Consider the following 113,948-nt stretch of genomic DNA (forward strand, 5'->3'; position numbering starts at 1 on the left):
TCCGAAAACACGTCCGGTGTGCAGGGACCTTAATTCTTAGTTTCTCAGGTGATTCTTGCAGACGACTGAACCACTGGTTTTAAGCTCTCCACATAAATTATGTAGCTGTTGCACGCATGCTGGATGATGTGATGTTTTGTAGATGTATGAAAGGAAGTCGCTGTATTCAATTTGATTTTGAACTGTTTGGAATGTATATCAAAGTTTTCAGTTTTAAACAAAATGTGGGTCTTTTATTTGTTGATAATTTGTTGTTTTTTACACATTGACTACTTGAGAGATGGATCACTTTCATTGTAGTCTGATTTTGAGGTTTTTAAAGCTTCTCTGCCTGATTTGATCAACGTAAAGTATTGCCACATTATATAATGTTACAGTATATACAATGGTGAATAAATGAGTAATGTCTTACTCTTAATAGTTGGTTTCCAATGTGCTGTTTTTGTGCATCAGCATTTTCAGGCTTTGTTCAACTAGCCTGATTTGTCTTTTCATGCCCAAGGAGATTTTCAATATGTGACTTAAGTTGAAGCTAGCCTCTTGTAACGTATTACCATAAGTTATAATGTGTAAAATCTCAAACAGTCTTGAGTTAATTAATTCTATCCCATTGATTATGAAAGAAGCATCTTAACAGACATGCAATGATACACACCATAGATACAAATTATAAAAAGTACACCGCTCTGGATTCAAGTTGTCGCTATATTTTAAATTTAATTTGTCATCTGTACAATATCCTGCTACCCTAATAGACAGGGGTACATGAGCACCTGGCCGTTCATTCGTGCTCTATCTCCGACCAAGCCACACTTCCACCACACATCTCTCTATGCAAAATAAAACCTGCACACTCCCACAAAAGACATAGACTACATTGCATTCGCCAAAAATGTCTTCTTTACTGTTTAAATATTACTTTTCTGAAACACGCTATTCTTGCTCAACCTCAACAGCCTACGTCAGAATCGTCATGTTGGCGTCTACTACGCCAACTACGTTCACTTAATGGGGCCAGTCCTTCACAGTGACACACGCGTTAGATCAACCACGCGACCGGGATGGTTTCTACCCCTCAATGTCGTGCCTACTCTACACTGCCATCCCAAGTCCCCTCCCCCTTTCACTGCTCCTGTGTGTGACCTGTGAACTACTCTCTGACTGCACTGTGGCTTGATTTATATGTGCGAGGTTGAAATGTAATGCACATAAATTAATTATAGGTCCAGCAAGCAAATCATGATTGTCTGTTTGTGCTCAATAGGTCACCATCACATTCCGATTTTAGGTGTTGTGTTTTCTATGACATTTATTTGGGCCAGTAGTTTCATATCTATCCTTTTTCCGACCAACACAGAACATGCTAACGGTGTTAGCGCGTTAGCATCCATCTTGCTTTTGATTTATATGTGCGAGGTGGAAATGTAATGCACATAAATTAATTATAGGTCCAGCAAGCAAATCATGATTGTCTGTTTGTGCTCAATAGGTCACCATCACATTCCGATTTTAGGTGTTGTGTTTTGTATGACACTTTGGCCAGTAGTTTCATATCTATCCTTTTTCCTTTGACCAACACAGACCATGCTAACGTTGTTAGCGCGTTAGCATCACACAGCTTACAGCGTCAGTGTTGCATGAATACTTTCAACCATGACAATGCCGACTACTTTTGCTACACACACTTCCCAAGGATTATGGAGATGTCTTTATTTTTTTTTTAAGGTTGAGAAATGAAATAATTATGGTCGTTTCTAATCTCAGCATTTCACAAGAGAAAGACGTGGATGCCTTTCGCTGCGCTGTTGGCGTTGCCATGTCTCATAGAAACAAGTAAATAGGTCTTTAAAAAGAATCCCAAAACAAGCGCATATAACAGGGGTCTGTAACCTATTTTAAATGAAGTGCCATGTTTTTATTTTCTAGATAGTGAGTCAGCCACAAGCTCACATCACAACAATAATCCATGTAATAATCACAATAACAATACTAATAATAATAATCATAATAATCCTGCTACCCTAATAGACAGGGGTACATAAGCACATGGCCGTTTATCCAACAGCTTTCTCCGACCCAACCACACTTTCACCCCACATCTCTATATGCAAAATAAATTCGGCACACTCCCAGAATACATATAGGCTACATTTCATTGAAAGAAATGTCTTAATTACTGAATAAATATTACTTTTGTCAACCACGCCATTGTTGCTCAACATCACCAGCCTACGTCAGAATCGTCATGTTGGCGTCTACTACGCCAACTACGTTCACTTATTGGGGCCAGTCCTTCACAGTGACACACGCGTTAGATGAACCACGCGACCGGGATGGTTTCTACCCCTCAATGTCGTGCATTTGCTGCGCCCTTCTAATGCTGCGCCACGCCTACTCTATACTGCTCCATGCGACTCGAACAGCGTCAGCAGCAGCAGCTCCGAGCCTCCGTCAGAAAGGCTGCCCACAGCACTGCACAGCCCCACACCCAAATGAATCGAATGAATGAATAAGGCGCTTATATCGCTATTGCTCAGTGGATGGGACATTTACATTAAAAGCAATCGGATGGACGCGTGGATAACGGCATGGTTGTGTGCAATCGGAGGGAAAGCTTCCATAATTCATATAGCTTCCATGCTAGCTGCTTCAGACACAGGGGAGGGGAGGGAGAAATAGTGCGAAATAGCGCTTATGCAACAATTACCCTAAAACACAAACACCTCAACTCGATGTCATTGTGAATAAGAATTTCGAGCGAAATAATAATTTTTGGAAGGACACTTTCACCCAGTATGAAGCTAAATGTGGAAGCCGTGTGTGTCACACCAAAACGGCTGACCTATAGAATCCTGTAACCAGCCTCTCGCACTGCCTGCGAGTTGGCTCCGTCTAAGGCTCCGTCTTATGAGCAAATTTAGAACTTCCGGTCTGACAGCTAGCAGATTTAAGACATCCGGTTGCTTTCAGAATAAAATAAGACTATTTAATTCGTTAATTAAATAATTTTTACATTACATTATTAGTATTATTATTACATTACAGTTATTGTAAAGACACACATTATGTTTCTGTGTAAAAATAAGTAATTAAATAACATAAAAAAGTTATCTAAATGGATAAATGCTATTCACTGGAGTGCATGGACTTTATAAAGTGGACACTGGACAAAAGACGGCTCCGCCAGGCAACTATCTGGACATACCCACGCGTTTGGGAAGATGTCCTCTACCACCCCACAGTCTCAGCTAAGCGGGAGAGGTGTAAAATTCACAGCAGCAGAGCTTCTACTGGGGTCAATGCAAAAAAATGTACCGTTTCCGGACCCAGAATGGACACTGGACAAAGATGCCTCCGCGAGGCAACTATCTGGACATACCCACGCGTCCGGGGAGATGTCCTCTACCACCCCACAGTCTCCGCTAAGCGGGAGAGGTGTAAAATTCAGAGCAGCAGACCTTCTATTGGGGTCAACACTCAAAAAAGTGCCGTTTCCAGACCCAGAATGGACACTGGACAAAGAGGCCTCCGCGAGGCAACTATCTGGACATACCCACGCGTCCGGGGAGATGTCCTCTACCACCCCACAGTCTCCGCTAAGCGAGAGAGGTGTAAAATTCAGAGCAGCAGAGCTTCTACTGGGGTCAATGCAAAATAAATTACCGTTTCCGGACCCAGACTGGACACTGGACAAAAGACGGCTCCGCGAGGCAACTATCTGGACATACCCACGCGTCCGGGGAGATGTCCTCTACCACCCCACAGTCTCCGCTAAGCGGGAGAGGTGTAAAATTCAGAGCAGCAGACCTTCTATTGGGGTCAACACTCAAAAAAGTGCCGTTTCCAGACCCAGAATGGACACTGGACAAAGAGGCCTCCGCGAGGCAACTATCTGGACATACCCACGCGTCCGGGGAGATGTCCTCTACCACCCCACAGTCTCCGCTAAGCGAGTAAATGGGTGCTTATATTTCTATGTGAAATGTGGTGATGCTGGCATCACAATAGATGCCAGCATCACGCTGCCTCCGTCTAATAAGCACATTTACAACTTCCTGTTTGGAAACCGAAACAGATGCTTCTGACATTTGCCTGTGCGTGCTTAATCGTTGTACTTCTGAACACATTTCCCAAATCTCAGTGATTTATCCACACATCGCTCTGTGTGTGTGTGTGTGTGTGTGTGTGTGTGTGTGTGTGTGTGTGTGTGTGTGTGTGTGTGTGTCGCGTCGCCCTCCAGCTGCAATTGCGAGTGTGCGCTGTGTGCAGGGCACACTACTGAGTTTAAAACCACAGCTGAAACATGAAGTGGAGTCTGTCAATTCCCGCAATTTCCTTCTTCCCATATTGCGCTGCAACGACACTAGGATTTCGCCCCCCGAAGGGGGGCGAAATTCTAGTCCTGCTACCCTAATAGACAGGGGTACATGAGCACCTGGCCGTTCATTCGTGCTCTATCTCCGACCAAGCCACACTTCCACCACACATCTCTCTATGCAAAATAAAACCTGCACACTCCCACAAAAGACATAGACTACATTGCATTCGCCAAAAATGTCTTCTTTACTGTTTAAATATTACTTTTCTGAAACACGCTATTCTTGCTCAACCTCAACAGCCTACGTCAGAATCGTCATGTTGGCGTCTACTACGCCAACTACGTTCACTTAATGGGGCCAGTCCTTCACAGTGACACACGCGTTAGATCAACCACGCGACCGGGATGGTTTCTACCCCTCAATGTCGTGCCTACTCTACACTGCCATCCGAAGGCCCCTCCCCCTTTCACTGCTCCTGTGTGTGACCTGTGAACTACTCTCTGACTGCACTGTGGCTTGATTTATATGTGCGAGGTTGAAATGTAATGCACATAAATTAATTATAGGTCCAGCAAGCAAATCATGATTGTCTGTTTGTGCTCAATAGGTCACCATCACATTCCGATTTTAGGTGTTGTGTTTTCTATGACATTTATTTGGGCCAGTAGTTTCATATCTATCCTTTTTCCGACCAACACAGAACATGCTAACGGTGTTAGCGCGTTAGCATCCATCTTGCTTTTCATTTATATGTGCGAGGTGGAAATGTAATGCACATAAATTAATTATAGGTCCAGCAAGCAAATCATGATTGTCTGTTTGTGCTCAATAGGTCACCATCACATTCCGATTTTAGGTGTTGTGTTTTGTATGACACTTTGGCCAGTAGTTTCATATCTATCCTTTTTCCTTTGACCAACACAGACCATGCTAACGGTGTTAGCGCGTTAGCATCACACAGCTTACAGCGTCAGTGTTGCATGAATACTTTCAACCATGACAATGCCGACTACTTTTGCTACACACACTTCCCAAGGATTATGGAGATGTCTTTATTTTTTTTTTAAGGTTGAGAAATGAAATAATTATGGTCGTTTCTAATCTCAGCATTTCACAAGAGAAAGACGTGGATGCCTTTCGCTGCGCTGTTGGCGTTGCCATGTCTCATAGAAACAAGTAAATAGGTCTTTAAAAAGAATCCCAAAACAAGCGCATATAACAGGGGTCTGTAACCTATTTTAAATGAAGTGCCATGTTTTTATTTTCTAGATAGTGAGTCAGCCACAAGCTCACATCACAACAATAATCCATGTAATAATCACAATAACAATACTAATAATAATAATCATAATAATCCTGCTACCCTAATAGACAGGGGTACATAAGCACATGGCCGTTTATCCAACAGCTTTCTCCGACCCAACCACACTTTCACCACACATCTCTATATGCAAAATAAATTCGGCACACTCCCAGAATACATATAGGCTACATTTCATTGAAAGAAATGTCTTAATTACTGAATAAATATTACTTTTGTCAATCACGCCATTGTTGCTCAACATCACCAGCCTACGTCAGAATCGTCATGTTGGCGTCTACTACGCCAACTACGTTCACTTATTGGGGCCAGTCCTTCACAGTGACACACGCGTTAGATGAACCACGCGACCGGGATGGTTTCTACCCCTCAATGTCGTGCATTTGCTGCGCCCTTCTAATGCTGCGCCACGCCTACTCTATACTGCTCCATGCGACTCGAACAGCGTCAGCAGCAGCAGCTCCGAGCCTCCGTCAGAAAGGCTGCCCACAGCACTGCACAGCCCCACACCCAAATGAATCGAATGAATGAATAAGGCGCTTATATCGCTATTGCTCAGTGGATGGGACATTTACATTAAAAGCAATCGGATGGACGCGTGGATAACGGCATGGTTGTGTGCAATCGGAGGGAAAGCTTCCATAATCCATATAGCTTCCATGCTAGCTGCTTCAGACACAGGGGAGGGGAGGGAGAAATAGTGCGAAATAGCGCTTATGCAACAATTACCCTAAAACACAAACACCTCAACTCGATGTCATTGTGAATAAGAATTTCGAGCGAAATAATAATTTTTGGAAGGACACTTTCACCCAGTATGAAGCTAAATGTGGAAGCCGTGTGTGTCACACCAAAACGGCTGACCTATAGAATCCTGTAACCAGCCTCTCGCACTGCCTGCGAGTTGGCTCCGTCTAAGGCTCCGTCTTATGAGCAAATTTAGAACTTCCGGTCTGACAGCTAGCAGATTTAAGACATCCGGTTGCTTTCAGAATAAAATAAGATTATTTAATTCGTTAATTAAATAATTTTTACATTACATTATTAGTATTATTATTACATTACAGTTATTGTAAAGACACACATTATGTTTCTGTGTAAAAATAAGTAATTAAATAACATAAAAAAGTTATCTAAATGGATAAATGCTATTCACTGGAGTGCATGGACTTTATAAAGTGGACACTGGACAAAAGACGGCTCCGCCAGGCAACTATCTGGACATACCCACGCGTTTGGGAAGATGTCCTCTACCACCCCACAGTCTCCGCTAAGCGGGAGAGGTGTAAAATTCACAGCAGCAGAGCTTCTACTGGGGTCAATGCAAAAAAATGTACCGTTTCCGGACCCAGAATGGACACTGGACAAAGAGGCCTCCGCGAGGCAACTATCTGGACATACCCACGCGTCCGGGGAGATGTCCTCTACCACCCCACAGTCTCCGCTAAGCGGGAGAGGTGTAAAATTCAGAGCAGCAGACCTTCTATTGGGGTCAACACTCAAAAAAGTGCCGTTTCCAGACCCAGAATGGACACTGGACAAAGAGGCCTCCGCGAGGCAACTATCTGGACATACCCACGCGTCCGGGGAGATGTCCTCTACCACCCCACAGTCTCCGCTAAGCGAGAGAGGTGTAAAATTCAGAGCAGCAGAGCTTCTACTGGGGTCAATGCAAAATAAATTACCGTTTCCGGACCCAGACTGGACACTGGACAAAAGACGGCTCCGCCAGGCAACTATCTGGACATACCCACGCGTCCGGGGAGATGTCCTCTACCACCCCACAGTCTCCGCTAAGCGGGAGAGGTGTAAAATTCAGAGCAGCAGACCTTCTATTGGGGTCAACACTCAAAAAAGTGCCGTTTCCAGACCCAGAATGGACACTGGACAAAGAGGCCTCCGCGAGGCAACTATCTGGACATACCCACGCGTCCGGGGAGATGTCCTCTACCACCCCACAGTCTCCGCTAAGCGAGTAAATGGGTGCTTATATTTCTATGTGAAATGTGGTGATGCTGGCATCACAATAGATGCCAGCATCACGCTGCCTCCGTCTAATAAGCACATTTACAACTTCCTGTTTGGAAACCGAAACAGATGCTTCTGACATTTGCCTGTGCGTGCTTAATCGTTGTACTTCTGAACACATTTCCCAAATCTCAGTGATTTATCCACACATCGCTCTGTGTGTGTGTGTGTGTGTGTGTGTGTGTGTGTGTGTGTGTGTGTGTGTGTGTGTGTGTGTGTGTGTGTGTGTGTGTCGCGTCGCCCTCCAGCTGCAATTGCGAGTGTGCGCTGTGTGCAGGGCACACTACTGAGTTTAAAACCACAGCTGAAACATGAAGTGGAGTCTGTCAATTCCCGCAATTTCCTTCTTCCCATATTGCGCTGCAACGACACTAGGATTGAGCCCCCCGAAGGGGGGCGAAATTCTAGTTATTATAATTAGTATGGGAGTTATTGAAGAGTAGGCCTACGTAGAATGGACTTGTTATATTTTACAACGGAGAAGTGTTGTGTGAGATTTAGATGTTATATTGCAAATAATTATCTTTCTTGTCTGTATTATGTATATGTTGTTGTACACAGCTGAGCAACAGCAAGCATAATGGTTAAATCGATCTCAAACTGACACTTGTCTTATCAAGGAAGCTGCTTATCAGCGTCAAACACTCCCCCTTCGTAGTAGAGCTAAAAAGACGCGCTCGTTTTGCTGACTGGCGCTCGCGGCTCGCCACACGACCAGGTGACGTGACCAGTCATAGGTTGTGAGTCATGACCAGTCTATGGTAGGCCTACTTATCATTGGTATTCACTAGCTCTGTTCCATAGCTCTAATGCGTGCATTAGAGCTATGTTACTATCAACTTCCGCCGCTCGCATGAATGCAGACCAGCCTCTACTCTTTAGTGTAAATAAAAAGAACGTTTTTGCTACTCACCAAAACAAAGGCGGGTTGTGTCAATAGAAAGACTACTTTCCTTAGTGGAAGCACTCTGAGCCCCCCACCACACGTATAAACTGTACTTTTTGGCCAAAAAGGGATTTTGTTTCCACCGGAAAAAAAACATTTTTAGTTACTCCGCTGCGCCCTCTACTGATATTGCCCAGAGAACTGCCTCATAGAGGATATTTTTCCTCCGGTGAAAAAAAATCCCTTTTTGGCCAAAAAGTACCGTTTATACGTGGTGGGGGGCTCAGAGTGCTTCCACTAAGGAAAGTAGTCTTTCTATTGACACAACCCGCCTTTGTTTTGGTGAGTAGCAAAAACGTTCTTTTTATTTACGCCAAAGAGGAGAGGCTGGTCTGATTTCGATTTGAGATTTAAAATTGGAAGTCCCATAGCCTTGTACTGCAGGGCAGAATCGTAGAAGCAGTAGAAGGATATGGATCAGAGCTAGGTATTCACATACTCAACTTTTTTTTTAGCTGACCATTTAATTGCACAAAATAATTTGATCACTTTGGAAATGAACTGTAACAAACATCTGTGAGTTTGACATACTACACTGATGAAGACAGCATATTAGCATAACGATGAAACATTTTCGCTGTGGTGAGTTGGTAAACTGGCGAGTTGTCCGGTATGTATCTTGGAACTGACGAGTTGTCAGGTATCCCTCTGGGAGCAGCAGAGTGTCTGTGGACCACTGTCTGGACCAGTCCGTGTTGCTTTGCTGCTGCTGTGGCAGCCAGATAGCAACAATGGAGGGAAGGAGTAGGGTTTTCTTGTTTTCCTTGTTGGTGGTTCTGTTGGCTTGGTTCCGGACGCCACAGAACAATAATATCAACAACACGGTGTTGGACGACCGTCTGGAAGCCGTGCTGTCCTCTCTGCTCCGGGCCGAGAGCAAAGTAGGGATCAGCCATGCAGTCAGACCCAGGGTGGCCATTGGTAAGAGCTAACGTTAGCTAACATCATTTCATTGATTTCAATACGTTATTAACAGGTTTATTTATGCAAAGGGATTCTAAAAGGATAACCCAAAGAAGCGTAATATGCCTTATTTCCATTGAGGTCCTGTATTCAATTAATCGAGGTGGTTTGTTGATTGATGGTTAACTTTAAAATACATTCAGGTGAATTATGAACAGGCAACAGCACAGCAGCCTGTTTTGATGGTTTAATTATTGTATTGTATAGTGGGTTAACTGGGTTTGTTATTTGCTCTTTTTTTTTTACTGCACAGGATAAGTTGTTCACTAAACGTGTATTAATATAATTTATAATTTATCTACATGCTATAGGCAAGTTAGTGGTTAGTACTATGCATTGCTAGCCATGGCTCACTAGACTGTTATCTGTCATAATATGCATCAGTAGCATCAAATATTTCTCTGGGCGAATGTTGATATATATATATATATATATATATATATATATATATATACACACACACACACACACACACACACTGTCTTGTCGTATATCTTTCTATATAGCTGGAGAGACTCATGTTGCTGAACAAACAATGTAGCAATGGGGGTTGTAGTTATTAGTGAGAACCAGTCATAAAACAGGTTTACCAAGTTATGCTAATCAAGTGCGGACTACAGCTACAGAGGACTCTTGACCCTGATTGTGACATTCGGTAGTTGGTTTGAAGACACTGACTACTCTCCATACAATGAAGATTTTCTTTAATGTTGTCTTCCTTTCTCCCATGGGGGTGATTATTCAGCTCAAACCAGATTCAGTTCAAACAAGGGATTAAACTCATTTCACTCTTATATGCCATATGTAAAGAAATGTGAATCCTTACTCTCCTTCAAAACCACTCATCTCAACAGTCAACACCTGACTGGTGGTTGCAATTCGAAACTGGCCCTGGTAAAAATAAGTCAAGTCATTGTTGTTGTCCCCCCCCCTCATTAAATGTGCTTGGTATTTCAAGCCTCTTAGCAGACCATGTATTGACCTGTTCTGCAGCTTTACTGTGTTGAACTTTACTGTGCTTACTCTACAAACTGTTAATTCATTTTCCAATCAATCAATGGTCTTTTTTTTTTAACTCGTTTTATATTATCTGGGTTGCTAACGGAACACAGCATCTCATCTCAAGTGTTATTATGGATTTAAAGGTTATGTGATCTGAGAGGTTAAATACACATAACCATTCTGATGATCACTGACTTTATGGAAATAATCATGAGTTTATCAGCCAACTGGTGATGAAATGGGTCATAGTACCATATACCATTACCTCCATAGTATCCTTTGGACCTGATGACAGTCACAACATGTATAAGCGTTCACCTTATCTGCTCAACTTTGTCCTTTAGCCAGTGAGTCCAACAACACTCCTTCCTTGCCATGCTGTCTCTTCCATATAATTACCACCATCGCAATGTCATGCAATGTGTTGTGAGCTTGCTATTTTGAGATGATGAGAACATTTTCACCTATAACAAGATGAAAGGTTGAATGTGATTAATTGAAGGGGTGCCTGGTGGCTTAGCCAGTTTGTGCAAAGACCATGCTCCTTGAAGCTGCGAAGACTGGAATTAGAATTTTCGGTCTTGTCTTGCGTGACTCTTCTCTCTGCCCTTGGTCTCGATCTCCTATATCAAAACATTTTTGACTGAACTCCTTGATATTGATAATGTGACAATATGTTTGGGTACATTTTTGATCAATAGTCACATGGATGTGATGATGACCAAACGGGTAGAGGTACTAGAGGCATTCACTGTTCCTCACTTTCACTCTTATATCTATAACAAAACAAAGAAAACATCACATGGATGCACCTGGGACGTATCCTCAGTGATGTATCCCAAGGTCATCGGGGTTTCAGGTCTCTCGGACATCATACCCCTCACTCAGGTGACCCAGCCGGGCTGATCAAGTCCCGACTTACGTCCCAGTAGCTACCCATGATCAGTCCCATATAGGGAAAGACCAAGGCCACACAATCCGTTGGAACTACTCCAGAACTACTCTGCCAGGGCTGGGAGGTACGCTTCTGACGCAAGGAAGGACTAGGCTCTGTGGGTTGACTTCTGTCTCCTACGTCTCACCAGGTCCACTCCTGCTCTCACCAGGCCCAGGACCTGTGCGTTGCACCAGAGTCCCAGCCAGCACCAGACACTTCTAAAGTATCTGGTCTAATACATACATAAACTGTCAGCACTTGCACTTGCACGGCACTGCTGCCCTTTAAGACGTATGTATGTACCAAAATAACAGTTGATCTCACTGGGAGGGTTAAGTCATGCAGAGGAGGAATCAAACCCTGGTCTCCACGGGGGCTGGCTAGTTCTTCTTGGCATGACGTGTTGTTCACATCTACAATACTGGTATTTCTGTTCCTCTCTCCTTCAGAATCAGAAGCCCAGCCCTTCCGCCAGGCTCTCCAGGTTTTGACCGTCTGTGTGTTTCTGTGTTTCCTGCAGGTTTCGGGGGTTGCGTGGACCTGGTAGTGGACGGTGTGACACTGTTGAATAAAATGGGTCTGACTCCAAGTGGCCAGCCGCTCCATCACGACTACATAGAGAACGCGGAGCAACTTATTCAGAGCTTTGCTTACTTCTTCCCGCCGGGAGCCGCTGCAGAGTGAGTGAGGCCAAAGTACTGTGCATGTGTGTGTCTGCGCAAGTTTCTGTGTTCACACAGGATGTGTGTGTGTGGTTAGGAGTAATGGCTAGTCCACACCAAGCAACTCCTTGCAACATGTAACTACCATTTCCCCCAATAGCAGTTGCAAGGAGTTGCATTGGTGTGGACTGGCCTTGAAACTGTTTTGTTGCATTGGTGTGGACTGGCCTTGAAACTGTTTTGTTGCAAGGAGTAGGAGTTGCAACTAAGAAACTACCGTAGTTGCATTGATGCGGTCTGGCCTTTAGTTCATGATGTCCTAGTACCTGCATTTGTCTCACTTCCGTTCCTACGTGCATAGATTGTCTGTGAGTCATCTAGCTGATGTGCTGAGCATGTAAGCCACTCTGTACTGTATGTCTTTAGAATCACCCTAATATAGGCTCTAATCCCAGCAGTGAGTCCCTGGTTCCATTCTAATACTTACCCTTATGTACAAAGTTAGGCACCGTCCAGACCGAACTGAAACAGAAACGTTTTAGCTGTATCCGCAAACGTTTTGAATCATTTTGCCGTTCCAGCCACATGGAGCCAGCGTTTTGGGTGACCGAAAACGCCCTTTTTTGAAACCCGGGTCCCAGAGTGAAAACGAATTACCGATATATATATTTTTTTTACCCAGGGTAGTAGCTGAGCACAAGTGCTCATTTTCAACGCCCTGCACATAGACACACAGACAGACAGACAGACACACACATTAAAACCTGGGAGCTGACCAGTACAACCACAGTCTTCTGTGTCTTCCTCACGGAAGACACAGTCTGGGGAGCCAACCTATACTGCTCCCGGGTGCCGTCTAGTCTACATTCCTGCTGTCACCCGTCTAACCTGTTGGTCACCAGACTATTCCCGGTTATTATTCCTGCAGACTTGCTCAGTTTATAAGTGCAATAACGGGTCGCGTTGAGGGAATATGGCAGAGAAAAGAGTTCTATTTTTATTTTTTTCAATCAATAAACAAATTCAGACAATCCAACCATATAGGAAGTGCACAGTGAGGATGGTGTTAATCCTGAGCCTGTGTCAACAGATGGAGCGTTTGGTATCCTGGTAAAAACGGTGAACTTAAATATAGTTCTGAACAGCTGTTACAATCGCAAAAGAAACCAAATCAGGCTGATTTAAAGCTCTGTGTTCATATTTAATACATGAGAGAGGACTTCATTGTAACGCTGTGAGTAGTTGGTGTTGGCTAGTCCTCACTCTCGCAGTAACTAACTAACTAATCATTCCTACAGTAAAATACACAGCATTCTCTTTCCTTTATCTCGTGATTCTGTCTCTTGACTGTAATGGCCATGTTCATTATCTGGAAATAAATCCTAAAAACAACTGGCTGTCATGCTCACTAACTCTGCACAGAGGGAATGTGAGTGAGAGATTACACAGAGGGAGATACCAATTGTATGCTGGAGAGAGAACTTCTACAGGAACAACTGAAATTGGAATTATCCTCTTGTTTCGTCTACTGTCTTCTCTCCTAACTCGTGTTCTCCTCTTCTCCTTTACTGCTCTCCTCTTTCAGGCGTTTTGTGATAAATGACACCCTGTTCAGTGAGCTGGTGGAGGCCTCCCGCGAGTTACCTGGCAACAGATGGTCGGTGGGGGGCAACGCCCCGGTGATGGCTGGTCGCATGGCAACTGAAGGGTGTGACGTACTGCTAGGGGGAACCTTTAGTCCTGACTTCACTGAGGTCTTGTCTGGACACATTGCAGGTACATACACACACACACACACACACACACACACACACACACACACACACGAGGGCTGAACAATTAAATTGAGGTCATTTAGTCACTGTAATGAGTGTCTTTGTGCCATGTAGAAACCGCACTACAACATTGAACTACAGTACAATTCCTTTCAATCGCTTTGGCTGGACTTACAGGGTCAGGCTTTTATTTATTTTTATATGGATTTGTACAAAGGCATTTTTTAAACTAGAGGTAACATTTTCTGTAAATATCAACATTAATGCTCCAGATTCTAGGACCAACAGACATGATAACATCTTTCAGCAGGTGATTATGAAGCACACCCAGTTGTTAACCTTATATTTTGTGTGACAAGAGATGGCCTTTGTGAGCTCTGATATCAGAAACGGTTAAAATAGTGTGATAAACTTATCACATTTAATAGCGGAGCATTTAGTAACGGCGGATAGGCTGACAACACGATCAGTGGTGTTGGAAAAATAATAATAGTCTAATTCGCGATAATCACAATTATTTTTGCATAATCTTTTCCACGTGGAAGTGTTTATATGTTCAAACATTTTCCAGCATTTTTATAAAAGTATTAAATGCGTCAGTAATCTATTTGTATATTTATTTATCGGCCTTGTGCAATTTGTGATTATGAAGCAAATAAAAAAACAAAATAAAGTGTGGTAGCACCAACAATTTCAAGCTTTGAGTCTTGCATAAGTACAGTGATGATTATGTATTGGCCCACATGCTCACAGGACCCGCCTTAACGTGTGTCTGATTGGCTCCCGGCAGGCATAGTTTTACTGACGTTAGGGTTAAGGGCCGTGCAAACGGGGAGAGATAAAATGTGATTTTTTTGCGATTTTTTTTTACACTTGTGTTCTCGCGCCCCTCTTGAGCAGACCTGTCGTTGATCCAGGCAACAACGTGTGCGTTCCTCGCTTCCTGTTTGCAAGGCCCTTTAGGCATAGTTGCGAAAACGAGAACTGTCAATCACAGCGACTATACTGGCCAATCACAGCAAGGTTTCCTGGAGCTGCGGTGGGATTCCAAATCACGCGTCACAGAGACCCTGAAGAAGACTGGCAAAATAATGTTTCTACAGAATAAAAAAATCGACCCTCATGACGTCACACAGGGCGGAATAAAGTTCATACAGAATAAATAAAGTCGGGCCGTATGGTTGAACCACACTAATGAAATCGTTATTTGACAATTAATCGTCAACTTCAATTTGGAATGGTGACAACCCTATTCATGCGGCTGACTCCATCTTTGCAGTGGCAGGAAACATAGTAGAGGAGCCCGACATCCACCTCATCCTGGAGTATCCAATGGGAGCGAGCTGGGGGCAGTACACCTCACGCAGAGCTAACAGGTACACACATACTTACGGCTATGTTTGCTTGCTATATTACAGGTTTGAATGGCGATGTCTTAACAGAACTGTGTTTCTGTTCTGTCAGGCTGATTCTGTGTGTATACTACTTGTATTGCATTGAAGCATGTCTGTTCATCATTATAATAAACATGTGTTGCTGAAACGTTGGTGAGAGGGGTTTTACATGCATACAGTAGAGTTAAGTGAGTCAACCCACACATCGCTACTGTGTACCTGTTGAGTATTGTATATTGTCAACAGTGATGACTGTGTATTATATTGTATTTTTAAGGTATATAGTCCATAGTGATGACCCTAACTATTGTTCTGTGTATTATATTGTATTTTTAAGGTATATAGTCCATAGTGATGACCATAACCCCTACCTGGACTCCATGGAGGACTTTGCTGACAAATTAAAAGACTTCCAACCGGACCTTCTAGTGGTGGGCGGGCTACAGATGATGGACAGTTTCCCCTTCCAATCAGGTCAGTGGAACAGCTAGCATTGACATTACACAGAGCCGCTGACCCCCATCCCTCCCCTTTCTATATGATCCCCATATTATTCCATAATGTATTTGTAGTTAATGCTTCATTGAACATTCAAATTTAGCAACGGAGGCAAAATAAAGGCATTGTCATTGAACTTCTCCTCCTCAGGTGAACGTGAACGTCTCCTCTCGCGTCTGGCTGATCTCCTCTCCTCCTCGTCTCCTCACACTGGGGTTCATTTTGAGATGGCCAGTTTTGTAGACGAAGATCTCATGGAGGACCTCCTTCGCCTGGTCATTCCACACGTATGTAGAAATTCATTTATTCCTAATATTCCTCCTAGGGCAAGGCATGATTGGAGTGATTACACAGTTCTACAGATGAATCAAAAAATCTATAAGCAGTGATTTATGAACAAGCATAGCATGGGTGATAATTGGCTAAAAGTCACATCAGTAGCCATCTATATTCTGTATCTTTATTCAGTACTGTTGATGATGAATAAACAAATCATTCACTATATAGAGGGTATGCGCATGCCTAAAGTGACACATCGAGTGGCAAAGCAACAGGCAAAGTGAGTTTAACATTGTTTAATGTTGTTTAATGCAATCAGATAGGACTTTTCTGTTTGGATGCATGGGCTGTCAAGGCCAGAAAAAAATATTTTTGCCACTCAGTAGGCATTCCTGCATAACTTCCCGTTCTCAGTATGTTTGACGTTGTGGTCTTTGTCTTCCAGTGTGATTCTTTAGGAATGAATGAACAGGAACTTCCGAATCTCCTCAGTCTGATGAAAGGCACTAATATCACCGTGCTCTCCGACCCCAACCCCCGTGTCGCTACTGTCCTGGACCAGATGAGGGAGCTCTACCGCCTGGTCAACCAGCACCACAGGGACACCGACGCTGACGGACGACCTCTGACCCGGCTCCACGTTCACACGCTGGCCTTCCAGGCCATGATCGTGACCCGCGGCTCTCAGTGGAAGAACACCATGTCTGCCACGGCCAAGGCCTCGCTGACGGCCAACCGCCACGTCTGCGGCTCGCCCGACATCGACCCCAGCAAGGCCCGGCTCATCATGGACGACTCCTTCTCCATCAGCAGGGAAGAGGGCAGCCAGCGGATTCCCCTGCAGGAGACGAGACCCGTCAGCTGCTGGGAGGAGGACGACTATCAGATCTGTGTGGCTCCGGTGTTGGTGTGCACCGACGTCTACCAGACAGCCGGGGGAGGAGACAACATCTCAGCCGCAGGGCTGGTGCTTCAGATCTAGAGAGGGGGAGACGGGTTGGTCTTATCTGTATGTCATGCTAACTAGATGTTAGCGGCTAATGAGGTGAGGAAGATTGGATTGATCGTTGTATGTATGATGCTAAATAGCCATTGGGCAGCTAATGTGGCTAACGTTGGAGCATCAGGCTGAAAGTAGCCACTCTCGCACCTAATGCGTAGGAGGCTGTGCAGGAGAACTGTGTATTTTGGGGTGGAGGACTTTCGTTCAGTCACGCTCTTTGGCTTTGAATAAACAGCTCAGCCTGGAGAACAGGATAGTGAAATTCTATAATCAGATAATGCGTATTTCTGTAACAAATTATAAATTCTGTGCAAACCACAGCCCGGCCTTGCTGCAGAACAGGTCTGTGTTTTCTCTTGGGCAGAACAGGGGCGTGACGTTTTAGCATCCAATTTGTTTGTTTTTATGACAGGATTGTCCTGTTTGTCCCTGTGAGTCGTCCAGACAATTTTCTGCATCACATCATCTGACTCACTGCAGGTGCTGTGGATGACTTTTCCATTTATTTAGGTTATTGCAGCAGTCTGAATCAAATAAAAACAGACTGGACAGCCAGGGATAAATTCAGGAACACATGATGAAGATCTGTTTTAGTTTTGGTTTGTTTTCAGGACATTGTATATTTGTGTATCCTGCTGAGAATTCCAAAGAAGCCCAACTGTGCTATACTGTTATCTCCCTGTATCTGGAGACCGACTGATGTCTGCAACAGTTGGACTCTCGTAGCTCTGGGAAACATCCTGCAATTCAAACCAGTGAGCCAACTTTCACTCCTGTCCATTCGCTACATTTTAACCACTTAAACCCTTTATACTTTATTGACCTGTGTCCCCCTCAGGGTTCTCTTCCAGACTCCCTCCTTCCCCCCCCCCCCCCCCCCCCTCTACACAAAAGTTTACAAGGTCTACAAGTGCTGCTTTCTATCACTTCTGCAAAAACAGTTGTTCAGATGGAACCTTCCCATAACATGTGACAACTGGCAATTGGGTTTGTTTTGACGGATGATGTCATTCCTGAATCCTTTGTTCACTTACAGTGCAAATGCTCATAGCCAGATATGACATTTGTTTTTCTCCCTACCTCCACCACCTCCCCTTTCCTTCTCTCCGTTAAACGAACACTTCACCCTTTTCAATTTTATCGCCGTACTGTATGAGGATCCACACTAATGCTCACTATATCATTTCTGTCAACTCCCACTCCCGGCTGTGAAAATCTACACACACACAAAGGTTTTAGATCCCACAGATTATGTCATTGTAGCAGATCTACAAGCTCATAGCGTGGCACTGAGTGCCGCGCTACGAGCTTGTAGGTCTATTTTTGAAAAATCGTGAAAATGTGGCACAATTCTTTGAACATATATTCTTTCAAACGTATGTTTTTAACTCAAATCTTTGCTTCATGGGGAGGTCCCTGGAATAACATATTTTCAGATGGGGGGTCTGTGGCCAATTACATATCATTTTTGGGGTCCTTGGCATGAAATAGTTTGAAAATCACTGATATAGAAACAGGTATTTCAGAAATACAGGATTTTGAAGATTTTTTTTTCAGGCCTAAATGGGTTAGACAGAAATCATTCCCTATAGTGAACATTAGTGAGGACCTACAGTATATGGATATAATACGGGTGAAAATAGGTGGTGTTCCTTCAACCCATGTTCCTTCCATCTACAGTAGCTTGTCCTGCACTACAGCTCTGTGTATGGACTAGAACTGTTGATAGCAGATGTCCTGGTTAAATCAATGGACTAGAACTGTTGGTAGCAGATGTCCTGGTTAAATCAATGGGCTAGAACTGTTGGTAGCAGATGTCCTGGTTAAATCAATGGACTAGAACTGTTGGTAGCAGATGTCCTGGTTAAATCAATGGGCTAGAACTGTTGGTAGCAGATGTCCTGGTAAAATCAATGGACTAGAACTTTGGTAGCAGATGTTCTGGTTAAATCCATGGACTAGAACTATTGGTAGCAGATGTTCTGGTTAAATCCATGGACTAGAACTATTGGTAGCAGATGTCCTGGTTAAATCCATGGACTAGAACTGTTGGTAGCAGATGTCCTGGTTAAATCCATGGACTAGAACTGTTGGTAGCAGATGTCCTGGTTAAATCAATGGACTAGAACTGTTGGTAGCAGATGTCCTGGTAAAATCAATGGACTAGAACTTTGGTAGCAGATGTTCTGGTTAAATCCATGGACTAGAACTGTTGGTAGCAGATGTCCTGGTTAAATCCATGGACTAGAACTGTTGGTAGCAGATGTCCTGGTTAAATCCATGGACTAGAACTGTTGGTAGCAGATGTCCTGGTTAAATCCATGGACTAGAACTGTTGGTAGCAGATGTCCTGGTTAAATCCATGGACTAGAACTGTTGGTAGCAGATGTCCTGGTTAAATCCATGGACTAGAACTGTTGGTAGCAGATGTCCTGGTTAAATCCATGGACTAGAACTGTTGGTAGCAGATGTCCTGGTTAAATCCATGGACTAGAACTGTTGGTAGCAGATGTCCTGGTAAAATCAATGGACTAGAACTTTGGTAGCAGATGTCCTGGTAAAATCCATGGACTAGAACTGTTGGTAGCAGATGTTCTGGTTAAATCCATGGACTAGAACTATTGGTAGCTGATGTCCTGGTTAAATCCATGGACTAGAACTGTTGGTATCAGATGTCCTGGTTAAATCCAGCTGTGTTGTGCTGCTGGTGATCGGACACCCAGTCCATCCAATGTCCCAAATGCACATTACACACACTCATCTCATTCCAAAGCCACTATGTCTAAGATCCAACTATCACTATTTATATATAATATGGAGACGATGTCATTGTACAATCTCATTCCATTGACGGCTGGGATCAGCTCCAGTTGCACCACGCCACTTGAAATAGGATAAATTATTTAATTTTCTGTTTTGTTATTCGTTTTCTGTATTTCCTGGATGGGTTCATCTTAAACGTGACTACTTTGTTCTGGTTTTTGTGTCTTGTTTCTAATGAATTAAACATTCCAAAATGTCAGCAATTTGACACTTTCTCTTGTTGGCATCCAAAGATGGATGGAGGACATTTTCCTCACTAGCCAATTATTGTCTTTGTCCGTTTTGGAGTAGAGGCTTGTGACCTTTTCTTATTTAAAGATGAATGATGGTGAGAAACTACAGTGTGTGTAGCTCCAGTGTAAAAGATGTTCAGGTCTCCCTGACGGGAATAAGGTATGTATGAGTTGATGCTGTAACACTCTCCATTCTGTACTTGAATGTTTAGTGTAAAAGGGAATGTTTTAGTTTTAAAGTGTGTGCGATACTGTGATTGTTTACTAATCATTTCTGGTTGGATACCAACCACGCATAACGGATCATGTTTCTACTGTGAACTGCTTCTGTTCAGTGCATAACATGTGTTCAAGCTGACTGTGCGTGTGTGGTCATGTCATATACATTATATCATAATATATTTAATATCACATCATGATATACTTTAATATTGTATGATATACCTGTGTATATATCATATCTAATTTATAGATGGTTGATCATATCCATGTTCTAAAGACAGATTTGACAGATTTCTGCATTACGTCTCACCACAGTATTCTGTAATCATTTTAACGTCACAAGATAAAAGCTATGCTGGTTAAAGAAAGTCTATTTTATTTTTATTTATGGCCAGCTCACTGAAGACTGGGGGGCCAGTATTGCAAAAGTAAATTATTTCAAAATGTAGTTTCCAATGGATACATTCAGTCTTGTATGGTCATGTTATCTATCTTTTACAGAAACACGCTAGGGGTTCTCAAACTTTGTTTACACCAGGACCCCATTTTATATGGAAATGTCATGGCCCCACACAATTTCAAAGTTTAACGCATAAAAGAAAGCATACATTAGCCTCAGAATAGTAATATAAAAAATGCTTTTACATAGCTGTTATTCCTTCTGATTTTGTGACAACGTAGTTTAAAAGCTGTGTTTCTGTACACAATTCCTAAATGTAAGCATACAGTATAGCAGGGATACTCAAATAGATTTACCTGTGGGCCACATTACAAAAATGGCAAGGGGCCAGGGGCCAGTAGATAAAATTACGACATTAATGATACTTGATAACTTCTCTCTTTCAATTGCTTTATTTTCGCAAAATGTATCAAAGTACAATGTGCATGCACACAATATGTAAATAAATAAATGTGTTACATTTTCTTGCATAAACACAAAGAGCTGTTTCCATAACTGCACAAATTATTGCACATAGAAAAATGAGTAGTGATATGGCTGACTGAGTAAAATAAAACAATCTACCTGAAAATAGATAGCTATAAGTGAAGAGCAATTTCCGCAATTTCCTCAATTTCCATTTCTGCAATTTCCATTTCCGCAATTTCCTCAATTTCCATTTCCGCAATTTCCACAATTTCCATTTCCACCATTTCCGCAATTACCATTTCCGCAATTTCCGCAATTACAATTTCCGCAATTTCCATTTCCATTTCCAACTATTAATGGCAGCTGGGTTTCATCATTCAAATAAAATAGAATTCTGTGCGTTTAGCTATAAAATTATGTCAGGGAATAGGGATACACAGTATATGTCTTTCATTTGCATTGCATCTCCCCCCCCCCCCCAAGCTTTTATTTTTGTTCGAGTAATAGTACAACTCTAATAGTATTACTTATAATAATGTAATTAAAGATAACTTCATTCAGATTTATTTATTTTTATTTCATTTTCCAGATTTTCTTTTCTTCTTTTTTTTAGATTTTCATTGGTGGGCCAGTCATAATGGTCCTGCGGGCCTGATGTGGCCCGCGGGCCTGAGGTTGAGTATCACTGCAGTATAGAGCAGGTGTGCCCAAAAGGTAGATCTACCAGTAGATCAGAGGCTGTGCTGACATGTCCCTAAAGAATATTTTATTTAAATGACATTTAAATAGCAAAAAGGTGACTTGATTGATTGACATAAAAGGTGCCTGTCAAATCCACAATTAAATATTTAATTTAAATATGAAATAACCCAACAATAGTTTGAGAATCTTTTACTCTAGCATATATTTCAAGTCAACAGCCTGTTTTATTGGATGGGATATTAGGAACACTTTATCAATAGATATTACATAGATTTAGACTAGGGTATTACAGAAGAATCAATATAATCTGGAGGTTCAGACAAATGTTTACAGACTGTAAAACTTCACTTACATAAAGTCTACACACCTTATTACAAATAAACAAGATGACAAGGGGAAAAAAGGAGCTGTATACTCAATAGCACTATGTTGACCTGTCTTTTAATCTCTTTTAAAAGATCCAACTCTTGGACAGATGCCAATCATTTTCTTTACCTGTAAAAATGCACATTCAACTTAGATCAAGACATTGAAAAGAAATGTGGTTGGACTCAGCACAGCTGTAGCTCTGAGAATTGTTTACTGTTCAATAATCAGGTCAAATGTTGACACACTGTCAAAACATTTTTATCCTAATCAGCAAGTTATGGCATAAAATGGAAAATGCTATAAGCAATGGTAACCTTGTCAGTCCATGTTGATATGGATTGTAGGCTATGGTTATGTTCCCACAGCAAGAAACTGAGACAGCATTATCTTCTTTCCCATCATAATGTACAACTGTACCCTATGCCATCCTATCCGAATAGCCCTGGTCATGATGGCTGCCACCGTGCCACGATACTTATTTAGCTCAGTTACAGTAGGAACCGTCGCATGGCAACACACAGCCTAATCTCCCATGACACCATTAATATTTTCCATTGACAAACTGGGTACACTGAAAACTGAGAAACTACTACTGTAAACTATATCATCTTGAATAAAGAAGAGCGAGTGCCTCTGATGTATAAATAACAACTAATAACAATTAATGCCATGTCCCGCGACAGTGTCAACACCATTGTGTGGCATGGCCATGGGCTGAGCAAGGCTTTTTAGGAACGTGTTGCTCAGCTTGCAAATGTATGTCAAGTGTATTACTTTATGTATGGCCACTTTAATCACTATACCTTGTACAGACTTAATGTTCATCACCACAGGCATTGATGCCATCAATTCAAGTGCAATCCTATGTTCACAAATTACTTACAAAAGATTTTAATAAGAGAAAGCCAGGTCAACATTTTCAACAAAAAATGTGTTGTACGAAATGAAAACAAAATTGTCGAGTCCTGTTGTGCATAAAAATTATGTTTAAGGACCGGGACCGTGCGATAGCAAACTTTCTTCTTATACAGAATATATATTATTTTCACTGTCTGTCTTCTAGCTGGCATGTACATGTTTCTTTCTTATTCTGCTCCAGTTGCTCCCATTTTAGCTGTAGTTCTTCCTTTTCTTTATGCAGTTCTTCCCTCTGTTTATCCAGGGCTATGGACTCCTTCTCCTGCGCTTTCCTCAGGGATTCAATTCTCTCCCTCTCCGCAGCTAATTCCCTAGCATTTGCGTCACGCAGCATTTCAAGTAACTCCCTCTGGTGCTCCAGAGCCTTTGCCTCCTGCCTCTGAGCATTCCTCACAGCTTCTATCAGCTCCCGCACTCTATCCAGTTCACTGATTTCATCTTCTCTGCGTTCTCTTGATACGTCAAACAGGCCTGTAAGGAGGAAGAAAATAACAAGTATTGTTTAACTGTGGATCAAGGGACTGCAAATTCATGTTATGAATTTGATGATGCAATTGAAATCTACACCAAGTGCTGGCTGCATATACTGAATGAGACATAGCATAGCATAAGTGCCTATATTTGTATGTGTCCAACAGAGGGCGTAGTTGCACATAAAATAACATGTCTTGAATATCACACATCCACTTTGGATGTGTTTGATGATTAACTTCATACCTGTACGTTTTTCGTTCACCACACTAGTCGACGGTTTAGCCGATTTATTTTGAACCGGTTTCAGATGCACCGTTTTAGAGGACTGTTCGTTAACTATGAAACCCAGGCCAGCAAAAGCCCCTGGGTGTTTCTTTGACAGATGCCGTTTTAGGTTGCTCGTGCTGTTGTAGTGTTTGATCTCCTCCATGCAAAGCAGGCAAAGTGAACTTGTGGGACTCTCCAGTCGTTTGTAGTGCTTCCAAACGGAGCTCCGTCTGCGTAACGACGGGCCATCGGCTGTACATTTATGGGCTTCTGTTCTCACTGCGACCCCTTCGGCAGCTTCCAAGATGCCATTGATAGCAGACGTAATATCAGCGTCGTCATGCACCGTGATGGGTCTGGTCTCATCGTTATCCATCTCCACTGTTTAACACAAAAAGCATGACAATCAATGTTAAATGTATTTTGTCATATTTCCCCCCCACGTTTTACAGTGGAGAACTGGAGACTTCAAGGCTGCTGAAATATGTGCCACCTACCAATCACCAGGAGGATAATAATACCAGATGTTTACGAAAGGGAAACAGCCTTTTTTTATATATAAAGTTACAATTTCTCTACAATTCAGCGCCCAATTTAATTAGACAGATTACCATTTTTCATCAAATGCACATTTGGAAATAACTGCTCATGTGTGTTTTGTTGATGCGAGTGTGTAGGTGTGTGTGTGTGTGTGTGTGACGTGTGTGTGTGTGTGTGTGTGTGTGTTCATGTTTGATTGATTGAAATATTTAACAGTTTGCAGAATTACAGTACATTTCAAGCACAACTCAATAGAATACAAAGACTGTTAACTGTGAGTGGACGACCCAATAAAGCATTACACTTGTTTACAAGCGGGTCCACCTTGTGACCTAGTAGCTTCTTTTGAACTTTGTTTACGTGACTGTTTCTCTTGCAACTGGCAACAATCAAAGTTGCCAATATTGTCGTTGAAAATATTGTAAGGTAGGAGCTCTAGGCCTATTCCAGAAATAAGAATATTCTCTCTGTCTGTGCGTGCCGTAAACATGGAGTGCTGTCACTGTGTGGGGACTGGGGAGTAGGGACTTTCATCTTGATAAACTTGTAAACATTTTGCCCTGCTGTTATATCAGCGCTGTGCCTCCATCCCCAAAAGAACAGTGCGTGGCTGCATGCGTATAGTGAGAGAGAGAGAGGGGCGGGGGGTCCAGTCCCACTGTCCCAGACGGCAGTCACGGCACGAGTCGCACGACACATGCACGTTATGAGTAGCCTATAATTTTATCACCATAGATTTCACTGTGTAGGCTAGTTTATTAATGGAACACATTGATAAAGGTCCCCCCTGCTGCGTTTCCAATTGCTGCGGATGACCGTGTGTAGGCAAACCGCAGCAAATTAAATATGCAAGAATACCAAATTCTCCACCCATTCGCAGTGAGTCTACCAAAGTATTATGTGAGAATGTGACCTTACACTCTCGTCAAAATAGCCATTCCTGTACGTTGTCTAGTTGTAGGTAGAACGGCATTTATTAGTGCATGTAAGATGTAATAATAAATGTCAACACCACCACGACAGCAGCAGCAGGCAGCACACATCGCCCCGGATTCACTCTTAACATGGACTAGACTTGTAGACTAGTACTTTGTTTGTTTACATAGGCTTAAAAGGCATACATTTTGCATTTAAACAAAACTAAAAGCCATTGAAACGTTAAAGACTAATTAATACCAGAGTCGAAGCCGTGAATGTGTAGATCGTCGTCGTTATTTTCGGTCATTTCAGATCCGTGTTGACTCTTTCTGTGGTCGCCGTTGTCGTCGCCGCCGATCACAGCGGGGTGTTTGGTGCGCAGATGCCTCATCATGTTGGTCGTGGTGGGGCCGTTATGAACCACACACACCGTGCACAGAAGACACTGCACCGTTTTGGCGTCTATTATTTTAAAATATGTCCAAACCAAGCTCCTTTTGCGCGGCGCCATCTTTAACTAGTATAGATAGTTTATCTTCTTCACTCGATGTTTTGTTTTGCTTTGCTTTCTAGAGAGGACGCGGAAGTGAGAGTCGCCCTCTGGTGGTGGTGGAGTAGTCTCACAAGCACAAGACAGACTGTTGGACTGTCGACTCAAGGTTCCCAGATTGGTGAGGTCACTTAATACTAGCAATATCTGTGATAAACAGATATTAGCCCCTTTCAGGACCCTTGTTTACCGTCCCGTCCCAAATACAGAATAGGTAAACAAGAGTCCCGAAAAGGGAAGATATCAGTCTATTTGTATGGACTGCATTTTATATAGTCCTTTACATGTGTTGGTACCAGGACACGTTCCAGGTTCCATGTGCTCATTTAAAAATAAATCGGACCAGTCTGCAGATTATTTATTTAGTGTGTTTATAAAACAGGTTATTGAACCTGACAAAAACAGTTCCCCCCCAGTAAAAGTAATAATGAAAATAAATAATAAAAACGAATCAAGCTGGTCTCTTCAATTCAGCAGCACCAGGTTGTAAAGCACAAATGTCGCACCCTGGCACCAATAACAGTATATTATACACACACCATATATATAACATACATATACACACACACACACACACACACACACCTCCCATCCAACAGCACGGTATCGGTGATATCGGCGCCGATAATCGGTCGTGGCTGATCTAGAAGTCTATCCCTACTTAAAACAATTTTCTCTGGTCTTTATTCTCAATTATTCTAGTGTCAGTAACAGTGCATAGAAAGAAAATCAAAGTAGTTTGATAAGCAGGGAACCAACCAACAAAGAGCCATTCTTGAGAAAAGAGGCCACAAAATTAGTACAACAGTATTTATTTGTCAAAGAAATGTCTGTCAGTTAAATGAACAGCATGGTTTCAAATGCCAGTACTTCCTCGACGTAAGTGGATCACAGGTAGTGCTCACAAAGTGTTATCAGTTAAAACAATGCTAAAACTAAACACAAAATACAGCTTAAACATAAGATTTCACAGGCTGAAATAGACGCAATTGCTGAATAGAACAGTGGGACTTTTCACCCACATTAATAAAAAAACAAAAATAAATACAATACATCTTTCTTAAGCAGACAAATGTTCTATTCATTTGCAGTAAGCTGACTGGTTCAAACAGTAATATTACACTGCACATTATTAAATATGTGGCATTTTATCAGTGCAAAAAGAAGTCGGACTCTGAAAACTTGGGTCGGGATGTAGATAAAGTAGTAGCTAAAATATCAAACATTCTGCAGGCATGTGTATCATTAAGACACTTAAATGTAAACCTGACTCACCTTTCTGTAAAGCACTATTGGGATAGTGTGAGGTAAGTGTGTAACATTGTAGCATGTATCCTTATCTGCGTCTGTCAAAGTGCAACAAACCATGAGTCCTAAGTGACTGCATCTACTTTACAAGGCATTTTCGTAGATCTAGGACAGATAAATCTAATTCTACCAGTGCTGTATGATATTACTCGGTAAAATCATCCGTTTAAAAGAGCAGAGCATTTTATTGTGTAGTCCAATAGACATTTTGCTTTGTACAGTATATCTGTCATCCCCCAAGAACTAAAGTACAGGGTCATGCCTTGCAATGGTCATCGATATTCATTTAATGTATTCAGCAGAACTGTGAGACACAGTGAAATTGTTTAATAACACTTCGTACTCTCATTACCGAGTCGGCGAGTCCCTCAAGGATGCATCCATCCAGACTTACTCTCGCATATAATGCACATCAAATCCAGTGGTTCTGCTTAATCAAAGGGTTCAATTCAAGAGTAGGCCTCACCTTGTGTGCCTGAGAGTATGGGAATTAGAACATATCAGTAATAGATTCCAGAGGACAGACTCATAGGAGTGAGTTAAGCTTTTTCATTAACCATCTAATATTCTATTAAATTTATTGTAAACATATCAGCTTACGCCAATGTGTAAACCACTCTTACAATTTCAACACTTTATATGAAAAGCTGTAAATCAATTTTGAGTATAGATGTAAACAGTTCTGAGAATCTATGCTATTTTCAATGTATGGAATAATAGTTAATACCAAAAAAAAGACTATAACACAAGCTATTTTTTCTGCCTGTTAATTCCTTACATAGCCTTTTCTATTTTAAATGACCCCAGGGTAGTTTATACGATTCAGTGGAATTAATGTCACACATGTTTACGCTACCTTCTAGTACAGACTACAGACCATGTTCTAATTCAATAAAAGTGTATATAAATGCAATCTAAATTGGCCACAATCTTCATGCAAATATATATAAATACAAGATAACATGTTAATAGTACCTCTTGCATTTTTTCCCTTTCTTTTTGGGAAAAACTATTCGAATGGATTATTCAAAAATAAAGGACCTGGATCTCGCCGGCTACATTCATCTGAATAATAAATACAAAATTAAGAGTAACTTTTTAACATATGAATATGAAATACATTTTGATCATATTTTTCATGTGCATTAAGTGTTGTAAGTGGTCCAAGTGTTGTAAGTGGTCCAACCACTGAAAGTCGGTTTAACTTACTCAAAAACAAAAAAGCTGAAATGACATACATACCTAGTAACAACATTAGCTCAGGTGGAGTAATCCAGTACAACTCCAATTTAGTCAGCTAAACAAAGACTAAAGACAAAAACTACAAAAAAGGAAAAACAAATATGGAAGTGCCAATGTTTGCTTTTCGTTACGTTGCATAGGTGTGGCGCCTCACTGAAATTGAAAAGTTTCCCCCAGTCTTTCAAAGTTACTGAGATATAGGGCTGTATTTTGCGTGTCTTAAGTACCAGGTCTTATTCCATAACTTGAGTAAACTAAAGACCTGGAGGCGTGATCAATGCCATTTGGCTATTCTAAGTGGCCAAAGAGCATTGATCACGCCTCCAGGTCTTTAGTTTACTCAAGTTAGGGAATAAGACCTGGTACTTAATACACGCAAAATACATGTCATAGAGTCCTAATGTTTGTCCTTTTCCGATTGCAGAGTTAGGTTTGACAAATAGCTGTTCTTTTAATAAAGGTTTTGCTAAGGACGTGTATACACGTATTTTCTAATCAAACCGCAGGAGGCCGTGGACGTGTATACACGTCTTAATGGCTTTTTTTATTGATATAAAACAAAAAATTAAATCTCCTTCTGCACCATACTCCTTGCTGTTTCGCGCATGCGAAACACTTCCCGTTTATGGCTCCAAAAGAATGGCTAGTAACAATCTAGGGAGCTCTCCATGGTTTTCACCAGAAGGACAATGTTCTGTCTTCATTTCTGACTTCAGCATGCATCTCGTTTTGGAATATAAGCGTGACCAGCGTGAGGTAAGAATGGAAGATTATGCCTCCCAGTTTTGGGGGAATAGAACAGAACTACGGAAGTAGTAAAATCTGCCATATCTGCTGGCACTCTAGCGCCTATATTTTGAAATATGCTGGCGCATATCTGCAAATAACAGCAAAGTTGTTTTATTCACCTTAGATGAAAGAAATAATCAAAGTTGCAAGGACATTAATAAAAACACATAAAATAATTGAGTTGGAGTAGCTGCTGAACTAATCGTTCTGGTTGAAAATATGATAGAATTTGAAAGAAAATACTTACAATCTGGGGTCATATAAATTAGAAAATAAATTAGATCAGTAGGTAAGGTAACTGTCAAGAGATAAGTAGTACTTAGCTACTAGGCCTTTAAGCTTTACTGGGTGTATGAGTTTATTTAATTCTTGTTTCTTTGCAGAGCTTCACACAAGTTTTGGTTAGGATCTGGTTCTTGAGTCATAATCTCTACACATTCCCATTCCCCACTACGGCTTGACCGTTTAACTGCCTCCACAACTGTCTGCACATATAAGCCATCCTCAAATGTTGGTGCTACGGCAACTGGCCCACGTGCCCATGACCTGCGCTCCTCGTGTGCCTGAAAAGAATGTCTCAGTGCCGTTACCATGGAGCCAAGCCCCCGAATGTGAGGCAAGGGCATCTCTTGGACCTCTGGTCCAACCCACCCACTGTCCCCCAACAACAGCTCTTCACCATTACAGCCATTGCGTTGTCCATATAGTTCTGTCCCTCTGGCAACCAATCTCCCCAAGGATCCAACCACCATCACTTCATGCAGAAATGACCCTGGCATGTTGAAGTTTAGTGTCACAGTGCAACACACGCCACCTGAGCCAGTCCCAGACACAGACCCGGTTCCGCCCATTAACATTTGGAAGAAACAGAAATCATCACTTGTGACGCGGCGTATCCCATGGATTGACCTGTTCTGTTGTACAAATGTCCGCAATAGGCCATGGACACGATGGGCTCGTGCCCCAATCAGATGACTTAAAAGGTCAATGATGGCTGAGCCAACAGTGTGCAACCCACCTCCACCCATAAGCTCTTCACAAGTCCAATCGTATGATTGGTCAAGGAGACTGGGGCCATATACTCTGACGTCACACACCTGCACTTCACCCACATATCCCTCTTCCAGCAACCGTCGCATTGCAATGAAAGCTGGAAGGAAGCGCAAGGTGTTACCCATAATGCTGAGCAGCTGGGGATAGTACCGGGCAGCAGTCACCATCTTGAAGGAATCCACAGCAGTTGCAGCTTTCTCAGAGACAACATTCTTACCTATGCCTGTAAAGAGATGGAAAAAGGAGAGTCAAATATAGAAATATTCTATGGTGCCACTGGGGGGTAGCATTTACCTACGAGAGCATGGCCATTGACAGATGTGCAGTCCTCTGACTATCTTAAGAGTTAATTATTCTCTTCCAATAATAAGATTAAGCAGCTTGTCCACGTCTTCTATTTGACCACCATATTCACATGGTAGTCATTTTGCTCTTACATGATGTAGTCAGCATGACATTCAGGGTGGCAAAAAAACCACCCCAATCAGACTGGCATCAATCTGGTGATAAATATGTGTTTTGACTATCATCACACATAATACACATACCGTAGTCTGAATCAAAATAAGTATTTGAGTGCTCATTATGAATTATGCTTCCTAAAAAATAAACAGTTTTTATAAATGGAACGACAAGCTGTTGTTAAAAATGGGCAAGTCTCTGTGGAGACAAACTCAGGAAGTTGGAAATAAAACAGGAAAGTGAGGTCAACTCTCAGGAATTCCACTAGATAAGTTGGCCTCACAGGGCTAGGCTAACATTATCCAACATTGCGGCATGCTGAGAACAACAGCATGCTAACAACGGGGAAGAGTGTTTTTTGTTTGGTTGTGTTGTTTCTAAAATTGACACTTACACAATAAAAAAAAGAAAAAGAGTGGGGAATATAATACAATGTAAACAATATAAACAAGTTGGCAATAGAATTCCCCAATCCCCATGTATTGGAGTGTAAATCAAATACCAAGGTGCAGTACAAAACCATTATCTTTGTGAACCATTATACCCCCGAATAAAGAAGACATCAATCACATACAGACCATATAGTCTCATTTCACATTAACTTAAAGGTCCGCTGACATGCCCCGAAATTAATATGGGTGGTACAGCACATCACGTGGTCTGACTGAAAACAGTTTGAAACAGTTTGAAACGGGGCTACGGCGCTAGCAACAAGTGGCTATAGGTCAGGCTAGCGTTTTTGACGGTACATTTAGCGTCATATTGGCTATAAATGTAATTGAAAAAAATTATTTTTTCGCCAGAAATGCTTAGTTTGAATGCAATTGAGGTTGGCGTGGGTTTTTTTAGGGGAACTGCAGCACAAGCGCAAATTTTGGACTGGAGTCCCATGTTCCCCCGGTCGCCAACACCCCTGTCTGCCCGCTCTGAGACCTCTCAGCCCCGCAGCGCGACAGTCGCGACTACGGACGGTCTGCTGTTGTCTGGCCGCTGTGAGAGCAGCGCGACTACTGTTCTTTTCCCCTCTCAGCCGCAGGCTGACATGTACACCCTCGCTCTCACTCTGTAATACCGTAGTTAGTTACCACAACATTGTTCAAGTGAACTATAGTGTGTTTATGTTTGTATTCATTGTAATAATAAATATCGCTATGCCGAGGCATAGTCTTGCGGACGAGATCATGAGCCTCTACGGGGGACTGGGCATGTGTGTACACACACAGCATAGCAACTTATGCTACTATTTTGGTGTCACATTTAGCTTGAATACTGGGTGAAAGTCTCATTCAAAAAATTAATTTTTCGCAACATTGTTCAGGTGAACTGTGTGTTTATGCTTGTTCATTGTAATAATCAATATCGCTATGATTATTTTATTTATCGCCGCGTCGCTCCGCATGACAACATACAGTCTAGCCCGTCTACGCACACACACACACACACACACGCAATGGCACGGAATCTGCCTCGGGCGTCTGTAGCTCTCTTCCCCGCTGTCATGCACTATAGCCGTGTGTGTGTGTGCGTACACACATGCCCAGTTCAATGCGGGGACCTGACCAGAGACTATACGTCCGTCCGTCCGTGTGTGTGCAGCCTGCATCTGAGACGGGCTAGACTGTATGTTGTCATGCGGAGCGACGCGGCGATAAATAAAATAATCATAGCGATATTGATTATTACAATGAACAAGCATAAACACACAGTTCACCTGAACAATGTTGCGAAAAATTAATTTTTTGAATGAGACTTTCACCCAGTATTCAAGCTAAATGTGACACCAAAATAGTAGCATAAGTTGCTATGCTACCACGGCCACCAAGCCCGGCGAGCCCGCATAGAAGTCGTTGGGGAAAGCTTTCGCCACTCTGACGTCAGAATCATGATAGCATTGTTTGATAGCAGTTATTAGCTCCCGAGGGGCGTGTCAGTTCTCCTTTAAGGATTAAAGGATCTACATTTTCTAAGTTAACTGCTACACATAATTCTTAATATATGCATGAATAGTAAAATGGATAAATTCATTTTCTACGGTTACTTCTATATATCTAGTTAACAATTATTTGCTAAATTCATGCCAATTAAGTCTAGGCTGGTACGTGCCATGATACCAAAACATTTACCTAATGCTTTGACAGCAATCTGCCGTGTCATTGGTGGTGGAATGTAGATGCAGACAAGGTCAACGTCCTGGTGCAGCAGCACATCGTCTGATCGACTGGTGTGAAAGGGAATTCCAAGCTCTTTCGCCAGACAGCAAGCTTCCTCTTCACTCCTCCCCCAGAGTGCATGAACTTCAAAACCTTCTGCCTGCAACAATGGCACCAACACTCGGGCTGTGCTCCCTGTGCCGAACACACCAACTCCTGGCAACATGGCAGCAGCAATCACTCTACTTCACATGAAGTGAACCATATAGCCCATCCTTTCAGCCACAGATTGCCTCAGTCGCTGTCCAGGGATTTTACCTATAAAAGTAAACAATGGCGTGACGAACAAAGCGGAGGAACAAGTCCTAGAGCGGCCTATAGCCGTTTGTCTTCTTATCAGACATCTGTGATAGGCTACTGAGACATTGTCCAACAACATATTTAGCATGCCATTCCCGAAAAGGTTCCACGCCCAACACAACTCAAAAACATCTCTGGCTCTTAAAGTGTGTGCTGCCACTCACTGGCTGACATTATAAATCATGAATACGTTTTGAGACTTTTTAACCTAATTACATACATTACTACTTGTTTAACTTAATGTACAGCAGATGAGAACCTTTGGGCGTGTGACTGCTACTTATGGCGTGTCAAGTCAAGTAATCAGACTGACTAAATATTACAATTTAGATTGTTTTTGTTATTACTGCAGGGTTGCTAACACCCAACTGTAAGGGGGAAAAGTAATAGAGAACAGGAAACAGGCTATTGTTGCCTGAGATGTGGTTAGCAGCTTTTTAAAGTTTTAAGTTGACACTCCAGCAAAGGTCTGGGCATTTAACCCTACTACTGTACATTTCTGAGTTATTCTATAAAATGCCTGACCTTGAACAATTGTTCAAGCATATCAGCAAACATCTAAGAATCAGCAGGGTACTCCCAAAATGTCCTAATGTGAGCTACTAGATAGATGTGGCGTCACTGGCGTGCCATTGACACATGACATATATTCCATACATTTCAAATACATGCAAAGTAGGAATTATGAAATATGATATAAAACATTCGAAAAGCTATGGCATGGCAACCCAAGAAAGAAATGAATGCAGAAATACTGACAGAAGAACACAGACACACAGCTTGTCGAATACAAACATGTACATTTCATTAGCCTTCTGATTCAGGGCCAACATATGGGGAGAAACGGTTCACACAAATCTGACTTCAAGCCTGATCTTGTCACATGTAAAAACATACTAATTACGTTGGTGTGTTAACTGTGTTTTGTTATAAATGCCATTTCTTTCCACCGTCATCTATTTAAAAGCTCTTTTGTACTAATCAGGAAGAATAATGAATGTGTTCTCGTTAGCTAATACAAATGTTAGCAGCTGCTACCAGAGACAGACAAATCGATGAAAAAAAAACCTAACATCATCCGATGTTAGTTCATTAAGACCATATGCCAGGAAACGAAAGATGTCAGTTATTTCAACGTTAATTCTTAGAGAACGTTAATTTCAAGTAACGTTAGCTAGCGATGCTAACGTCAATTTGATAGGCAACAATAAAGCAAACTGTATCTTATCCAGTCGCCTAACATAAGAACATCTCAAAGCGTTGTCTAGCTTAAGATGGGGTAACAGACTGTAAAGTGTAATAACAAATAATAACGTAAATTACCTATTTTTCGCAGCCAACAGTCATCCACGACGTCGGTAGGTAATCAGTCAGTCAGCCGCCTACAGGGGGCGCTGCCCAGTGAAACGTAACGTTGGTAACGCCAGTAGGATGCTTCAACGTTAACCTAACCTCGCGTCAGGCTTTCCATTCCGCAGCAGTACATCAGTAGTATATATACTCTAAATAAACAAAAACTATGTTTCTATTTACAGCACAGTGCTCATGTCCTGTCTAGAGCCCGCCTACTGTATCTACTGCACATCTTCTCCGTATCCGCTCTCTTGAACCTGAGCGGATCTTCCCAAACTGCGAAGTTTAGCAGCCTCTTGTTTTTTTTCAAGAACTGGGAGAAGAGGAACGCTTGTTTTTCTTGATTCAATGTCCTGCATATTAAGGGTTACAGAAAATGCACGAAGACTATTCCACGGATTTGACAAGGCAGGTGCGCAGCCAGGCCTTCAGGTTATTATTATTTTGTATTATTATTACTGTAAATCGCTCTGGATTAAGAGCGTCTGGTCGACAAGCACGCTGTCTGAGAGTTGACAAACATTTTAAGCAAAACGAGCGCTCCCTTCCCCCCAGTTTTAGCCAATCACAGGGCGTCTATGAAAGAGCCGAGTAGGAATGGATGCTAGGCCAAAACATGATCATCTCCAAAATAAAAAGGTAATGAGATGACTGAGCCAGTTAAAATAGCAGCAACTGAATGGCATGTGCATAGTTTAAAGAACAAGATAGCTCTGGTCCATAGCTCTCGGCAGCAAAGGGCATTAGGGCCATGGATCAAAGCTAAGAACAGACATGTGCCTTTATAACAAACATGTCTGTAAACATAATTAAGGGACAATTCAATGGTCAAGCTTTACCCTTACTGACTAACAAGTGGCAATACTGATATAAAGAACATTTTTCAGTTTGCAATGAGATTTTTATTTGTGTTTACGTTACGAATGTGTTCTGAATGAGTAAGTCATTTTGGAAATATGGAGATGTGGATGTGGTGGGATTGAATTTGACACTGAAAAGGTAGTAGCTAGCAGCTGCCAGCAACTTTTTTCCACGGTAAACAATGCAATAAACGCGTGCATTCTGTGTCTGACAGGTGTCTTATCATGGCAGTGGTTAGGCCTACTACATTTGCTAAACATTTACATATACGCAAAACAAAAAGGTTGATAGTTTATCCTTGTAGTCCTACAGAAAGAATGCTTAAGAGTTGAAAATTAAGAGTTGAAAATTAAGTGTCAATGTTGTGCAATAATCCAAAAGTAGACTAGCCTAATCGTTGCATCTAAGACAGACAAGTCATTTATTTGTTACAAAAATTCCAATGGCAGCATCAACATTTTTAAATTACTCTGACCCAAACTGTGTTAGCAGAGGTGGCTTTTACTCGTGTTAATAGCGACGAAGTCATAACGCAACACTGTTTCCTCTCAATCACATGGAATTATGTGAACTAATTTGAACACAAATAACTTTTTTTATTTCTTTTAGCACAAATGTCAAGACAGATTCTACATTCTTTACGTGGGATAGTGTCTAGTCTACAGGAACTTGTATTCTTTCAGGATATGACCAACAGGTGGCGGTAGCTTCCTCAACAAAAATACACATTAAGCAGACAGAACTATGGGAGATGTAGTTTAAATTCTAGGCCATTGGCGTTAGAGAATAACTAGACAAATCAGGATCAAACCAAAGTAAAATAAAAACACACAATAACCCCAAATAACAGCAGTTTGTATTCAGTGAGTAAAAAACGGGGTAAATCGCCTCGTTAAAAAGAGCAGCTATCTTGGTGAAATATAAACAGGAAGTTGTAAGCATTGTGGGACGTGTAGTTCCGCTTGTAGCCTTGTAGGCCGCGGAGAGCTTGATAACAACGCGGAGAAGAAGAACGAAATAAAAATAAAAATAACAAAAAACTTCGCCAAAAATACGAGCGATAGAGGTTCTAACACCGAAACGATCATGCCCGGATTCACGTGCTGTGTTCCCGGCTGCTACAACAACTCGCACCGGGACCGAGAGCTCCGCTTCTACACATTTCCTAAGGACAGCACCCAGAGGGAGATTTGGCTGAAGAACATCTCCCGGGCCGGGGTCAGCGGCTGCTTCAGCACCTTCCAGCCCACGACGGGACACCGGGTCTGCAGCGTCCACTTCGTCGGCGGCAGAAAAACCTACAATATTCGCGTGCCGACCCTGTTTCCGCTGCGGGGGGTGAACGAGCGGAAGAGCCGGAGGGGTCGGGGCAGGGGCAAGAAGGTGTCCGCCGCGCCGGGGCTTGTCGGTGGCGTTCTAATGCCTGGTGGTCCCGTGCCCACCGGGATCATCATCACCAGCGTCGTGTCCGAGGCTGACGTTGAAGCCGCGGTGGAGGCTGCCACCACCACGGTGATCAACGCCGCCACGGGCACCGCCGAGATCGTCGTGCAAATAGACCAGAACGGAGAGTACGTGGGTGCCACCACTCAGAATCTGCACCCGCCCGTCCTGTCGTCGTCGAGCCCGGTCAAAAGCCGTTACTCCTCCGCCGCGATCTCCTCCTCCAGCGCCACTGACCAGCTGGTGGAAATAAGCAGCAGCGAAGTCCCGGCGGCAGCAATAGACCTAGAATACCTCATCAGCAACCCCCTGGAGCACTCGTACTCGCTGACCAAAGGCACCACGTCGGCCGAACTGCTGCGAAAGCTCAATGAGCAGAGGGACATCATCGCGCTGATGGAGGTGAAGATGAAGGAGATGAAAGCCACCATCCGGCAGCTTCGTGTGACCGAGGCCAAACTGCAAGAAGAGCTACGGGAGAGGGACCGTTTGCTGTCCGGGGCGACGGGGGGGGCTTTTACAACCGTTAATCTTAACAGGAAAAACATCTGACACAACAGGAGGAATTAGCCGATGATAGACTCAGACTGGATAATATTATCACCACGGAATCTGATAGCTCTGGTCCATATAGCGTTAGAAGGAGTTCTTCTAACGCTATGGACCAGAGCTAGTCCTATTTTCTATACATTTATGAGCGTCGACAATTTATTTTCAATAGCAGAGATGGCAACTTCTTTTCGTCTACTAGGCAATGTAACATGTTTTCTGGCTAGTTACTTAGCTGATAGTAATAACTCACAACACAGGCCTGTTTATCCTCTCTGTGATTGATGTGCCTGTATACAGTCAAATATTTTTTAGCAACCAGAAGGTGAATGACTGCACCTGAACCCTGTCCTTGAGTGCTTGATGCAATGATATGAACGTTACAATAATTTCTGATATTGTAACTTGGCTTGACATGGCTTTGTGATGAATGATTGCTCCAAACACATTATCTTGAAGTAAAATTGATTTTGAAATATAGCTGATTCATCCTGAATAATTTATTTATCTCATAATATACATAGGCCTGTTCTTGATTATATCTGTTTCTCAGCCCTTTGAATTTCAAGTTCCACTATAGTTTGATTTTCATTATCCTATATGGACCTATAAAAAAAACATTTTAAATCCATAGGAACCCAATCTACACTGTAAATCAGGGGTGCTCACACTTTTTTGACTTGAGAGCTACTTTCAAAATGACCAGCTCAACAAGATCTACCCACGACAAATATTTGATAATTTGCTGAAAATAGTTTAAATATGTACCCGAGGGGGCTTTGGAATTGCGGAGCTGGTGTTACATAGGCCATAAGACAAATGCACTTGGAATGGGAAATAGAGCGGGAGAATTGGAATAGGTAGGGCCTGGGGTTTTTGTATTTAAAATTTTGTGCACACTAACACTCTTGAAAACTTTTTTTTTTCATATTTAAATTCAATATTCTTTAGGGCCATGTCATGTGATCTACCTGCACAGCCTTTGTGATCTACTGGTAGATCACAATCTACCTTTTGGGGCCCCCCTGCTGTAAATAAAATCAATATATAAATATTAATTTAACTCATAGTGTACAAATGGGATAGGAAATCGGGTCCATTTGTACACTTTCAGAGTTCTAAACCAGCGTTTCTCAAAGTGCAAAAGTCCAGTGTGCCTCATAATACTTTGATACTATTTGAAATTAATCAATATCACTTCATTTTGACCCACTTAGACTCTATACTTAAATGGACCTGAGTTGGTGCAATCTTTTTCAGACTAATTTCTCCAAGCTCACAACGTTGTGATGCATTGTGAGCTTGTAGATTGGCTATTTTTGGTGAATGTTGTTCCCCACATAATGCTGGTCAAGTATAGTTATTTTCTATCTGTCCTATAATGGAAATGGATATTCTCTCAAATTTTCCTCGTGATATACTGTATCTTATAGGGGGAAAGATTTACATATTATTAATATATTGTTAATTTGACTTCAATCTGGGAATCCCATCTGCAAAACAAACAATAACCCTAACGTAACGTAAACGGGGAACATAGAACCCAGTACGGATGGGCAATAATCGCTCAACATATCTGTATCGGTCGATATTTGCCTTAAACCAATATATCGGTAAATATGTCGGTTTTAGCACTTATTTTATAATAATTATGTTGAAAAATAAATTGAAAAAGCCTGAAAATGCCTTTTGTCATGATGAAGACTACAAATTATATCAGTGTTTTCTGGAGAGGCTTTCAAAAGAGTCAACAAGTTGGAACATTTTTAAATAAAAATACTACATTCAAGTTGTTTGTGTTGGGATATGGGCCAACATTTCAATAATGGGGCATTCCTATTTTTGGAATAAAGAAGCATTGCTTTTTCAAATTCAGTGTTTATAAGCCTTTTTTCCAGAATGCCTTTTTAATACAGAATGAGATATCGGTTATCGGCTATAACAGCAATTAATTATATCGGATATCGATATGGGTCAGAATGTCTCATCCCTAGAACCCAGGGTACATATATGACCCTGTTTAATCAATGGTTATTGTTTGAGATGCAATTGATAATGTACCGGTACTCGTGAGAGATCCATTCGGGTTTATGATACCAAGTATGTTGTTGAAATGTATACAGTTTATCCAAGTAAAAATAAAACTTTGCAATTTTGTCCAAGAATGGCACCTAAGAAATAGCATGAAGTCCCTGCCATTTGGGTGGAGACTCAAGGCCTATTCATACTTAGCCTGGGCAGCATTCCTTTTCGGGTTTATGTCTCCTGTCTGGAGCGGATGATATCGCTACGTCATGTTGTAGTATTGTTTTGTAGTCGTCAGGCAGGAACAATCAATCGGAACAATTTTCTTTTGCTTTTATTGTTATTCTTCCGGTTTGAGGGAAAATGAAGTTTCGATACAACATGACGTATAGCGATATCATCCACTCCAGACCGGTTCACACAGCGATTTTGTAACAGAGACCAGGCTTTCCTCCGAGGTGGAAAGCCTGGTGAGGCGAGGTTAATTCATACTCCAGTTTTAGGTGATAAGGTGACCACTGTGGTGCTTGGGAAACTACAGCATGGCGATAAGTGAGTCAAGCGACTCACATCGCTCGCCTGAACACATCTCTCTGTTTTTACTAACCACCGTTTCAATGGTCACCTTACCTAACTAAAACTGGAGTATGACTAGGCCTTTAGTCACACTGTCACATACTATCATTAAAGGGGCATGGAACTGCTTTGTTTTCCAGTTGGTTAAACATTACAGAAGAGTAAAAACATGGCAGGCAGCAGTTATGTGTGCGCAGCAAAGCAGTTCATCAAATTAATATTAGATGTCTGTGTGCCAATGTGACTGACAACTGACAATACTGTTGTTAACTAATGACTACTGTCTATGCTTGGCACTCCCATGGCTCTGAGCGAACCTAAATCCATTATTAATTATAATTGTATTAGCTGCTGGTACTAGCTTGCCATGTGTTTACACACATGGCAAGCTATGTGTTTACACACATGGCAAGCTAGTACCAGCAGCTAATACTGTACGTCCCTCCTAATATACATGAGAGGCCACATTTTCAGATGAATTCTTTTATGATTTCTTTCCCCTAAAAACTGTCTGGGGTACTCCTGAGTAGAGTAGTATAGTAATAGTAGTATAAAATGACCCCAAACTGTTTGAAACTGATATGCCTTTAAGTTAACTCTGTAGATTTTACTGTGTACCCTCTGCAAATATAAATGCATAACAGACCAACGCTAAACATTGTGAATTGGGACTCATCACTAGGGGGAATTCTCTATATTATGGTTGGTTATCTATCGTGGACTCACTGGTCTACACTCTACACACATACATTTCATCATATGGGATTATTTGAGGTATCCTGAATTGAAGGCATTATCTTCTTCAGCAAGTAGTAGGCCTGAAATCTTAGGTTGAATTTGTCATGTACAGTATATGAGACAAAAAAGGGACTCCTGCACATCCAAAAAGACCCGTAGGAGGTGCAAGTCTAGTTAGCAGGCATAGACATCAAAAAAGAGAAAAACCTTCCAAGGAAAGGACTGCACACTCCAGGGAACAGAGACGGACAATTTACTGCATCAACTTATTTATTAGCATGACGCGTTTCGCCGTGAGCTTCGTCAGGTGAAGTGTGCAGTCTCTTTTTTGATATATATATATATACAATACAAATTGACCGCTACAATAACTTTAATAATAGAGAAAATAGATCAGAAATAAATACTGAATCATTAAGTTTATGAATGTACTATATGTAAACTCTTAATTTCCATTTTCTAACTATTCAATTGCAAAAATAAAATAATCTAAAATAATAAAAAACCATAACCTTCACAGTGAAGGGGCCGGGCACCGTGACACTCCCACAATAACTTTAGAAGATAATGTAAACACCATCTAGCAATATTAATATTTGACACAATACACATTAATTAGGGAACCCATCAGCAAAAAATAAATAAAGTAAAACAAAATTTTGCTGCTCTGGGGGCACTGCCTGCATCCGTGTGTAAGAGACCGGATGTTGGCCTGTTCACTCTCCTTCAGCCCTCCTCTTCCGGAGGTGCGTCTTTGTTTTCATTCCTACCAACAACAAACTATACGATATTGTCTCCACAGTCCACAGCAACCCCTCACACGTGGACAACTGGACAACAAGCTGCTGAAGGACAAATATGTATATATGCTGTTCGTGGACTACAACTCTAGCAGCATTCAACACCATTGTATTGTCCCAGCAAAAGTTGACAGAAACTACTAGCTACGAGACCTATAGGGCTACACCCAAACGCAAGCATGTGCGACTGGATAGTAAGACTTCCTGTCAAACTGACACCCGGTGGTGAGAATGGGCAGCATCATATCTGACCCTCAACACTGGAGAACCCCAGGGATGTGTGCTGAGCCCTCTCCTATATGACTGCACAGCCAACACCATCATAAAGTACGGGGACGACACGGCAATGATAGGTCGAATCGTCAATAATGACGACGAGTCTGTCTATATAGAGATCAACTCACTAGCACTGCCGGGAGAACAACCTTGACCTTAACATCGATCCTCATCGCCGGTGCTGCAGTGGAAAGGGTCAGCAAGTTCAAGTTCCTCTGAGTACACATCGAGGAGGAGCTCAAATGGGAGACACACCACATATGTGAGGAAAAAAAAGGCTCAGGAGCGACTGGCTCCCCGCCAACGTTCAGAGTAGGATACTGCATCCTTAGGCTGTACTATACTACAAATTAGCCATTGGGTCAGTGAGGCCGTGGCCCAGGGGCCCTTGGCTCTCAGGGGCCCTTCAGGGAAACAGGACCACGCGGAACTAGGTTTGATGCCCGGAAAACAGCTCCTGGGGTGCTTCATTGGCCATTGATTTTGTTAAATCTAGATGATAAAAATCACACCCGTGTGAAGTGAGGGGCGCTAATATATTATAAAGTCTAACTCATGTTGATTAGGTGATGTAATGGTGATGTAAAACAAACGGTGCCAACACAAACATTAAACGTCATTAACAATAAAGAGAATATGACGTAAACGACACATTATGACGTACATTTTCCCTTCATTGTCAATGGCGTTTACAAAACAAACATTGAACTAAAGATAAGCATTAAACCTGTATATAGGCAAAAACACGGAAATGTTGCACGCACGGCGCGCACGCTATGGGGGCAAAGATTACCAGCCCTGACTACAACAGCTCAGTTGAAGGTGTTCTATCAGGCTTTGTAACGGGCCGGCCTGGTATGGAAACTGTACTGAGAACATAAGCCCACATAGAATAGTGTGATCGGCAGAGCGCATTTTAGGAGGCGAGCTCCCCGCGCTCCAGGAACTGTACAAAAAGCGGTGTGTAGTCAAAGCCCAGCGCATCATCAAGGACAAGCAGTGAGCACCACCCAAGTCACAAACTGTTCAACCCCCTACACAACAACCGCGGCCGGGCAAGGGGCCTGGATTATACCAATGTCAGTCTACTTTATGTGGATTATGCGGTTGACACACCTGCACCTTAATCCCCTGTTCAACGCACTGACTTTCTGTCTTTTTAGGTTTTCTAGCACCTTAACTAACATATTATATTTATATTATCATGCACACAGGGCTTAAATTTCTCAGTCCTGGGGACGGATTTCAGTCCTGAGGATTTCATAGGGGTCATTTAATGAGATCAGTGCAGATTTGCAAAAAATCTTTTTCAGTCTTGGGATTTTGTTTTGCTTTAATCCCTGTGCACAGTATACATCAGCTGCTCTGCTCACGCACCTTTGTATCATATCTTATCTCAGGTGTAAATGTGTTATTTTTCTTTCTTTTTGAGGGGTGCTAGCCCCTCCTATATACAGGTTTGTTTTTAGTTCAATGTTTGTTTTAAAAACGCCATTGACAATGAAAGGAGAATGTACGTCATCTCGTCCCTAACACAAACATTACCACAAAATACCATTAACAATAAAGAGAGTTTGTTATGATCACCATTACATCACCTCATCATAGCAACATGACTTAGACTTTTCTTATTAGCGCCCCTCACTGAAGTGAGTTCACATGCTCACACCCATGTGAACATGGGTGTGATTTTTTGACTACTAAGTATTTATCAGCTGGAGGGGCCAGTCTGACCGTGACTACTTCATTGTAGTCCAGGAAGAACTGACATTCTGTACTATGATGTCACAGTTGTTAAAATCATGTTAAAAATATCAAAACACAGGGGAAAAAAACACACATCATATTTATTATGTCTTTGACTGCAATAAAGTAGGGTTTGGGTGCAAAATCTGCAAATTTGCCCTTTAACTATAGGTTGAACACCTAACAATTACGTTTAGGAATAATGCATTTTATTAAACACATAAAAAGGGCTGGATAGATGAATGAGATGGAGAGCAATGAGGGAGGATCTAACTGATCCTAATCTCCTGGATTTATTTTTTACTCCCAACAGAGTTGCATAATGCCTTAATCCAGTGCTGTCAATCAAACTTAGACAACGCTACGTTCCTTTCCCATTCCCAATACAATCCCTTTACAGTAACATATGTCTTTAACATATCTGTCTTTAACATATCTTTACAGTAACATATCTGGAGTGTAACTCTTGCTGTGTACATACTGCCCTTCCCTTCTTTAGCATACTCAACAGTTGATTTTCTCAATATTTATGTAGTATATGAGTGGTAGTCTATACAGGCTATACAAAACAGCAGCTGAGCATGGTCCCACATTTGTCATTATACAAATTAAAGTGCAACATGCAGCATTTGGCATTATTATATAAGTGAGCCTAATTTGAAATGAGTTGCATGCCGATTGAAAAATGTGACTTTCATTTACCACAGTGCGTTTTGCATTATAATGTTTCATGAACTAACATGGCATTCATTCATCCATTGTTTACTTTGATACATATACTTGTATGTTAGGCTAAAATGAAATCTATATGGCCATCCATCTTAACATCTGTGAGCAAATTGGAAGATTTCAGTGATGATTGTAGCATCAATCATTGCCTCAATGTTTTATATGGTGCGTGCGTGCGTGCGTGGGTGCGTGTGCACGTGTGTGCGTGCGTACGTGTACTGTATACTGTATGTAGCAGAGTGGCTCAGAGCCTCGAGCCTGAAGACCAAAAGCCTAATATCTCCCCCAGCCATGGAAGAATTCCCCTTTAGGCTAGTGGTTCTGATGTTTGGCTTTAGTGTGCCTACCCGTGTGGGTTACCGGGGTTAAAATCACAGGCATTTAATTCGTGCCATGGTGCCTAATATCTCCACAGGGGGAATTGCGTGTGTGCGTGCGTGGGTGTGTGAGAGAGAGAGAGAGAGAGTCATACCAGGTAGTACTGTAGGTTCACAGGCAGATTACTCTGTAGTTAATGGTTGTTCTAAGCTGCAGCTTAACAATGAGTTCTCATTCCTCCTGTGTCCGTATACAGATGTGAAACAGTACTTATGCTAATGCAGGCAGTGTGAGCCAACTGGGGATGGGGCATAGAACAGGATCTGGATGGAGAAGGGGAGGAGGGAGAGCTAGCATATCGATAGCTCACAGGTTGGGCTTTTAGTTGGCAGAGGGGAAGAACAAGGTAGAAGGTTGGCAGAAGTTGTGGCCTGTGCTCAATCCTTCTCCTCTTCAATCCATATTCCCATCTGTCACTCTGTATGTGACCATTTTGTTCCTGTTAATCATCCTCTCTCACTCATTCTTTGGCAAAAGAGTTGTGGCCCTGACTCACACAGGCTTATGATTTAATGCTAACTTCTAACTATAACGCCTCACATAGCCATGGATGGATCTGATCTCTCTGTGTGGGGGCTGCTATTCCCAAAGGTTTTGGCTCTATACTCCCTGGTGGGAAAGTTGTCATCCCCTCTGGAATACAATCCATCTGGCAAATACTCCTGAAACATCTGTTTATTCCATATTTGGCACATTCTGACAAACTACTGCAATAGTAAATAGTAATATTAAAGAAAGGTAGCTTAATCAGTTTGATGAATTTGAACATAATCAAGAAATAACAACTGAGCGAGAAGCCTATACCTATAATGCCAATAATAGTTTAATGATCGTCTGCAAACGTTTGCAATGCTATAGAGCGGAAATGAAAATGCTGTAATCCAGCGATGATGTGTGGCTGTCATTGGTCTGTCAGTCTGCATGCCCCCACGCTTTCTACAGCTTGCCCGTGTGCGCGCCCCTCCCCACGCTCTCCACGGCTTGCCCTGTGCCCCTCCCCAGCATTAACAGATTTGTGCTCTCCGTGTCACATTGAGTTCCATTGTTAATCTAATAATCTTCATAGGTTGCCGTGCCTGTGTGCCATGGCTGTAGTGTTGCAGTCTGATGAATGAATTTACAAACAATGGCAGGATTCACTTCGGTTCATCAACAGTGTTGGAGTTAAAGGCAGTTGGAACATCACATCATCATTCTTCTGAGGTCAGACTCATAGTTCCACTGGACTAGAGTGGACCGAGTATGAGGTCCCAACCAGGCACCGTGACGATGCTGATGCCTCTTCTTGCTCTTTGCCTCAGTAAGGAAGCCTTTTTCTACTGTTGTTTTCATTGGTATATACGTTGCAAAATGTACTGACCCATGACTCTCAGATTTAAATTAACGCTCCTCAGTGTACTGTATTTGTGTCTGTTTTATTGTGCACTCTTTGCATATGATGATGTAAGAAAATACTTGAAATACAATATGGCAGGCTGTCATATTATGTGCAATGTGATATTGTTTTCGTCTTCTTTCGCACCTTTTGTCTTTTTCTGTACTGTTATGATCAAACAGGTATTTTCGGTAACATGGAGGAGGGTTGCACTTACCTTAATGAAATCATTGTTCGTGTGTGTGTGTGTGTGTGTGTGTGTGTGTGTGTGTGTGTGTGTGTGTGTGTGTGTGTGTGTGTGTGTGTGTGTGTGTGTGTGTGTGTGTGTGTGTGTGTGTGTGTGTGTGAGAGAGAGAGAGAGAGAGACAATAACAGCAATAAGATATATAGGAATAATATTAAATTGGCATGGAAATCAAATAAAAATACTTAAACTATGCCAGCCAACACTGCCAATGACCATATTCACATGGCGGCCATTTTTCATATTCATATTCATTGTCATCCTGTAAAGTGACGTGGGGGGTTCCAAGCCTTAAAAAAAGTAATCATTAAATTCACACATTCACTCTGGAGCATTCACAGGAGCAGGTGTACACAGCTAACCTGACGCTGCCAGATCCAAAAAGCTTTAGTACACAGCAGTGTTAGGGCCGATTCATACAATACTATTTTAGAGCTGAATAAAAGTCGGTTCGGTGCTGTAGAGCCTACAATGTGACATCATTTGAGGTTCGGGGGGGCGGGTGCCGTCCTAAAGTCGTCTCTTCGGTGCTACTGAAAATTTCTGACGAGCCGAAATCATTTCGGCACTACAGCGCCGAAACAGCTGTAAAATAGGAGTATGACTCGGCCCTAAATTTAAAAATATATAACATTATGTATTTATATTTAGATTGAATGATTCAATTGTGTATAGAAGCTAAAACAGGAGTAAACGTATCTACTTTTCATTAATCAGTAGCATAATCTTGGATTCATCATCATCATCATCATCCTCCTTCGAGTCCCCTCGAGATCTGTGACACAAGCTGCTTCCACTGGTCTCCAGGGACATGCAGAGAGTGTCAGAGGGGCAGGGGCTGAAATCCCATAAGAGGACACTTTTGGACAAAAATAGCGAAAATAGCAGATCTACAAATTAGTTCAACACAAAATACTGCGTTCAAGTTCAGGAGACTTCGGGGAAAAAAGCTATTCTCCAGAATGCTGCCTTCCGGTATGGTATGGCATGGAAAGGAAAGGAGTGGCATTTACATTGTTTTACAGACGGGTAAAAGGGCAGGGGCTGAAGCCCCCTTTGATGTCTATGTGTGCACACCAAGTTCATTCACAGTCAGTCCTGTGTCCCAACTCAGGACATCTGGAGATGTCAGAGGTCTTGTTCCTCTTGATGGGCAGGGTAGTCTCCACTGAGAGGTCTTGTTCCTCTTGATGAGCAGGGCAGTCTCCACAGAAGAATATCTTTGATAATAATAATCTTTGATTATCTGCACATTTGGAGCCATGTCATGAATTGTGTAGAGACTGAGACATTGATGAGGGCATTAAACAAACTATCAATATAACATCTATTAATATATCACTGATATATTATTTTTCTGAAAAACAAGTTATGAACTCTTAATAATAATTTAAACATTATTGATGATGTCATTGGTAGGAAGGTTTCGGAAGTGCCCATAGCCCACCAATAAGTAGACGTAAATTGTGGCCATCTTATAATAAATGAGCATTAGTACAGACTAATTAATTATATGAAGCTATAGTTGAAAATGGGTGAAGTGCTCCTTTAAGAACTTTAATGGCTATAACAATGCATGTTGATCTCTTCTGGAGGGCTGGAACACCATTCTCTTTTTTGGGGCGTTTTTTTGCAATTTATTGATAGGGTACAGTAATTAGACAGGAAAGGGGAGAGAGATGGGAAGTGACATGCAGCAAAGGCCGTCGGGCTCGGGAGTCGAACCCGCGGCACGCCGTTGATGATGGTGGTGGGCTAGCGTTGGTGCAAAAGCTCCCATCAATATCCAACTGTGTTGAGATCTGGTGGCAGTAGCATGTGATTCACATCATTTGAAAGTAAACACTCATCAAACCATTCAGTGATCTCTTGTGCCCTGTGGATATAAATATTCCAACATAGGTGATCACTCATAATAACTTTACGGTATGTTTAATTTGCAGAAAAATACATGCTACAGACCAGTATGGAAGCATCTGCATTCCTTGTGCAGTATCTCCACTCATTTACAAACAGTAAATTATACTTTTTGCTGTTGAATACAGGTATGGTTCCTGTGAGTCTTGCAGCGGCAGTCCCTGAGTCATGTGGATCCATATACAAGAGCTTTGCACAGTGTCTGCTGACGCTTGGGGACAGTTTAGTGGACATCCAAAAAGACCAGAGTACAGAAGATATTGATGCAATCTGCAGGTGTGTGTTCTCGATGTTCTTGATGTTACAACATTCTCTTTTCGTTCTTACTATTCTGGTTCATGGTTGTAGTAAGTAGATGCTTTATAACTTATAAGGTGGCTAACACCTTTCAAATACCTGCTATTCTTCACTACACTGATGCTACTCACAAATTATTTGCTTTACCTATAAGCCTAATTCACATTTTCTCCTCTCACATCAGTTACACCAATGGCAATTTGTGTTCATGTGTGTTTTCTTTTTGCAGGTCATGGAATGCATTCCATGTCTGTGCTAATGGAGCACTTGTTGGTTGTCCTGGCGATGCAACGGCTGTGTGGGAATCCCTGAGACAAGAATCAAGGAAGACACAGTTTTCTGGAAATCTTTATGACATGTGTGCCAGCCGCACTACCCTTCCACCCAGCACTGTGCCCGCAACGCAAAGCCCCCCCACGGGCACCACCTCCGACCAAAGCAACCAAGAAACACTGAAAGCGCACATGTACAATCTCAGGCCCACTTTCACCATGTTACTTTTCCCTGTATGCGCAGTTTTTGGTTTGCTCCATATCTAACCAGGTCTTACTGTATAAGCTCCCTCCTAATCGAGTTGGTCATTGTCATAAATAACTGTATAATAAGGGAAACAACATAGTAAATACGTACAGTGTAGGCCTATCTGGACCAGTGCTTTTTTGTTTTTACATGACCAAAGTGGTGTCTGTTCCCACATGAGTTTTGGGATAATATCAATATAATTATTTCTATAAGCTATACTTTATTTTACGTCCCTGCCCCATGTAAGGGGTAAATAGTCTGGAATGCATATTTATGTTGGCAGTTTGATATAACAAAGATTATTCTGCCAATTTAAACACTTTTGTGTAAATCTAGCAGTCAGTCAATCTTTCAACTGCCATCCTCTTTGATATCAGGCTTGTGACAAACTGACTAATTTATAATGTTATTAATTGACTAATTAATTCATCATAACCACATGCGTTTCAAGAGGAATATAACTTTTGGAAGGAGATGAAGATGCTTGTTCTTAGAGCGAACGCTTAGACTAAAGAGTGGAATTGCTTTCAAGATGGCATTTCTTTCTGTATGCACTTTTAAAATATCATTATTTCTATAATCATTATCAAGTGACTTAAGGAAACAAGATGAATATGAGAGACATTTAAAACAGAGATTTTGTGAAAAACATGAGGGGAGCTCACAACTCACTTTTAAATGAGCTATGTGTGTGGCTGGCTTCCTGGGTCTGAGCAGAAAACAGCATGGTTGTTTTTCACCACCTGTGCACAACCTAACACACACAAACACACACGCACATATTAACTGTATATATAATAATTCCGGGTGTGCCAGTACAGTACAGTGACAGTACAGTACAGTAGTAGAGGGTACAGTAGAGGAACCCCCACACGGTAACTCTGTCATTTCTCAACCGTTTCGGACGCGGTGCGGCACGTCGGAACCGGCCCGGCCCTCCCCGGGTGAGTTCCTGGGGTCTGGATGTTCCGGGGACCCGCAGGGACCCCCACATCATGTCATTTCTCTACCGTTTCGGACGCGGGGCGGCTCGCCGGTACCGGCACGGCACCCTGGGTGCGTTCCTGTGGGTCTGGAACTTCCGGGGACCCCCCCACCACTCACTTCACATGGGTGTGATTTTTTTATTCACATGCAGCAGCAATACAACAGTTCGACCTTGTAGTCTTTTTCAAATATGTCTGTAATCCAGTGAGTTCTGGATGGAAGTTTATTACGGGTTGTCTGCATGTTAAACCTTTGTATCGGTTGTACAACAGTTTATAATATAATGTATGAATACTACTTTCTTCCAGAATGGTTGTTTGAGTTGCTATCCTGATATTGTTATGGTAATGTATTTACTATGTTAAAGGACCACTTCACCACTTTTTAACCTGCTTTCAGGTCCTCACTAATGTTCATGATAAAATACTACCATTTTTTTCTACTCTGTGTCTCATATAGAGGGCTGTGGGCAGTTCAGAAACTAGTCATGTGTCTCATAGGAGGGCTGTGGTCAGTTCAGAAACCCGTCCACCAGTGACATCGATGGTGAATTCAAGCTAATAGAAACGGCAGGCTTACTATTCGTGAAAAGTTGCAATGCAATCGTTCTCACGATAATAAAAATCTAAATATGTTTTAAAAAAATCTTGTTAATAATCTGCCTAATGATGATGTGGACGGGTTTCTGAACTGTCCACAGGACTATGAGACAGACCGAGTAGAAATATAATTGTGGTATTTTATCATGAACATTAGTGAGGGCAGTGCCGTATCCAGGGAATAATCAGCAGGGGGGCATTCATATTTCCAAGGGGGGCACTTGATTTTTAAACCTGTAAAACATTAAAAATAATGGTGGGGTAGGGTTCTGGACTGGGGGGGCACCAAGTCTATCTGGGGGGGCAGTGCCCCCTAGTGCCCCCCGTAGAAACGGCGCTGAGTGAGGACCAATTATATGAAGATAAGTTAAAAAGTGGTCCTTTAAGCTATACTTTCTGACAATGAGCAACATGTCTTGCTACCAGGGTTATTGCTTTCTGATTTGTTTTCAGGTTACAAGTTATATTGGTCCATAAATATTTATAATATACTGTATATATCAAGTTATATTTGCTTTAAAAAAAACCTGGAAGCAACATTATTTTACTGTACTTGAAAACTATATTTGTCACAGAGGGTTCATTAACACAGTTGAGTGGACCATATATTTTTCTATAGAAGCTGCATGTTTATACTATTACCTCTAAATTCGCAAATTCACATAATCACAGAGTGCAAGCAAACCTTGAACAAATGTAGTAGCCTACCCATCCATGAAGAGTATATGAATATGATTGGTTGCCTGGCCTGTTGTCATCATCTCAACATCCTAATGCACTGAGCTGAACATCAAACAGCAGGTGGTTACATCATCTTTACGGGTGGTCTGAGAGATGAATGCAGCTGTCATTGAAACCATGGATTATGACAATGCATTTGATCCATGGAGCATTGTAGGGACTTTATACAGAGATTCAAAAGACTCTAGCCATGCTATATTATAGGCTGTATGTAGTAAAACCATGGAAGTATATATACCGGTAGCCTATATTTGTAAGCATATTTTTATCGGCATATTAAAAGCCACTAAAGTCCTATCTGTGCCCCTCAGAAGAATGGTTTCCTAGTTTTGTGTCGACCTTTTAGAGTTCAATACTACATATTTTCTTTGCTTTTATGTGCCTAACTAACAGCAACTTAAATATGACTGACAACATAATATATACTTGTTAGTTCTCTAGTTTACATGTATTTAAACAAATATACAGAATATGAATTTCTTATCAATTTTGACAGATTTGTCTTCTGAACACCTCAAGACAAGAGTCTCTGGTCACTAGTTACTGATTCCAACCAATTTGCAATAGCCTACTAGTGGTAAGCTGTGCAAAATAAAATGCATGATCCAGTACTAACAGAAACAAAATAATATATTTAAATGGGAAAAGGGGATGCTGATAGTGGCAGTATAAGAACTCTGCATGTGTTTTAGCTGTCTTTGAATAGGCCTGCATGTGATAAGACTATACTTTCATCAGTTGCGGTGTATAATTAATTATTACTCACTCTTTCAAATCAAATCAAACTTCATATCTTCATATCATGTATTTCATGCAAGACATGCAGCATGTGCAATCCAATCCGATCACTTCACAGATCAAAGAAGAATAAAACATTTTAGAAAGATTAATGAAGAGGAAAAGTAGGTAATCATCACAATAAAAATATAAAACCCTATCAAATCTATGGGCAAAGGCAATGCTAAAATGGTCATTGGCCATTGGCATTTTAGTCTTCCCAGAGACAGAGACAGAGAGAGAGGGGCGGGGGGGGGGGAGTGGGAGAGACAGAGACAGAGAGAGGTGAGGAGGGAGGGAGGGAGAGAGACAGAGAGAGGGGGGAGAGAGAGAGAGAATGAATGAGAATCATGCTAGTGACAAATGTTTCACCATGCAGTGATATGTTTGATCACCCAAATGTCTAATTAGAATACTGCGAAATGTTGTCTCGTGAGTCGTGTGTGTACTGTGTAGGGGGCGGGCGGGTTGGGGGTGTCTGTGTGTAGGACGGAAGGCTATATATATTTGCAACATTTATTACCGCCGCCGTTTCCCGAGTCACGCTGATGTGATGAACCAAACAACAGGCATGTACTTTGGAAAGCTGGAAAGGAAGGCTCGCAATTAACAAGAAGAATACAGGTGCCACCTTTCAATTAGTGAAATAAACTCTTTAGGCGTTGACAGGTCCTGAACAACAGGACAAACAACAAAGACCCTTGTTCTTAACATGGAAGAACTTGCTCGTGAAAGTATCAGCCTGCTGGCCAGGTCTGCATCTCACGCAGAACCACCACGGCTTGGCTCGTTCGGCGCTGTGTTCATCATGCTGAAGTCTGCCCTGGGCGCAGGGCTGCTGAACTTCCCCTGGGCCTTTCAGAAGGCTGGAGGTGTCAACACTGCCATTAGCGTGGAACTGGTGAGTGAACCTATCAAAGTGTTGGTTAGTTTAGAATCGACCAACATTAAAAACTATACGCGAATATGAAAATGAGACGATGCGAATATAGGCCTAGGATAGGCCTAATATCTTTCTGGTGCATGGCTGGCCACTGTCTGTCTACTCTGGAACAGTCAGTGAGACAAACAAATCAGTAAAGTTTGAGCTGTTCTGGTCCTGGGAGCTATATACTAGTAGCCTACAGAATGAGCGTAGGGACTGAGTATGGGGCTAGTCCTGAGTAAAATAACCTTAAATGCAATGCATTGATTTGATTGTGCTACAAAAACTATCACAACTTAAAGTGTGTGAAGCCACTAGCCAGCCTATGTTTGAGATGGGGGGGATTGCTAACGGCTAAATTGACTGTTACCATTCTCTCTCCTTGGTGTGAAAGAGAGACCTCTTTTCACAGGATGGTTCTAATGAAGGGTCAGGGTCAGGGGGGGCACCTATACATTCACAGAAAACTGCCCAATGATAGAAGCGCAGAAGTTTCGATTAATTGTTAACTGTTTAATCGAATAATTTCTTAACAGCGATTAATCAAATTAACTGTGTATGTGCTTGATTTGTTTAAGGAACCCAATTCTCGTCCTATGCGTCTGACACTTCATCTAAACTGAATTGAAATTGATTACTCGCTGCATGGGTGCTTTTCTGTTCTCCTGTACCCTCAGGTGTCGCTTGTATTCCTGATAAGTGGCTTGATCATTCTGGGCTATGCCTCGTCCGTCAGCAGACAGAACACCTATCAGGACGTAGTGAGCGAGGTGTGTGGGCGGACTATAGGTCAGCTGTGTGAGGTCTGCTTTTGCTTCAACCTCTTCATGATATGTGTGGCCTTCTTGGTGGTGGTGCAGGACCAGCTGGAGAAATGTGAGTGGTTATTATTTAGACCTGAGCTCGATTCAACAAAATGTCTTCTAAATCCTGCCAGTTTTCTGAAAAACCTATGTTTCTATCTCACTGGTGCTCAACCTTTTTCATGTCAAGGACCCCCTGAATTATCTGTATTTGGCCACGGACCCCCATCTGAAAATATGTTGTTCCAGGGACCCCCCAGAAGCAAAGATTTGAGTTAAAAATGTTCGCTCTGAAAGAATATATTCAAAGATTTGTGCCACATTTTCACAAATTTCAAAAATAGCAGACCTACAAGCTCGTAGCACGGCACTCGGTGCTGCACTATGAGCTTGTCGATCTGCTATTTTTCAATAGCTGAAGCATAACATAATGCTTAAAACACCAAAAGGGGTTCCCGCCCAAAATGGGTTAATGAGACGCATGGGAAACGTAACTTGTATCCCCAAACTGGGAGAAATCATCACTTGGATCTCTTTGATGATGTCCTCAGAATACTGATGTCTTGGAACACAGACATTTTTTCCCTCCCCACTTCAGAATCACACAATGTCCTTGTGCTCCTCCAGTGTGCGTGTCTTTGTATGAGACTGTCACCGGGTCCAGCGAGGGAGAAGTTCCATATTTCTGGTACACAGACCAGCGCTTTCACCTCTTCATAATGTGCATCGTATTCATCCTACCTCTGTCCATCCCCAAAGAGATTGGCATACAGAAATATACAAGGTAAATCATTAATTATTGTCGGATCACATTGTTTTCCTTAAAGGGACCCTTTTTAAAGGCACCCTTTTTGAAAAGAAATATATGTTATATGTGGGGGTCTTTATGTGTGTAATATGTGGTTTTAGATGTGATGGACACTGGGCTCACTTCCTTCCTGGACTACAATCCCCATAATGCTTTGGTGCACTGCTCCTCCTTGTGGATAGGGGGAGGGCTGTCTTACTGACTCAACATGTAGTCCAGGAAGTAATTGAACCCAGTGTCCATCCATGACATCAGAGACACTGGGCTCACTCTTAAAATATTTAAAACCACATATTACACACAAGAATACCCAGAGGAAAGTGTTCTAAATCTTCTAAACATCATTAACATTTTTTTTGTCCCCTTAAAGTTGCATTTAATGCTACATAGTGATTTTCTTTCATTGTAAGTGTGTTGGGTACGTTGGCTGCCAGCTATCTCTGCGTGTCAGTCATAGTCAAATATTACCTGATGGAGAGTCATACAGCCATAATAACCCCTGAGCACAGCCAAGGGTCAGTAACAGGTTTTTCTTTTGGAATGCATACGACTATCAATGCAGACTATCAACAATTGTTGTTATAGCAGCATTATTATGACATTGTTACTATATTATATATTATTATAGTTTGTTAAATAATAACTGTGTTCTGTGATTTTCAGCATAAGTTCATGGGCTTCAATGTTCAGTGTTGTACCGACCATCTGTTTTGGCTTCCAGGTAATACTTTAGGTCTTACAGGAAATGCCATACTGTATATTCTACATAAACACAGACAATGTTTCTATTAATTACTTTATTGTAGGGCAGTTGATTAACCATGGACTTTGAATTGGACTTAATCAACATGGACTTAATCAATGTTCTCTCCAGGGACTATTTTCAGCTGGATGTTTCAGATCAATACATGCTTCTTTACAATGTATAAAACACAACAATAATGTAATTTTGATTAACCAAAAATAAGTAAACAATAACTATTTATTTAATGTGTTGGATTACCTATTAGTAACTAGCTTCAAGTAGACTTAAATTTACATGCCCTACTGAATAAAAAATAAAATCTTTCTTGGACACACCATACTGCTGGTATGTCTGATAGGGTAGCAGTACCATGTCATCCTTTACAGAGGTCTTTACAGAGGTCTTTCTGCATGTTTCAGTGCCATGAGGCCTGTATAGCCATCTACAGCAGCATGGAGAATAAGAAGATGTCCCACTGGGTGATCATCTCTGTCATTTCCATGTTCTTCTGTTTACTCATCTATACACTTACTGGTGAGCTGACTCCTAAATGCTCAATACGGTTGGCTTCAATGTACAAAACCTGCCTCTCACATACTCTCTTCACATCGGCACCTATGTTGTAAATCGGTTAATGTTTCCTACTGCTGAACCTTATATGCAAACAACTGCATTTGCTACTACATGGTATTGGTAACCTCAGGCACTGTGAGGAACATACCTATTCCGCTTTTTGTAATGTAGTACATCATGTAGTGTACCTTATCAAGTACACACCTATTACTATATCATTATGGCCCTTTTATAACTGCCTTGCCATTGTCATGGTGAATATCTGGAATACCTGACTGCCTACCTGACTGTATTTATTTATTTGCCGTTCTAGTATAGGAACATTTGGATTAACTGACCTGTTTTCTATTCTGCTTTCCTTGCTCTTCTTTCCATCTCTAAAATGGTCACCCTGGCCTGTTTATAATGAAAAAGGGCCCACACAATATCTAGGACAAACAAAAATATAATTTTACCAAACGTAATTTTGAGCCTTTACCAAACATTGTTTTGTCCTTCAAATGTACGTTGTGTTAACCGCTTTGGTGTGCATCAGCCCTTTTTTCAATGTTGACCCACCTGTTTATACCTTTAACCTGGGATTGTTATTCTCTTTATGGACAGGTGTGTATGGATTCTTGACATTTGGACGCACTGTGGCCTCAGATATTCTGATGTCATATCCAGGAGATGATGTGGTTATGATCATTGCCAGACTACTGTTTGGAATATCAATTGTAACCATCTATCCTATAATTTTGCTACTGGGAAGGTAAGCACCGATCTGCACAGATTAAGCATTGTATGTAGCCTACTCGAAACGAAGCTGATTTTAGCTAACTGAGATGTGTTGTTTTGTATAACTAGTCCATATCCACTCCAGGGATACGCACGCACCAAAACTATCTGCAGACTTGAGACCGCAAATGGCACTACAGATCCGCTAGCCAGTGGCAAAATATGCCAATCACCTGCAAATTTGGATACTGATCAAATCGGCTTCAATCAATTCTAAGATATACCAACTCACTTGGGAGAAAAATACAGAAGAAAGGCCATGTAATTCATGCATATGCACTTCATTAACCACCCACATATTGGCGCATGTCTATATAGGCTACTTGCTATGCGTTTAAATCAGAGCCATGCATAACTTTGCACTATTGAACCAGCTCTCTCTGGTGTTGTGTCTGTGTAGCCCTCAGCCATGTGTCTGTAGCCCTCAGGCATGTGTCTGTAGCCCTCAGCCATGTGTCTGTGTAGCCTTCAGCCATGTGTCTGTGTAGCCCTCAGCCATGTGTCTGTTTAGCCCCTCAACCATGTGTCTGTAGCCCTCAGCCATTGCAGTAGTCTAACCGGGAGGTGATAAATGCATGAATGACTGTGCCTAGGTCTGTATGGGTTAGAATGGGTTTTAGTTTGGCTATGGTTCTGAGCTGGTTAAAAACTGACTTTTACAACATTACTGAATTGTTTATTAAAATGTTGTGCCGTGTCAAAAAAGACTCCCAGGTTTTTAACAGAGCTTTTGGAGTTTGACTGCAGGGGGCCGAGTGAATGGGATAGACGGGTGGTTGAGGTCGTTGGGCCAAAGATGATTAGTTACCGTGTGTGTGTGTGTGTGTGTGTGTGTGTGTGAGATATCTTACATTTTGTTTGTGTGCATGATATAGATCCGTGATCCTGAATTTGGCTCTGCGCATCCATCGCAATCGAACGGGTGTTGTCACCCGTTCGTTTGAGAACCGGTGCAGAGTGATCCTGACTGTGATATGGATCGCAGTCACACTCCTCATTGCCATGTTTGTCCCTGACATGGGCGAGGTCATCAGTGTGATAGGAGGAATCAGTGCCTTCTTCATCTTTATCTTTCCTGGTATGAAAGGAAATTGCACTATAATATACAGTATATGTGTGCGTTACTATGGGTTCACATTTGACACACAAGAATGTAAATTATGTAATAAACATTCATATGCGTTTGTGTTACAGGTCTCTGCTTAGTATTCCTAATGCAGTCAGAGCCGGTGTCTCCAAGAGTCAGGTGAGAGTGCACATAAGCATCAAATGACACAATACCGTTATGCACGCTATCTGTGTTTTACAGTGAAGAAGTGCAGAGTGATACTCTGTATTCTTTACAAACGGCATGGATGACCCATATTGATTTGTTTCTTGCTCCCCTTCATCCATTTCCTTTTCCAGAATGCTGTTAACAGGGTGGGGTGTCGTAACAATTGTTGTTGGGGTCTTCATTTTTGGACAAAGTACGACTATAGCTGTGATGGAGATGGTCCACAAATTCTAAATTCCTTCACCACTGTCCACATCAAAGCCATTCACAGCAGGATACCACGTTCTTTTTTGCACAAATGGATTTTGCTTTGGTCAAAAATCTAGTCTATATTCTAGTTTTTAAACTTTGGGATGTGCAATTCTTGGTAAAATATTTCTCATGTTATGGCTCTGAATATAATGTGATATGTTGGATAATATTCCATTTTTGTGATGAACAAATGTTGATCTAAATAGATTCTTGGCAGACGATTGTCTGCCAAATATAATTGATTCCTTGAAAGAATGACATATACTGTATATACATTTATATATGAGAGAAGAGTAGCTACAATTGAATTGCTCATGTATACAATCTCATTTACATAAATAATGTATAAATACACTTATGTATGCTTTAGTAATTTATTTTCACTCTTATCTATAAAATAAATGAGCAAATTCTTCTATTTATTAGTTAATTTATAGTGTGCTTTAACGCTTGACTAGTGTGTCATGCAGCAAAGCAATGCCAGAGGTCAGTGTTGTGCCATGAAAGCACATGGCAGTGTAAATGCACCTGTAATACCAAGATGGAAAGATAGGTTACAGTTCTAGAGTTCTTACAATGGTGGTGATGCCAATAGCTATTATCACTGTTGGTAGAATCCTGGTATGTCAAAAGCATTCAGGAAATGGGAAAATAAAGATCCTGTGTTCCAATCTTAGATATACTCTAAGGTTCCAATGGATCCAGTGTAGATATTTCTGTCACAAGCTGTTCTTAATACTTTTCATTTATAAATAAAACATGCACATCCAATTCACTAAAATACCAGGTGCCAGGCAGAGGTCGGAAACCAAAAAACGATAAACTCATCAGCTGATCAAGCCCCGGTGAGGCTTGAAACGTCACTTCCACTGGTGGAAACTAATACATTTCAAGCTATGGAGCATGATCCAGTGTGCAGACTTTATTGTTTTTAAATGTATGTAATGTATAAAACTCACAGAAAGACCTAACCACTTTAAACCTGGTGTCCCTGGCCTATTTTGAGCATGTCATTACAGGCAAAATGTTTATAAAATAGCTGACGTTTGCATGGCACTGTGACAAGGAGTAGACTGAGCATTTATGAAAAACATAAAAAGATGAAATATGGAGATACAAGGTTTCCGCCTGACAGGAATGATATAGAACTGATAGTGCTATTTGCCATCCTATAGGAGGTACATTTGTCTGAATAAACAAACGTGTGCGCGCACACACACATATATACATGCATACATACACAGTACACATACACACACACACCCCATTTTGCTAATATTATACAGTGCACTCATATTTCCTTTCTTTACCCTTTGCTTTTCCACTGACCTCCACATGTCCCAGATCTTTAACCAATACTATGAATGATAAGCCTATAAATCTGTTGGCTTGATATTGCTGCACAGAGTGACAGCTGCGGCCTGCTGCCGGGTACCACTGTTTTATCAATTACTGACATCAGGCTTGAAGGAGTTATGGCACACTTGTGTGTGCACGCATGTGAGTGTGGTAATGTAAGAGTGAGTTATGACATGGATCTGGAAAATGAGGGATATATCTATGCATAGAGAGACCCACACAAACAGCATATCTATGCTGTCCGGAGGAAACCTCATAACTCCAAAATGTTCATTTTTCAGGAAATGGAAAAATATACATTTTTAAGGAAACCTATTTTTTTAAACGATGCAATACTGCCTCATAAATGTTGGTGACTTTAGATATTGTCAATTACTTGAAGGAGAGAGGTGGTGGATTTAGCTGTTTTAGCAGACAGTTTGAGGGTCCAAAGGAGTTAAGAGGTTTTGTCTAATGCGTTTTTTACTACTTTCAATTGGTTCAATATTTTCTAAACAACACACAGACGTAAAGGGTGTTCAATAGCACTGATTTATGGAATAAAATCAAAAACCTCAATTGAGTTATGAGGTTTCCTCCGGACAGCAACGATATCAGCCATGCTGGCATCACAGAAATAGAAGCCTACATATACTTGTACAGTCTTTATCTCTCTCTCACACCCAAAATGCAGTACACGCACGTGCAAGCATGGGGACGTACACACACACGCGCACATTCTTGATTCTTATGAAGCCGTGGCATTTTCAATTTAGATGAGCAGTGATATGCTCCGACCTCACTGCATGATAGTCACAAGATTTGTGACTATTTGGTTGTACTGTTTACGAACATCGCAAAGTCATCCTCACTCATAGAGTGAGGATGGTACAGTCAATGCACCATTGGGATATTATCCACCAAAAAGTGTCAAAGCCTAGAATAAAGAATTTACCTAGACCACAATGGCACATACTGTAGTGACAATGATGTCTGGCTGCTATTGCTGTTCATACAATATTTGACCCATGGTGTGCAATGCCTATTTTCTTTATGCATACTTATACACATTTTTTAGATTACTTTCTTTCATGCTGCTATAAACTACAGACTGACATATCATTTCAGTTCAATACCAAAGATATTCTTTAACCAAAAAACAGTTGGTGAAATTCCAGACAAGGAAATGGAAAAAGCCAGGAATGGGAACATTCATAAATTGTATGAAAACAATAATTATTCAATGACAATGATTTTCATTTGGCTTATTCTCGTACATCAAGACATAATTGTCTATCATATTTTAAGATTCACATTTATCGGAAATCACTGGTGCTGAAGTCATCGTCCTGTCCAGCAAATAAGACTAAAAGTGATTAAAAATAACATGGTAAGATATTGTTTATTATTTTATAATTTTTCAATTGAAGTAGGGCAAGAAGATTCTGGGATGGTTACATGAGATTGAAAGTTTGTTTTAGTCCCACAATGATTGATAATAACTCTCAATGATTAGCAACACAGATGAGTCAGGAAAGTATACAAAGAGTAACGTTTCGACCTTGCGGACTCTGATGAAGACCGCAAGGTCGAAACGTTAGTCTTTGTATACTTTAGCACCTAATAAAAGGCTCTAAATGTCCGTGCTGCTCCAGTCTCTTCTCCTCATGCAACTTATGTCCTTGTACCTGTGATGCACCGGATCAGCTGTTTCAGGCTTGAGGCGAGTTGGTAGACTCCCTTTGTTGAGTCAGGAAAGTAATTGCTCTACTAATGTCACAATAATCATGTCCCTATGACACTATAAGGCGGCAGTGGCTCAGGGGTAGAGTAAATTGCGAGGTTCCCAGTTCGACCCCGGCTCCCCCAGAATTAAGTGTCCTTGAGCAAGACTCTGAAACCCCTAATTGCTTCCGATGTTCAGGTTAGTGCCTTGCATGGTTTCCTCCGCCATCTGTGTATGAATGTGTGTGTGAATGGGTGAATGTAATGCACAATCTATGTAAAGCGCTTTGGATGAAAGCGCTATATAAATGCACCATTTACTGTAGATAAAGCATGAAGTGCTTCTATGGTGGTCCAGCATGCAAAACAACATGACCTTCCCTCTGGCGTGCCCTTCCAACGTGGAAAACATGACGTGTGCTCTTGCAGTGTAGAAAACACGGTAGCGTGCCGAGTCAGTATAACATTTTTAATAAACACAGTTGAGAAACACTGCTCTAGGGTGCCCTGCCAGTTGAGTTATACTAATGCCCTATACATGTGTTGGCCTCAACATAACCCATACTCCTACAACATTGTGACTTCATGGGGTGCCTCAATAGTGGTAAATGCTCCCCTGGTTTTGCTGTTGTTTTTCAAATGTAATCTACTTTTGTGGCAGGATTGTTATTACTATTTGGAGCCAATAAACTAATCTGGAGAGTGTTTCATTAGCATTTTAGAAATGAAAAATAAATAAAGAGTGGCACTCTTATTATCATACATCATCATACATCACATTCCATGCTCAGCCAATCAGCTGAGCACATTCCGTGCTCATACATACACACAAACCTGTGCATAGGAGCGGTTAGCGCTGCTATTAACATGTCTGATGTGTGTATTGGTTTCAAAAGAGCGTGAAAATGAGGTAAGGAATTGAAGGTTTGTAACGGTTTCACTATAAATGCACTAAAGCGTTTAATGTGCTGATGCAGCTCGTGCCCTTTTCTATTTCTTTCCACCCCTGGCCCTCAAACAGCCTCAGTCCACCGCTGAGTGATGAGATTATAGGTCATTCATTAGTTGTCATAAAGTTCTTTCAGTGTGAAGGGAATTATGACTTAAATTCAGCCAAGTGTCACAAAGGATTAAGGAGTACTATGTTGCATTAGTGAAAACTGAGATGCGATTGTCATAGATTATAGCACCTATTGATCCAAAGGTCAGGTGCACTTAAATTATTTGCTGCTCGAAAGTTTCTAGAGCCAACTTTTCACCCGTCACTGTGACAGCATGAATTAATGCTTCCACTCTGAGGTCAAATATACATTGCAACTGTTTCAGTAAACTGAATTTGGTAAGAAAGGGCTGATGATAATTTCAGATTAAACTCCTGGTGATCGCACCCTCTTCAAAATGTTCCTGCAAACACAGCAGTGTTTGGTCATTCTTATGCTCATACATTGTGCGATGGTGGAGTATGAATTGCACATGCAAACTCAAGACTTGACCAAGAACTGTATTGCAATCCGGGGGAACTGCAAGCTAAGCAAACCCAGCATAAATATTCATAAATGACAAAAGAGGAGGTTTATATGAGGAGACAAGAGGAAGATTCGGGAACAAAACACTGAATTTCAATTGCTTTTTATTTTCCTGGAAAACAATGTTATGTATTGCATATCAAATTGGGAATTTACATTTGGTGAGAGATAATCTATCACAAATACTGTATTGTAACACAATGGTGTTTGAATTAGTTATTTTCCGAAAATAACTGGTCTATACCATAACATAAACAGTTTGTTGGAGTATACAACAGGTTGAAGATTTTTTTTAAACAACTGTACACAAATGTCTTCATCATGGTCACAGGCTTATTTTTTCCATTACGAGTGGAGCGAGATTGGAGCACTGACCACGCAAGATTATCATCAGGGTTATGAATGAAGGCTATGTTAGCTTCAGGCACATTCAAGAAAACTTACTCAACATTCCTTTGATTATTGTGAAAGGGCATGTGTAAATGCTGCTGTCCAGTGGTGTGTAAATCTGTACAGTATGAGGGCCTGGGGGATTAAAAAAATAAAACTGCCTCTAAAACCCATTTTGAACATTATGAGAGAAGGATTATGATATTCAACACATTATGATAACAATGTTAGGTACAAAAGAAACATCTCTTCAGTAATATCATACAGGACAGCTCTCCTGGAGGCTACTGTGTCTGTACAGTATCAGCGTAATGCACTGGGTTCAAATACAACCAAGAAACTATCATCCCCTTGCTTTTACGTTCTTGTCTCTTTCTTCATTATTATAATCTGAAATTAAGTTTTATTATAATTGAAATATGAAAAGAAGTCAACCGGAAATATTCTACTTAGATGGCAATATTGGGGGATGTCATGTAATGCTAAGTGTATATTTGTACGTCTCTCAATGTTATGATGAATTGAACATGGTGGTGGACCCCTATAACCTAAGTGGTGTCGTCCACAGTTAACAGTCTTGCATTGAGTTGTGCTTGAAATGTACTGTAATTCTCCAAACTGTTAATAAATTATTCAATCAATCAATCAATCAATGCACAATCCACAATTGTTTTTATGAAAAGATTGTGGTTTTGGAATAATTAGTTAATTTAAAACAATTAACATTAGGATTTCAAATGTTTTAATTCCAACACACGCCGCGCGCGCGCGCACACACACACACACACACACACACACACACACACACACACACACACACACACACACACACACACACACACACACACACACAGAGGGGTTAAACACATGACCGAGGCCTGTCCTTCACCTGTGCTAACTGCCTAACCACGCCACTGTGACGATTACCCGCCCCCCAACGGGGTCAAGATCTCCTGTCACCATTTCAATAATGGATCTGCATTCCGATGATGGAGGTTTTTCATCTCTGTGATGATCTTCACAGCCTGATCATAGCCTACTGCTACTGCGAGGAAAACAAGGTCATACAGATACACATGTCTTACATGCACACATGACTCATGGCTTCTATAGGGCTGTGTCTGGCATTGGCTATATATAGGGCAATTAGGGCATGCTTGTGGGGAGGGCGATGTCCTTTGGACTAGGGGGCGTTTTATGCACTACTACCCTGTAACTTGAAATACATTGTTTTATTGATTCCGTTGTTCAAGTTTGGAATTTTACAGTTTTACGCACAATTTAGAGAGGAGAATGAATGAAGAGAGCCAGGGCAGAGAGGGGGACATGTAGCAGGAGTTGGATTAGAACTTGGGTTCTCGCAACTCAGAATGCACATACATTACAGCATACAGTATGGTCAATGCACTAACTGGCTGCATAAGGCACACGCACACCATTGCAACGATGCATTGCCGGATGTTTTCCATTATGCTTTTGTATAAGATGAAAAGACTTGTTACATATAACTCATAATTGAAGCAGTAACAAGGAACTACTACGTGTGTTCTGAGGGTAACAAGACTACTCGCCCCGTTTCTGTTTTCCTCCCAGAACTTTCCCCAGTGAGGGGTGGGAGAGGCTGGACAGCAGACGGCTGGACTTTGAATTTCTCTAACTATAAACTTTCATGACAGAAGAACAGCCTAAGTACAAATATAATTTATGAAAAGCTACTACAGTGAAGTCTGTTCACAGAAGTTGTTGTAGGATATGTGGGGATTATCTGACGAGGTGCCATTTGAGGGGGCAAAACCTTACATATACTAAATAATACTAAATTGTTTATAGGTTCAATATAAGTCAAATAATATAGCCTTTCCACAGCAGTATCTTTTTATATTTTTCCAAAAAGAATACAAACAGCCAATAGCATATTACAAAGTTATCCCCCTCACTGGGGAAAATTCCGGGAGGAAAAACTGGCAAGCACCGGGGCGAGTAGTCCAGTATTCGTTCTGAGGATACCTTTTTTCCAGGGCTTTTAACAGGCTATGCAGTTGTGATGGTGGTGGTGGTGGTGGTGGTATGTGCGTGTGTGTGTGTGTGTGTGTGTGTGTGTGTGTGTGTGGGGGGGGTGGGGTCTACAGTAATCTGGTTTAAATACAGTGATGGGCTGATCTGTCCTAACCTGGCCAGATGGTGCAGCATTGAGTTCAGGAACAGAGAACCTGTGTACTCTCTACTGCCACCATCTGGCGGAGTCAGGTAGGAACAGAGAACCTGTGTACTCACATGGGTTGTCGGTAAGACACATGCGTGGCTGGTTAAAACTCACCTATGGATCCCGACATGCGTTGCGGGGTAAAAAATCACCCGTAGCTTCCCTGTCAGGTTAGGGTTTGGGGTAGGGTGTCAGCATGGCTGGTTAAAACTCACCTGTGGCTCCCGACATGCGTTGCTGGGTAAAAATCATCCATAGCTATGTAGAAATTGTTCCGTAAAAAGTCCATAGACTTGGTTGCCACATGACTTCACGTCACACATGAAAGACAGGGTGCATACGTTAACCGTTAGACATACTAACAGTCCGACAGGCATTAGTTTGACAACTTTTTAGGACGACCGTCGAGCCGATTCTACTCTATGGCTCCAAGACATGGACACTTTCAAAGAAATTAGAGAAACGGCTGGATGGCACTTACCTTCTAATGAGAGCGCAAAATCTCTCTTGGAAGAGCCACCCATTGACTTCTCTAATATACGGCAACCTTCCCTGTGTTTCTTCACTAGTCCGATCCAGAAGAACACAGTTTGCTGGCCACTGGTACAGAGCTGATCAAGAGGTTATATCTTCCCTTATTTTCTGGAGTCCTGCCTCAAAGCAGACTAGAAGTAGAAAACTGTCATTCCCTGATGTCATCGCTATAGGGACACATGCATCAGTAAGCAGGAACTGGGGATGGAAGTCTGGCGTGGCATTGTGAAATCCATGATCTCGACCGTGGTTGAGAAATGATGATGATACATTAAGCAAGAACAAAAACATTGTAATTAATACATCATATACATAAAAATAGTCATCATGAATCATACGCAAGCTAAGAAGCTAAGTGCATTCCATAGTTTTGGAGCCAGAAGGGAGAAGAGTTTGGGACGTGTGGAGTGGTGCCCCGGCGTTTTTAGTGAAGGTCCTTCCAGCTTCCAGTATGTGTAGCCCCCAGTCAAGACCCAGCCCGCAACAGCGTCCGACCGGATCATAAACCCGAAACGGAATGCTGCCCACGCTACCGATGATGTACCGTATAGTACGATCATGATAAGAGCGCCCCTCACTTCACACAGGGGTGATTTAATTTAATTTTTGTATCTATGAATTTTAATTGATTGTTGTTGATCCCTATGGATGTTTTATTTTATCTTGGCACTGTAAAGCACACACACACACACACACACACACACACACACACACACACACACACACACACACACCATGCCCGGCGCCACGGGGGTGCCAGAGGGTGCCCAGCACCCTCCGTTCCAAATTCTGCACCCTCACTTTTATGTACATACAGCATAGTTTTACTATATAAAAATTAGATGTGCACCCTCGCCATTTTTAAATGCCCCCTCAGTCATTTCATCCTGGAGCCGAGCCTGACACACACACACACACACACACACACACACACACACACACACACACACACACACACACACACACAGTGTCAAACACACGCACACGCACACTGCAGTGGCATACACACACACACACACACACACACACACACACACACACACGTGCACACACACACACACACACACACACACACACACACACACACACACACACACACACACCGTTAAATAAACACTAAAGCACAAACAAAGAGGGGCTACGGGCATGCGCAGTTGTTGCGCACGCGACTCACATCACGTGACAGCATCATGGTTCGGCAGGTTCGCACTTCCTTCCTGGTTTCTCTCTCGGTGAGTTGAGTTCTCCTCCCTAGTCTACATTACTGTTGCTAAATGTTGTTAAAAGTTAGGATAACATGTCTGTCGTTAGGATGGTGAAAGGAGACACCGCTAAAATAATTATTTCATGGAGTCGCTGCCTGTACAACGTTCAGAACGCTATGAATGTTATGTTATTTATGGCCACGCGTTAAACGACAACTAGAAACTAGAAAGAACATGACCGGTTAGTTGGTTACATTAGGCTACCTATGCCAGTGGTTCCCAAACCTTTTCGTGTCGAGGACCCCCAAATCACCATTTAATAGGCCACGGACCCCCCATTTGAAAACTCATGCCAGTGACCCCGATAAAGGAGGATTTTTACGGCTCTAGCAGACAGTGATTCCGAAACACATTCATTTCAATGATTTCATGCCCCCCCAAATTCACACGTGATTGATTGATTGATTGATTGAAATATTTATTAACAGTTTGCAGAATTACAGTACATTTCAAGCACAAACTCAATACAAAGACTGCTAACTGTGAGTGGACGACCCAATTAAGCATTACACTTGTTTACAACAGGGTCCACCTTGTTCAATTCATCAAAACATTTAGAGACATAACTCATGTTATGATTTGATGGTGATAAAACAAACACAGTTAATGTTTGTTTAACTAAACACAAACACAAAACGCACACAGTAGTAGTAGGCTATTCATTACTGTACAGAATAAGACAGTTGAAACTGCCAGTAAAAAACAAAACAAAACCAAGTACATTCTGTAAATGATACCCGTGTATTTCACAACAAAATAAACAAACATCCTAAGCTCTTGAAATAAGTAAATGCAAAGATCTACTTGTATTTGTTACCCCTTGGTCAGTGTGGGATCAATTAAAAGTAATTGGCATGAAAGAGAAGGCTATAGGCCCCCTCGGTTAAGCTCTTTTCATCGCTTCCCCGTAGGGTCCCTCTGCAGTTCGTAAGCACTCAATAGAACGCAGCTGTACATACGCTCCGTTCAGGCCGATCTGCGCTCCGTTTAAGTGTCGAGAGTTTCAAAGATGCACTGCTATAGGAGACAACGGAAACGTGGGAGTATTTTTAATCTCTTTCTTCAGTTTTGGCTGCTCGGAAATTTTCTCCTCCTTCCTTCCTTGACTTCCTTATTGACTTCCCATTGTACCGCCTCCCGCACCGAGACTGGCTAGCTGCGACAGAGCAGATCAGAGGCAGGAACGTAGGGAACTAGGGACGTGCAGCTAGCCAGTCTCGGTGCGGGAGGCGCCGTACAATGGGAAGTCAAGGAAGGAAGGATGAGAGAATTTCAGAGCAGCCAAAACTGGAAAAAAATACTTAACGGCATCTGCGCCAAATGAAATTTCTCCCACTACAGCACTTTTATGCATCTTTGAAACATCTCACCAACGCTTAAGCAGAACGCAGATCGGCCTGAACGGAGCGTATGTACAGTACAGTTGCGTTCTATTGAGTGCTTACAAACGGCAGAGGGACCCTACAGGGAAGCGATGAAAAGAGCTTAACCGAGGGGTACCGAGAGGGGCTAGCTATAGGCCTATAGCATTATGAATACTGAATTTCTATGCTATGTATTTCCCCATATGCTTTAAACCCACGTGTTGGCTATAACATTGCAGAATACTGTTTTGCCATTGAGTATTAATTTGAGTTGGTTATGTAGTTTTGAATAATTGCAAGGGCCCAATTTGTGTAATAAATTGTTACTACCCTAATCTATGTCGTTGACCATATTTGTCAAGCTTACAACGTGTCATGATGCATTGTGAGCTTGTAGCTATTTTTGGCTAATGCCCCCCCCCCCCCCAGAATAGAGATGCTTGGGTTTATATGGTTAATGCCACTCAATTAGCTTGGACATTTGTATTGGTAGTCTTTAGACTAGAGCGTGCCCCAGAGGCACCTCACAACACTGAGCTTCAATGGAAATCCACCACCACCACTCATGCATGTAGGGGACATGATGCAGTGTACGGGGCGGGGGGCCAGGCCCGGCAAGAGTCTGTAAATAATATTAGTGTGAATTTGCTCCTCCACCATAATATACATATACAGTAGTACCACATACTGTAAGGCAGGCCTGACGGTTAATGTTAACTGTGTAAAGCACAGTACAGTGGGTCAGTCTCATCAACTGGTTGCACACTTGGGACGGACAGTGGAGCCACAGTTTTTGTTGTCCATGCCGTCAGGACCCAGTATATTACAGATAGTGATGGGAGATTAATCAGCAAACGCATCGGTATCGGCCGATATAATTGGCCTTAAACCAATTAATCGGTAATCTGTATCGGTAAAATAATATATCGGATTTAGCAGATATTTATTTTATTATAATTATGTTGACTGAGAAAGGAAATAGGCCGCAGCTCGTAGTCACAATGCCATCAATTTGTATTTCCCAATTATAATTATGTTGAAAAATAAATTAAAAAAAGCCTTTTGTGATGATGAAGGCTGCAAATTATATCAAGCTGTTTATGTTGGGATATGAGCCAACATTTCAATAACTATAATATGCTTTTTTTCAAATTCAGCCTTTTTTTTCAGAATGGCCAAAATAATGATATTTTATAAATATAGAATGAGATCATATCAACGTCCGTTATATTGGTTATCAGCCATAATGGCAATTAATTATATCTGATATCAATATTGGCCAAATTGTCTCATCGGCACATCCCTAATTACAGAACATATTACAGAACCCAGGACCCAATATATTACAGAACACGACTCATAATGAAGTTTGTTCTGTCTGTCTTTAATACTCTTATTAATTCTGTTTATCCTCTGCCTGTTGTTTGTAGGTTCTTCAATGGGGAAGATGAGTAGAAGCCATGGACCAAGAAGGAAAGGAGGTAGGCAGCGGTCTAGTGGTGATATAACAGCCTGTGACCCTGAAATTGTGTCCGAGGTTGGAGAACTTTTCAACAAGCTTAAAACCTACACTAAGCCGTCGACTGTGGAATCATGGTCTATCCCCGATCCGAATGATTCTCTTAGATGTCTCCCGCAGGAAAGCCCTTGCCTGCAGGCCCTAAAAGAATCCCTTAATGCTGTGAAGAACCAACTTAGCGACAAGATTCTGGAGACCTGGCATCAGCATACCAACTCCACCAACCGTGCGGGGAAGGTCATCGCCGCCGTGCGCTCCGCTGCCAACGCTGAGATCTGCACTCAGGCCTGGTGTAAGTTCTATGAGATCCTGGGCACCTTTGACCTCCTTCCAGCAGAGGCGCTGCAGGACGGAGAGCTGAACACTGTGCATCTGTGTGAAGCTCCGGGGGCCTTCATCACCGCTCTGAACCACTACGTCAAAACCAGCGAGCGCACGCGTTACTGCGACTGGAGCTGGGCCGCCAACACGCTTAACCCTTACCACGAGGGCAACGCCGGCAACACGACCATCGTGGACGACCGGCTCATCGCCAACACGCTGCCGTGGTGGTTCTTTGGCTCGGATAACACTGGCAACGTCATGAACCAGAAGCATCTGCTTGAGCTGCAGACGTTCGTCAGTAACATGCACAGTGTTGACGTCGTGACGGCAGATGGGAGTTTTGACTGTCAGGAGAATCCCGACGAACAGGAGGCTCTAGTGGCCTCGCTGCAGTACTGTGAGGCTACAGCAGCACTGCTTCTCCTAAGCCCCGGTGGCTCCTTTGTACTTAAGATGTTCACCCTGTATGAGCATTCCTCCATTTGCCTAATCTACCTGTTGAACTGTTGTTTCCGCACCGTCAACGTCTTCAAGCCGGCCACGAGCAAGGCTGGGAACTCTGAAGTCTATGTCGTGTGCTTGCACTATGACGGCAAAGAAGCTGTGAGGCCGTTGCTCTCCAAGCTGATTCGGAACTACGGACCGTCCCTGGCTAACCGCGAAGCGCTCTTCCCAAATGCCCTCCTCCCACCATCGTTTCTGGAGCAACATGAGCAGGTGTGCTCCTATTTCCACAGGCTGCAAGTGGAGACAATTAACGAGAACCTGCGTCTGTTTGATGGTATGAGTGTGCAGCAGAGGCAGCGCCTTGACATCATCAGGGATTACACGGCACAGGAATATCTGCAGCGCCTTCAGGTAGGGATGCAAGTGATTCATTGGGGTGCATATGTTGGTTAGTTAGACATACCAAGAGTCCTACAGTCATGAGTCCGACAACACAGTCGCTCCCAAGTCCTGACATGCGTGGCCAGTTACAACTTACAACTAACTCGTGGCCGATTACAAATCACCCGTGGTTAGTTTAGGGTGTCGGGACTCATGACTGTAGCCTGTAGGACTGTTGGTATGTCTCGCCTAACGCATGCACCTGATTCATTATGATTCATAATCCACACAACATAATGTTTTTATTGTTCATCCACCCAGTGCTTAGACTGGCACGCACACAGAGATGAAGAGCGAGGGAGGGAGAGCCATGCGAGCCCCGTTCTGATTAACACCAGCATGCGTTTTAACATCCTGTGATGCGTGCATGCACACATACTTAACCCATTCTGGGCAAGAGGAACCCCTTTTGGTGTTTTAAGCACTAAAATAGCAGATCTACATCTCTTTATATGTTCTTTCAGAGCAAAATTTTGCTTCTGGGGGGGTCCCTGGAACAACATATTTTCAGATGGGGGTCGGTGGTCAAATACAGATAATTCTGGGGGTTCTTGACATGAAAACGGTTGAGCACAACTGACATAGAAACATGGGTTTATCAGAAAACTGTTAGGATTTAGAAGCCATTAATTGGCCTCTAAATGGGAAATGGATTAAGTTGTGGCTCGTTTTGAATACTGTCTTAGTGGAAGGTGTTGTAGAGTGTAGACTAACCTGCGTATACCATAGCTCCTTCTCAAAAAATGTGAATTCTTCCGTAATATAATTCAAAAAGTGAAACTTTCATATATTCTCAATTCATTGCGCATAAAGTATTTAAAACTGTTTTGTTTTAATCTTGATCATTGATTATGGCTCATTAAAATAAAAAAATTCACTAAAGAGACTAAGAGACCACTACATTTTATATATATATATATATATATCTCATTTGTTTTAATCGAGAAATGTTGGACATCTGAAAAGTATATCAATGTATGCAGTCAATACTTGGTCTGGGCTACTTTTGAACACATTATTTCATCAATGGGGCGTGGCATGGAGGTGATCAGCCTTTGTCACTGAGGTGTTATGGAAGCCCAGGTTTGCTTTGATAACGGCCATAAAATAATTTGTATTGTTGAGTCTTATGTCTCACAGACTCACACCCTCCTCTTGACAATACAACCTAGATGCTTTGTGGGGTTCAGACCAGGCCAGTTGGCTGGTCAGTTAAGCACAGTAATACCATGGTCAGTACACCAGTTACTAGTAGTTTTGGCACTGTAGAAAGGAAAATCAGCTTGTCGACATACTGAAGCACTAAGTGTTATTATTAGGGCATTACTCCTAGATTTTGCCCTCTGCTGAGCACACCTTCCTAATTCTATATCATTTGAGGGGTGAGCAACTTTGACGATGGAGAGGGCCACTATATTTCCACACTCACTCCAGAGGGACACATGTCGTAGATCAGCTATTTTTGCTATTTTTTAAAATTGAAATCCTGAATTATTTCTTGCCATTTTTGCACTGCAATCCTGAAAAATAACCTTTTTTATTTCATTTCAAATGCATTTAAAGGGTAGTTATAGTTATGTTAACTTTGCGAACTAAATCCAAATATATTGGACACAAAAAAAGTTAATAACATTTTAATACTAGTCATTAAGCTACTAATATGGACTAAGTAATTAAAGCAGGTCAAGTAATTAAAGCGGGTCATGTTTGGCATTGTAACAGCTGAAATCAATAATATATCAGTATTTTGATATTAACCTGCCGGCTGCATTAAGTGATGGTGGGGGCTGCATGTGGCCCCCGGGCTGCCAGTTGCTCATGTGTGAGCCAGACAATGAATGCACTAATGCATAATGATCCGTATCAGATATTATAACTCTGTTAAGTGAGTTGTGAGTGATCAGGTCTCCTTCTCCATGTTTAGGTGAGTTACCTGCCACGAGCCCGTTGGCTGTCTCGTAACACTGTAAATCCAGCCTGCTGCAGTGTCACAGGAGGGCGACCGCTGGACCAGAGGAAGCAACTTGGCACCTTCAATGAGCGGAGGGTAATGCTTACCCTGAGCTGGAGGGAACGCATTGTCTTGCCTGGGGGTTGTCTTGCTTCCTCGATACAGGGACACTGCACAGAGGACAATTGGAATGGCTGTGTACTGGAAGGACCGCTGGCAAATTGCCACGTGCGCTCCTGGTACATTATCACCGGGGTCAGCCTGACCACGGTCAGGAACTCTCCGTTCTGTGAAGGAGTCCTGTTGAGCCACCTAAACGAAGCTCTGTTGCAGACGGCTCAAGGTTCTGAAGTCGTATCGACTCTTATGCCTCCCTGTGACTCTTGCCAAGTAGTTTGTGCCACTTCTATCCTAGCAGAGGTGGCAGGACTCTGTGGTTCATCAGCATCCAGCCCTGATAATGAGAATGTAAAGAGACAGTGTCTGATCTTTGGAAGTGGGTCCGTGTGGGGGTCGTGTGGCGCTCAAATGGGAGGTTTAATTCTAAAGGTCTGTGCAGAGCCCTCCTTCCCTGCGACTAGCCGAGTCACACTGCATGACGGCGATCCACAATACCAGAGAGAGCTGCTGGGTTGTGTTCTGTATTACATGCAGAACCTTTGCCCAGGCGATGCCCTCCTGCTGCCCGTGGCCTCCGCCCTCACCCGTGTCACTGCAGCCATTGTCCTCTGTCTGCATCTGTCTTTCCGCACGGTCACATTCGTCTGTCCGCCCCCGGTCGGAGTGGTTGGAACAGTGCTAGTGTGTGTGGGCTTCTGTCCTGAAGTCTCTGCCCAGCTGCTCCCCTGGCTCACTGACCTTCACGACCGCATGGGTCGATTGGCAAGAGAGGAGGATGCGGACAATAAATCGTCCGAGTGTCAAGGGCAGGTCCTACAGTTTGTTCCCATGGAGGAACTCCTGAGACTTACAGATTTTCTGTGCACCATGAACACAGCAATTGTCCGATATAAGCTGCATTTGCTGATGCAAACATAGAGCAGTTGGTCAAATTGTCCCTTGGGGATTCATTTTATGCCTCGTGTAGTACTTGTAGAGCTGTGCCAATGTGACGGGTTAGATGGGGACAGGTGAAATATTCATCTGTCAGCCTAATCTTTTGAAAATGACTGCGTCATTCTTTATACAGTACTGTATATCTCGTTTGATGGTGGTTATTTAAGATTTTAACACTGTGTTCCAAAGAGACTACTGTGTTTGCAATGCTTCCTTCAGTATCTAACCTAGAATTTGTTTACCGTATGCGATCATGCATTGATTATGGTTCCTAATGGGTTCTTCTGGGAGTTGCAGTAATGATGCATGTGGAGCAATGAAACAACCGTCTGTGGGTGGGTGAGAACAAACAGGCCAACATTCACTCTTCTTTTCTGCTTTGTTTAATTCAACGGGACGGCAAACAGAGACAAGAAAAAAATTGAACTATATTAAAAGGTTTAAAAAAACAATGTTACAGAATGGTTTAGCAGGTCTTTTGGAACAGGTGCAATAGATCAGGACCCTTTTTTTAAGTGCTTAAACAGTCCACAAAAGTTGACCACAGATTAGAATACTTCTTATTACTAACTTATTCATCGGACAGTCTTAAATTGTAAATGTGCATTTATATAGCGCCTTTATCCAAGGCACTTTACATAGATGCATCAATTCACCCATTCACACACATTCATACCAACCAACCAGCACATCGGGAGCAATTAGGGGTTCAGTCTCTTGCTCAAGGACACTTCGGCGCTAACTCTGGGGGAGCCCGGATTCAAACTGGCAACCTTGCGGTTACCATCCGGCCACTCTACCCCTGAGCCACCGCCGCCCAGTCTTCTCAATTCCAGCTACCTATTCATGCCGGGCTGAGCGGGCTCTGAGTTCGGGCCCTGGTAGATAAATCTGGAGCACACTAATGGTTTGATGCTACTGCATCTTCATCGGAGCGAAGACACATTAATGTTGAAACCTTAGTCCTGACCAGAAAATTGTGACTGCGGGTGCTATGGAGGGGCTGGCTATTTAGAGGTGGGGCTAATGAATCTTGGTTTACATAGAAGTCAGTCAATTTGGCTCCCCTGGAGCCGTCCCTGGTCCTGACCTTTAACCCATTCTGGGTGGGAACCCCTTTTGGTATTTTACGCATTATGTTTACTATACTTTAGCTGTTGAAAAATAGCAGATCTACAAGCTCAGTGCATGCCGCGCTACGAGCTTGTAGATCTGCAATTTTTGAAAAATCGTGGCGTAAATCTTTGAATAAATATTCTTTCAGAGCGAACGTGGAATAACATATTTTCAGATGGGGGTCGGTGGCCAATTACATATCATTTTTGGGGGTCCTTGACATGAAATATTGAGCACCACTGATATAGAAACATGAGGTTTTTCAGAAAACTGTCAGGATTTAGAAGACTTTTTTTTATTTCGACGTCGGGCCTAAATGGTTAATCAACAAGTCCCTACACAAGGACTTGGACTTAGGACTTTGATGTGTGATTGTGTGATCAGATTTGCCTGCGTGGATCAGCTAGAGTAAAGGGATCTCCTCAGTCCTCTGTGATGGATAATCCTCTTATGTCCCTTTTGTCCACAATGGAGCGTCTTTCCTTAGGAAATGAAAGTAGGGCCTGCGTTGAATTTGTCGACTGCTAATCCATGCTAGATGGTAGTTACTCGTGGATGAAAACATGCGTGAGCACGTCTTTATACTAATACAGTATCGATCAAATATTCTTTGGTGTGTTTTTTTTTCTTTACTTTTAATATTTGTATGTTTTGTAGTGGTCATTAAAATGAGTAAAATATTTGTCTTTGAACTGGCATGAAGCGTTTTGGTTCATTACCCAATTCTGATATCCAGAACAAGGTGTCATGATGGTAATTGGTAAAGAATATGGGATCTTCAGATAGGTCAGTAACTGTTCTGTTGGGAGAAATACAGACATTACTTTTCTTTCATCTCAATCAGAATCTCATCTCATATGATTCCCATATTTGTGCAATTCAGGCTTCATTGGATGTTATCTAAACTTTAGATAACATCCAATGAAGCCTAAATTGTTCTGTTAACAATGCTTTAGATTCTAAAGCATTGTTAAAAGCATTGTCTAAAGCATTGTTCTAAAGCTTCGATTAATCTGAATCCTGACCATCTGTGAATGGATCAAGATGGAATTAGATTTACTGTGGCCCTGTCAGTTGAGTTAAATAATATGTGAACATATTTCATCTTGGCAAGTTATGGCAACCAATACTCTAATGAAGACTAGAGATCAGATGCCTGGAGGTCTAAACCGCAAGAAACAGTTATCACTTCTCTAGGTTCACTGATCATATTAAGGCAGCACTGTGTGGCTGTGTGATTGAATTCAGGAGATAAGTGGATGACAAGTGATCTGAAGAGAGATGTGCTAAATCATGTGTTCTTTATAGGGCCTCAAACAAAGCTAATCAAAACGACATTCACCAGAGATTTCACACAGCTCAGGGATACAGTCGGTATAGGGAATGCATTCTTTTGTAACAATGGGGATGCTTCTACAATTCCATTTTAAGTTGCCTTATAACATCTTTCCCTATTATATTTTTATGGTGATATAATGACTGAGAAAACTGAGCTCATCCAGGCAGGGGTTTCTCATGCATCTAACAATACAATACAATCACGGCCATTTTAAGTTAAAAAACACTCCTCTCAGAAAGAAGCTTAGCTTGAACATTACTGGGATTTTGGTCGTCGTGAACTCGTGATAACAAGGGGATTGTATTGTATCCCCCCCGCATCCTCCATCAAAATCAAAGTTATAGCATAGTGGCAATTTGGTTTCCACGTTCTCTTGGAGATTAAAAATGTAGATTCATCAGTCCGATTAAAAACGGAACTGATTTATTTATTACAAGCGCAAGGTTCCAAAGAGATGATTGGAACATTAAACAATCGCTGTTTCTCTTTTTAGATATAGACTTTAGACTGTTGAAATTATTTCACAAATATGGGTTTTAACCACATGAACCCTACCTTATATCATCCCTATTCTTGGGACAAAACAGTCTGTGTGGAATAGAAGCAGACCTACATACTTTGATCATATTGCAGTGTTGTGAACTTGTAGGTACAATAGGCTATTTTCGGTTAAGAGAAAATAAGAAACTGATCAATGCAATGTAGAGAATGAGGGTGAGATTTGAAAGCAATCTGTGCACTTTGTTCTACAGTATGAGGTCAAGGATTGGGTCAAGTGATTGGACCATATAGTCATTATAGTGCAAGGGGAATGCAGTCCTTCTTCGCTGCAATTTATGTTTCCGTCAGTGCTCTGTCCATTTCAAATCTGTTTACACAATTCAAAAAAGAACTTATCACCTTGTACTGTAGATGTGTTGCTGCTTGCGATTTATACAGCCACATGTGTGTTGGATCATGGATTAATTGGAACGTGCCCTGAATACATTACATTTTCATGGCATCTAAAGGAGAGCAAATGTAAATGTGGGTAATAAAAAGGATTGATATGGTTTCTGTCTTACCAGGGCTCGAAATTAACTTTTTTACTTGGTAGCGCTTGTGCTATGAATATACATACTACTTTATTATTATAAACATGTTTACATGTTTCATTAGAAAGCAGGGAAGACAAACTCCCAAGTTATCGGTAAACTTTAAAGTTAATGATGTATTGTGATCTAAAAAGAATAGTGATTTCCAGCCTTGTGCAGTGTAAACTCGATCTATCTTGCCAACTTTGATATGTGAGAAAGTTGATATAATTTATTAATTTGCTTATGGTTGTGAACCTTCAAATGCTCTGTTGCACCTTGTTCTCAGCCAGCATACAGTGTGCTTTCAACCCTGAAAGTGTGACACTGAATAATACAAACTGCAATTTAGCTCTGAGGTTACAAACTAAGCGAATATTTATGAACATACGCTAGATTTGGATGGTTTTCAAGGAGAAGTATTCACTCTGTCACTGCATTAAGAAGCAATAACACCTAGCCAGGGGGGCAGTCAATGCACTCAGCCTGATACAGCTACAATAAGTTGCTGGTGCTGCAATTTACAGGCTGGCACAGAAATGGCTAGATGAATTGCTGTTTGGTTAAAGTGTCTGGCCTGTATATGTTTAAGAAGATGCTATTACCATTTACCACCGGAATAGTTTCTTTCCATATAGTCCAGCACAACCACATTCCTTCGACAAAGCTCGGAACTTCAAAGGAGCTTGTTTCTGGTATTATATGATAGTGTTGTTTGTGCCTTTGTCTCAGGATTCATTAAACGTTCCTGTGATAGCTCTATATTCTCTGACTCGTGTCTGGGAGATCCACAGTTGGGATAAAAATACATACACTACTGGGCCTGCAGCGACACACTAAACATCTGCTCTGTCACAGACTAACGACAGCGGAAGAAATGTGAAACGAGTCGTCCTGTTCTCCTCCTGCAGCAGATGTCTGTCAGCAGACCTATATTCCGAACCACAGAGGGAAGGTTAAGCGCGGTTCATACTTTGATGCACAGCGGTCTTCTACCTGCATGCACAAAATGCCTACCTGTGTTGTTTTTGGCAGCAAATTTTGATCTTAGTTCTTATCGTAGTCTCTTCATTAGTTTTTATTTAGTCTCAGTCACATTTTAGTCACCCGGAATGTTTTAGTGTCTAGTTTTAGTCAACTAAATGTCATGAGATTTTAGTCGACAAAATCTAGTTGATTTAGTCGACTAAAATGTGTTTTGGTGGGCCTAATGACTGTTTTTACACTTGAAAATAGACAATTTTATTTAGTTTCCATTTAGTTTTCGTCAGTCGACTACCTTTTTCGGTAGTCAACGAACATTTATCGTCTTAGTTTTAGTCGACGAAAACAACACTGCGACCTAGAAGCTCATGATGTTGTAGGTCTACTTTGTTTGGCTCACAATGCCATGGTGCGACGGCGCATTAGAAGATAGCAAGGAAATATCATTATGCTATAAATAGGCTTCATCTACAGTAGCTATTTCAGTTTTAAGTCCTCCGTCTCTGGAAACGGCAAGTTAGAGGAAAGACAACACTCTTGGGCTAATGCTCTCTTCAAAGTGTAACGCTAACTTGTGCCAGACGTTTGTTCTACATTTTATACTAGCGAAGCCTTCCGAACACCTGGTAAAATGCGGAGAGACTTTTTCTCCATTTTAAGGGAATCCATCATAGAATAGACAGTCTTGACCATGAGATAGACTGTAGAGAAAAAACATTAAAACCTCACCATGGACGATTCCAGGCCACAAATCTTTCTTCATGGCAGGTAGATTACATCAATAAACACCAGCTACAAATTAACCTCTAACACTTAGCCTGAATTGGAATGTCAATCTTAGTCACTTCTTGGAAATATTGCAGCTTGGTTCCTGTTCTAATGGTTCATTTTATGGATTCTGAACATAAATCATGTTGAATTGTGTCATATTTATTGCTGTCTCAATATGGTCTCAGACTTTGTCTTCCTGAAATGCTAATCAGTGTTGAATATCTGTTGTACACATTGGGTGCGTTCGAAAATGCGCACCGGGAGTGCACTCGCCTATTAGTTTGCATTGCACAGTGCGCTCCGTGCGCTATTTCCGAACGCACCCTCTATGTCACTGAAGATTCCTTCAACCGGCCCACCCTAGAGAATGAGATACAGGTTTAGTATCTTGCACCAACACAAGACCGTTGATGGACACATTGGCTGAGCAGCACTGCAAGAATCCATTTATTTTGTTACAATGGCCCCTATAACCACTACATAACCCTGTAAACAATTATCTGTGGAAGGAGAAAGAGGATAACATGAAATATAGGTCACGAGCTGGCCTTGAACCCACAAGATTGTATAGATAGAGTATGTGGGCTGCAGCTTAATCTGATTATCCACAGAGTTCCCTAATTCCAGAAGACCATTGTATTTCTGAAGAGTGACCAAGGTAGACTATAAATCCTTGTGGCAGTGGTTATCCAGTCTGTCACTGTAGATTTTCATTTATTTATTTATTTTACTCATCCCATTCTGGGCGGGAACCCCTTTTGGTGTTTTAAGCATTGTTATAATTTAGCTATTGAAAAATAGCAGACCTACAAGCTCATAGCACGGCACCGAGTGCCACGCTATGAACTTGTAGGTCTGCTATTTTGCTGCTTAAAATGTGGTGCAAATCTTTGAATATATATTCTTTCAGAGTGAACGTTTTTGCTTCTGGGGGGGTTCCTGCCTGGAACTACCGGTACATATTTTCAGATGAGGGTCTGCGGCCAAATACAGATCAATTCTGAGGGTCCTTGACATGAAAAAGGTTGAGTACCACTGACATAGAAACATAGGTTTTTCAGAAAACAGACCAGAGAAGCTGAACAGAACCATTCATGGCAATACTTACATTTCAATTAGACTACTTTAATAAAATAACTATAAATTTACCTCATTAATGTCGTTGAGTAAATTCCGAGGTTTATTTGCTACTTTTCTACACCAATGCCTCCTTCAAGATTTTAAATAAATAAAATAATTAAAATAATGAGGATGATGATGACTATGATGATGATGATACTGTTACCCAGAATAAACTTGATGGTGCACAGGATGTGAATAGAATTCATGACTCTTGGCTCCCTTAGTATAATTTCCTCTAAAGCTTTTACAACTGACTTTTGCAGCAGGCAAATGATCAATGTGGTACCGTGGGGATGAAAGATTCCAGTAAGCAAGTTATCCCAGTAACTTGCTTACTATTCATTTACAGGATGCTGTCTGATTGGTTCAAATTGTGGACTTAAAATACAGGCATCACATGCAACGCATCATCACCGCCGCCACCATCATCATCATCATCATCATAGCAGAATGTATGTGAAGTCATTATGCACTTCATTCCTTTATTGGACTAATTAAATGCTTGCAGAAGGTTACGATACCAGGGTATGTTCCCTTTAATTCACTTTAATAGTAATAAGAGGACAGAGCCATAACGTCGGATATATTACTGCCTTAATTGTGTGGAGCTCTACATGCTTGTAGAGTCACACGCCTCATACATGCGGATTGAGTGACTACATTATAGCCACTCAATTCACCACATTTCTGCACGAAGAGTATGACCAGATATCACCCTTGGAGTACTTTGTGCTGATACTTATGCTGACTGGTGAGAGGTGTGATTGACCACCACTGCAGTCTCCCCTTTAACGTGAGCAAATAAATTATCAGAATCAATGGCTGATAGTTTTCCTCCAACCATTGCCAGTGTTCTCTCCCTCTTCCCCTCTCTCTCTCTTTCCCCCTCTCTCTGCTTGAAAGCACAGCAATAGACCTCTGTCCACCCAGCAAATTGAGTTGATTCAATATAATGAATTACTTAGGACCATTCCTCCAACCCAACCCCTCCCACTCTCATCTCACTGAAGCCTAATTACACTGATGACAAGGCTGCAGGGTGTGTGCTGTACTATACTGTATGGGTATGTGTGTTTGGGGGAGGGGCTGGGCTATGCGTGGCTGCATGCACACACGCCTGGCTGTCACCCTGCTATGATTTAGGGATGCAACAATCAATATTTTCTTAGCTATTATTCTATCGATTCGTTTGTTGATTTATCAAATAATCGAGAAGCCCGTTTTTTTTATATACTAGAGGTTCAGGACCACACATCGGTTCGGCCCTCACACCACCTCACACCACACGGCGAACTGACTGATACCACCATTATGTTCTGTCCTTGTCCCTTTATGCCCATCCCTGATGTCGTCAATATATGCCCATGGGCATGCTGATATGCCCATATGGATATCTCTGTATCTATCCGTCCTTTTAGCTACACCCAGACCAGTGTTGGGCTTCAGGCAGTGACTAAAATTGGGGAGAAAAATAAACAGAAATATGCTTGAAATACATATTGTCCATCCATCCAGCCGGGTACAGGCTTTATTTCCGACACTATTATTGGTCCGACAGTCATTAGACCAACAACCTACCTCAAACCTAACCTAACCATAACCAACATACCTCAACCCTAACCTAGCCTCGCGTCGCGATACTAATATACCACTACGCTGGGCTACGCATATGCATATGCAATAGGGGCGGGTGAAGTGTGGCTGCGCTAAACCTAACCATAACCAACCTACCTCAACCCTAACCTAACCATAACCAACCTACCTCAACCCTAACCTAACCATAACCTACAACCTATACCTCAACCCTAACCTAACCATAACCGCGAGCACGGGAGAAGCACATGTTCGAGCGGCAGTCCGACATGCGTTGTTCCCGCATGTCGGACTAATGCCCTGTCGGAATTACCATCGCATCCCCATCCAGCCATCTCCAACCGCTTATCCGGAGTCGGGTCGTGGGGGCAACAGTTCCAGCAGAGAGCTCCAGACTCCCGTCTCCAGAGCAACATTAGCAGCTTCCTCCTGGGGGATCCCGAGACGTTCCCACGCCGGTGTGGAGATGTAATCCTCCCATCTGGTCCTTGGTCTGCCCCGGGGTCTCCTCCCAGTGGCACGTGCAGCGAGGACCTCCCTAGGGAGACGATCGGGAGGCATCCTAACCAGATTCCCGAAGCTGGCTCCTTTCCCAGCGAAGAAACAACTCAGAGTCTCTCCCGTGTGACTGAACTTCTCACCCTATCTCTAAGGGAGATGCAACTCCGAGTCTCTCCCGCGTGACTGAACTTCTCACCCTATCTCTAAGGGAGATGCAACTCTGAGTCTCTCTTGTGTGACTGAACTTCTCACCCTATATCTAAGGGAGATGCAACTCCGAGTCTCTCCCGTGTGACTGAACTTCTCACCCTATATCTAAGGGAGATGCCAGCCACCCGTCTGAGAAAACAATGTTTGCCTGCTTGTATCTGTGACCTTATTCTTTCACATGAAGTGGGTATACCTTTTGTTTTCCTTTTCCTGATCCTCTGATGTATTGTGATGTTTTTTTATATGATATTGTATTACTATTGTATTACTGTACTGTACTGTACTCACTGAAAATGAGTTTAATTACTCTGTGTAATTTTGAGAATAAATATAACTTGAATGAATGAATGAATGACCATAGGTGAGAGTAGGAACGAAGATTGCTCTGTAGACAGGGAGCTTTGCCTTCTGGCTCAACTCTCTTTTCGTCACAACAGTGCGGTACAGCGACAGCAATACTGCAAGACTCCGAGATACTTAAACTCCTTCACCTTGAGAACCATGGCCTCAGATTTGGAGATGCTGATTGATACATACTGTATTTATATAATGACATGTTAATTACATATTTTCCACTTCATTACCTGTGGTAATGGTAAAGAGCTGTGACAGCAAGTCACAAACGCCACCAAGAGATTTGAAAAAGCAGTGCGGTGTTGAGATTCCAGGCACACACAGACACACTGTGTGTGTGTGTGTGTGTGTGTGTGTGTGTGTGTGTGTGTGTGTGTGTGTGTGTGTGTGTGTGTGTGTGTGTGTGTGTGTGTGTGTGTGTGTGTGTGTGTGTGTGTGTGTGTGTGTGTGTGTGTGTGTGTGTGTGTGTGTGTGTGTGTGTGTGTGTGGTGTGTGTGTGTGTGTGTGTGCCACTGTAACAACTCTGAAACGTTGATTCCTGATTCCCATAATAAAATTCATGGGAGCTTAAAGAACGGTGCTGCGGACTTCCTACCTTCTTCCTGTATGTATATTTTTGTCCTGCACCCGTCAACATTTCTGAGATGTGCGTGGATGTTTGTCTGTTTGACATGTTGTTTCACATTGCCACTGAAGAAGGGCGTACTGTTGCATCATCGGGAGGTGGTCTCAGGTGATATCATTACTGTGGGTGGGTTGTTTTTGTAAGTCAAAACTGTTTCCTGGGAGGCACCTTAATCACTCTCCGAGGAGAGGGAGAACTCACTCACTCACTTGCACCTTGGGACTTGCCTATAGTACCCACTGAACTTATCAAAGTAACAGCACAATTTAATCGTGTGAGGTTGGCTTTTAAACCACTTTCGTACGACCTATTTGACCAATTTTGACAATTTTATTTTCAGTTCTTTTTTTGCGGCTTTCGCCTTTATTTTTTCTTATTTTTTTATATATATTTTTATCCCACGATTTTGTAACCCATTTTTCACCCCTGTGTCAATCATCTAATGTGATCCTGGGCTCTACACACCCTCCACCAGTGTCCAAGTTGCTCCTTTACACCTGACAGGGGGGAGTTTCCCTGGTTGGACGTAGCGTGTGGAAGCTTTCACCTTTATTTCATATTTTTTTTATAGAGAGACAGACAGTAGGCTGACAGGAAATGGGGGAGAGAGATGGGGGGGGGTGACATGCAGTAAACTGGCTGTCGGAAATCGGGAAAGTGGTTTTAACAGCCACCTCCACTCTGCAAAGCCAAATGATCTCATGTAGGCAGTCGCATTATGTCACTGCATTCATGCTCCATCAGTGTCTTGTCTATACGAGCCCTATAGTGTAGTGCTCGTATTTGACAGATACCACAGCAATATGTGGTCGTCACTGTCCTGAGAGGTACAGTAGAGTGGCTGTATACAGTATTCTAAGTAATGGAGCAAGGCACTGAACCCGACTGCATGCTTCCGATGAGCAGGTTGCTGCCTTGCAGGATAATCTCTGGTGACTAGTCTAAACTAAGTATGCACCCCCCTAAACCTAACCCGAACGGCCTAACCTCAGTAAAACTATGCCTTCCCGGGAGCCAATCAGACACATGGTGAGGCGGGTCTACCCTGGAACGTTGGTGGGATTCATAATCACGCGTGAATGAGATGCTGACTGTAATACACAAAGGCATCCAATTTGTTTTCTAAATGAATGACTGATTATTGGACTCTACTGGAGAGTCCTTTGGCATGATCTGCGTTGGATGCCATTGAGTTGGACATGTAGTATCTGTGGAAATGGCATTAGAGTTGAATCCAACTCTTGTCCTACTCCAGTCCAGATTGTACTGCTGACAGAGATGGCTGATTACTGCGATGGTACACACTGTCACTCTAATTTACACAATGCACACTCCCATTATGGCTACTGCTCAACCGTATCAACAGTGAGCGAACAAACGTCCCTGGCAGTCAAACCCATAAAGCTCATTTAATCTACATGCACAGGCAAACACGCCCATACACTGACAATCATGCATACTAACAATCAGCTCTAATAGCTTTCATTTTTCATTTGAGCATCTAATCATGCATTGTATAATGTGTGTTTTTGTTATTTCTTCACATTGGTACAGAATAAGTGAGCTTGTATATTATGTTACATTATGTCATGTTTTACACAACCAGGGCTGGTAAGATTATTATTATTCAAGTATTTGTATTGAAGTTTGCACATAGGACAGGACAGACAACAGATACAGAACAGACAAACAAAACAACACCAGTACTCAACATTCATGTGTAGAGTGTAAAAGTCTGAAATGCAATGTAAAAAAACCACAACTTGTATATTAATTAAATCAACTATAACTGAAATAAAATTTAAATAAAAATGAAAATGAAGGGGGGGGGGTGGCCAATGAAATGACTACGTAGAAAATACTACCGCAGGTTAGAAACGGTTGCCAAATTTCTGATTGTATATTTAAGTTCTTCGAGTTTGAGATGTGAGTGACATAACATCCTCCACCCAACGGCAGCTGCCTTTTTTTTCAATTGAATAGTATCAGTCGTCTGGCAAGTAAAGAGGAGAACGCTATAGCTTCAGCCTGATGAGTTGGTATTTGTATTCCCTCTGGAGGGGCACCAAACAGCGCCGTTATTGGATTGGGATCTATAATAGTATAGTTACAAATATATGAGAAGGGGGCTGGTAATGTATTCAGTGACAAAGTACAGTAGGGTTCCAATAACTTTGTTGACATTGTCAGACCACCTCCCACTGTGCTATCTCTATTGTGTTGACATACCTCATCATACACATTGTCTGAAATAATGTTTTATTCGTTAAAATAAGTCCCGGACTGTAGCTTTAACTACAGTACTTAGTTGCTAGGTTTTGAGCCAATACCGTTCCACTTCTGGCCTCCGCCTAAAGGTCCCAGGGGCCACTAGCAATACTTTGTCGCTTCTTGTATGTACTAATATACAACTGTTCTTGCAAGTGATGATGAATTCCAATGCTACACTGATAACTTAAACTGCCATCCTGTTTTATTGTTTTTATGTGTACCGGTACCTTGTGTCTTTACTGTGTTTTGTGTGATATGTTCAGTTGTCTGCCTGTTATGATGCTTTGCCGTACAACAAATCGCCCCTCGGGGACAAACAAATAAATGAACCTGAACCTGAAGTTCAGAAAATGTAATGAAATGCCTTCTCTGTGATTTTCTTGGTACAAGGTGGCATCACTATACAGTATGTAATCGTATTCCTCACATTAATTCATACAACTTGACACGATACTGATCCAAGCACGCCCACATCCACCTAAGCTATAAAAGCCAAATGAACTATATGCTGTATCTGTATGCATACCAATAGGGACAGCAGCCTTAGGGTCAAAGTTCAATTGATCCAACCACTGCAGTGTCAGAGACTACTCCAGAGAGAAGCAAATGCACAGTTGGAAGCAGGATGGTGTAAATTGCATCCTTCAATATTTAATCCCCAAATTGAAATATAGGTCATGAAGTGTCACAGTATAGTAGGCTACAGTATCTGCCAAAATACCATATATCATACGGTATTCCACTGTAAAAAAATAAATAAATGTATACAATGTATAATAGAGCATGAGAGCATATTGTAAGTGAAACTCTCTTGCATTTGCAGTGCAACATAAAAGGAGAGACTTATGGTCTTCATGCCATACGGGTATACCATTACATCCCTACCCCCAAGCCCACCCCTTTCCCTTTACGCGACCTTCAATGACCTTTGTCTCCCATCTGTAATCACGGACATTATCTCTCTCCCTCTCTGTCTATGCCCTGATTGGTCTGTTGACTGTTGTTGCTGTCTGTAAGGTGTGATTGAAACAGCAGATGGTTCATGTGTATTACTGGTTTATCCCTCAAGGCTACTGTATGTCGATAGAATGTGGAAGCGAGGCGTTCAGCCATGACTGGCTGTGTGTGGACTCACCAGTCATAAAGTGTCCTGCAATTATATTGAAATATTTTAGACTTTTACTATAAATATATATTTTCAATGTCACAACAGAGAAACAGTGTGTGATGATTGAATGATTGATTGATTGATTGATTGATTGATTGAATGAACATTATTTCAGAGTATGTAGAATGGGTAGCCTACATTTCAAAGGAAAGCACAAGTCAATACAAAAACTGTTACTTGTTGAAGAAGACTGTCTCAGACTTTATTTACGGGGGCCAGTTTCGAATTGCAGCCTTCCGTAGGTGCCCTTTGAGAGCGGTTTTGAAGGAGTCAAGGGATTCACACGTCTTAATGGCTGTTGGTAGGGCGTTCCACATTGAATCAATTGGGGCCTTTTTTGGTGTTGTGCTTTTAACTTTTAACGGTAAAGGCCCTAGTATGCTTCCTTGTGGAACGCCACAGCTCACTGGGAGGGGGGTTCCCCTCCACCATCTGTTCTCTCCCCTCCAGGGAGGATTGCATCCAGCTCACTGATGTGCTATCAAAACCAATTGCTTTTAGCTTGTTAATTCTTCCTTCTTTTCTGTGGCTTTCGCCTTTATTTAGATGGGGGGGGGGGGGGGTGACATGCAGTAATGAAAGAGGCTATTCACCTGTGAATCAGGTTAATGAGAGACAGACAATCTGTCTGGATGTGAACTAGAACTAAGCAGCACTTCACAACCACGTTTGGCATGAACTCTGGACCGTGGTGTTCCAAAATGAAACTAGTGCAGACCCTTCCCTCACCCGGGTGCCCGTGTTTGTTCCCGACGTACTAAGAGTCCGACAGGCATTAGTCCGACACGCTACCCCAAACCCTATAACCTCACAGGGAAGCCACGCGGGTGAGCCTTAACCGGCAACGCATATGTCGGACTCACGCATGTGTCGGACTGTTGCACGTCGGACCAACATCTGCGCCCCTCCCTCACCGACATCTCTTATTAGTATATATTGATTGTGAACTTGACCTTTGACCTTTTGACCCAAAAGTCAACTCGTCTCTTTGGGGAAGCCTGCAGATAATGGCCGCCGAAGACAAAGTCGTACGATTAGTCACACACGTTACAGTGAAATGTGGTCTCCGCATTTGACGCACTCACAGCGGTGAGTCGGAGCGTGCGCCACGCTCGGGAATCATTTGACCCCCCAATCCAACCCATTGATGCCGAGTCTTTGGTCGGCCGGGGATCGAACCCCCGACCTCCAAGTTTCATGGCGGGCAGACTCTGACCTTGATTGTGACCATGAGCTTGACCTTTGACTTTTTGATGTAGCCTACTGATAATCTCCTCAAAGTTTCATGAAGATCTGCCCATCCATACACTTTTTACAATTATCCTTATCGTTCTACTTGTGGTCCTCCCTTAAATCGTAATATAATAGCGATTGGTTTGATTACAAGTGTGATGATACTCAAGCCCCTATAGACCAATTATTTGTTTACAAACATTGGGACTGGGCACGGTTGACTGTTTCATGTAATCAATTCCCAACAGAACTCCAAACCTGTTGTTCTGGGGAGCGCTGGTTTCAGTCCATTCAATCTCTCTTGTGAGTTGGCTAGTGAGGAGCACCCTAGGAGACATTTATACTTCAAAGCCTAACAGTATTGCGCACAGAGAACAGCTGATATACAAGCTCACATCGCATCGCGGACATGGACAACCAGGCTCTGCTGCCGTATGGTCATGAGCGCACCTCCCGTTCTTATGAAAGCGACTGGAGGTGTGGTTTTGAGGTCAACTGAAACCAATGGATTATAATTATATTTCAAGGGCGAGAGATCACAATAAAAATCCTAATCATTCTTCCTCCACACTGGAATAAAAACAGCATCTGAAAGTTTGATGGGACGTTTTTACAGTGCAGTTAGAACTTTTCCATTGCCTCTTATGAGAGGTGATGTTCTTCTGCTGCCGTTATGCGCGCGCATGCTGTTGCTTATCAGTGTATGAATGTGTATGTGAATGGGTGAATGTAATGCACAATCTATGTAAAGCGCCTTGGATAAAGGCGCTATATAAATGCACCATTTACCATATATATATATATTGAACGGAAGGCATTGGTACAAGAGGGTAAAGTTGCTTGTTTTCTGTATGGGGATTACGGATTGGAAATCATGAGGACCCTCAAACACGACACGATGCACCTCAAGGGGCTTATCCTCTAAATACATTTCAAATCATTATCATACTTTCTAAATGCACTGTATTTACAGTACACAGCATTAGATGTGGGTGTTCATGAACACGCGCTGTCCCTTCAGAACAAACAAATATATAAATAAATGAATGAATGAATGAATGAATGAAATAATATTTATATTTCATATGTTATGCATTCTCAATTCCCTCATACATACATACATCCATACATACATACATACATAGATACACACACACACACACACACACACACACACACACACACTGTATGTTAACACCCATGTCATAGATGTCATGGTACAGTATATGTATGTGCCAAGACTAATAATAGCAGGCTACAGCATTAGGATTTTATTTACTTTTACTTCTTTTTTTACAATCCAATGCATTTACTTTATGTCTTGGCTTGATATGAGGTTAAAGCTCCAATCTCGCATGCATTTCAATTCGTAAAGTAGCTAGTATAGATTTTATGGTGATTTAACATTGCCATTGGCTTTCAGGCTATCTCAAATCGTGCCTCTTAGACCCCATGACTCAGCACTTTTGGTGAATATGCTGTCCTAAACTGGCATCACTTTTTTGTGTTAACAAAGAGCAGCTCCATTCTGTTGTAAATCAGTGCCTGGAGGAGGAATGGGCAGGCACTAAGGCAGGGAAGCTGTTTTGGCCATATGGAACAACACTGTAGAAAATGCATGCACATCTGCCAAAAACGACAATCTCATAGGATTCACACCAAATATTGCAGTCGATACTTTTTCATTATTAAACCTATGATGGAGTATACAATGAAATCATCCATGTACTTTTCAGGTTCACTTGGTTACATTTGTAGGCCACACTCTGAGAGTTACAAATTGAATTCCACTGAGGAGTTTACTCTGTATAGTTGATTTGGCATCATGGAAGGGATGGAGAGATTCAAAGGAAGAAAACATGTTTACTTCAATTGTGAGAAGCTGTACTGAAAGTGGTGTATACACATTGTCGCACTGTTTATTTAAAAAGAAGAGCTGTGCATTTGTTTAATTTGAAAAAGCTGTGGAAACACATGCTACACATGTATCAGAATAAGTTAATCAGAGTTCAATGGTAAGAACTTTCAGTTAATTTAAAGTGTGTCTGAAAACCATCCTCAAAATCGTTCTTCTCTCCTCACTTACCTCATACATGTCCCTGTGCGTGTGAATCACCATCTTTTTTAGTTTAGTTATTCATTCTAATCGTTGATTTGCTAAGTAATTTGTATTACATTGCATTATCCAGATTGAAACTGTATCCATCCCCTTTGGTCCATGTAGAATGCAATGAGAGTGGCATGCTCAAATAAAGCCCTCTTCCAATCAGCAAATGTCATGTTATAGTCCTCCTGAACTAGAAGTACTTTCATATTAAGGGAAGACTTGGGAAAATCCCCAGAACATTAGCCCTGCGTGTGGCACAGCACAGTGCTAATGTTCCTGTGTCCACCTAATTGATAATTGATATTTCCTTACTTGTGTAGACAGTGATATAGATTTATAGGCTTATGTGATGTGGGTTATGTGGGGTTTAGAAGTGTTGCATGTTTGACCGGTAACATGGTAGAGTCTGCACTGATTGTTTCAGCTGCCTATAAAAGGCTGCCAGGAAGCACACACACACTCAGTGTTAGATCAGTGAGAGGTCATGGTGGAGCTGCACACCAACATGTCCTATGTGTTTGCTGTTTGTGTCATGCCATTTCCCATGCTGTAACCTTCTTTTGGGAAAACATCACGGTGTGGCTGCATTTTACCTCCTGGCTCTGTGCTCATTTCCAGCCGCTTATTGGGCCGAAAAATTGGGTCAGAGGTTCGTCACTGGCATGCATCCGCAGGGAGTGTGTGTGCACAGTTTGGCATCGGCCGGGCCAACTGTGCCGGAGATTAGCTGTACGCGAACGGACGGACATACGGACGGAGTGCAATTAACATAATCTCCCCATTCCTTGTATGCCTGGTGGAGACAATAATACACAGCAGGAGGTTGAAGCATGCCTTAGTGTTTCTGAGGCATGTGTCTGTGAAGTCTGGATTTAAGAAATGTCTAGCACGTCGTTGTCATGCACATCACGCCTAAAAGTGTGAACGTGCTAATATAGGCTATTTTCCTCTTAAAAATTCTGTTCGACTTTGTAACTTCAATTCCTTGTTTTAAGTGTGTGTGCATGTGTCACACGTGCTTGCGTGTGTAAACCTATTTATGTATGTGCACCGTGTGTGCATGATCATGTCCATGACACATTTCCATTGACAGTTGATCACATTTCATGCATTATCATCTTTTTGATTATTATTATAAATATAATATTTTATTATTATTATTATTATGCTCTGACCCTCCATTATTCATTCCATCACCCTCTCTCACCATTTCTCTGAGTGCTCAGTGCATTGGGGAGATACAGTATACAGTATGTATGCTGTATATAGAAATAAACTGCTGTAATTATTATTCATGCAGCAAGGGTGTTACTGGACGAGCGTTCCTTATAAGAGCTCTCTTTCGACATACACACTACACACTACACACTAACACGTGACACATTCTCTTAGCTTCCACTCCAAATAATTCTCTCTCTCTCTCTCCCTCCCTCCCTCCCTTTTTTCATTTCTCAGTAGTGCAATCAACACAACACTGCCAGGTGGAGATAAAACGCTTTATTCCCCCTCTTTCTCCTCTTCCACTGAACCCTTTCCGCCGCCCTACACAGCATAGTTAAAACCCAGAGTCTTCATTCAACTCTGAATGTTGACGAAAGGACCCGTTGCAGGGGTCCAGATGCTGCTGTGTATTAACCCATTCTGACCGGGGACCCATTTTGGTGTTGGCATCATGTTATGCTTTAGCTATTGAAAAATAGCAGATCTACAAGCTCATATCGCGCCACCGAGTGGCGCGATACGAGCTTGTAGGTCTGCTATTTTTGAAAAATCGAAGAACGACTGGCATTTTTTAGAATCTGATCTCAGGTCAGAATGGTTTGATCAGACCAGTGTGTGTCCAGTGGAAACCTCGTCTGAATCTGATCTCAGGTCAGAATGGGTTAAACTCCCTTCATGAAATAAATAAATAATAATAATAATACAGAGAAGGGGGAATATGTGTATGAGGGGCACTAAAGACAGTCGTATGGGGGATGTGTGGATTTCCTCCAGTGAGAAAGAGGGTGTATGGGTGATTTAGTAGCTGCACCACAGAGCCTTACCGATTACTGATAGGATTTGTGCCAACTATGGCTAAGAAGACGGAAAGCTCTTCAAACCCTGCTGACTGGGAAGAATGGGGGAGAATGAAGCATGAAGGAGGGAGGAGATGGAAGTGAAGGAATGCTGGGATATAGATGGCAGTGTACTATGCAGTGTCCTCTCATCTCCATATGAATGTAATATAATAAGTTATAACTGGTACTATATCCATGGTGAGAATAGAACACACGCGCGTGTGCACGCGGCCTGGTGCACGCATGCACACACAGAGGGAGGGAGAGAGACTCAGAGATATGAAGGGTCTGAGATTGTGGCCTGTTTTATAAAGCAGAGACTAGTTCAACAACATATTTGATGTCATTTTCCCACTCATGACAGCAAAATGTTCTCGGACCAAATGATTCTATCAGCATTGTTTCAGTCAGCAACACAGCACAGTTAATGTCGACTCATCTGGAAGCCTGAGTGCCGCTGAGAGAATCAAGCACCCCCTCCCTCCCTCCCTCCTCTTGAGAAGAGTGATTGGCCTCTCCTCAGCATCTCCTGTACAGCTCTTGGCGGTATCTGCATGCCTTCAACAGACACGCCCCCTTTGGTCAGCAGGGGAATTGCAGGCGCCGCGGGGGGTTTAAAAGCACCGACTGAAACCCTGCCGAGCGACAGTTGTGAAGAAGCTCTGGACTGGGACTGACTGAACTCGGGATTAGCACCCATATACAGAGGCAGGAACAAACGGACGGAAGGATGGCAACTCAAGCACAGCAGCAACCCCCACATCTTCACCTGGCAGAGCTCACCGCTGCGCAATTCCTTGACATATGGCAACATTTCGACTCAGACGGTCAGTAAAAACTTTAACTGGAGAGTGAGCGAGACAGGACAACTATATGGTTTTGAAACTTTTAATAATGATGATGAGAGTGTGATCACTTTAATTATTAAAGAATTTTAGCCTTTTTTTCTCGCTTTTTCCAATTCCCCCCTTTTCTATATGGAAGAGAATTTTTCAATCTGGCTCTGGCTATTCTGATAGTATAATCGATATTCTTCTGTCCATTTGGAATTTGTCTTCAGCTATATCCTAATCCTATACTTGATGGTAGGCCATATTCGTATAGTTAATGCACTTTAGGCTAGATAGAATCCTAGATGCATTAAAGCAGTCAAAAACTAGTCCGAGCCTAAATGTTCTTCAAATTTCTATGTTGGATAGGGGCCGGGCAAGCCACTATTTCAAAATAATAAAATAATCGTGCAGACAAAACTCAAGCCGTATTGTCCGTCTCAATTGCATAGGTCAACATTTCATCTGAATTTCTAAATCACCCTTGTTAATTAGTTGCTAATCTAGTAGCCTAGACCTATATTGTGTCTCCTGACTCATGGGTCCTGGGTGTTGTTGAGACTTGGGATGATGATATGTATACAGTATCAATCAATCGGAGCGTCAAGAGGGCTTTTGACCGATATGTGAATGTCGGTTTAAATTAAATTGGGGCGCGCAGCAGCGCGCAAGCCGCGCATTGAGCGCATGAAGGGCTTGCTGAAGTTGCTGAGATGGAGACAGACTCAGACTGGCTCAGAGAAGTCGCCATAAGTGATGATAGTAGATCAAATGTGTCCGCTAGCTTTTTCTGAAAACTTTTCTTATGTCACCATATATAGTAGCCTAATTATTAATTGTAGTAGCCCGGCCATTCCCAAACGTTTCCATACAGGACACCCCCCTCTCTTTTTTTGAGTGGTGCAACCACTCCAAAGAACAGCAATGTCCGTGATGTTCACCTAGTGTTCGTTAATGAGCACCAGTTTGAGTAGCAGTAGGGTAGCAGTTTGCCAGAAACAAAGAGAGGGAGACAGTGCTGCACTGTTGCCTGCTAATATGAGAGAGAGAGAGAGAGAGAGAGAGAGAGGAGGAGGGGGGGGAGAGGGGAGTTGCACCACTCGGTTCACACAGGTGTGGTTTTTTTATGTGCAATTTGAAACTCGAAGACAATTATGACATGCTCCAAATATAGGTATCGGCCTATACCAGGTTGAAAATGGACAAATTGTATGTGTGTGTGACTGTGTGTGTGTGTGTGTGTGTGTGTGTGTGTGTTCTGCATGTGGCATCATGAAATGCAAATTGTCTTTTTTTTTTTAGGTTCGAGTAGCCCTCCCTATTCAAACCTAACCTGAATGAATATGTATTTGCTTTAATGCTTGGCCATCGTTTGATGTGGTAATCAGCCTATATATATATATATATATATATATATATATATGTGTGTGTGTGTGTGTGTGTGTGTGTGTGTGTGTGTGTGTGTGTGTGTGTGTGTGTGTGTGGGGCTGACCCGACTGGCGAATGCTCCAGATTGTCCTGAATAACTGCTAACTTGCATAAAATCTTCAGAGGGACACTTGGCTCACCTTCTTCCTCATGGACTATACAATTCCCATAATGCTTTGGCACTGCTTCTCCTTGTGGACGCCACTTACGCAGCCACGCCACGCTGAGACCACATGTTGTCCAGAAAGTAAATGAGACCAGTGTCTGTGACATCATGGACACTGCTAGAAAATCTCAAACATCTAAAACCACACATTACACACATACAGACCCCAGGAAGTGGGCCCTATACAAAATCAGATCATCAGATGTATTGAATCCTCCAGATAATGATATGATATGTGGTTAATATGTGGTAAATAAGACCAGACTGTATGGTGTTATTTGTTTTATCCAGTCAAATGGCTCTTATGGCTGTGTCCTGCATAGATACCCATGTATGAACTCCCCAACACAAGGCTGTATCCTGCATACCCATGTATGAACTCCCCAACACAAGGCTGTATCCTGCATAGATACGCATGTATGAACTCCCCAACACAAGTCTTTAGGGACCACAACCTCCTGCCTGAGGGAAACGGGGCAAAAAGACTGTGGCCTGGGTGTGCAGGGTCAGCCATGATCTTCCTGGCCCTCCTCGAAGCTCTACGCCTCAGGGGGGGGGGGGGGGGGGGGGACAAAGGGCAGCCAATCACCCTCTCTGCTGATCGTATGACCCGCAGCTTGGCCTTGTCCTTGGCCACTGCAGCGTGCGACCCCTTACCCTAATGGAAACAAGCCATAGTGCTTTCTTGGATTATAAAATCCTCTTAGCAGACCTTGTATTGAGCTGTAGCCGTAGGCTATGTTCCTGAGCTTTGAACTTTTGAACTGTTTATAAAGTAATCAATCTGAAAGTCCCTGTGTACCTACCCTAGGTACTACCTACCCCTAGGGTACCCTAGGTACTACCTACCCCTAGGGTAGGTACTACCTACTACCTAGGGTAGGTACTACCTACCCTAGGTACTACCTACCCTAGGGGACACGGGGACTTTCAGCACTTTTAACTACATGTGACAAAACCATTTCACCGTTTCTTGAACATGACAAGGCGCAGGTTGTTGGTGTGTCCACACTTGTCGCACGCGGGTGAAGACGTGTAACACTTGCGGCAGATCATCTTGTCATCTTCTGGGCCTGCACTTTCAAACATGGCTCGATCCTCGATGATGCCACCACCGCAGATGTAGCACAATGTGCAACGTGGACACTTTCTGGATGTTGTCTGGTCTGTTGGCGTTCATCCTTCAGCTGTTTGCCGGCAAAGACCAGGCGCTACTGATCAGGAGGAATACCTTCTTTATCCTGGATATTGCGGCTCTGCACTGGGTTCCACCTCGAGGGAGATGGTCTTCCATGTGAGGGTCTTCTTTATCCTGGATATTGGCTCTGCACTGGAGGGTTCCACCTCAAGGGGGGGTGGTCTTCCATGTGAGGATGCGAAGATCTGCATCTTGACAGCCCCAACAAAAACAGAGCTAGTCTTGCTATATGAAAGATAGAGTTCTATTGTACGCAGTACCACATTTTATTTTAATTATTTTAGTACAGGAACCTGCTTTTGAAAGTACAGTAAATTATTGGTGTGTGCGCAACCTCTTCACATATTCTACAATACAGGAACCTGAACCAATCTTTGCACCGCAAAGAGAAATTACCCTTGCAACGCCAGCAAGCCATGGTGTGTGTGTGTGTGTGTGTGTGTGTGTGTGTGTGTGTGTGTGTGTGTGTGTGTGTGTGTGTGTGTGTGTGTGTGTGTGTGTGTGTGTGTGTGTGTGTGTGTGTGTGTGTGTGTGTGTGTGTGTGTGTGTGTGTGTGTGTGTGTGTGTGTGTGTGTGTGTGTGTGTGAGTGTGTGTGAGAGAGTGATCTAATTTGAGTTTTGTTTTGAAGGGTTGTGAGTCTGACAGTTTGAAAGCTGAACAAGACATTCACCAGGTTGCTGCTGCTCTGTTTTTTATAGCTTTTTGTAAGACTTTACTTAACTTGCAAGTTGCAACCACCAAATTGCAGTGAATTGGGAATTATAAAAAGGTTTTTGGTAGGCTATGAGTTATCTCGAATTACATTTTCCTAAAGGTTTACATTTTCCTCATCTTAGGCCTGTGTTGTAATCCTATTGTAATGAAGTCATCAGTGTCTCGTAATAATAAGACTTCAGATCAGAGTTGTTACAGTGGCTATGTCAAATGTTATTAATTGGACGATAGTCCAATTAGGTTAATTTTTGCTCTCATGTCTCCAATGTGTTAACAACACGCACTGTATATACTGTATATACATACTGTATATTTGTGAATTTCTTTTGGATGGTAAAAGTAGTAGCTGGTAAAGTAGTCTATAATCCACCCAAACTATAATCTTTATCTCTGATAAAGTACACAGCTTTACTTGAGATATGTTCACATGAAGAAAAGCTCCTTTTAGATCCATGGCAAACATAAAACTCTGAATATCCCCCTTATCTCTAAGTTGCTAATATCAGACACTGTTTTTTGTTGAAGATGAAGAGGATTATTTTAGAAGCCTGACTATTTGCGTAGAAGCCTGACTATTTGTGTTCATAGTGCGGCACTGAGTGCCGCACTATGAACACTATGAACTCAGAGCCAAAGTTTTTAACTCAAATCTTTGCTTCTGAGGGGGTCCCTGGAAAAACATATTTTCAGATGGGGGTCGGCGGCCAATTACATGAAATAGTTTGAGAACCACTGACATAGAAACATGGGTTTTTCAGAAAACTGTCAGGATTTAGAAGGCATTTGTAGAATCGTCTTCAGGTCTAAATGGGTTAATACAAGACTGATGATATGAGTAAGATATTGTAACATAATATGTAAAATACTACATGTACCCACATGCACTGCATGGTGATAAGTTGTTTAGAGCTTGAGCTTTCAAACGGTGGTGGAGGTATTGCAGGTGGTCCCTGGCTATGCATTCAGAAAATCCTCCTTTATAATTAAAAAAAAAAGAAAGTAGCCTACTTTTCCTTTTTTTTTTAACTTTTATTTGCTACTCTAGTTTCGTGCAATTTTAGAACTTGTCTGGCCTTGCATGCTCTGAATGTCAGACAGGGCCTATATATAAATGTGGCCCAACTACATCATTTCACAGCTGTCTATTTGCCAAACCTGGTAGACATTTCCCGTCAACTGCCCATAGAATAATTCAGATTTGTCATTGTCACACTGAATAATGGAGTGCAACGTATATACATGGAGGCTGGGTGAGAGAGTGTCAGACTTCTATATCGAGAGGAACAGCAGCGTGACCACGGTTGGCTTGTTTACACCAACATCATATTACTTTGTGTTCCAGCAGTGATGTTTGCTGATATATCTCAAATACCACCGCAACCAAAGCCCAGATGGTGATATTCATATCAAATTCAGTGTGCAAATGAAGCTGCATGGGGGTATATAGGAGAGAAGGGGGGGGGGGTGTCAAGGATGAAAATGATCAGAAGATGAGATTATAAGAGATTATGGGATGAAGAGACAGAGGAGCTCAACACAGTATGTTTTTCAGTACATTTAAAAATATTGTTTTTAGTTTTATAAACATTTCTTAATTCTTTTTATGGACAATGGGACTTAGGGTCCCCAATCCTCTCAGTAATTACTAGAGACAGATGGGAATGGGAGACATTATTGTGATTAAAACAACATGGTTGAACACATCTTACATGTTCAACTGTGGTTGCATGCCAACGCAGCAGAAGTAATTATTGTATTAAATCAGTCATGTGACTGTCCTTGCCAAACGCTTAGTTTATACTACAATGATGTTGCATGCGACACTGCTGCCGCCATATGACATAGAGAGAGATAAATCAGGCTTTAGAATTATGACTATAGGACAGAAGAATTACTGTAGTGACCAGATGACCATAAATCTGACCTCCCAATTTCACTCTTCGCTGCAAAAATCCACAGTTATTATCCTGCTTGCTTATAAATCATCCGCAAGGGACCATTCTTTTTGCAGTAATACAACTCAACAGAATTCCCACAATTCCTGTTGTAGTTCAAATATAGCCTACGTAAAGTCTACATAAAAATGCAGGTTGTTTGATCAATTCATTTCTCTGAATATTTATATTTTTGAGGGGGCGCTGCGCTAGCCCCTCCTATATCCAGCTTTTAGTTACCGTCCACAAACGTCGTCTTAAACAAACATTAAATTCCCATTGACAATGAATGGAGAATTTTACGTCATAGTGTCTGAGAGCAAATAGGCATAGTGTCTATTTTACGTCATGATGATGTACGATGACAAGAGCGCCCCTCACTTCACACGGGTGTGAAAAAGACCATGGCTATAAAGACAGTTCCCCTGTGCTGCTGTGCACAGCGGAGATAATGCGGAGTCCTGCAGTCCTGCAATGAAGGAGAGACAATCTCATCTCTCACTGACTAGAGCCCCTTTCTATGTTATACTTTAGCTGTACTTTAGCTATTGCAAAATAACAGACATGCAATTATAGCGCGGCACTGTGTGCCGCACTACGAGCTTGTCAAAAATTGTGAAAATGTGGCACAAATATTTGAATATATATTCTTTCAGAGCGAACGCTTTTAGCTCAAATCTTTGCTTCATGGGAGGGTCCCATATTTTGAGATGGGGGGGTCCGCGGCCAATTACATACCGGTATATTTTTTAGGGTCCTTTACGTGAAATAGTTTGAAAACCACTGACATAGAAACATAAGGCTTTTCAGAGAACTAGAATCGGCAGTCATTTTGTTGCAGCCATAGGACCCTAGGAAGCTGTAGGGGGAATTCCATATGACATATACATGATATACAGTACTGTACACGTTTTCCCATTTGTGTTGCCCCCCATAGGGACAGAAGATAATCACCGCCTCTGAGATAATACGTTTGGGCAGCAGAATTACCATAGGTCTATATAAGTACGGTCGGAGTGGCTTATTTCCAGTATCAGCCGAGTAACAAGCGTGTCTATTTCCTTTATAATGTGCTAGAGTCTAGCAGCTAGACCCCTGGGAGATGGAGGGCCCTATTTTCCTCAGTGGTAAACCCCCTATCCCTTAAACTTATTTGCCTTTTTTTTTACTATTTTGGAGAAGAAAAAAAATGTATAGTTAAAATAGCCAATCTTGACCCAGGCTGTGGCGTAACCGTCTGGGCACCCGACTGGTAATCCAGTCGCAGTGTGCCGCGGGTTCGACTCCCGAGCCCCGACACAGCCTTTGCTGCATGTCATCCTCCCATCTCTCTCCCGTTTCCTGTCAGCCTACTGCCTGTCCCTTCAAAAAAAAACAATAAAAGGCGTAAGCCGCAAATAAATATCTTAAAAAAAAAATATATATAGCCGATCTACAAGCTCACAACGTGTAGATGTAAATTGGCTAGTTGAACAATTGTAATGTTTTTCAAAGTAGTAAAAGAAAAAGGAGTTTAGCAGTGACGAAAATAGGGACCAGAGTGCTGAGGTGGAGCGCCATGCACACCGACCAACTCCTAGAATTACTGGAGTTATTACTGCACGTACTCACACACTGAGCTGGCGGTGCCTGGCATGAAATCCATAGCCTTGTGATCCAAAGGCGAGTGTTCTACCAATTCAAGGTCAAGGTCATGGTAAACTTTATTGTCCACGAGGGAAATTTAATTTGTCTTGTGCTTTCACCCCCTGCTGCAGCCACACATACAACATCAATGACAAACAAAATACATAACAGAGACACAACATTACACAAGTTTTAATCTAACCTTTCACAGTCCCTGCTGTTTCATAGCCTCGTTCAACATTTTAGTTGACGCTGGTATGAACGACTTTTTACACCTGATGTACTTCCACTTTGGTTCTTTGCACCTTCTTTTAGAGGACCTACCCAGTCTATGTACCACTCAGTAATTCAGTTGCACCATTAAATGGACAGCTTTGGAACAGTCCAAATTAACTGACAAAAACAAAGGTGTTGAGGACTAAAAGTGTTACAATGAACGTACAGTATAGCTTGGGCCAACCCAAACCAAGCTGTGTCCATCTTCTGCTCCACAGGAAATGGTTATATTGAAGGCCACGAGCTGGAGAAGTTCATGCAAGAGCTGGAGAAGACACGACGAGGACCAGGCGCGGTGAGTGTTGTAGTACTTACTAAATCTGACAAGCTTAGATACAGGTTTAAACAAATATATAAGAGCAGGAGAAAGGTGTTTAAGTTTAAGTTCTTATTCTATGTTAGTTCCTTTGTTTCACATATACAGTACCAGTAAGATGCCCTAGAGGGCGAGAAGCCTAAAGGGCGAGGTCGCGTCGCATGCACGCACCTGCCTGGGTGACGGCAGACGCGTCTTGAGTGTACAGGGTTTGATGAGGTCAGATCAACGTATGGAATGTCGGAACAGGAAGGAGAGGTGGGGTCCGGGGAGGGATCAACATATGGAATGTCACAACAGGTCAACTCCATATATGGAGATCAGATGAGTAGAGTTGCTGGTCGGCTCCATATGTGCAGATCTAGGTGATGATCCAGTCTTCTCCATGTATGGTTATCCAGGGTTAGATGAGGTCAATGTCGTGATCTTCATATATGGAGATCGCCATATATGGAGGCGTGATGTCACGAGGCGTGACCATATATGGAGGTGTGACTAACATGAGGTTTTCATAGTAAATGCGACATTAACTTTGTGTGTGTGTGTGTGTGTGTGTGTGTGTGTGTGTGTGTGTGTGTGTGTGTGTGTGTGTGTGTGTGTGTGTGTGTGTGTGTGTGTGTGTGCGTGCGTGCGTGCGTGCGTGTGTGTGTGTGCATGTGCGTGCAACACTCATGTTGTGTCTGTGTGTTAACAGGGTCCCACTCAAGCTATATCCAAAGAGAAATTGAAGGAGTTCATGGCCAATTTTGACAAGAATGGTGATGGGAAAATCGAGATGTCAGAGGTAAGACAACACAAATACAGACAATGAACATTTGATTAACATTTTGAGTTAATTTAACCAAGTGTACTGTCACATTCAGAGTTATATCAATGCTCAGGAATTGTGCGGTGTACCCTACAGTCAAACAACTTTCCCTGCGTTAACAACTTGGGATGAATATAGTGTGCTGTACATGATTCTTTGTCCATCCTCTCCTCTACAGTTAGCTCAGTTTCTGCCCACAGAGGAGAACTTTCTGCTCTTCTTCAGACAGTATGTTGGATCCAGCGCTGAATTTATGGCTGTAAGTATAAAATACATCTATCTAAACTCTCTTGTCTCTGTCTCTGCCTCTCTGCTCTGTCTCTCTCTGTCTCTGTCAGTCAGTGTTGATTTTGTCGACTTGACTAAAACTATGACAAAAAATGTTCGTCGACTAACTTTTTCCACTGACGAAAACTGAATGGAAACTAAATAAAAAGTAAGCTATGATGACTAAAATGAAGACTAAATATATAAACTAGACTAAAGTTTTAAGAAGGGACTAGTGGACAAGATATCCTGTATAAGTCAGCCATTTTCGACGGCATCAAGGCCCGTCAAAATACATTTTAGTTGACTAAATCACGTCGACTAAAATCGCATGACACTTCGATTAAAAATGAGACTAACACTAAAACATTCCAGGTGACAAAAATGTGACTAAAACTAAATGAAGTTTCATTCCACCGACTATGAGAATAGAATTTTGCTGCCAAAAACAACACTTCTGTCACTCTCTCTCACACTCACTTTCTCTCTCTGAATCAGAGACAGCCAGGACAACAGTCTTTCATCTGTTTATATGGCTTTATGTACTGTCTGTATGCCATCAGCAATCCCCCAGTAGCAGCACAACCCAAACAACCACTCCGTCTACCAGAAGTATATCTTCAGCGCTTCTTGTTTTGTTTGAAAAGATTGGCATTGAGTAGTGATAAATATGAGATTTTTGGGTCAGAAGACACTTTTATGCACTGTGGTTGAGATTGGACGACTGCATGGGGAAGGGAGATTTCCATTTAATTGTTTTGATGTTCAGGGTACCCCATGATACATTGGTGTGCTATTCTCAGAGAGCCATATATTATGAATGGGCAGACACCTTACTGCAGGGGTGTGGGGTGGGTGTTAAGCATCCATGGTCTGATAAAGGTCCACTTTGAAGCAGGGCTACATTAAAACACATCATATATTTGCATATTCTGTTTCAAACGTGCTTGTAATGGGACCCTGACGAAGGCTTGTATAGCCGAAACGCGTTACAATAAAGGCATTTTTTCACTTGACTGGAACAGAGTGCATTGGACCTCTCTTTGATCTTTTCATGTTTGAACCCTCGCCAAAGAGCACCTGTTTTGCAGGACCACGGCAGCGCTTAATTCTTTCCTCTATTCAATGCTTGTAATGGGGCTGATAGTTTTTATTTTTCTCTGTCACTATAAGGGAATATAACTTACTGACCATGTATGTTTATTTTGACCACGTGGGCAGAATAGGCGAACATTTGGCAAACATTCAGTGAAAGTAACAGCAGATATGTAGCCTGCACCACTTAGTCAAGTTGTGAGCTTGTAGAGAGACAAAGTATAGACACCGGGGGAACCTCATTCAGTGAAGTACATAGGGTTTAAGTTGTTCACAATCTTCACATTACAAGGTATTTCTGTTATTATTTTGACGGAAATTGCGATGTTTTTCTTTTTCTGCAGGCCTGGAGAAAGTATGACACCGACCGCAGTGGATACATTGAGTCTAATGAACTGAAGGTAAAATACAGTACAACTCTTTCTGCTAAATCTAACTGCAGCCATTTATTTTATCTGGTGTTACAGTTTGTTATGTTAATGTTGTATTATTTCCACTTCTGCATCAGAAGTCATGTAATAGTGGAAGCTTAATTGATGATGTGTTGTACAAGCAACACCAATAAATGCACCCGATTGGAAAGACAGTTCAAAGGATATTATTTAATTTAATATTAGGTTATTTTCGATGAGAGACATAGGTTTCTAGAGATGAAGCCCCGCATAATATTGTTTCCTTTACTCCCTATCCCACTGGACATTTGCATTGGCCTAAATAAAAAATAATGAGGAGAGTAGAGAGTCAGATATCCTTCAAAGAAAACATGTTTAAAGTATGTGCCAGCCATATATAAAATACATGTTCTCTAGTGAAGACAGTGTTTCTCCCAATATATTTAAATATTATACGTATAACACTAATTGTAAAAAATGTATTTACTATTTTTATTTGATCTCTCTGCAGGGTTTCCTGTCAGACCTCCTGAAGAAGGCCAACAGACACTATGATGACCAGAAACTCAATGAATACACAGAGACCATCGTGAGTGTCCTGTCTCTGGAACCATTCACACTGACCTCACATTCAAATCCTAGTCCTAAATGTAATTTCACCTGTGTAACCAAAGGCATCCTTAAGCCCTAACCACACCAAAGGGTCACCATGAAACTCCTTGGGTCCAAACGGTTGCAAGGAGTTAACGCTAAAACCGCCTCGACCCTTTGGTGTGGTTTGGGCCATTGAATTCCATGCGTTGAATCCAAGGGGCCAGTGTTTCCAACGTTGAAGCGTTGGGCCCTAGCGGTAAGAGGAAGGACTGCAGGCGGACCCGTGTATTCTTGACGAGGAAACCCTGTGCAGCTGGGCTTTAACATTGAGCGCTCGGTTGCACTTCCGAAATGCGCCCAAAAAGGCGGAAATAGACGGTCCTTTCGGGTGCTTCAAAACGCCACTGAGCAACTTCCACTGACATGAATAGCGGGAGGGGCGGAGCTTCGCGCCAGATCAGTCTCTATCCTTTTAATACTCTATGGTTGAATCACTAGGGTCAACGTGGGTCAACGCGCAACAAGACATATCACACCGCAGGGACAGCGCTAAACCCGTCTTGACCCATTGGTGTGTTTAGGGCTTTACGAGTCCATTTGGTTACATCTTCTCAGTTAGAAGGGGAATAATTGACACTACTTTATTACTTTATTTGGTCCAACTGAGACCAAATAAAGTATTTAAATTGTATTATGGATATACAGTCCAGTTAAAAACACCAAATGACAAATGGCAGGCTCTGCCTTGGATTCGCTTGGTTCGCCACATTCGCGCCGCCAATGCAGCGATGCATCCGTTTGCATCTTCACATTGACCGTATGTAATTATGCTGCATGAAAAAAAAACATCTTCGCCTTCTATGGAGCATATGGCTGCGTACCTTTTGGTCCCCACCACTGATATTTGCCTTTCCATGGGCTATCCTGAACTTATATGCATGACATTTAATGTTCCATGTAAAGATTGTATACAGCAAGTACCCTAATAATGTCTTCTTTCATTTTAGTTGAAGATGTTTGATCTCAATGGTGACGGTAAACTGGGCCTCTCTGAGATGGCCAGGTGAGTCTATTTCATGTCAATACGTTTTATTTGTGTGTTTTGACACCAGTCTTTTACATAGATGTTTACAAGAGAATTTCTTCTTTCAGGCTTTTACCCGTAAAGGAAAATTTCCTGCTGAAGTTTGAAGTAAGACAAGACACACGCACACACACACACACACACACACACGCACACACACGCACACGCACATGCACGCGCACACGCACAAACACACACACACACACACACACACACACACACACACACACACACACACACACTGTAGATGCAGTGATACACACAGTAGTCTTTAAGGTGGTTGTGTTCCATTTGATATCTTCTCCTATCACAGCAGCTCACCAATCTTGCTGCTGTGTTTGCACATTATTGTACTTCGCCCAGCAGATATGGGAGTTTTTTTAGTCATGTTTTCAAACTCTCCTTGGGTGTCGGAAGTACAGTATGTGTCTCTGATGTCTTGGTACAGTGGACAGAAAATGTAGCTCGGTTTCCACTTCATTTTGTGTGCAGTAGCTAGGTTGCACTCATGCACCACATCTCCAAATCTCAAATCTTCAGTTTAGAGGTCACAATAATATCTCTCTCTAGAGTCTGACAGTTAAAAAATAAAGTGAAACACTGCACTGATCTAAGTGTGGAAATCTCTTCTATCAAGTTTAATCCAGTAAAAATGTTACAGTGAACATGTTTTCGTGTCTGTAGTAAGTCGACTCATCTGCTGTTGTTAACTTGTGATAAAGCTGTCATTTGAAGAGTATAGTGCCGTATGTACCAGTCTAGCTTGGAGACGAAGATCAGCTGTTTGTTTTTGACATGGGATTAGGCAGTCTGATCAGGATTAACTCGACTCCGGTCCCAGTTATCATAATCTGCTGGGATTACATTAATATGAGTTCTTCTGTGCGAGGTTGGGATGTTTTCACCACTCTCTAAAAATATGCTGCCGTTTCTAACCATTCAACAATCTCCATTTCTTATAGGCCTTCAAGCTGACATCTGAACAGTTTAATGCTCTCTTCACCTTTTATGATAAGGTGAGTCGACCGGCCCACTCAGAGTCCTCTCGTTATTAAACAAACAATACTAAAACATAACATATTACTCATCTCAAATGAAACTAAACAAGCATACCAGAACAAAATACAATCTAAAAAACGAATCACAACAAACAACAGGCATAAACAGTAGAAAAGGAACAAAGAAAACAAAAAAGGAAACTAGAAAGGTTTCTCCAATCTCCGTAGAGCACATATCTCTGCCATGGAGGAGAAGTTTCCGGAACAATCTTTTTCTTACTTGCCTACTGGCAATTTGCATGACAAGTAAATCTGATGCTAAATGGTCCAGCTGCGGTTTCTGAGATTAGCTGGACACAAACTTAATCTCCATCTCCTGGCTTTCCTGCTCGGCAGAGATATTGTAGTTTAGTTATGTAAAAGCATCTTATCAGTTATCATACATTTGAAGATGAAATTGGTTGAACTGTGAGGTGTCCCCCAGATGAAGCTCTCTACTGTCACCGTGTCATGTGATCCATTCAGAAGGAGTTAGGAGTGACAGAAGTACACACAAGTGTGTAGGCAATTTGTGGATTGGCATAATTAGTAAATTGGGAGAGAAAAAAAGGGGGGGGCATAATGGACCCTTCAGTAAGCGCCAGTTTAGCGACTGTTGCTAAACTAGCATTGGACAATCGCTTTTGGGGTGGGGAAGGGATTAGCGAAGGGTCCATTGGCAACTCTGAATTAGAATTAAATTTATACTCTCTATGTTGTATCTGTCCCCAGGATGGTAATGGTTCTATTGATGAGCAGGAGCTGGATGCGCTGCTGAAGGATCTCTGCCAGAAAAGCAAATTGGTAAATGCTCAAGTCCTTTCTGGTCCACTGACTGGTTGTGTCATATTGATGTTCATCAATTGGTCTTGGTGTCACGTTTATTTTATAGCACATAGAATAACGATGAGGTGGCTGCTATCAGAAAACTATGGAAGTCGAAATTACCACCACTGAATACAATTTAAAATGCTTGAAATATAGGGGGATATGGCCGCAAAATGCCTCCTTTAGCGGGTCCCCTGTACGACTCCCGGCCAGCAGCTCTCTCTCTCACTGTCAAATAAAGCCTATAATCTTTAATACATGTGAGATAGACAGAAACCATACTTATTATTTATTATTATCACATTCATGAGAAATAATACCGTAACAATTCTGAGATATAAAGTCAGAAATGGCTTTAGAAAAGGGAAACTATTTGGGACTGTTGGGGTTTTATTCAGAGGTGGAAATGGGCTTCCGTAGAAAACCTTCTCTATTTTAGCTTTAAGGAAACATTTTAGTTTGAGTCAGTCCAGCCCACTGACTGCAATTGTTTTGAACCTCTTCTGTGATGTAGGATGTGAGTGCATCTGGGCGAGCGGGCTACAAGAAGAGCATCATGGCCCTTTCAGATGGAGGAAAGCTCTATCGCACTGAGCTGGAGATCGTCCTCTGTCAGGACCTCTCAGTCTGAGGCCCCAATATTGTCATTCTGTCTCCATTCCAGCGAGTGATATAACAAGGTGCATGTATGATTGATCCCTATCTCTAGACCACTTGGAGGGAAATTGAATGTGCTTTTGAAAGCACAGGCAAACCTCTTGCCCTAGATTTACCCCCACACAGTAAAATCCCCTATGTTAATTTAACTCAGAGTGTATGTAACCAAATGCATTAATTAACGCCAAGGGTTTTACTGTGTACCATTGTTTTTATTTGTTATTTATTTTTAAATACTTTACATGTACTGTAGTACTATAGAGTGGTAGCCATTCTTGACAATGAATATAAATAAGATATATGTATGTGAAGTATATTCTGTAATGTAGTTTTTTGTTATTGAAATCCACAAATTCTGCTTGTCTTCCCAAAATGTTTTTTTTATTTATTTTCTTTTTTACTTACTCTCTCTTCTCCACATTTGCTTCTGTTCATCACACTGACATCTCTAATACCTGTCACTTTTATAACATTTGGATTTGGCTCGTACTTATCTGTAGAAGATGTCTTTGAGGGAATGAATAAAAACAATATGAATATCAGAATAATAATTGTTGCCTTGCTGTCTTTAAAGTGAGTGAAAAGAGCATGAGCATCCGCACACTCAAGCATCCGTTATTATTACCTTTCGGCCATATACCTTCTTCATGTGTCACCTTTGACAGTGTCACCTTTTTTGCATGGTTTTGAGTGGGCAAATGCTGCTTTTGTCAATATTGTCATTCTCTTAAGGCTCATCTATGTTTGGTAATCGATGAACAATCATATTTTGTACTTTGAAAGGAAAAACAATGTTGAGAACATAATGTTTCGACTTCCTGACACCTCACCCATTAGATTTGACAATATGATTCTGTTAGATGTTCTTTCATCTTGAAGCAAGGAGCTAAAGTGAGTCAGGGCCACTTGACAGATGTAAATGAAAGCACTGCACTTATGGAGGGAGCTCTGGAAATGTTTAAGTTGCTGCCTTGGGAGTGGAGAATGTCTGCAGTTCAGTGAAGATAGGATGGTCCAACAAGCCATGTCATCTCTGCCATGCCCCACTCTCACACTATATAAAAACCTGAGTATTTGATCCATTTGAAACTCTTGAGTCAGAGTTAGATTACCACTCAGGACTTTACAGTGCATTCCTCTATAATCTCCTGGTAAAAAAAGAAAGATGATACTTGAAGAGAGTCATATTTCATTTCCATAGATGAGAGTTTCCGAGGCGCTCTATGTCTCTGTGGCATCCAGTGATGAAGTGGTACATAAAGACAAGTAGTGTAATCATGAGAACAGCAAGATGTGAATTGTACTGCTCATGTACGAATCCTCGTACATGAGCCTAGAAAAACTAAAATAAACTAAAATAAAACAAAGAATTGATAAATGTATCATATCTGTCAAGTAGCTCTGAAATGCATACTTCAGCCTCACAGTTGGAATATTTAAAAGAAAATATGTAGGTTACAATGTGCTCTTAAAAAGCTTACTTTAGTCATGTTTCCCCGTTTAAACTCAAATGGGTGAACATGAACACTCAGTTATTATATAAATAGTTTTATGTCTGTCTATAAGGTAGCCAATTTTCAGCACAAACTATCACATTTCTGTAACTCATACTGGTGAGTTGGCATTGGCACCCCCCATTTTTTTCAGCTGCATAGTAGAACATTCTACCTTCCATCAATTAATCATCAGCAGCCCTTTCATCTTTAATTAAACTCACTTACTTGAAAGTACAACCCTCCACACTTGATAAAGGAACACTCCTAAGCTTCTCAAGAATTCACTCTATAGCCTGAGCGATAAAGGGATATACTGTAATGTGACAAATCCTTGATGGGTTTTGGAACACCCGCCTCCTTCAAAATGGTGTCAAATAGATAGTACTCATCGGATTTACACGTTGTTGTTTCTGTCTGTAATGCATTTATTCTGCTGGAAAATAATTTGCAGAAGATGCACAAAATGTGAGGATGAGGGAAGTTTGCACACATTGGCATACATTGGGGATTCCAACCCGACTACTTTATAGAAAGGTGTGCTCCACTGAGCACAACTCTTCACCAGAAGGCATGCCCTACATCTTTCACTTTTTCTATGACTGGGCATGTGATGACAATATTGTGGGATTGTGCGTGTGCAGTGTGCAAAAGGGGGAGAATATAAACAACTGTTATTGCGTTGCACCCAGAGACAGTCTATATATTGAGACAAATCTGTTTGACATTGAACTGGCTTGCGGTTGTTGCTCGCACCCGGTGTTGGTGATGACTTACTCTACTGCACCAGTTGTGCACAGTGATCATGTCATATGGGCAATCCAACACACATGTAGTGTCATAACATGTCAAAGCAAATTTGGTACACTTGGGCTTTTTATGAATGATTATGCAAGTGTGTGTGTGTGTGTGTGTGTGTGTGTGTGTGTGTGTGTGTGTGTGTGTGTGTGTGCATGGCGTGCGTGTGAATGTGCGTGTGTGTGTGTCTCGCTCATGTCTCGCTACAGAATGTGGACATAAAGGCATGCGATCTAGCTGCCTTTTCAGAGATACAGCAAGTCTGTGACGGCCGTGACACACACGTTCCCTATATGGCCCAGGTAACGACGAGCCCGATCTCACCCAAACACGGTCAAATAGCAGGGATTGGCAATTCCGTACATACATGCCTAGAAAACTCCAAAATCCGGACATATTGCACTACTACAGTTTTGGATGTGTGGCTTTCACTAGTAGTATTATGTGTACGGAATTGCCAATTGCCGAGCACAACACCTAGGGAAAGCTAGAAATCTGGATAATACTCCAATTTTCTGACCCACAGCCAAAATACTAGAGAGAGCGACAAAGATCTGGTACCAAAATATGGAATGCCCTGACAAACAGGCCTGAAAATCCATATCAGGAGACCACAAGGGGAGGCAAGCTCTCCTTCCTTCAAGGGTTTTTAATTTTTGCCTGCCACAGTATCTTGTCTGTTGGGTTTTTATTGTTCTTGTTTTGCCTTTAAGGCCTTTCCACTGTGACTAATGCGACATTGGGGAAAAATAAAACACCCTAAATGGTATTTTTGGACTTTTTCACTTTTTGGGCCCTGTGAACACTCCCCCCCTTGCAGCCATGCTCATTTCCCATTTTCTGCCAATCTGAAAACTCACCTCTTCATACCCTTAGCACTTCTCTTGTACATTCTAGTCAGCTTTTGATAGTGTGTTTGGTATATTCAAATATGTTATGAGAGTGTGCTGCACTATTGCCTGCTAATGAGACAGAGAGAGAGAGAGAGAGAGAGAGAGAGAGAGAGGGGGGGGGGGGGGGGGGGGGGGTTGCAACACTCAGTTCACACGGGTGTGGCCACTTAACTACTTCTTCAAAGTGAGTAACGCCCAAGGTAGTATACAGGTAATCTGATCGACAGTAGTAATTGGCTGTTTGCTTCAGAACAAACATCAAATATTGGCTAATTTTCCCAATTTTCTAGCGCACAAAAGAAATCTGGATAATACTCCAATTTTCTGACCCACCCACCCAGAGCGACAAAGATCTGGTACCAAAATGGAATGCCCTGACAAACAGGCCTGGAAATCCGGAGACCACAAGGGGAGGTAAACTCAATTATTGTGCTATTTTTATGCTATGTTTATGAATTGAATACTTGGGACCACAAGGCAAAGTCCCCAGGACTTTTTAGTGTTAGCCTAAATGTCTTGGACTGTACCTTTCCATTTCTGCCTAATAAAGTATTCACTCAATCAATCAAACCAAGTTCTCAACCGTATAATAGGCCTACGTGTGAGTGAATTAAGTCTACAGCTCAGCTCAGATCACAACGTCCCAAAACGGTCCCATTGTAACATGTCGCCCTCAAGTGGACAAACTAAGAACTACAAATGCTTGTGGATGAGTAAAATGTCATCAAGACGGGCGCCGCCGCCTGCCACTGTTTATTATCTGGTAGTCTGGTCTGGCGAGCACTTAATTAAGATGAATTGTAAGCCTATTGATCTGTGGACCAAATGGTAGGAAATAAGGTAAAGTATTAGGGCTAATAAGATATACATTATTTATTTGATACATGCTTGACATTTAATATTTAAACCCTAATATTTAAAAGAACAGCTTTAACAGTGTTATACTGCAGGTTGGGCCAACCAACCAGTCCAATGCTTTCAATGTATATATCTTATATAAGGGTAATTGGAGAGAATCTTAGTGTAGGCCTTTTTGTATCGTACTCACTCCCACCGACTCCCACTTTCCATAAAGTCAAATGTTATTGAACCATGAGATAATGAGATTTCCCAGAGGAAATGGGAGGAAACAGCCTTTATTAAGGCAGTTTTATAGAGACCGTCCCTTTTACAACAGAGAGCCAGGGTCTTTTGCTCTGTTTAATAGCAAAATTGTATTATTTGAATGAATTGATACACATTGACTTTGACAGGCTGGAATGGTTTAGGGTTGACGACAGAGTACAGCATCTTGCGTCTGGTCCACAAGATTTGATACACCACTAAGATACCCCTGTACCTGTACTAATGTAGTCCACACCCACAACACCAGATGGAGCTCAACAAGCCATGTGCAACCCTGATTTGGCACAAACAAGGGACTAAATTAATTTCGCTCCTATGCCACCAAAATGTGGAACGCCCTACCAATGGTCATTATCCAACAGGCCTTTTGGCCCCAGGCCCAGGGGCCTCTGAGCTAGGGGTGCCCCTGAGCTTCAGCCTCCGTGTGACCGCATTGCTGTCACAATGGAGGCTCAAGTTTAGGGGCCCCCAAAAAATGAAAAGTTAATAACAGTTACCTTTGAACCTTTTGCCAGTAATGGGCTTATCATGTCAATAAAATAACACCAAATGTCCTAAACCAGTGGTTTTCAACTGATTGTGAATGAGGGACCGCCATCCTGACTTAGAATCAACCTGGGTACCACTGTTGTGTTGGGTGGGGATATGGCCTAAGATTAGTGCTTTTGTATCACTTTATGCATCCCATGTGTATACAACATCCCGCTGTGTTTCAACTCTCAACCAATGGTCCATTGACTAATAATTTCCTAATAATAATGACTCATCCAGACATTCCGGTGAACTTCCCCCTCTTGAGATTTTAACTCTCTTTTTCTGTTGAATTTCTTGACCTCCCACTTGTCACTGTCAGTAAATGACTGCATGGACGGTCATCAATGTCACCAGGTCATTCAGTACACTGTTTTCAACTAGTAGAAAGAAAATGTAAAAAACAATCTACAAATCCTACATTACTAAATGCATGGTCGGGTCAGGGACCACATGCAATACCTCCACGGACGACCTGTTGAAAACCCCTGTCCTAAACCATCATTATGATGCATGTTATTGTGTTTAAACCCTCAGTTTATCCATAAGGCTTCCAGAGGGAGGTCTCCAAAAACAAGGGGGGCCCCTTTGCATGTTGGTGGCCCAGGGGTCCTATGCGGTCATTAAGACATGTGAATCCCTTGACTCCTTCAAAACTGCTATCAAAGGGCACCTACGGACGGGCTGCAATTCGAAACTGGCCCCCATAAAAACTGAATCCCTTTTTACCTCCCTTATGATGATGATTTCCTGTTTTTTGGTATATAGAAGTGTATATTT

General features: G+C 42.0%; 9 protein-coding genes across 10 annotated transcripts in view; 7 read left to right on the forward strand and 2 right to left on the reverse strand.

Annotated features, from left to right (window-relative positions):
- The window catches only part of ctsba (cathepsin Ba), a 10,928-nt gene extending 10,517 nt beyond the window's left edge, over positions 1-411 (forward strand). Inside the window, exon 11 of the mRNA XM_080768323.1 lies at positions 1-411. This exon is cut by the window's left edge and continues 373 nt beyond it. The gene's annotated coding sequence lies outside the window, so the exon portion shown is untranslated.
- An 8,879-nt stretch (positions 412-9,290) lies between these two features.
- On the forward strand, positions 9,291-19,178 carry adpgk2 (ADP-dependent glucokinase 2). The gene is made up of 7 exons (XM_080789037.1): positions 9,291-9,535; positions 12,037-12,196; positions 13,764-13,954; positions 15,233-15,329; positions 15,685-15,821; positions 15,996-16,132; positions 16,570-19,178. The coding sequence occupies exons 1-7, from the start codon at positions 9,346-9,348 to the stop codon at positions 17,104-17,106; spliced, it is 1,449 nt and encodes a 482-aa protein (XP_080645163.1). The 5' UTR covers positions 9,291-9,345; the 3' UTR covers positions 17,107-19,178.
- Positions 19,179-21,128: 1,950 nt separating this feature from the next.
- On the reverse strand, positions 21,129-25,975 carry LOC308321623 (uncharacterized protein). The gene is made up of 3 exons (XM_080772608.1): positions 25,720-25,975; positions 23,980-24,384; positions 21,129-23,733 (listed from the first exon to the last, which is right to left on the reverse strand). Exons 1-3 carry the CDS (start codon positions 25,970-25,972, stop codon positions 23,390-23,392), a joined length of 1,002 nt encoding a protein of 333 aa, XP_080628734.1. The 5' UTR covers positions 25,973-25,975; the 3' UTR covers positions 21,129-23,389.
- Positions 25,976-28,913: 2,938 nt separating this feature from the next.
- Positions 28,914-34,774, reverse strand: gfod2 (glucose-fructose oxidoreductase domain containing 2). The gene is made up of 3 exons (XM_080766512.1): positions 34,699-34,774; positions 32,989-33,333; positions 28,914-30,626 (listed from the first exon to the last, which is right to left on the reverse strand). The coding sequence occupies exons 2-3, from the start codon at positions 33,239-33,241 to the stop codon at positions 29,713-29,715; spliced, it is 1,167 nt and encodes a 388-aa protein (XP_080622638.1). The 5' UTR covers positions 33,242-33,333; positions 34,699-34,774; the 3' UTR covers positions 28,914-29,712.
- A 1,319-nt stretch (positions 34,775-36,093) lies between these two features.
- Positions 36,094-38,016, forward strand: thap11 (THAP domain containing 11). Its single transcript, XM_080783828.1, has one exon. It carries the CDS (start codon positions 36,676-36,678, stop codon positions 37,582-37,584), a length of 909 nt encoding a protein of 302 aa, XP_080639954.1. The 5' UTR covers positions 36,094-36,675; the 3' UTR covers positions 37,585-38,016.
- Positions 38,017-48,515: 10,499 nt separating this feature from the next.
- nrn1lb (neuritin 1-like b) lies at positions 48,516-49,221 on the forward strand (the record flags this gene model as incomplete). The annotated part of the gene is made up of 2 exons (XM_080771009.1): positions 48,516-48,661; positions 48,912-49,221. 2 exons carry the CDS (start codon positions 48,516-48,518, stop codon positions 49,219-49,221), a joined length of 456 nt encoding a protein of 151 aa, XP_080627135.1.
- Positions 49,222-53,020: 3,799 nt separating this feature from the next.
- On the forward strand, positions 53,021-58,449 carry LOC308318279 (putative sodium-coupled neutral amino acid transporter 8; the record flags this gene model as incomplete). The annotated part of the gene is made up of 10 exons (XM_080767772.1): positions 53,021-53,209; positions 53,911-54,109; positions 54,664-54,820; positions 55,255-55,359; positions 55,508-55,565; positions 56,009-56,123; positions 56,766-56,913; positions 57,815-58,017; positions 58,134-58,185; positions 58,347-58,449. The coding sequence occupies 10 exons, from the start codon at positions 53,021-53,023 to the stop codon at positions 58,447-58,449; spliced, it is 1,329 nt and encodes a 442-aa protein (XP_080623898.1).
- A 12,952-nt stretch (positions 58,450-71,401) lies between these two features.
- Positions 71,402-108,760, forward strand: LOC308319208 (calretinin-like). Of its 2 annotated transcripts, none has more exons than XM_080769138.1 (11): positions 71,402-71,513; positions 101,469-101,545; positions 102,261-102,350; positions 102,553-102,633; positions 104,081-104,137; positions 104,640-104,717; positions 105,730-105,785; positions 105,875-105,914; positions 106,769-106,822; positions 107,576-107,647; positions 108,186-108,760. In XM_080769138.1, the coding sequence occupies exons 2-11, from the start codon at positions 101,507-101,509 to the stop codon at positions 108,300-108,302; spliced, it is 684 nt and encodes a 227-aa protein (XP_080625264.1). In that variant the 5' UTR covers positions 71,402-71,513; positions 101,469-101,506; the 3' UTR covers positions 108,303-108,760. The 2 variants fall into 2 exon arrangements, with proteins under 2 accessions (XP_080625264.1, XP_080625263.1); XM_080769137.1 differs by lacking the exon at positions 71,402-71,513 and adding an exon at positions 93,766-93,904.
- On the forward strand, positions 73,428-76,402 carry cmtr2 (cap methyltransferase 2). Its single transcript, XM_080769124.1, has one exon. It carries the CDS (start codon positions 73,594-73,596, stop codon positions 74,530-74,532), a length of 939 nt encoding a protein of 312 aa, XP_080625250.1. The 5' UTR covers positions 73,428-73,593; the 3' UTR covers positions 74,533-76,402.
- Positions 108,761-113,948: the final 5,188 nt, after the last annotated feature.

This window comes from Protomyctophum bolini (genome assembly GCF_963924005.1).
Source record: "Protomyctophum bolini genome assembly, chromosome: 1".
Classification (NCBI taxonomy): Eukaryota; Metazoa; Chordata; class Actinopteri; order Myctophiformes; family Myctophidae; genus Protomyctophum; species Protomyctophum bolini.

Coding starts and splice junctions, on each gene's coding strand:
- adpgk2 (XM_080789037.1), top strand. CDS start 9,346: ATGGAGGGAAGGAGTAGGGTTTTCTTGTTTTCCTTGTTGGTGGTTCTG. Junction 15,330..15,684: donor ACCTCACGCAGAGCTAACAG/GTACACACATAC, acceptor TGTATTTTTAAG/GTATATAGTCCATAGTGATG. Junction 15,822..15,995: donor CAGTTTCCCCTTCCAATCAG/GTCAGTGGAACA, acceptor TCTCCTCCTCAG/GTGAACGTGAACGTCTCCTC.
- LOC308319208 (XM_080769137.1), top strand. CDS start 93,808: ATGGCAACTCAAGCACAGCAGCAACCCCCACATCTTCACCTGGCAGAG. Junction 104,138..104,639: donor TTGAGTCTAATGAACTGAAG/GTAAAATACAGT, acceptor ATCTCTCTGCAG/GGTTTCCTGTCAGACCTCCT. Junction 105,915..106,768: donor ATTTCCTGCTGAAGTTTGAA/GTAAGACAAGAC, acceptor CATTTCTTATAG/GCCTTCAAGCTGACATCTGA.
- thap11 (XM_080783828.1), top strand. CDS start 36,676: ATGCCCGGATTCACGTGCTGTGTTCCCGGCTGCTACAACAACTCGCAC.
- LOC308321623 (XM_080772608.1), bottom strand. CDS start 25,972: ATGGCGCCGCGCAAAAGGAGCTTGGTTTGGACATATTTTAAAATAATA. Junction 24,385..25,719: donor CATTCACGGCTTCGACTCTG/GTATTAATTAGT, acceptor TGTGTTAAACAG/TGGAGATGGATAACGATGAG. Junction 23,734..23,979: donor GGTGAACGAAAAACGTACAG/GTATGAAGTTAA, acceptor TCCTCCTTACAG/GCCTGTTTGACGTATCAAGA.
- gfod2 (XM_080766512.1), bottom strand. CDS start 33,241: ATGTTGCCAGGAGTTGGTGTGTTCGGCACAGGGAGCACAGCCCGAGTG. Junction 30,627..32,988: donor GATTGCTGTCAAAGCATTAG/GTAAATGTTTTG, acceptor ATCTCTTTACAG/GCATAGGTAAGAATGTTGTC.
- cmtr2 (XM_080769124.1), top strand. CDS start 73,594: ATGCTTACCCTGAGCTGGAGGGAACGCATTGTCTTGCCTGGGGGTTGT.